Source organism: Ictidomys tridecemlineatus, chromosome 2, assembly GCF_052094955.1.
Source record: "Ictidomys tridecemlineatus isolate mIctTri1 chromosome 2, mIctTri1.hap1, whole genome shotgun sequence".
In the NCBI taxonomy this organism is placed as follows: domain Eukaryota; kingdom Metazoa; phylum Chordata; class Mammalia; order Rodentia; family Sciuridae; genus Ictidomys; species Ictidomys tridecemlineatus.
This window is the reverse complement of record NC_135478.1, coordinates 5,552,962-5,695,608: the sequence shown is the minus strand read 5'-3', so window position 1 is coordinate 5,695,608 and position 142,647 is coordinate 5,552,962. Positions and strand designations below refer to the sequence as shown.

General features: G+C 49.7%; 4 protein-coding genes and 2 pseudogenes across 8 annotated transcripts; 2 read left to right on the top strand and 4 right to left on the bottom strand.

Annotated features, from left to right (window-relative positions):
* Positions 1-78,611: 78,611 nt before the first annotated feature.
* Mbd3l1 (methyl-CpG binding domain protein 3 like 1) lies at positions 78,612-79,330 on the bottom strand. The gene has a single exon (XM_005332159.3). It carries the CDS (start codon positions 79,320-79,322, stop codon positions 78,747-78,749), a length of 576 nt encoding a protein of 191 aa, XP_005332216.1. The 5' UTR covers positions 79,323-79,330; the 3' UTR covers positions 78,612-78,746.
* A 4,055-nt stretch (positions 79,331-83,385) lies between these two features.
* On the bottom strand, positions 83,386-83,984 carry LOC101966344 (olfactory receptor 2Z1-like; annotated as a pseudogene).
* Positions 83,985-85,532: 1,548 nt separating this feature from the next.
* Positions 85,533-102,026, top strand: Znf558 (zinc finger protein 558). 5 transcript variants are annotated; one of them, XM_078035551.1, is made up of 10 exons: positions 85,533-85,905; positions 86,380-86,452; positions 86,615-86,697; positions 91,778-91,904; positions 92,405-92,493; positions 93,191-93,317; positions 97,126-97,176; positions 98,151-98,246; positions 98,853-98,935; positions 99,414-102,026. In XM_078035551.1, exons 4-10 carry the CDS (start codon positions 91,874-91,876, stop codon positions 100,194-100,196), a joined length of 1,260 nt encoding a protein of 419 aa, XP_077891677.1. In that variant the 5' UTR covers positions 85,533-85,905; positions 86,380-86,452; positions 86,615-86,697; positions 91,778-91,873; the 3' UTR covers positions 100,197-102,026. The 5 variants fall into 5 exon arrangements, with proteins under 5 accessions (XP_077891677.1, XP_077891672.1, XP_077891685.1 ...); XM_078035546.1 differs by having other exon boundaries at positions 86,376-86,452; XM_078035559.1 differs by lacking the exon at positions 86,380-86,452.
* Positions 102,027-106,452: 4,426 nt separating this feature from the next.
* On the bottom strand, positions 106,453-115,010 carry LOC101965170 (methyl-CpG-binding domain protein 3-like 2B). The gene is made up of 2 exons (XM_078031561.1): positions 114,966-115,010; positions 106,453-107,102 (listed from the first exon to the last, which is right to left on the bottom strand). Exons 1-2 carry the CDS (start codon positions 115,008-115,010, stop codon positions 106,485-106,487), a joined length of 663 nt encoding a protein of 220 aa, XP_077887687.1. The 3' UTR covers positions 106,453-106,484.
* Positions 114,414-116,935, top strand: LOC144372164 (RING finger protein 11 pseudogene; annotated as a pseudogene).
* A 10,315-nt stretch (positions 116,936-127,250) lies between these two features.
* Positions 127,251-141,179, bottom strand: LOC120891606 (vomeronasal type-2 receptor 116-like). Its single transcript, XM_078031550.1, has 6 exons — positions 140,782-141,179; positions 136,550-136,886; positions 134,624-135,430; positions 132,797-133,024; positions 131,423-131,546; positions 127,251-129,240 (listed from the first exon to the last, which is right to left on the bottom strand). The coding sequence occupies exons 1-6, from the start codon at positions 141,177-141,179 to the stop codon at positions 128,285-128,287; spliced, it is 2,850 nt and encodes a 949-aa protein (XP_077887676.1). The 3' UTR covers positions 127,251-128,284.
* Between the last annotated feature and the right edge of the window lie 1,468 nt (positions 141,180-142,647).

Sequence of the window (142,647 nt, the reverse complement as noted above, 5' to 3'; positions counted from 1 at the left end):
GGCCTCATGCATGGTAGGGCTGGCTATAGGAAAAAGATGCATTCTTCTTTGAAAAGAAGGGAAGCGTATGCTTTCTGGTCGTGTATGGGAACGTTCCTTTTCCTCCCTGGTTCAAATGTATCACCATCCTGTCAGATTCTACCCAGGACAACTGTGTGGCCCCTGTGCCGCTCCCCCTTCCATGGCAGACATCACTAGTTGATAAAAGCATCCACCAAACACCCTAGGCAATGGCTGCCAGGTCAGCTGGAGTTGTCACAAGAGTCTAAGACCCTGAGGGTGTCGGGGAGCCTCTTTGGTTTTCCTAGAAAGTGTCTGCAGGTGGAGAGGTTCCGCTCAGCCTCGCCCAGGTGTGACTGGATCCCAGCTGCTCCCCCACCCAGCCACCAGCCAGAAAGGGGCCTCAGCAAGCCTGGGCTGTGGCAGTCTAGATTGATCTCTACTCGTGGACTTTGTTTTCATTTTCCCCGAGCCACAGTTACTCCCTGGTCAAAATATCACCATGGGTGCCTCAGGGTCTAGAGAGAGGTTGGAATTCATAGTACAAGCTCCGGACGTAAGTGATGGGAGACAGCCTCAGCCTGGGCCTGGTACATGGTCAGCTCTCAAGTAGTGAAACTGTCAGCCCCGTTGACCCTCAATTTCTGAAGGGTATGGGTTTCAGTACCAAAATCCAAGAGTGCTCAAGTCCCTTATATAAATGGCAAGTCCCTCATAGCATCTACACACATCCTTCATAGACTTTAAATTTCATCTCTAGATGATTGATGGTACCTAATACAATGTAAGTGCTATGTGCCTCATTGCCATATTGGAGGACGGGGTGGACAGTGAGGGCCCCTGGTACAGAGAAATAGGGTGGCATTTCAAGAGAAGGAATTCATTTCTAAAGAAACTGAAGCATGTCCAGGCCCCTTCCTTTCCCTTAACTCCACTTTTTAACCACCACCATCCAGGGTCCAGGGCTAGCCCGGTCCTTCATTCTCTTTGCCACTCCAGCAGTCCTCCCAGCCACCTTGCCTGTCCCAGACACCAGCAGTGGTGTCCAGGGGGGCCTCCCTGCTTGCATTCTTGCCCCTGTTCTCCACCCAGTAGCCAGAGGCAGCTTGTTAAACTCTACGTCGGAGCGTGGCACTTTCCAAGGCAAAACCTTCCTCCCACCCCACGTTGTTATTATGATGAAGTAGCTCCCTCGCCGTGATGCACAGGCCCCTGAAGGACTTCATCGCTGATGCCCTTTTGACTTCTCCTCCTCCTGTACCCTTCTGCTGCCATGTGGATATTGCTCCAACACAGCAAGCTCTCTCCAAGTTCCTGGGCTTTGCACTTGCTCTGCCTTTGCAGGAAGCACTTCCCTCCATCAGCTTGTACAGCTGACTCCTCTTCTTCCTTCAGGTTTCACACAAATGCAAAGTTTTCATAGGAACCTTGTCTGCTTGTCCGACTCTTTGAACTAAATCGTACACTGTTGAGGTTTTTAAGTCCTTCTCGGTACTACCGCTTTTTGACCTAGGATGGTTGGGTTTACATCCCCAAAACCCATTATAAGATGAAAATATCACAAGTTGAATGCATTTACTATATCTAGCCTACAAGCATTCTGGCTGAGCCCAGACCACCTTAAATGTGTTCAGAGCACATAACACTAACCTACAGTTGGACAAAGTCATCTATGGCAAATCCTATTTTATAATGAAATTTTGAGTGTATTGAGAAAGTATCATACCTCACACCACTAGCCCAGGAAAAAAGAACTCAAAGTGCATTTTCTACCGAATGCATATGACTTTTGCACCATTATAAAGTCAAAACCCATCGTAAGTCAGGGGCCATCTGTACTTGTAACACTTTTGTTGTATTTGTTTGTTCACAGGTCCATTCCCCCTTCTAGGAATGTATTCATTCCCCACCCTTCCCATCCTCTGCTCCGTGGACTCTGATCCTTGAAAACTACCTTTCCCAGGTTCCTTGCTGAGTCCCTGCTAGTTTCAGCCAGTAGGAGGCGCTGGTGGGACCGCGGTGGGCAAGGCTGCAGATGAGCCAGGGCATTTCTTCCCCCACCCCCTCTGTTTCCTGTAGCATCTCCAGCAAGGCCTGTGTCTCCTCCATGCTCTCAGCAACATCTGGTGTGCCACCCTCTTGTGCTTTTGTCCCTTCAGTCCCATGGGATGAGAGGCTTCCTGGCTCTGCAAATCTCTTTGTGACCCTTTCCGTGTTTTATTGTTGTCGTTTTTTCTATTAAGCTCCCTCTTTTGAAATAGTGGACACGGATTCTATTTTCCTGGCCAGGACTCTATGTTCCAATGCCATGACCATGCCTCCTGGTGTAGAGTAGGTGTTCAAGAAATATTCATGGAGAGAAGGAAGGGAGGGGAGGGAAAGGAAATTGCAGGACATGAGCCTGGTCACATAATTGGGTCAACATGGGGTAAGTCTTAGGGTGACTTTGGGTACCTCCAAATCAGAACTCCTGAGAGAAGAACCAATTCCCAATGGAAAGAGTGATTGGATGTGATGTAGGTGGTGGTCCCTGCATGCACTGGAACCAAGCTGTGTGGAGCTCTGGTGGCGAGGGTCAGAGCCCTGTGTGCAGGCCGGGGCAGGCTGGAGGGGAGCCGACAGGGCGCTCATGCCAGCTCAAGACAGACTCTCTCGTTGCAGCCGTGAGCCCTGCCCTGATGCCCTTCACCCTCAACTTCATCATCACAAACCTGCAGTACGTGTCCGACATGAGGCATCCAGGATCCGACAAGTTCAACACAACCGAGGCCATCCTGCAGCGCATAGTAAGAGCCGAGGGCCAGCCGCCTGCCCCCACCTTGCAGGGCCCTTGCCCTCTTACTCACCTCCCTCTTCTTCCCCCGCAGCTTGGCCCTGTGTTCAAGAACACCAGTATTGGCCCCCTCTACACTGGCTGCAGACTGACTTCACTCAGGTGAGATGCCCAGCGGTGGCTGCTCACACCCCTGGCCTCCCGGATTCAGTCCCTGACTGCACCTTGTTCCCCACCTGCCCAGGGTGGCAGCTCTCGGCTGAGCCCTCTCCCCAGTCTTTGTTCATCAGTTTTCTATTCTGGCTTTTTTTTTCCTGGTTTTAACCAACATGTAGAACATCCCCCAGGAGTGAATGCCCAGCAACTTCCAAAATGATTCTATACTCAGAAAAAATTTAAATGCAAAAAATGAACAATCTTTGTGGCATGAACATTTCTTAACCTATATTGAAAGGGCTCCAAAGTAATGTGCCTGAGGGATTTGCCAGGCCTCGGGCTGCCGGCCTGTTGGTCCACTTTTTTCCTCCCTTGGCTTAATCTTGGGAGTGGGGTAATGGGAAACCAGGTCTGATAGTGCATCCCTAAAAATGAAAATCCCAAATGCTCAAAAATCTGAAACTGCTTGAGTGTCGTATTGTCGTTTAAAAACTTTTTAATTTCATGAGACTTCGGATTTCAGGATTGGGAATCCTCAACCTGCAAAGTCTATGCAAATATTCCAAAATCTGGAAAACTCTGAAACACTCTAGTACAGAGCATCTCGAGATAAGGGATCTTCTGTCTGTGTGTGGATTGCGAACAAGCTGGTGGCAGCTCTAGTCCCAACCCACCTTGTCTACTGAGCAATTGGAAATTTTAGAAATCTCAATCTCTCTCTCTCTCTCTCTCTCTCTCTCTCTCTCTCTCTCTCTCTCTCCCTCTCCCTCTCCATCTGAGGAAGGCTTGTGACTTTTCCAGGTATTATTCATGTAAGCCACATTCAGTATCCATCTTTCACATGTCCCTGTCACCATGCCTCCCTCCACCCAGGTCTGAGAGGAACGGGTCAGCCACCAGAGTGGACATCATCTGCACCCATCGCTCTGAGCCCACGGGCACCGGGCTGGACCGAGAGCTGCTCTACTGGGAGCTGAGCCGTGAGACTCGTGGCATCACGCGGCTGGGCTTCTTCACCCTGGACAAGGACAGCCTTTATGTCAACGGTGAGCGGGGCTGCCAATGCAGTGCGCCTTCCCCCTGGGTCTGACGGCAGGCTGTGTGCCCTGGGGTCAGAACACAGAGACCTGCATATGCAGAGCTGTTCTGGAGAGATCCGACTCCTAGAGCAGGGCAGTGGGGTGGGGTGGACAGACGGCAGAAACGTGAACTGCATGAACCTAATCCAGGAACTCTCCCCACGCTCCAGCTGTATTCTCTGGGATCTGGCTATGGTCTGTGCACGGAGAGCACTCTCTAAATATGACTTTTAAAGAAATCCATGGGGCCCCAGATTCTTGCCTGTTGTCCCCGGTCCCCGTCCTTCCCGTCTTCACGGTCTCTCTCTCTCTCTCCTTCTCTCTCTCTTTTCAGGTTACACACACTGGGCCCTGACTCCTGTCCCCACGAGTGAGTACCTTGGGTCCTAGCACTGGTCTGCCTCAGAGCCCATCCATTCGCTCACCTGTCCTCTACCCCACGTCCCCAGAGAAGGAAGGGGCCCAGAAAGCCCCAGTCCTTCCCCAGCCCAGAAAAGAAATGCCCACCACAAGCTTGAAGCAGAAGAGGAAATGGCCTTAGGGTTCCCTCACGGGCCCTCCTTGGCCGGGGAGACCTTTTCTCTCACCACCTGTGCCTCCCTGTGTTCTCTCCTCAGCTGATATGGCCTCTGTCATACCCCCGGTGACTTCTGCACTCCCAGCCCCAATCTCCACAGGTAGGAGCTTCCTGTGGGTGACTCCTCCCATGCAAAGCTCAGGGGTCTTGGGCCAGTGGGAGGCACCGTTCATTTATCCATGGGACAAGGACATATTAAGGCTCTAATAATGTAGCATCAATGGAATAGCAATGGCCCTGGTCTTTGATGGGCTCCCAACAGGGAAAACAGAAAAGAAAGAGGTGCATGTGCAACCAAGGGCTGGCTCACAGTGTGTTCCGAGGCTCTGGCGACAGCTTAGCAGGCATGTCGGAGCTTCTCTCTGTGGGCTTAGTTTTCAATTCCAGGAAAGAAGGACACGGAGTGAGCTACGCATACACCTGGAAGCCACCTTCTTGCAGGTCATGCTGACTTAGGGTTTGGGGCAGACTCTGCTCTCCACGGGCCCAAGGTGGATTTCCATACCACCCCTGGCCCTGCGGAGGCCCTGGACAAGCTGGCCTCATTGCTGTCCCGGGTCTGTAGTTAGACATCAGCTCAAGTCTCCAGAGAGTGTTCCGACCACTGACCCCTCAGGCAGACTGGGCTGTCATTGTTCCTGTCCATGGCCCATGACGCCTGGGTTCAAATCAGGTTCTGCCATTTAGACCTTGTGGGATTCGTGGCAAACTATTTAACTTCCTGTTGACTCAGTTTTTACCTCTGTAAAGTTGGCATGGTAACACTGTCGCGCTCCAAAACCATGAGTTCACTGTAAAGAAAGCATTTAAAACAGGGTCTTGGGTGTAAAAATGCAGTCAGATGGTTTCTTCAAATATTTTTTTCAATCAATGAATATGTGGATCTCGGAGAAACAATCTGGGCTAAACAGAAACCCAGGAGAGGAGACGGTCAGAATTTTAGTCACCTGGAGAGTCAGGCGCGTGTGCTCTCTGCTTGAGGAAGCACTTAGCTCCCTGGAGCGAGTCCCCCACTCAGGGCTCTCTGTTGATGCTGATGTCCGGGGTCTCCTCCATCCCTCCTCGAGTGCTTGAAGACACGTGTGAGATGCCCCACACGCAGCTTCACAGACCTGGAATACTCAGTGGGTGTCTTTTTCCAGCCACCCCTACAGCGGCTGGCTCCATGCTGGTGCCGCTCACCATCAACTTCACCATCGTTGATCTGATGTACGAGGAGGAGATGCGTCAACCCGGATCCTGGAAGTTCAACATCACCGAGAGAGTGCTGCAGAAGCTGGTAAGAACCGGGCCCTCTGCTTCTTGCCCCACCCACCTGAGCAATGCCACGCCCTTAGAAGAAGACCCACCCACCTCCCCCTCCAACTGCAGGGGCAAGCCCCGCCCACCTCACGTCTGCCCCGCCCCTGTTCCCTCAGCCCTTCTCCTGACCTCTCTCTCCTTCCTCCCCAGCTCAGGCCCTTGTTCAAGAACACCAGTATCGGCCCTCTGTATTCCGGTTGCAGGCTGACTTTGCTCAGGTGAGTCCTTAGATAGCAGACCAGGGCTTCCCAATTGCTCCCAGGCCGCAGGAATTTCTTTCCTGCCCTGCCTCTGGATGTCCTCAGCAGAGGTGGAATTCAGAAGGCACTGGCTGCAGCACCAAAATGTCTCCTTATCCCACTGCTTCCCCAGGACCACCCACCTGTGCTGGAATTCTGCAGAATCCAGCAGCAGGGCTGGACCCCTCCCTAGGTCATCTTTCTGAATTCTCCAACCCTTTTAAAAGAACCACTTATCCTTTAGATTTCAGTTCTGTCACTAGGATCTTTCTCAAAACAAACACATTTTCTTCATTTGCTTGAATGCCCAACTCCAGGTCTTCGCCTGTCTCAGGTGTGACCTTTCCTGTCCCCATGCCATGAGGATGTAGGTTTGAATCTTACATGGAATAAGAGTTCTCCAATCTGTGACTCTGCTCACAGTCCCAGGCTGGCTGGAAGTCAGCACCCTCAGAAAGATTTCTAAGTCTGGCTTCTCACCTCCCTGTCATTGCCACTGCCCCTGCCCTACACATTCCATTTACTGTCATTTCCCCCACTTGTCCTCACCAGATCTGAGAAGGGTGGAACGGCCACTGGAGTGGATGCCGTCTGCACCTACCACCCAGACCCCTCAGGCCTGGGGATGAACAGAGAGCGGCTGTACTGGGAGCTGAGCCAGCTGACTCACGGCATCACCCAGCTGGGCCCCTACACCCTGGACAGGAACAGTCTCTATGTCAATGGTGAGCAGCGGCCATCTTGCTCTGCTGTGTGGCAGGGTCCAGCCATGTCCTCCCCTCCCATTCCCTCGTCCCTACCCTCCTCACCCTTTCCTTCTTTATCTCCACAGGTTACACCCACCAGATCATGGCCACCACCACCAGGAGTGAGTATTCTGAGGCTTTGTAAGTCTCCACCATCCCTATAAGTCCCTGTCCTTTGGAATGAAAGAAGCCAGAACCCAGTCTCCACTTCACACCCTACGCCACCTCCAGTCTAGGGTGAACAGGGTCTTCCTCCCTAAAAAGCCCGGGGCCTGGCCATTTCCCTCCTGCTCTCTCCAAGGTAACAGAGTCCCTACTTCAAACATGAGGTTTTTTCACCCCAGCTTTTATGAAGGCCACCATTTCTGCAGGGTGCTGACCCCTTTCTGCAGTCCTACAGATAGGAATTCTCCTCTCCAAAGATGGTTCCAGTGGTGTCTCTAATCACAGCAGGCAGTAGGAGGGGTGGAGTAGGTAACCTGTCTCAGGAGTCCAAGGTTGACTCTTGATGTGGCTGACAGGGTCTTCCCAGGACCCTGAGAGTTCCTTTAACACAGGTCCCCAGCACTCAGCATCCTCAGCCATTCTCTGGGACCTGTTTCTGAAACCTATAGCTGACCTTCACTTCTAAATCCTTCCCCAACCCTTGGAGGAACACAAACCAGCCAACCTATTTGCCAAGAATAGATTTGTGCAGTGGCCTGAGCAACAGAGACCAAGTCAGTAAAAGATCATTTCCAGAGTTTAGACCATTAGCCAACTGCCCAACAGCTTGTTTTCATGAATACTACTCTTGAATAGATAAGACTATCCTTGTTACTTCTTTCTGAATGCATTGCTGTGGGTATATACAAATATCCCCTTCCTGGCTCTATGCATGGAATATGGTCCTTTCCTTTAAGTGGAATGTTAAGGAGAGTTACATTTCTCCAAAATCTAGGAACCATGAGATTGTTTCTGTATTCATGAATATTTTATGTATTTGTTCCCAACTCCTACAACTATTTTATTATGAAATTGCCAAAAATAACAAGAAATATTCAAAGAATAGCCCAAGAAGCATCCATACTGTCCACCCTGAGATTCAACAGTTGCTGACTTCCCGTTTGCTTCTTGTACATAGTAAGCTGTGCTATAGCATGACCTGGGAGTTCCTCAAAATTATCACATGGTGAAAAACACAGGGCAGATGGAGAAAATGGGATTGGGATACCACACTTGGAAATATGGTCAGCAACAAAGTAGATCAGAATCTAATGCAACATCACGGTCTCACATACATTAAAGAGTTAGGAAATATGCAGAGACCACACTTAAGTACAGCACTTTATCCATGGGGTCGAAACCTGTGGGTTATTTACAGGTGGTGGAAGGAAAGTTATCTGAAATAAGACAAAGTTCCATCTTCAGAGAGGAGAATTCCTGTCTGTAGGACTGCAGAAAGGGGGCAGCACCCTTGCAGAAATGGTGGCCATCGTATTCAAATTATTTCAAATGGCTTTCTTTTACAATCTCAGTATCCTCCTAACAAAGGGGCATGCAGGAAACCAGCAGGTCTTAGAGGTGTGTGCGTGTATGCGCATGTGCATATGTATATGTGTGCCAGCCATTTTGTGCAAGGTCATGATTTTCTGCACTTAGTATTTCACTTGTGTGTCCTGCAATTGCAACTGCACGTAAGCAGATGTGGAATTTACATTATGTTCAAATTAGGTCCTAAGATATCAGTGAGCCTGGGGAAAAAAAATCATGCTCTCAAAACAAGCAGCATTGTAGAACTGACCATGTAGATGTCAACAGAATTTTTTTTCTGGTCTGAGCCATTTGAAAATAGCACATAATACAATGCTTCACTGCTAAATAGGTCAGTAAGAATCAGAAAAATATCAGTTCATTGTCCTAGATAACCACATCACGCTTCAAAAATGACGATGAGGCTGGGGATGTGGCTCAAGCGGTAACACGCTTGCCTGGCATGCGTGGAGTGCTGGGTTCGATCCTCAGCACCACATAAAAATAAAGATGTTGTATCCACCGAAAAAGTAAAAAATAAATATTTAAAGAAATCTCTATCTTTAAAAAAAAATGACGACGATGCATCCATATCATCTAACATGCCATATTCAAATTCTTTCAAATGTCTTTCTTTCATCATTAGCCTTTTTCAAAATTGAAGTTCCAATCAAATTTCTCATATTGATTATGTTAGTGTTTCATGTATCTTTTCGTGTACACAAGTCCTACTCAGCAGCCCATTTTAAATCATAACAATGACTTTTGGGGTGAGGGGAGTACCAAGGACTGAACCCAGGGTGCATAACCACTGAGCTGTATCCTCAGCTCGCTCTCTCTCTCTCTATATATATATATATATACACACACACATACACACATATTCATATATTACATACATTACATATATACATTTTTTTTGAGATAGGGTCTCACTAAGTTGCTTAGGGTCTCACTACATTGCCCAGGCTGGCCTTGAACTTGCGATCTCCTGCCTCAGCCTTCTGAGTCGCGCAGGATTAACAGCAGACACCACCATGTCTGGCACAACATTGACTTTTAAAGACAGCAGACCAAAATCTCATCCCACGATCTGACTTTGTCTAATTACTTCCAACATCTTGTTACAGAAGAATATAATTGGAAGAAATTAGCCAAAATATAAGTCTTGTGAAATCAGCAACTTTGATAAATTAGGAAAAAAATTATTTGCTGAATTTCTGAGATTTTGGAGGGAAGGTCCTCTACTATACCCTGGTGTCAGAAAGAAATTAGTTCAACCAATACAAGCAAGTATCCCTTAAATCCCCACTGTCATCTGTTCTGACCTCTAAACCAGTCGAGGGGGAGGAATTGGGGGACTGATCAAAGAAAGCAAGATGTGACCACTAGATGGCAGTAGCACGCAGTGTGCATGCAAGGGAAGTCCCTTGTAACAGGGCCATCTGGAACTAGGGTCAGGGGTCACTTCTCAGGAAGGCAAGGGAACTCTTCAGGGAGAGGGGCAAGTGGAGTTTCTAGGTCAGAGCGCTCCAAAGGGGGACAGCAGTTTAGGGTGTTTATAGCCATAGAATTTACCTTTTTGATATCCGGGAGATGTTAGGGGTGGTTTCCTCGAGTATGCACAGAAAGCAGGTTCTGAATGGCTAAAGTTTGCTTATTTTGGCTTTGTTGAAACCACAGGATGTGTAAAAATTTGATAGAGATGCTGGCAAGCTTTTGGGTGAATGGATCCAAGCCTGCTGAAGAGAAATAGATATTTAAAAAAAAAAAAAATCTGGGGACTAAAATGCAGGCGTCATCTTTGACCTGTTTATGAAACACCCAGATGCTGCACTCTCTGGTTTCTGTGTGCATCCGGAGCTGGGGACCGTGTGGCGTAGAACCCAGAGCCTCCCCCGCTCCCCGCCCTCCCTCCCCCTCCCACAGGGATCCACACCCAGGACAGGTCCAGATGCAAGCTCCCCTCCCTGGCATCTCCAAGGCCGTGGGGCCGGCTGAGCAGGCAGGGCTGTGTCCCTGCAGCCCTCTGCCCCCTACCTGGTCCAGGCCTGACCCAGGGCATGACCCTTCCCCCTCTGGTTCCTCCACCCCAGCTGCCAGCCTTACCCTGCAGCACTTCACGGTCAACTTCACCATCCTCAACCTGCCCTACATGGAGGACATGCAGCCCGGCTCTGTGAGGTTCCAGTCCACAGAGACAACTCTGCAACACCTGGTGAGAGCCCCCAGCCACCACCCCTCTTTCCCAACTCCCCCCACCCACCCTCTTTGAATCTCCCTGCTCAATTTTAGAAGACTTAAAGGATTCAGAAATTGGAATTGCCCCACAAATTAAAAAAAAAAAAAGTTCTGTATAATCCAGCTATACAACTCCTGGGCATGTATCTGAAGGAAATGAACTTAGCATACCCAAGAGATAGCTGCAAACCATATTTATTGGGGCACTATTCACAGTAGCTAAGATATGAAATCAACCTCGGTGCCCATCAACAGAAGAAGGGGTAAAAAATATGTGATATTATGTACACCTATATGTATACACACACAATGGAATATTACTCATCCATAAGGAAGGATAAGAGCCTGTCATGTGCAACTACCTGGCAAACATGATGTAAAGAGAAACAGGCCAGACACAGAAAGACAAGCACATATGTTCTCATCCTGTATGTGGATGCTGAACAGTCAACCTGAATGTAGAACAGTGGTTACTCGAGGTGGGAAGGATGTGCCTTCTGGGTAGGGGGTGGACAAAGAGAGGCTGGATTTGGTCACTGCCTGCTGTGTGCATCAATGGAAATACCACCCTCGGGGGCTGGGGCTGTGGTTCAGTGGTGGAGTGCTTGCCAAGCCTGTGTCAGGCACTGGGTTCGGTTCTCAGCACCACATACAAATAAACAAAAATCAAGTTCTATCAGCAACTAAAAAAAAAAAAACAAAAAAAGAAAAGAAAAAGAAATACCACACTAAAACCCCTTAATGTGTACAGTTAGCAGATATAAATCAAAAATGAAAGATAATAAACAGTGGCTGAGGAGGAGCTCAGTGACAGAGTGCCTACTCGGCATGTGCCAGGCCCTGGCATGAAAATAAATAATTTTTAAATATTGTATTTTAAAATTACCATTCCTTTGACATTCATCTTCTCACTGACCCTCTCCTTCCTCGTCAGCTCAAGTCCTTGTTCACCAACTGCAGCATCGGTTCACTCTACGACGGGTGCACACTGTCCTTACTGAGGTGAGGTTCCCTTCCGTGTCGCCTTAGCAGAGGTGGTAAGGCATGGGCAGGTTGCACTGGCCAGGTTCTGGACCAGGTGAAACAAAGGAGGTCTCAGGGCACCAAATTTAGGAATGTGCTCACTTTCAGGTGCCACCTCTGCACCTGTACAACCCTGAGAGCACCCAAGACCTCCCAGGCTCCCGTCGCCCTCCTCCCAGTCCTGTGTGCTGGTCTCTGTAGAACCTCTCAAATCCACAGTCACACCTGCAAGACCTGAATAAGCCGTTTGGCTTCCATTTCACTTAGAAGTATAAGGACAGGGCCAACAGGGCAGTGTCTGGTGTTTCATTTTTGAGAGAGCCCTTTCGAGAGTCCAAGGGTTGTCATTCTTCTCAGCATCTCAGGTGCAAGGAATCAAGGCCTCAGTGGCCAATGGATTTGCCTTGACTTAGAAATATCCCATCCCAAAGGAAAACCAAGCGGTTCTACCTAGCTAACCAGGTCAACACACCCAAGGCAGCTCCAAGTCAGACCTTCCTGCAAGGGATGGAGGACCATTTATGGTCCTCCCAGAAAAAGGCCTAGTCATTTTCACCAGGTGCAATATTTCCAGACAACATGACTAATGTTGCACTTTTATCAAACTTCTAATAGACCAGCACTAGAATCTGCTTAGCTCAAGGTCAATTCCATCCATCTGAGATACAAAGGACACTCTGTCCTTGATCATGCTCTCTGGCAGGACAATACAGTGAACCTTACAGGTTCTCCCTTCAGGGCCCACTTTTCCTGCTGCCCCAATGAGACAGGAATGGAAAATCTGTGGTCACTGGAAAGTTGAGCTATACAGTGTCTCATGCTCAGATGGTCAGACCCAGAAACTGGGCTGGATCCACTCTCCAAGAGTTGACGCATTTCTGTTCAGAGCTGGCTGTTCATTCTCACCAGCGACTGTGGTGGGTCCTTTGTAAATATTTGTTTAATTAAGAAATTAATTCATTAATGTGCACCTGTATTATAGCCAGCACCAGGGATGGATATGTTTCATCACTTCTGAATCCCATGACACTCCAACCCCACGGTCAGGGCATTATCTGTTCAGTACAAGTGGGAGACTTGGGAGTCAAACAGATGAAACATCCACTCTGCTCAGGGATGCCCCTGCTCTTGAGGGCAGCTCATGCCTGGACCTGGAGGGCAGATTAGCAGGCCTCCACATCCAAGGGGGCTGACAGAAAGATGTCCAACCAAGGATGCCCTTCTGCCCCATCCTCACCCCATGTCCTTACCTCTCCAGGCCTGAGAAAGGTGGGACAGCCACTGGAGTGGACGTCATCTGCACCTATCATCCTGACCCTGGGGGCCTGGGGCTGGACAGGGAACAGCTCTACTGGGAGTTGAGCCGCTTGACCCACGGTGTCACCCGGCTGGGCTCCTACATCCTGGACAGAGACCACTTTTATGTCAATGGTGAGCATCTTGCAGCCATGAGGTCTCCTCCGGCACTCGGTGGGGCAGGGGGAGCCCAGTGGCTACTCATCTCTGGCTAGAGGGGACACCTCAAACCCACCTGCTTCTGGATTTCTCTCTCTCCTCCTTTCCTCGTGAGATTCTCCTTCCTCACCAAGGGCTAAGTCATGCACAGAGAGAGGTGGATGACAGCCGAGAAAGGCTGCAGAGAGTGCCACACGCCCTCTGGAAGGGAAGCCACCCCCTGACCAGGGTCATTCTGACCAGTGGTCCATCCCTCCAGGCCTTCCCCCTCATTCTTGTCCACTCTCTGCAGGTTTCACCAGGCCAGTCCTGACCTCCACGGCCCCTGGTAAGTGCTCAGACCCCCAATGGCCCCCCGTGAGGGGGCAGCTGGTCACATCCCACAAAGTCCCTCCTGGAGGAGGGAAGCCTCAGGACCTGGTCAGCCCCACCCCCAGCTCTCCCCTGAGACTCAGTGTGACAAAGCAACATGGCACTCATTTCCCCTGCTTCCTCCCCAGCTGCTGTGTCTTCCCCCGTCTCCTTGGGAACCTCGACTGCGTTGACCACAGGTAGGAGCCTTGTCTCCATGTCTGCTCTCCTCCTGATCACGTGTCTTGACGCTGAGCAGTGAGAAGGGGTGATAAATATGCGCAGTAGGTCAAGGCAAGGAGACAGTGCGGGAACGATGAATGCTTCAGGCTATACCCTGGTCACAGGGCAGTTCAGTTCCATCCCTAGGTTGGAGAGCTCTGTGACATCAGGTTTTCAGCCTTGGCCTGAGGCCCTGGAGTCTCTGAAATCCAAGCTTTGCTCTCTGTTGAAGGGTTATATCCGTTAGCTTTTACTGCGTAACAAACGCCCCTGATCCCTCGTGGAACAGACTCTCATGTACTAAAATAGTGTGGGGTGTTGGGAAAGTGATTTAAATTTTTTTGAACGTGATTTTCATCTTCTGGCAGTTAGGAGTCAGTGATAGGACTCACCTCCAGGGATTGTGTGAGAGAATACATGAGATACTGGATGGAGAATGCTTAAGACCAAGGGGTAGCAGGGAGTGAGCTCTACCCGACATTATATTATTATTATTATTATTGCTGCTACTCATTGTCATTGTTGTTGTTGTTGTTGGTGGTGGTGGTGGTGGTGGTGTCTTTCAAAATAAGGTGGAGAGACATTTCCTCCTATTGGAGGAGAGACATTCTGATCTCTTATCCCAGATGTGAATACACTGGGTACCAGGGATATGGACTTGGAGTCCTCCTCAACCCCCAAATCTACTTCGCAGTATAACCCGGGGCTTAACTTCTCCCCCAATCTCACAGCAGTCTCTGGCGCTGCTCTGGTGTCATTCAGCCTTAACTTCACCATCACCAACCTGCTTTACGTGGAGGATATGCAGCTCCCAGGCTCTGTGAGGTTCAACAAAACCGAGAAGGCTCTGCAGAAGCTGGTGAGAGACCCACCCACTTCCCTGCCCCGCCCACTCTCCTAGCCACGCCCACTCGCCATAGCTCCACCCATTCGTCGCGGGCCCCTCCCACTCAGGTGTTCTATTCACTTCTCTCCACAGCTCAGGTCCCTCTTCCAGAGCACCAGTGTCGGCCTGCAGTACTCTGGTTGCAGACTGATCTCTCTCAGGTAAAATCTCCAGAGAAGATGTCCACGAGGGAGACATGGTGGAGATTCTTGTGTGTAATTCATTAGGACTTGGCCCTTTCCTGGGAGATTCTCCTTGAATTCCTATCCCACCCCGGACCATTGTCCAGACCTTCCCATCCTCCTGAGCCTCAAGTCTCCTAGGTATTTCCTAGAAACAAACTGATGAAACGGGCAACTTGGAAATATGAACCAAACTTCTTTCCAAAGGACACACTTACAGCATAGAAATATAGCCCACAACATCTATCTTTCCCTGAAGGTCAATGCAAAACAAGCAGTTAGTATGTGCCAGACACTGGGGTGAAGGACCTGGGGTCTTCCCACATTGGCACCATGGAGATTCTGAACCATTCTTATTGTGGGTGGCTGTCCTCTGCATCATAGGGCATTGAGCAGCATCTTCGCCTCTAAATTACAAGCTAGATGCCTTTGGACCCCATCCTCTCCCCACCCCCGCAGTTGGGACAACCAAAAATGACTCCAGACCTTACCAGATGTCCCCCAAGGGTACAAGTTGCCCCTGGTTTAGAAGCACCAGATCTCAACATCCTGATAATTATCCCAATTTTACACATGAGAAGCCAAGGCACAGAAAAGGCACTGAAAACTCAGAACTAAGGACCTGCCAGGTACAGGACCAGGATTCATGTCTAGGGGAAGCATGTGCCTTTCCCCACAGTGCTGCCCTGCCTCTTCCTTGAGAAGAGCCACAGCGCCCCGTGTCTATACCAACAGCTTCAGTCCTCACAACGCAGGACCCCGTATTATTACATTAGTACCCCGTATTATTACATGATGCCCATCTTATAGCTGACCAACAGGCCCAGAGAGACTGCTGACTTATCGAGAGGAGGGAAGGGTGGCGAGTCAAGGAGGAAACGAGATGCTCTGACCTGGAGGGGGAAGGTGATGTCCCATGTCTGCTGCAGGGAAAGTAGGTGGGGGAAGCGTAGCCAGAGGCAGAGCAGAAATCCTAGCAGCACAGGAGCGGGCAGAGTGGGCAGCAGTGGGGCAGCCTATGGATGTGCCCAGATTCACAGCAGGACATCAGGAATTCACTCACCGAGGGGAGAGATCCATGGATGGATTTCAGCAAATGTCTAACAAGAAAAGATTTGCAGCTAGAGTGAGAATTAGCAGCCTTGGTGGGAATGGATCATGAATTACAGGGCACTGGAGGCGAGGCCTGGATTCAGGAGGTGAAGGGAGAGGCGTTCCACAGGGTGGGAACAAGCAGCATCCAGGGCGTTAGAGCCACACCGCCTTCTGACACGGCCTATGGCACTCTTGTGGTTCTACCAGAGAAACGCATCAGGTGGTTCCCTTGTCTGCATTCCCAGATTCCTCCTTCCATAGGCTGAGAAACACCAAGGAGCCACCAGATCCTCAAACTCTGGCTTCTTGCCTCTGTACCAGGCTTCTCATTTCCTCACGCTGCCTCCTGTCCCAGCCCCAGGCTCCAAGCACGCTTTCTCCCCAACCCATTCCTGGTTACCCACCCCACCATTTCCAGGCCAAAGAATGGCGGCGCCGCCACAAGCGTAGACGTGCTCTGCACCCACCACCAGAAATCGGGGGCTCCGGAGCTGGACAGAGAGCAGCTGTACTGGGAGCTGAGCCTGCTCACCAAAGGGGTCACTCAGCTGGGCAGCTACACCCTGGACCGGAACAGTCTCTTCGTCAACGGTGAGCAGGGCCATCTTGCTCTGCTGCATGGTGGAGCCCACAGCATCCCCTTCCAAGCCTCCTGAGTCCTCCACCCCTCCCAGCACCTCCTCACACTCACGCTCTCTGGCTCTCTGCAGGTTACACCCACCGGACTGCGATGACCACCACCAGTGGTGAGTAGTCAGTGGCCCTCCGAAGTCCCCCAGCCACAGCCAGAGCAGGAAGCACCAGGCCCTGACCTCATCCCCAGTGGCCCAGGAAGGAAGAAGTTGGGGTCACAGGCTGGGAAGTCCTTGCAAATCATATTATCACCCCGTGTCATTGGACACTTCTGGCCATATTTCCTTGGAAACAGAGAAATGTCACTGAATGATAATTGGGTGGAGAGATGAAAGAAATAACGGGACAACTCACTAGAATTGCTGCAAATAAGAACTGCCACATTGTGCCCTCTTTACCTGCAGTATGTGATGACCAAGCAGAGGCCACACTGGTGATTCAGGCATTAGGCCCCCAGGACCCTCGTCCACTGCTCTGGTCTCCAGTGTGTCGGTCACTGGTGTCAGGCCTGTGGCCACAGACCTGCCTGCCTGCTATGTCCACCCCAGACCTGACTCAGTGTGGGCTCTCCCCTCTCCTCTTCCCTGCTGTAGTGACAGAACTGGCCCTGGAGTCCATCACCATCAACTTCACCATCACCAACCTGCAGTACAAGGAGGACATGCAGCCCCCAGGGTCCTTGACCTTCAAGACCACAGAGAAGGCTCTGCAGCTCCAGGTGAGAGCATCCAGCCCCCGTCTCCACTCGTGCCTGCCCTACCCACATCCCTCAAGCCCTGCCCAGTCACTGCTGCCCCTCCCACTGGTCGCTCCCCTCTCCCCGTACCCTAAGCCTCTTTCACTGAGGATGACCCCTATCAAGGATGAGCACCGAGCCATGCATCTCCTAATCTCTTACTCTCTCCTCCATAGCTAGGGCCCTTGTTCAAAAACACCAGCGTGGGTCCCTTGTACTCTGACTGCAAAGTGATTTTGCTCAGGTGAGACCTTAGAGCCACAGCCAACAGATGTCCCACGTGTTCCCAAACCGGGCAATGGGGTCATCTTCCTCCTGCACTCCCTTTTGGACATCCTCGGGTGTTACGGCATCCTCTGGGTAACCAAGATGTGTTCCGAGTCTACCACCTTCTCCCCGATAAGTCCTGGAATTCTGCAAAGCCCAGGAGCTGGATGGGACCCCACCAAGTCACATTTTCTAAATTAAGACTTTCCACTCTGAACGTTCCACAGGATGGGCCTTCACTTAGGCTTCCAAATCTGCCCGAAATTTCTGTTAAGACTGCTTGATTGAGTCCACTTCCAGATTCCACCTGCCTTGGGTGGGAGCTCAGCTGGCCCATGCCATGAGGACGCAGGTTTCTGCCTCATGACATAACGTTTCTCCCCCAGACCAGCGCTTCTCGCAGTCGGAGCGGCCAAAATCACTGCACTTGGAGGCTCTGGGTCTCCTAATTCCCCTCCCTGCCAGGCTTCTCATATCAGTGCCCCTTCCTCCCCTGTCCCCAAGAACCAAAGAACCCCTCCAAGAAGAGCTGTTTATTGTCATTCCTCTCGCCCTTCCTCTCCAGACCCAGGAAAGATGGATTGGCCACCAGGGTGGACGCAGTCTGTAACTACCGTCCTGACCCCGTGGGCTCCAAGCTGGACATAAAGCAGCTGTACTGGGAGCTGAGCCAGCTGACCCACGGCATCACCCAGCTGGGCCCCTACACCCTGGAGAGGAACAGTCTCTATGTCAATGGTGAGCAGCGGCCATCTGTTCTGCTGTGTGGTAGAGCCCGGGGCGTCCTCCAGGTCTGCGCTGCCTGGGTCCTTACCAACTCACAATTCATATATTCATTCTCCCACTCCTCCTCTCCCCCTCTCCTGCTGCAGGTTACACCCACCAGGCCACAGCAACGACTCCCAGTGGTGAGTCCACAGTGACCCTAAGAGAAATCCCTTGACTTCCAGGGGGCAAGCAGCAGACCCCTGCCTACGTACGTTTCCAGCTGTCAGGGAGGACAGGAACAAAGACACAGGCTGGAAAGCCAGTGGGATAGGGCTCAGCTCTGATCACCTTGGGTTGTTGCCTGGACACACACCAAGGTCATTAAATGTACTTTGGGTGGACGAACGGAAAAAAGTAGGTGCAGAATTTGATGGACAAATATAAGTATTTCAAAAATTCTTTCATCAGAGCTTTCTGGCCTCCAGATTGGTCCTTCATGGCCTGCAGTGTGTGATAATCCAGGAAGGACCACAACTGATTTAGGGGTTGGGACCAAGAACTCCCAGGGCTGGCTGTATTCTAAAGTGGGAGGGTCCCTGATTTAAGGACCATGGCCACAGACCCTGTCTATCCACTATGTCCACCCAGACCTGACTCAAGGGGACCTCTCCTCTCCCTCCACGGATGCCACCTCAGGACTTCGCCTGCAGTCCTTTACCCTCAACTTCACCATCACCAACCTGCGCTACGAGGAGGAAATGCAGCCCCCAGGGTCTTGGATTTTCAACAGCACAGAGAAGACTCTGCAGCAGCTGGTGAGCACAGTGCCTGTCCCACTCCTGTCCTGCCCACTGGAGCCAGCCTGCCTGTGTCCCACCCTCTGATGCACCTGTATCCTCCAGGATCCCCACACCCACCAATGGTGCCATTGCCCACCTCTCAGCTGACCCACTCCCCCCTCTCTCTCCTCCACAGCTCGGACCCTTGTTCAAGAACACCAGTGTGGGTCCCCTGTACTCTGGCTGCAGACTGACTTTGCTCAGGTGAGACTTAGAGTCACTGGTGCTCCCAGGCCCCAGCAGTGTGGGTGCTTCCTTCCTGCCCCTCATCCTTCCTTCCTCCGCAGAGATGGTCAGGAGGCATCAGCTCCAGCACCAAGGCCTCCCTTAACCCTTCCCCTTCCCCTTCCCCCACCTGACCTGTCTCAAATTCTGTCCCCGCCCTCCCTTCTCCCTTTTACTACAAGGGCATTTCCTTTAGATGATGGATTCTGTTGCCAGGATGTATCTTGTGACAAATACACTTTCTGCGTTTGCTGTAATCCCCAACTCCAATTCTCCACCTGTCCCGCCTTGGGACCTGCCTGTCCCCAAGCCATGAGGTGGTATGTTTCATCTTTAAAATTCAGGATCCATTTTCACACCTGCCAACTCTGTCTCGGTGGCCAGCTGTTCAGAAGCCATTGCCCTTGGAGAACCTGTATCTGACCTCTCACCCTTCTGCGGGCCTTCAAATTGCCTCTGTCATTTTCCCTTCTTGGTGGCGGTATTCCTGGCCCCTTTACTGAAAAAAGGTTCTCATTCTTCTTTCTCGCCATTCTCCCCCAGGTCTGAAAAGAACGGCTCAGCCACAGGAGTGCACACCGTCTGCACCTACCATCCTAACCCCCTGGAACCCAAACTAGATAGAGAGCAGCTGTACTGGGAGCTGAGCCTGCTCACGCAAGGGGTCACTCAGCTGGGCAACTACACCCTGGACCAGAACAGTCTCTACGTCAACGGTGAGCAGGGCCATCTTGCTCTGCTGCATGGTGGAGCCCACAGCGTCCCCTTCCAAGCCTCCTGAGTCCTCCTCCCCTCCCAGCACCTCCTCACACTCACGCTCTCTGGCTCTCTGCAGGTTACACCCACCGGACTGTGATGACCACAACCAGTGGTGAGTAGTCAGTGGTCCTCAGAAGTCCCACAGCCAGGGAAGGAAGCAACAGGCCCTGACCACATCGCCAGCGGTCCAGGAAGGAAGAAGTTGGGGTCACAGGCTGGGAAGTCCTTGCAATCATACGATCACCACCGTGTCGTTGGACACTTCTGGCCATATTTCCTGGGAAATAGAGAAAATGCCACTGAATGAAAATTGGGTGGAGAGATGAAAGTAATAAATGAACAATTCAATAGAATTACCAGAAATAAAGTATTAGATGTTCAACTGTCTCCTTAAAGCTTTAGAGGTTCCACATCTTCCCCTACCTACCGGTAGGATTCAATGACTGAATGAGATCCACAATAGTGGCGAAGGGCGTGGGCCCCAAGGACACTAATCCATTGCTGTACTCTCCAGTGACATCCTCCCTGAACTCAGGCTGTGACCACAGATCATGCCTGCCCGGAAAATCCACCCAGACCTGACTCAAAGGTCCTCTCCTCTCCCTCCCCTGATGCAGCCTCAGGCCCTCCCCTGGAGTCCTTCACCCTCAACTTCACCATCACCAACCTGCGCTACGAGGACGACATGCAGCCCCCAGGGTCCTTGACCTTCAACACCACTCAGAAGGTCCTGCAGCACCTGGTGAGCACAGTGCCTGTCCCATGCTTGTCCTGCCCACTGGAGCCAGCCTGCCTGTGTCCCACCCTCTGATGCACCTGTATCCTCCAGGATCCCCACACCCACCAATGATGCCATTGCCCACCTCTCAGCTGACCCACTCCCCCTCTCTCTCCTCCACAGCTTGGACCCTTGTTCAAGAACACCAGTGTGGGTCCCCTGTACTCTGGCTGCAGACTGACTTTGCTCAGGTGAGACTTAGAGTCACTGGAGCTCCCAGGCCCCAGCAGTGTGGGTGCTTCCTCCTGCCCCCCTATCCTTCCTGTCCTCCTCAGAGAAGGTCTCAGGAGGCATCAGCTCCAGCACCAAGGTCTCCCTTAACCCTTCCACTTCCCCTCCTGACCTGTCTCAAATTCTGAACATCACCATCACTGACCCTCGTCCCCTCCCTCCCTTCTCCCTTTTACAACAAGGGCATTTCCTTTAGACAATGGATTCTCTTACCAGGATGTATCTTGTGACAAACACACTTTCTACATTTGCCTTACATCACAACCCCAGTTCTCCACCTGTCCCACCTGGAAACCACCTATCCCAAGCCATGAGGTTGCATTTTTATTCTCCACCTTCAGGAACATCTTCCTTTCAAGCAACTCCTCTCCCAGGAGGAGGCCGTCCAGAAGTCAGTGCACAGATGACCAGGCTGGCTTCCTGCCCTTCCAGGGCCTCCTCTTTTTCTCTGTCACTTTTCTGCCCTAATCAGAGGTGTCTCTGGACCTTTCTCTGAAAATGCACTCATCCCCCGTGCACTCCGCAGGTCTGAGAAGGATGGGTCAGCCACCAGGGTGGACGCTGTATGCACCTACCATCCTGACCCCGTGGACCCCAAGCTGGACAGAGAGAAGCTGTTCTGGGAGCTGAGAACACTGACCAACGGCATCACCCAGCTGGGCCCCTACGCCTTGGACCAGAACAGTCTCTATGTGAATGGTGAGCAGGGGCCACCCCTGCTGTGCTCTAGGGTAGAGCCCATGTCCTCCATGTCTGGGCGGGCTTCGTCCTTACCACTCACACCTTCATATTCATTCTCCCCCGCGCCTCTCTCCCCCTCTCCTGCTGCAGGTTACACCCACCAGGCCACAGCAACTACTCCCACTGGTGAGTCCATAGTGACCCTGTCATGGTCCCTTGACCTCCAGGGGACAAGCAGCAGACCCCTGCCCACATCTCCAGCTGTCAGGGAGGGTAGGATCCGTGTCTCAGGCTGGAAATCCACTGGGATAGGTCTCAGCTCTAATCACCTTGTGTTGTTGCCTGGACACACACCAAGGTTATTAAATCTCATTTGGGTGGAAAAGTAGGTTCGAAAATTCATAAAAAATAAGTGTTTAATAAATTCTTTCATCAGAGCTTTGTAGGTTGCAGACCCTTCCCTCCTTGCTGGCAGCATGGGACAATCAAGGCTTGGGTTAGACATTAGGCACCAAGGATCCTGAGCCATTGCAAACTTCTCAAGCAATGTGTTCCTTGGTGTAACGACTATGGCCAATTTGTTCACCCAAGACCTGACTCAGGGGACCTCTCCTCTCCCTCCCCTGATGCAGCCTCAGGCCCTCCCCTGGAGTCCTTCACCCTCAACTTCACCATCACCAACCTGCGCTTCGAGGACGACATGCAGCCCCCAGGGTCCTTGACCTTCAACACCACTCAGAAGGTCCTGCAGCACCTGGTGAGCACAGTGCCTGTCCCACTCTGGTCCTGCCCACTGGAGCCAGCCTGCCTGTGTCCCACCCTCTGATGCACCTGTATCCTCCAGGATCCCCACACCCACCAATGATGCCATTGCCCACCTCTCAGCTGACCCACTCCCCTCCTCTCTCCTCCACAGCTCGGACCCTTGTTCAAGAACACCAGTGTGGGTCCCCTGTACTCTGGCTGCAGACTGACTTTGCTCAGGTGAGACTTAGGGTCACTGGTGCTCCCAGGCCCCAGCAGTGTGGGTGCTTCCTTCCTGCCGCCTGTCCTTCCTGTCCTCCTCAGAGAAGGTCCCAGGAGGCATCAGCTCCAGCACCAAGGCCAATCTTAACCCTTCCACTTCCCCTCCTGACCTGTGTCAAACTCTGTCCATCAGCATCACTGACCCCCGTCCCCTCTCTTCCTACTCCCTTTTATAAGAAGGGCATTTCCTTTAGATGATGGATTCTCTTACCAGGATATATCTTGTGACAAACACACTTTCTACATTTGCCTTAATCTACAACCCCAGTTCTTCACTTGTCCCACCTGAGACTCAGACATCCCCAAGCCATGATGTTGCATTTTTATTTTCAAACATCAGAAACATTTTCCCATCATAGGTCTCCTCTCCCAGCGGGAGGCCGTCCAGAAGTCAGTGCACAGATGACCAGGCTGGCTTCCCACCCTTCCAGGGCCTCATTTTCTCTGTCACTTTTCTGCTCTAATCAGAGGTATCCCTGGACCTTTCTCTGAAAATGCACTCATCCCCCCTGCTCTCCCCAGGTCTGAGAAGGATGGGTCAGCCACCAGGGTGGACGCTGTCTGCACCTACCATCCTGACCCCGTGGGCCCCAAGCTGGACAGAGAGAAGCTGTACTGGGAGCTGAGCCCACTGACCCACGGCATCACCCAGCTGGGCCCCTACACCCTGGACCAGAACAGTCTCTATGTCAATGGTGAGCAGGGGCCACCCGTGCTGTGCTCTAGGGTAGAGCCATGTCCTCCATGTCTGGGCGGGCTTCGTCCTTACCACTCACACCTTCATACTCATTCTCCCCCGCGCCTCTCTCCCCCTCTCCTGCTGCAGGTTACACCCACCAGGCCACAGCAACTACTCCCAGTGGTGAGTCCACAAGACCCTGTCAAAGTCCCTTGAACTTCAAGGGCATGCACCAGATCCCTGCCAATATCTCCATCTGTCAGAGAGGGTAGGATCCCGGTCTCAGGCTGGAAATCCAGTGGGATAGGTCTCAGCTGTGATCACCTTGTGTTGTTGCCTGGACACAGACAAAGGTCATTAAATGTCGTTTGGGTGGAAGAACAGACAAAAGTAGGTTCAAAAATACCTGAAAAATAGAGGTGTGTGATAAAATATTTCATCAGATCTCTGTAGCTCCCAGAGCCTTCCCTCCTGGCTTGCAGCATGTGGCAATCAAGGCTTGGTTTAGGCATTAGGCACCAGGACCCTCAGCCATTCCTACATCCTCAAGCACTATCCTCCTTTGTGTGAGCACCATGGCCACAGACCCTGCCAGCCCACATCGTCCACCCAGACCTGACTCAGGGGACCTCTCCTCTCCCTCCCCTGATGCAGCCTCAGGCCCTCCCCTGGAGTCCTTCACCCTCAACTTCACCATCACCAACCTGCGCTACGAGGACGACATGCAGCCCCCAGGATCCTTGACCTTCAACACCACTCAGAAGGACCTGCAGCACCTGGTGAGCACGGTGCCTGTCCCACTCTTGTCCTGCCCACTGGAGCCAGCCTGCCTGTGTCCCACCCTCTGATGCACCTGTATCCTCCAGGATCCCCACACCCACCAATGATGCCATTGCCCACCTCTCAGCTGACCCACTCCCCTCCTCTCTCTCCTCCACAGCTCGGACCCTTGTTCATGAACACCAGTGTGGGTCCCCTGTACTCTGGCTGCAGACTGACTTTGCTCAGGTGAGACTTAGGGTCACTGGTGCTCCCAGGCCCAAACAGTGTGGGTGCTTCCTTCCTTTCTTCCTGTCCTTCCTGTCCTCCACAGAGATGGTCTCAGGACGCATCAGCTCCAGCACCAAGGCCAACCTTAAGCCTTCCACTTTCCTCCTGACCACTCTCCAATTGTGTCTAAATCCCCAACTCCAGTTGTCCACCTGTCCCACCTAAAACTCACCTGTCCCCAAGCCATGAGTTGCATTTTTATTCTCCACCATCAGGAACGTTTTTGTGTCGGCCAAACCCCCTCGCAGGGCGAGGCCGACTAGAAGTCAGTGCACAGGATGACCAGGCTGGCTTCCCACCCTTCCAGGGTCCCCTCATTTTCTCTGTCACTTTTCTGCCCTCCTCAGAGGTGTCTCTGGAACTTTCTCTGAACATGCACTCATCCCCCCTCTCTCCCCAGGTCTGAGAAGGATGGGGCAGCCACCAGGGTGGACGCTGTCTGCACCTACCATCCTGACCCCGTGGGCCCCAAGCTGGACAGAGAGAAGCTGTACTGGGAGCTGAGCCCACTGACCCACGGCATCACCCAGCTGGGCCCCTACGCCCTGGACCAGAGCAGTCTCTATGTCAATGGTGAGCAGGGGCCACCCGTGCTGTCTTCTAGGGTAGAGCCATGTCCTCCATGTCTGGGCGGGCTTCGTCCTTACCCACTCACACTTTCATAATCATTCTCCCCTGCGCCTCTCTCCCCCTCTCCTGCTGCAGGTTACACCCACCAGGCCACAGCAACTACTCCCACTGGTGAGTCCACAGTGACCCTGTCATGGTCCCTTGAACTCCAGGGGACAAGCAGCAGATCCCTGCCCACATCTCCAGCTGTCAGGGAGGGTAGGATCCAGGTCACAGGCTGGAAAGCCAGTGGCATAGGTCTGAGCTCTGATCACTTTGTGTTGTTGCCTGGACACACACCAAGGTCATTAAATGTCCTTTGTGGAAAGACTAAAGTAGGTTCAAAAATGCATGAAAAATAGAGGTGTGTAATAAACTATTTCATCAGAGCCTTGTAGCTTCCAGATCCTTCCCTTCTTACTTACAGAATGTGACAATCAAGGCTTGGTATAGGCATTAGGCAGCAAGGACCCTCAGCCATTCCTACATCCTCAACCGATGTGCTCTTTGGTGTGAGGCCCATGGCCACAGACACAGCCTGCCCACGTTGTCCACCCCAGACTGACTCAGGGGACCTCTCCTCTCCCTCCCCTGATGCAGCCTCAGGACCTCCCCTGGAGTCCTTCACCCTCAACTTCACCATCACCAACCTGCGCTACGAGGACGACATGCAGCCCCCAGGGTCCTTGACCTTCAACACCACTCAGAAGGTCCTGCAGCACCTGGTGAGCACGGTGCCTGTCCCCTCTTGTCCTGCCCACTGGAGCCAGCCTGCCTGTGTCCCACCCCTGATGGACCTGTATCCTCCAGGATCCCCACACCCACCATTGGTGCCATTGCCCACCTCTCAGCTGACCCACTCCCCCTCTCTCTCCTCCACAGCTTGGACCCATGTTCAAGAACACCAGTGTGGGTCCCCTGTACTCTGGCTGCAGGCTGACTTTGCTCAGGTGAGACTTAGAGTCACTGGTGCTCCCAAGCCTAAGCAGTGTGGGTGCTTCCTTCATGCCACCTGTCCTTCCTGTCCTCCTCAGAGATGGTCTCAGGAGGCATCAGCTCCAGCACCAAGGCCAACCTTAAGCCTTCCACTTCCCCTCCTGACCTGTCTCAAATTCTGTCCATCAGCGTCACTGTCCCTCGTCCCCTCCCTCCCTTCTCCCTTTGGCAAGAATGGCATTTCTTTAGATGATGGATTCTCTTGCCATGATGTATATACTTTCTATTTTTGCTTTAATCCCCAAATCCAGTTTTCCACTTGTCACCTGGGACTCACCTGTCTCCAAGCCATGAGTGTGCATTTTTATTCTCCATCTTCAGGGACATTTTCCCTTCAGCCGACTCCTCTCCCAGGGGGAGGCCGTCCAGAAGTCAGTGCACAGGATGACCAGGCTGGCTTCCCACCCTTCCAGGGCCTCCTCATTTTTATGTCATTTTTCTGCCCTACTCAGAGGTGTCTCTGGACCTTTCTCTGAAAATGCACTCATCCCCCCTCTCTCCCCAGGTCTGAGAAGGATGGGGCAGCCACCAGGGTGGACACTGTCTGCACCTACCATCCTGACCCCGTGGGCCCCAAGCTGGACAGAGAGAAGCTGTACTGGGAGCTGAGCCCATTGACCCACGGCATCACCCAGCTGGGCCCCTACGCCTTGGACCAGAACAGTCTCTATGTCAATGGTGAGCAGGGGCCACCCTTGCTATGCTCTAGGGTAGAGCCTGTGTCCTCCACGTCTGGGCGGGCTTTGTCCTTACCCACTCATGTTCATATTCATTCTCCCCCACGCCTCTCTCCCCCTCTCCTGCTGCAGGTTACACCCACCAGGCCACAGCAACTACTCCCACTGGTAAGTCCACAGTGACCCTGTCATGGTCCCTTGACCTCCAAGGGACAAGCAGCAGACCCCTGCCCACATCTCCAGCTGTCAAGGAGGGTAGGATCCAGGTCACAGGCTGGAAAGCCAGTGGGATAGGGCTCAGATGTGATCACCTTGTGTTGACGCCTAGACACACACCAAGGTCATTAAATGTCCTGTGTGTGGAAAAACACACTAAAAGTAGGTTCAAAAACACATGAAAAATAGAGGTGTATAATAAACTATTTAATCAGAACTTTGTAGCTTCCAGATCCTTCCCTCCTTACTTGCAGCATGTGACAATCAAGTCTTGGTATAGGCATTAGGCACGAAGGACCCTCAGCCATTCCTACATCCTCACACAGTGTGCTCCTTGGTGTGAGCACCATGGCCTCAGACCCTGCCAGCCCACATCGTCCACCCCAGACTGACTCAGGGGACCTCTCCTCTCCCTCCCCTGATGCAGCCTCAGGCCCTCCCCTGGAGTCCTTCACCCTCAACTTCACCATCACCAACCTGCGCTACGAGGACGACATGCAGCCCCCAGGGTCCTTGACCTTCAACACCACTCAGAAGGTCCTGCAGCACCTGGTGAGCACAGTGCCTGTCCCACTCTTGTCCTGCCCACTGGAGCCAGCCTGCCTGTGTCCCACCCTCTGAAGCACCTGTATCCTCCAGGATCCCCACACCCACCAATGATGCCATTGCCCACCTCTCAGCTGACCCACTCCCCCTGTCTCTCCTCCACAGCTCGGACCCTTGTTCAGGAACACCAGTGTGGGTCCCCTGTACTCTGGCTGCAGACTGACTTTGCTCAGGTGAGACTTAGACTCACTGGAGCTCCCAGGCCCAAGCAGTGTGGGTGCTTCCTCCTGCCCCCAGTCCTTCCTGTCCTCCTCAGAGATGGTCTCAGGAGGCATCAGCTCGTGTTGTGTTCCTTGCAACAAAAACTCAGTGTCACTCCAGGGAAATGGCTTTGTGAAAGAAACACACAAGAGACAGAGATACCTTTTTCTTTGGGGGCTTTGTGAGAGCTCCTCTGACCTTAAGGGTCCCCAGAATGAGAGAGAATACGCTCCTGCTTAACCCTTTTATTGGGGAAAAGCCATTCAAATGAGGCCGGGGTCAGGTTTCAGGGGGCTGAGTCTAGTTTCCTGAGGTCTGATGTCAGCAGGTTGAATGACATCTAGGAAGGCCACACCCAAAGGCAGAACTAGAGAAGGGACACACAAAGGGCATTTCCAAGGAACATTCTATTCCAAACAGGGCAAAGGGGTAACATCACAAAGGAACAGGTGAGCATAGCTCAATCCATGGACAACACACCTACATCTGAAGACAATTTTGCCATTTGGAGGATCGGGCAGTCAATATCCAGGTCACTACGAAAGTGACCCACAGAGCGTCTTCTGATCATGGGAAGGAAATGACAGTCACTCAGCGAGACCTCCTGTTAGTAGGCTCTAACAGGCTCTAGCCACAAGGCCTCCTTTAACCCGTCCACTTCCCCCTCCTGACCTGTCTCAAATTCTGTCCATCAGCATCACTGACCCTCGTCCCCTCCCTCCCTTCTCCCTTTTACATTTCCTCTAGATGATGGATGCTGTTGCCAGGATGTATCTGTGACAAACACACTTTCTCCATTTGCCTAAATCCCCAACTCCAGTTCTCCACCTGTCCCACCTGGAACCCTCCTGTCCCCAAACCATGAGGTTGCAATTTTATTCTCCATCTCAGGACCACTTTCCCGTCACCCGTCTAATCTCTCCCAGGGGGAGGCCGTCCAGAAGTCAGTGCACAGATGACCAGGCTGGCTTCCCACCCTTCCAGGCACTCCTCATTTTCTCTGTCACTTTTGTGCCCTAATCAGAGGTGTCTCTGGACCTTTCTCTGAAAATGCACTCATCCCCCCTCTCTCCCCAGGTCTGAGAAGGATGGGTCAGCCACCAGGGTGGACGCTGTCTGCACCTACCATGCTGACGCCGTGGGCCCCAAGCTGGACAGAGAGAAGTTGTACTGGGAGCTGAGCACACTGACCCATGGCATCACCCAGCTGGGCCCCTACGCCCTGGACCAGAGCAGTCTCTATGTCAATGGTGAGCAGGGGCCACCCGTGCTGTGCCCTAGGGTAGAGCCCACGTCCTCCACGTCTGGGCAGACTTCATCCTTACCCACTCACACCTTCATATTCATTCTCCCCAACGCCTCTCTCCCCCTGCCCTGCTGCAGGTTACACCCACCAGGCCACAGCAACTACTCCCACTGGTGAGTTCACAGGAACCCTGTCATGGGCCCTTGACCTCCATGGGGCAAGCAGCAGACCCCTGCCCACATCTCCAGCTGTCAGGGAGGGTAGGATCCAAGTCACAGGCTGGAAAGCCATGGGATAGGTCTCAGCTCTGATCACATTGTGTTGATGCCTGGACACACACCAAGGTCATTAAATGTTGTTTGGGTGGAAAAAGAGACTAAAGTAGGTTCAAAAATGCATGAAAATAGAGGTGTGTGATAAACTATTTCATCAGAACTTTGTAGCTTCCAGATCCTTCCCTCCTTGCTTGCAACAATCAAGGCTTGGTTTAGGCATTAGGCACCAAGGACCCTCAGCCATTCCTACATCCTCACGCACTATGCTCCTTGGTGTGAGGCCCATGGCCACAGACCCCGCCTGCCCACATTGTCCACCCCAGAGACTGACTCAGGGGACCTCTCCTCTCCCTCCCCTGATGCAGCCTCAGGACCTCCTCTGGAGTCCTTCACCCTCAACTTCACCATCACCAACCTGCGCTACGAGGACGACATGCAGCCCCCAGGGTCCTTGATCTTCAACACCACTCAGAAGGACCTGCAGCACCTGGTGAGCACGGTGCCTGTCCCACTCTTGTCCTGCCCACTGGAGCCAGCCTGCCTGTGTCCCACCCTCTGATGCACCTGTATCCTCCAGGATCCCCACACCCACCAATGATGCCATTGCCCACCTCTCAGCTGACCCACTCCCCCTCTCTCTCCTCCACAGCTCAGACCCTTGTTCAAGAACACCAGTGTGGGTCCCCTGTACTCTGGCTGCAGACTGACTTTGCTCAGGTGAGACGTAGGGTCACTGGTGCTCCCAGGCCCAAGCAGTGTGGGTGCTTCCTTCCTGCCCCCCGTCTTTCCTGTCCTCCTCAGAGATGGTCTCAGGAGGCATCAGCTCCAGCACCAAGGCCTCCCTTTACCCTTCCACTTCCCCTCCTGACCTGTGTCAAACCCTGTCCATCAGCATCACTGACCCTCGTCCCCTCCCTCCTTTCTTCGTGTTTCAAGAAGGGCATTTCCTTTAGATGATGGATTCCCTTACCAGGATGTATCTTGTGACAGACACACTTTCTAATTTTGCTGCAATCACAACTCCAGTTCTCCACCTGTCACACCTGGGACCCACCTGTCCCAGAACCATGAGGTTGCACTTTCATTCTCCAACTTCAAGAACATTTTCCCTTCAGCAAACTCCTCTCCCAGGGAGAGGCCATCCAGAAGTCAGTGCACAGGATGACCAGGCTGGCTTCCCCCACTTCCAGGGCCTCCTCATTTTCTCTGTCACATTTCTGTCCTAATCAGAGGTGTCTCTGGACCTTTCTCTGAACATGCACTCATCCCCCCTCTCTCCCCAGGTCTGAGAAGGATGGGTCAGCCACCAGGGTGGACGCTGTCTGCACCTACCATCCTGACCCCGTGGGCCCCAAGCTGGACAGAGAGAAGCTGTACTGGGAGCTGAGCCCACTGACCCACGGCATCACCCAGCTGGGCCCCTACGCCCTGGACCAGAGCAGTCTCTATGTCAATGGTGAGCAGGGGCCACCCGTGCTGTGCTCTAGGGTAGAGCCTGCGTCCTCCACGTCTGGGCGGGCTTTGTCCTTACCACTCACACCTTCATATTCATTCTCCCCCGCGCCTCTCTCCCCCTCTCCTGCTGCAGGTTACACCCACCAGGCCACAGCAACTACTGCCACTGGTGAGTCCACAGAGACCCTGTCATGGGCCCTTGACCTCCAGGGGACAAGCAGCAGACCCCTACCCACATCTCCAGCTGTCAGGGAGGGTAGGATCCGGGTCACAGGCTGGAAAGCCAGTGGGATAGGTCTCAGCTCTGATCACCTTGTGCTGATGCCTGGACACACACCAAGGTCATTAAATTTTGTTTGGGTGGAAAAACAGACAAAATTACGTACAAATGTTAATAAAAAAATAGAGGTGTGTGATAAACTATTTCATCAGATCTTTGTAGCTTGCAGACCCTTCCCTCCGTGCTTGTAGCATGTGACACTCAAGGCTTCATTTAGACATTAGGCACCAAGGTTCCTCAGCCATTGCAATCTTCTCAAGCAATGTGCTCCTTTGTGTAAGGTCTATGGCCACAGACCCTGCCTGCCCACATTGTCCACCTCAGACTGACTCAGGGGACCTCTCCTCTCCCTCCCCTGATGTAGCCTCAGGCCCTCCCCTGGAGTCCTTCACCCTCAACTTCACCATCACCAACCTGCGCTACGAGGACGACATGCAGCCCCCAGGGTCCTTGACCTTCAACACCACTCAGAAGGTCCTGCAGCACCTGGTGAGCACAGTGCCTGTCCCACTCCTGTCCTGCCCACTGGAGCCAGCCTGCCTGTGTCCCACCCTCTGATGCACCTGTATCCTCCAGGATCCCCACACCCACCAATGATGCCATTGCCCATTTCTCAGCTGACTCACTCCCCTCCTCTCTCTACCACAGCTCAGACCCATGTTCAAGAACACCAGTGTGGGTCCCCTGTACTCTGGCTGCAGACTGACTTTGCTCAGGTGAGACTTAGGGTCACTGGTGCTCCCAGGCCCAAGCAGTGTGGGTGCTTCCTTCCTGCCCCCCGTCTTTCCTGTCCTCCTCAGAGATGGTCTCAGGAGGCATCAGCTCCAGAACCAAGGCCTCCCTTTACCCTTCCACTTCCCCTCCTGACCTGTGTCAAACTCTGTCCATCAGCATCACTGACCCTCATCTCCTCCCTCCCTCTCTTCTCCCTTTTACAAAAGGGCATTTCCTCTAGATGATGGATTCCCTTACCAGGATGTATCTTGTGACAGACACACTTTCCACATTTGCCTTAATCCACAAATCCAGTTCTCCACATTTACCACCTGGGTCCCCCTGTCCCCAAGCAATAAGGTTGCATTTTTATTCTAAAAAATCAGGAACAATTTCTTTTCAGCCAACTCCTCTCCCAGGGCGAGGCCGTCCAGAAGTCAGTGCACAGATGATCAGTCTAGCTCTCATCCTTCCAGGGTCCCCTCATTTTCTCTCTCACTTTTCTGTCCTACTCAGAGGTGTCTCTGGACCTTTCTCTGAAAATGCACTCATCCCCCCTCTCTCCCCAGGTCTGAGAAGGATGGGTCAGCCACCAGGGTGGACGCTGTCTGCACCTACCATCCTGACCCCGTGGGCCCCAAGCTGGACAGAGAGAAGCTGTTCTGGGAGCTGAGCCCACTGACCCACGGCATCACCCAGCTGGGCCCCTACGCCCTGGACCAGAGCAGTCTCTATGTCAATGGTGAGCAGGGGCCACCCGTGCTGTGTTCTAGGGTAGAGCCCACGTCCTCCACGTCTGGGCGGGCTTCGTCCTTACCCACTCACACTTTCATAATCATTCTCCCCCGCGCCTCTCTCCCCCTCTCCTGCTGCAGGTTACACCCACCAGGCCACAGCAACTACTGCCACTGGTGAGTCCATAGTGACCCTGTCATGGTCCCTTGACCTCCAGGGGACAAGCAGCAGACCCCTGCCCCCATCTCCAGCTGTCAGGAAGGGTAGGATCCAGGTGACAGCCTGGAAAGCCAGTGGGATAGGTCTCAGCTCTGATCACCTTGTGTTGATGCCTGGACACACACCAAGGTCATTAAATGTCTTTTGGGTGAAAAAACAGACAAAAGTAGGTTCAAAAATACAATAAAATAGAGCTGTGTGATAAACTATTTCATCAAAGATTTATACCTTCCAGATCCTTCCCTTCTTACTTGCAGCATGTGACAATCAAGGCTTGGATTAGGCATTAGGCACCAAGAACCCTCAGCCATTCCTACATCCTCACACAGTGTGCTCCTTGGTGTGAGGCCCATGGCCACAGACCCCGCCTGCCCACATTGTCCACCCCAGACTGACTCAGGGGACCTCTCCTCTCCCTCCCCTGATGCAGCCTCAGGCCCTCCCCTGGAGTCCTTCACCCTCAACTTCACCATCACCAACCTGCGCTACGAGGACGACATGCAGCCCCCAGGGTCCTTGACCTTCAACACCACTCAGAAGGTCCTGCAGCACCTGGTGAGCACAGTGCCTGTCCCACTCTGGTCCTGCCCACTGGAGCTAGCCTGCCTGTGTCCCACCCTCTGATGCACCTGTATCCTCCAGGATCCCCACACCCACCAATGATGCCATTGCCCACCTCTCAGCTGACCCACTCCCCCCTCTCTCCTCCACAGCTCAGACCCTTGTTCAAGAACACCAGTGTGGGTCCCCTGTACTCTGGCTGCAGACTGACTTTGCTCAGGTGAGACTTAGGTTCACTGGTGCTCCCAGGCCCAAGCAGTGTGGGTGCTTCCTCCTGCCCCCAGTCCTTCCTGTCCTCCTCAGAGAGGGTCTCAGGAGGCATCAGCTCGTGTTGGGTTCCTTGCAACAAAAACTCAGGGTCACTCCAGGGAAATGGCTTTGTGAAAGAAACACACAAGAGACAGAGATACCTTTTTCTTAGGGGGTCCTATGACCCCACCTCTGAATTTAAGGGTCCCCAGAGAGATACAGTGACCTCCTGCTTAATATTTTATTGAGGGAAAGTCACTCAAATGAAGCTGGAGTCAGGATTCAGGGGGCTGAGTCTAGTTTCCTGATGTCTGCTGTCAGCAGGTTGACTAACATCTAGGTAGGCCACACCTAAAAACAGAACTAGAGAATGGACACAAAAAGGGCATTTTCAAGGAACATTCTATTCCAAACAGGGCAAAAGGGTAATATCACAAAGGACCAGGTGAGCGTAGCTCAATCCATGGGCAACACACCTACATCTGAAGACAATTTTGCTACTTCAAAGATCAGGCCAGTCAATAAACAGGTCACTACGAAAGTGACCCACAGAGCATCTTCTGATCATGGGAAGGAAATGACAGTCACTCGGCGAGACCTCCTGTTAGTAGGCTCTAACAGGCTCTAGCCAGAAGGCCTCCTTTAACCTGCCCACTTCCCCCTCCTGACCTGTCTCAAACTCTGTCCATCAGCATCACGGACCCTCGTCCCCTCCCTCCTTTCTTCGTGTTTCAAGAAGGGCATTTCCTTTAGATGATGGATTCCCTTACCAGGATTTATCTTGTGACAGACACACTTTCTAATTTTGCTGCAATCACAACTCCAGTTCTCCACCTGTCACACCTGGGACCCACCTGTCCCAGAGCCATGAGGTTGCACTTTTATTCTCCAACTTCAAGAACATTTTCCCTTCAGCCGACTCCTCTCCCAGGGGGAGGCCGTCCAGAAGTCAGTGCACAGATGACCAGCCTGGCTTCCCCCACTTCCAGGGCCTCCTCATTTTCTCTGTCAGTTTTCTGCCCTACTCAGAGGTGTCTCTGGACCTTTCTCTGAAAATGCACTCATGTCCACTGCTCTCCCCAGGTCTGAGAAGGATGGGTCAGCCACCAGGGTGGACGCTGTCTGCACCTACCATCCTGACCCCGTGGGCCCCAAGCTGGACAGAGAGAAGCTGTTCTGGGAGCTGAGCCCACTGACCCAGGGCATCACCCAGCTGGGCCCCTACGCCCTGGACCAGAACAATCTCTATGTCAATGGTGAGCAGGGGCCACCCGTGCTGTGCTGTAGGGTAGGGCCCACATCCTCCACGTCTGGGCGGGCTTCGTCCTTACCACTCACACTTTCATATTCATTCTCCCCGCACCTCTCTCCCCCTCTCCTGCTGCAGGTTACACCCACCAGGCCACAGCAACTACTCCCACTGGTGAGTCCACAGTGACCCTGTCATGGGCCCTTGACCTCCAGGGGACAACCAGCAGACCCCTGCCCACATCTCCAGCTGTCAGGGAGGGTAGGATCCAAGTCACAGGCTGGAAAGCCAGTGGGATAGGTCTCAGCTCTCATCACCTTGTGTTGATGCCTGGACACACACCAAGGTCATTAAATGTCATTTGTGTGGAAAAAGAGACTAAAGTAGGTTCAAAAATACATGAAAAATAGAGGTGTGTAATAAACTATTTCATCAGAGCTTTGTAGCTGAGAATCAAGGCTTCATTTAGACATTAGGCACCAAGGATCCTCAGCCATTGCAAACTTCTCAACTTGTGTGCTCCTTTGTGTAAGGACTATGGCCACACCCTGCCTGCCCACATTGTCCACCCCAGACTGACTCAGGGGACCTCTCCTCTCCCTCCCCTGATGCAGCCTCAGGCCCTCCCCTGGAGTCCTTCATCCTCAACTTCACCATCACCAACCTGCGCTACGAGGACGACATGCAGCCCCCAGGGTCCTTGACCTTCAACACCACTCAGAAGGACCTGCAGCACCTGGTGAGCACGGTGCCTGTCCCACTCTTGTCCTACCCACTGGAGCCAGCCTGCCTGTGTCCCACCCTCTGATGCACCTGTATCCTCCAGGATCCCCACACCCACCAATGATGCCATTGCCCACCTCTCAGCTGACTCACTCCCCTCCTCTCTCCTCCACAGCTCGGACCCTTGTTCATGAACACCAGTGTGGGTCCCCTGTACTCTGGCTGCAGACTGACTTTGCTCAGGTGAGACTTAGGGTCACTGGTGCTCCCAGGCCCAAGCAGTGTGGGTGCTTCCTTCCTTTCTTCCTGTCCTTCCTGTCCTCCACACAGATGGTCTCAGGACGCATCAGCTCCAGCACCAAGGCCAACCTTAAGCCTTCCACTTCCCCTCCTGACCTGTCTCAAATTCTGTCCATCAGCGTCACTGTCCCTCGTCCCCTCCCTCCTTTCTCCCTTTGGCAAGAATGGCATTTCTTTAGATGATGGATTCTCTTGCCATGATGTATATACTTTCTATGTTTGCTTTCATCCCCAAATCCAGTTTTCCACTTGTCACCTGGGACTCACCTGTCTCCAAGCCATGAGTGTGCATTTTTATTCTCCACCTTCAGGGACATTTTCCCTTCAGCCGACTCCTCTCCCAGGGGGAGGCCGTCCAGAAGTCAGTGCACAGGATGACCAGGCTGGCTTCCCACCCTTCCAGGGCCTCCTCATTTTTATGTCATTTTTCTGCCCTACTCAGAGGTATCTCTGGATCTTCCTCTGTAAATGCACTCATCCCCCCTCTCTCCCCAGGTCTGAGAAGGATGGGGCAGCCACCAGGGTGGACGCTGTCTGCACCTACCATCCTGACCCCGTGGGCCCCAAGCTGGACAGAGAGAAGCTGTACTGGGAGCTGAGCCCACTGACCCACGGCATCACCCAGCTGGGCCCCTATGCCCTGGACCAGAACAGTGTCTATGTCAATGGTGAGCAGGGGCCACCCGTGCTGTGTTCTAGGGTAGAGCCCAAGTCCTTTACATCTGGGCGGGCTTCGTCCTTACCACTCACACGTTCATATTCATTCTCCCACACGCCTCTCTCCCCCTCTCCTGCTGCAGGTTACACCCACCAGGCCACAGCAACTACTCCCACTGGTAAGTCCACAGTGACCCTGTCATGGTCCCTTGACCTCCATGGGACAAGCAGCAGACCCCTGCCCACATCTCCAGCTGTCAGGGAGGGTAGGATCCAGGTCACAGGCTGGAAAGCCAGTGGGATAGGGCTCAAATGTGATCACCTTGTATTGTTGCCTAGACACACACCAAGGTCATTAAATTTCCTGTGTGTGGAAAAACACACTAAAAGTAGGTTCAAAAAACACATGAAAAACAGAGGTGTGTAATAAACTATTTCATCAGAACTTTGTAGCTTCCAGATCCTTCCCTCCTTACTTGTAGCATGTGACAATCAAGTCTTGGTATAGGCATTAGGCACGAAGGACCCTCAGCCATTCCTACATCCTCACACAGTGTGCTCCTTGGTGTGAGCACCATGGCCTCAGACCCTGCCTGCCCACATCGTCCACCCCAGACTGACTCAGGGGACCTCTCCTCTCCCTCCCCTGATGCAGCCTCAGGACCTCCCCTGGAGTCCTTCACCCTCAACTTCACCATCACCAACCTGCGCTACGAGGACAACATGCAGCCCCCAGGGTCCTTGACCTTCAACACCACTCAGAAGGTCCTGCAGCACCTGGTGAGCACAGTGCCTGTCCCACTCTGGTCTTGTCCACTGGAGCCAGCCTGCCTGTGTCCCACCCTCTGATGCACCTGTATCCTCCAGGATCCCCACACCCACCAATGGTGCCATTGCCCACCTCTCAGCTGACCCACTCCCCCTCTCTCTCCTCCACAGCTCAGACCCTTGTTCAAGAACACCAGTGTGGGTCCCCTGTACTCTGGCTGCAGACTGACTTTGCTCAGGTGAGACTTGGGATCACTGGAGCTCCCAGGCCCAAGCAGTGTGGGTGCTTCCTCCTGCCCCCCTGTCCTTCCTGTCCTCCTCAGAGATGGTCTCAAGAGGCACCAACTCCAGCACCAAGGCCTCCCTTTACCCTTCTAATTCCCCCTCCTGACCAGTCTCCAATTCTGTCCATCTGTATCAATGACCCTCATCCCCTCCCTCCCTTCTCCCTTTTACAAGATGGGCATATCCTTTAGATGATGGGTTCAGTTATGGGTATGTATCTTCTGACAGATACACTTTATAAGTTTGTCTAAATCTCCAACTCCAGTTCTCCACCAGTCACACCTGGGACCCACCTGTCCTCAAGTGATAAGGTTGCATTTTTATTCTACAACATCAGGAATATTTTCCCGTCAGCCACCTCCTCTCCCAGGGGGAGGCCGGCCAGAAGTCAGTGCACAGGATGATCAGTCTAGCTCTCATCCTTCCAGGGCCTCCTCATTTTCTCTGTAACTTTTCTGCCCTAATCAGAGGTATCTCTGGTCCTTTCTCTGAACATGCACTCATCCCCCCTGCTCTCCGCAGGTCTGAAAATGATGGATCAGCCACCAGGGTGGACACTGTCTGCACCTACCATCCTGACCCCTTGGGCCCCAAGCTGGACAGAGAGAAGCTGTACTGGGAGCTGAGCCCACTGACCCACGGCATCACCCAGCTGGGCCCCTTCACCCTGGACCAGAACAATCTCTATGTCAATGGTGAGCAGGGGCCACCTGTGCTGTGTTCTAGGGTAGAGCACGCATCCTCCACGTCTGGGCGGGCTTCGTCCTTACCACTCACACATTCATACTCATTCTCCCCCGCGCCTCTCTCCCCCTCTCCTGCTGCAGGTTACACCCACCAGGCCACAGCAACTACTCCCACTGGTGAGTCCACAGTGACCCTGTCATGGTCCCTTGACCTCCATGGGGCAAGCAGCAGACCCCTGCCCACATCTCCAGCTGTCATGGAGGGTAGGATCCAGGTCACAGGATGGAAAGCCAGTGGGATAGGTCTCAGCTCTGATCACCTTGTGTTGATGCCTGGACACACACCAAGGTCATTAAATGTTGTTTGGGTGAAAAAACAGACAAAAGTAAGTTCAACAATTCATAAAATATAGGTGTTTAATAAATTCTTTCATCAGAGCTTAGTAGCTTGCAGACCCTTCCCTCCTTACTAGTAGAATGTGACAATCAAGGCTTATTTTAGACATTAGGCACCAAGGACCATGAGCCCTTGCAAACTTCTCAAACAGTGTGCTCCTTGGTGTAAGGACTATGGTCACTTTGTCCACCCCAGATCTGACTCAAAAGTCCTCTCCTCTTTCTCCTATGATAAAACCTCAGGACCTCCCCTGGAGTCTTTCACCCTCAACTTCACCATCACCAACCTGCGCTACGAGGACGACATGCAGCCCCCAGGGTCCTTGACCTTCAACACCACTCAGAAGGACCTGCAGCACCTGGTGAGCACAGTGCCTGTCCCACTCTGGTCCTGCCCACTGGAGCCAGCCTTCCTGTGTCCCACCCTCTGAGGGACCTGTATCCTCCAGGATCCCCACACCCACCAATGATGCCATTGCCCACCTCTCAGCTGACTCACTCCCCTCTCTCTCCTCCACAGCTCGGACCCTTGTTCAAGAACACCAGTGTGGGTCCCCTGTACTCTGGCTGCAGACTGACTTTGCTCAGGTGAGACTTAGGGTCACTGGTGCTCCCAGGCCCAAGCAGTGTGGGTGCTTCCTTCCTGCCCCCCGTCCTTCCTGTCCTCCACAGAGAGGGTTTCAGGAGGAATCAGCTCCAGCACCAAGGCCAACCTTAATCCTTCCACTTGCCCCTCCAGACCAGTCTCCAATTCTGTCTATCTGCGTCACTGACCCTCGTCCCCTCCCTCCCTTCTCCCTTTTACAAGAGGGGCATATCCTTTAGATGATGGATTTAGATACGGGTATGTATCTTCTGACAGATATACTTTATACGTTTGTCTAAATCTCCAACTCCAGTTCTCCACCTGTCACACCTGGATACCACCTGTCCCAAGCCATGAGGTTGCATTTTTATTCTCCAACTTCAGAAATATTTTCCCTTCAGCTGTCTCCTCTCTCAGGGGGAGGCCGTCCAGAAGTCAGTGTACAGGATGACCAGGCTGACTTCCCGCATTTCCAGGGCCTCCTCATTTTCTCTGTCACATTTCTGCCCTAATCAGAGGTGTCTCTGAAACTTTCTCTGAAAATGCACTATCTCCCCTCTCTCCCAGGTCTGAGAAGGATGGGGCAGCCACCAGGGTGGACGCTGCATGCACCTACCATGCTGACCCCGTGGGCCCCAAGCTGGACAGAGAGAAGCTGTTCTGGGAGCTGAGCCCACTGACCCACGGCATCACCCAGCTGGGCCCCTATGCCCTGGACCAGAACAGTCTCTATGTCAATGGTGAGCAGGGGCCACCCGTGCTGTGTTCTAGGGTAGAGCCCATGTCCTCCACGTCTGGGCGGGCTTCGTCCTTACCACTCACACATTCATATTCATTCTCCCCCACGCCTCTCTCCCCCTCTCCTCTTGCAGGTTACACCCACCAGGCCACAGCAACTACTCCCACTGGTGAGTCAACAGTGACCCTGTCATGGTCCCTTGACCTCCAAGGGACAAGCAGCAGACCCCTGCCCATATCTCCAGCTGTCATGGAGGGTAGGATCCGGGTCACAGGCTGGAAAGCCACTGGGATAGGTCTCAGCTCTGATCACCTTATGTTGATGCTTGGACACACACCAAGGTCATTAAATTTTGTTTGGGTGGAAAAACAGACAAAAGTACTACAAAAATTAATAAAAAATATAGAGGTGTGTGATAAACTATTTCATCAGAGCTTTGTAGCTTCCAGAACCTTCCTTCCTTGCTTGTAGCATGTGAGAATCAAGGCTTCATTTAGACATTAGGCACCAAGGATCCTCAGCCATTGCAAACTTCTCAACGTGTGCTCCTTTGTGTAAGGACTATGGCCACAGACCCTGCCTGCCCACATTGTCCACCCCAGACTGACTCAGGGGACCTCTCCTCTCCCTCCCCTGATGCAGCCTCAGGCCCTCCCCTGGAGTCCTTCACCCTCAACTTCACCATCACCAACCTGCGCTACGAGGACGACATGCAGCCCCCAGGGTCCTTGACCTTCAACACCACTCAGAAGGTCCTGCAGAACCTGGTGAGCACAGTGCCTGTCCCACTCTGGTCTTGCCCACTGGAGCCAGCCTGCCTGTGTCCCACCCTCTGATGCACCTGTATCCTCCAGGATCCCCACACCCACCAATGATGCCATTGCCCACCTCTCAGCTGACTCACTCCCCTCCTCTCTCCTCCACAGCTCGGACCCTTGTTCAAGAACACCAGTGTGGGTCCCCTGTACTCTGGCTGCAGACTGACTTTGCTCAGGTGAGACTTAGGGTCACTGGTGCTCCCAGGCCAAAGCAGTGTGGGTGCTTCCTTCCTGCCCCTCTTCTTTCCTGTCCTCCACAGAGATGGTCTCAGGAGGCATCAGCTCCAGAACCAAGGCCTCCCTTTACCCTTCCACTTCCCCTCCTGACCTGTGTCAAACTCTGTCCATCAGCATCACTGACCCTCATTTCCTCCCTCCCTCTCTTCCTCTAGATGATGGATTCTCTTACCAGGATGTATCTTGTGACAGACACACTTTCCACATTTGCCTTAATCCACAACCCCAGTTCTGCACATGTCCCACCTGGGTCCCCCCTGTCCCCAAGCGATAAGGTTGCATTTTTATTCTAAAAAATCAGAAACAATTTCCCTTCCGCCACCTCCTCTCCCAGGGGGAGGCCGTCCAGAAGTCAGTGCACAGATGACCAGTCTAGCTCTCATCCTTCCAGGGTCCCCTCATTTTCTCTCTCACTTTTCTGCCCTACTCAGAGGTGTCTCTGGACCTTTCTCTAAAAATGCACTCATCCCCCCTCTCTCCCCAGGTCTGAGAAGGATGGGTCAGCCACCAGGGTGGACGCTGTCTGCACCTACCATCCTGACCCCGTGGGCCCCAAGCTGGACAGAGAGAAGCTGTACTGGGAGCTGAGCCCACTGACCCACGGCATCACCCAGCTGGGCCCCTACACCCTGGACCAGAACAGTCTCTATGTCAATGGTGAGCAGGGGCCACCCGTGCTGTGTTCTAGGGTAGAGCCCATGTCCTCCATGTCTGGGCGGGCTTCGTCCTTACCCACTCACACTTTCATATTCATTCTCCCCCGCGCCTCTCTCCTTCTCTCCTGCTGCAGGTTACACCCACCAGGCCACAGCAAGTACTCCCACTGGTGAGTCCACAGTGACCCTCTCATGGTCCCTTGACCTCCATGGGCAAAGCAGCAGACCCCTGCCCACATCTCCAGCTGTCAGGGAGGATAGGATCCAAGTCACAGGCTGGAAAGCCACTGGGATAGGTCTCAGCTCTGATCACCTTGTGTTGATGCCTGGACACACACCAAGGTCTTTAAATGTTGTTTGGGTGAAAAACCATACAAAAGTAGGTTCAAAAATTTATAAAATAGAGGTGTGTAATAAATTATTTCATCAGAGCTTTGTAGCTTGCCGATCCTTCCCTCCTTGCTTGTAGCATGTGACACTCAAAGCTTGGTTAAGACATTAGGCACCAAGGACCCAGAGCCATTGCAAACTTCTCAAGCAATGTCTTCTTTGGTGTAAGGACTATGGTCACTTTGTCCACCCCAGACCTGACTCAAAGGTCCTCTCCTCTCCCTCCCCTGATGCAGCCTCAGGCCCTCCCCTGGAGTCTTTCACCCTCAACTTCACCATCACCAACCTGCGCTACGAGGACGACATGCAGCCCCCAGGGTCCTTGACCTTCAACACCACTCAGAAGGTCCTGCAGCACCTGGTGAGCACAGTGCCTGTCCCACTCTGGTCTTGCCCACTGGAGCTAGCCTGCCTGTGTCCCACCCCTGATGCACCTGTATCCTCCAGGATCCCCACACCCACCAATGATGCCATTGCCCACCTCTCAGCTGACCCACTCCCCCCTCTCTCCTCCACAGCTCGGATCCTTGTTCAAGAACACCAGTGTGGGTCCCCTGTACTCTGGCTGCAGACTGACTTTGCTCAGGTGAGACTTAGGGTCACTGGTGCTCCCAGGCCTCAGCAGTGTGGGTGCTTCCTTCCTGCCCTTCTGTCCTTCCTGTCCTCCACAGAGATGGTCTCAGGAGACATCAGCTCCAGCACCAAGGTCTCCATTAACCCTTCAACAACACTCAGAGGGTCTGAGCTGTCTCAAATTCTGTCCGTCAGCATCACTGACCCTTGTCTACTTTCTCCCTTCTCCCTTTTACAAGAAGGGCCTTTCCTTTAGATGATGGATTCTCTTACCAGGATGTATCGTGTGATAGACACACTTTCTACATTGGCCTTAATGCACAACCCCAGTTCTCCACCAGTCTCACCTGGGACTCACATGTCACGAAGCCATGAGGTTCCATTTTTATTTTCAAACATCAGCAACATTTTCCCTTCAGGAATCTCCTCTCCCAGGGGGAGGCCGCCCAGAAGTCAGTGCACAGGATGACCAGGCTGGCTTCCCACACTTCCAGGGTCCCCTCTTTTTCTCTGTCACTTTTCTGCCCTACTCAGAGGTATCTCTGGACCTTTTTCTGAACATGCACTCATCCCCCCTCTCTCCCCAGGTCTGAGAAGGATGGGTCAGCCACCAGGGTGGACGCTGTCTGCACCTACCATCCTGACCCCGTGGGCCCCAAGCTGGACAGAGAGAAGCTGTACTGGGAGCTGAGCCCACTGACCCACGGCATCACCCAGCTGGGCCCCTACGCCCTGGACCAGAACAGTCTCTATGTCAATGGTGAGCAGGGGCCACCCGTGCTGTGTTCTAGGGTAGAGCCATGTCCTCCACGACTGGGCGGGCTTCGTCCTTACCCACTCACACCTTCATATTCATTCTCCCCCGCGCCTCTCTCCCCCTCTCCTGCTACAGGTTACACCCACCAGGCCACAGCAACTACTCCCACTGGTGAGTTCACAGGGACCCTGTCATGGGCCCTTGACCTCCAGGGGACCCCTGCCCACATCTTCAGCTGTCAGGGAGGATAGGATCCAGGTCACAGGCTGGAAAGACAGTGGGATAGGTCTCAGCTGTGATCACCTTGTATTGTTTCCTGGACACACACCAAGGTCATTAAATGTCGTTTGAGTGGAAAAACAGACAAAAGTAGGTTCAAAAATTCATAAAAATAGAGGTATGTAATAACTTCTTTCATCAGAGATTTGTAGCTTCCAGATCCTTCTCTCCTGCTTGTAGCATGTGACAATCAAGGCTTGGTTTATACATTAGGCACCAAGGTTCCTCAGCCATTGAAAACTTCTCAAGCAATGTGCTCCGTGATGTAAGGACTGTGGCCACAGACCCTGCCAGCCCACTTTGTTCACTGCAGACTTTACTCAGAGTATCTCTCCTCTCCCTCTCCTGATGCAGCCTCAGGCCATCCCCTGGAGTCCTTCACCCTCAACTTCACCATCACCAACCTGCGCTACGAGGACGACATGCAGCCCCCAGAGTCCTTGACCTTCAACACCACTCAGAAGGACCTGCAGCCCCTGGTGAGCACAGTGCCTGTCCCACTCTTGTCCTGCCCACTGGAGCCAGCCTGCCTGTGTCCCACCCCTGATGCACCTGTATCCTCCAGGATCCCCACACCCACCAATGGTGCCATTGCCCACCTCTCAGCTGACCCACTCCCCCCTCTCTCTCCTCCACAGCTCGGACCCTTGTTCAAGAACACCAGTGTGGGTCCCCTGTACTCTGGCTGCAGACTGACTTTGCTCAGGTGAGACTTGGGATCACTGGAGCTCCCAGGCCCAAGCAGTGTGGGTGCTTCCTTCCTGGCCCCCGTCCTTCCTGTCCTCCTCAGAGATGATCTCAGGAGGCATCAGCTCGTGTTGTGTTCCTTGCAACAAAAACTCAGTGTCACTCCAGGGAAATGGCTTTGTGAAAGAAACACACAAGAGACAGAGATACCTTTTTCTTTGGGGGCTTTGTGAGAGCTCCTCTGATCTTAAGGGTCCCCAGAATGAGAGAGAATAAGCTCCTGCTTAATCCTTTTATTGAGGTAAAGCCATTCAAATGAGGAAAGGGCTCAGGATTCAGGGGGCTGAGTCTAGTTTCCTGAGGTCTGCTGTCAGCAGGTTGAATGACATCTAGGAAGGCCACACCCAAAGGCAGAACTAGAGAAGGGACACACAAAGGGCATTTCCAAGGAATATTCTATTCCAAACAGGGCAAAGGGGTAACATCACAAAGGAACAGGTGAGCGTAGCTCAATCCATGGACAACACACCTACATCTGAAGACAATTTTGCCATTTTGAGGATCAGGGCAGTTAATATCCAGGTCACTACGAAAGTGACCCACAGAGCGTCTTCTGATCATGGGAAGGAAATGACAGTCACTCGGCGAGACCTCCTGTTAGTAGGCTCTAACAGGCTCTAGCCACAAGGCCTCCTTTAACGGGTCCACTTCCCCCTCCTGACCTGTCTCAAACTCTGTCCATCAGCATCACTGACCCTCGTCCCCTCCCTCCCTTCTCCCTTTTACATTTCCTCTAGATGAAGGATGCTGTTGCCAGGATGTATCTGTGACAAACACACTTTCTCCATTGGCCTAAATCCCCAACTCCAGTTCTCCACCTGTCCCACCTAGAACCCTCCTGTCCCCAAACCATGAGGTTGCAATTTTATTCTCCACCTTCAGGACCACTTTCCCGTCACTCGTCTAAACTCTTTCAGGGGGAGGCCGTCCAGAAGTCAGTGCACAGATGACCAGGCTGGCTTCCCACCCTTCCAGGGCCTCCTCATTTTCTCTGTCACATTTCTGTCCTAATCAGAGGTGTCACTGGACCTTTCTCTGAAAATGCACTCATCCCCCCTCTCTCCCCAGGTCTGAGAAGGATGGGTCAGCCACCAGGGTGGACGCTGTCTGCACCTACCATCCTGACCCCATGGGCCCCAAGGTGGACAGAGAGAAGCTGTACTGGGAGCTGAGCCCACTGACCCATGGCATCACCCAGCTGGGCCCCTACACCCTGGACCAGAGCAGTCTCTATGTCAATGGTGAGCAGGGGCCACCCGTACTGTGTTCTAGGGTAGGGCCTGCGTTCTCCAAGTCTGGGCGGGCTTCGTCCTTACCACTCACACGTTCATATTCATTCTCCCCCGCACCTCTCTCCCCCTCTCCTGCTGCAGGTTACACCCACCAGGCCACAGCAACTACTCCCGCTGGTGAGTCCACACTGACCCTCTCATGGTCCCTTGACCTCCATGGGGCAAGCAGCAGACCCCTGCCCACATCTCCAGCTGTCAGGGAGGGTAGGATCCAAGTCACAGGCTGGAAAGCCAGTGGGATAGGTCTCAGCTCTGATCACCTTGTGTTGATGCCTGGACACACACCAAGGTCATTAAATGTCGTTTGGGTGGAAAAACAGACTAAAGTAGGTTCAAAAATGCATGAAAATAGAGGTGTGTGATAAACTATTTCATCAGAACTTTGTAGCTTCCAGATCCTTCCCTCCTTGCTCCCAGCATGTGACAATCAAGGCTTGGTTTAGGCATTAGGCACCAAGGACCCTCAGCCATTCCTACATCCTCACGCACTATGCTCCTTGGTGTTAGGCCCATGGCCACAGACCCCGCCTGCCCACATTGTCCACCCCAGACTGACTCAGGGGACCTCTCCTCTCCCTCCCCTGATGCAGCCTCAGGCCCTCCCCTGGAGTCCTTCACCCTCAACTTCACCATCACCAACCTGCGCTACGAGGACGACATGCAGCCCCCAGGGTCCTTGACCTTCAACACCACTCAGAAGGTCCTGCAGCACCTGGTGAGCACAGTGCCTGTCCCACTCTGGTCCTGGCCCACTGGAGCCAGCCTGCCTGTGTCCCACCCCTGATGCACCTGTATCCTCCAGGATCCCCACACCCACCAAAGGTGCCATGGCCCACCTCTCAGCTGACCCACTCCCCCCTCTCTCTCCTCCACAGCTCAGACCCTTGTTCAAGAACACCAGTGTGGGTCCCCTGTACTCTGGCTGCAGACTGACTTTGCTCAGGTGAGACGTAGGGTCACTGGTGCTCCCAGGCCCAAGCAGTGTGGGTGCTTCCTTCCTGCCCCCGTCCTTCCTGTCCTCCTCAGAGATGGTCTCAGGAGGCAACAGCTCCAGCCACCAAGGCCAACCTTTACCCTTCCACTTCCCCTCCTGACCTGTGTCAAACTCTGTCCATCAGCATCACTGACCCTCGTCCCCTCCCTCCTTTCTTCGTGTTTCAAGAAGGGCATTTCCTTTAGATGATGGATTCCCTTACCAGGATGTATCTTGTGACAGACACACTTCCTAAGTTTGTTGCAATCACAACTCCAGTTCTCCACCTGTCACACCTGGGACCCACCTCTCCCTAAGCCATGAGGTTGCACTTTCATTCTCCAACTTTAAGAACATTTTCCTGTCAGCCGTCTAATCTCTCCCACGGGGAGGCTGTCCAGAAGTCAGTGCACAGATGACCAGGCTGGCTTCTTCTCCTCATTTTCTCTGTCACTTTTCTGTCCTACTCAGAGGTATCTCTGGACCTTCCTCTGAAAATGCACTCATCTCCCCTCTCTCCCCAGGTCTGAGAAGGATGGGTCAGCCACCAGGGTGGACGCTGTATGCACCTACCATCCTGACCCCGTGGGCCCCAAGCTGGACAGAGAGAAGCTGTTCTGGGAGCTGAGCCCACTGACCCACGGCATCACCCAGCTGGGCCCCTATGCCCTGGACCAGAACAGTCTCTATGTCAATGGTGAGCAGGGGCCACCCGTGCTGTGTTCTAGGGTAGAGCCCACGTCCTCCACGTCTGGGCGGGCTTCGTCCTTACCACTCACACATTCATATTCATTCTCCCCGCACCTCTCTCCCCCTCTCCTGCTGCAGGTTACACCCACCAGGCCACAGCAACTACTCCCACTGGTGAGTTCACAGTGACCCTGTCATGGTCCCTTGACCTCCAGGGGACAAGCAGCAGACCCCTGCCCCCATCTCCAGCTGTCAGGGAGGGTAGGATCCATGTCACAGCCTGGAAAGCCAGTGGGATAGGTCTCAGCTCCGATCACCTTGTGTTGATGCCTAGACACACACCAAGGTCATTAAATGTCGTTTGGGTGAAAAAACAGACAAAAGTAGGTTCAAAAATACAATAAAATAGAGCTGTGTGATAAACTATTTCATCAAAGATTTATACCTTCCAGATCCTTCCCTTCTTACTTGTAGCATGTGACAATCAAGGCTTGGATTAGGCATTAGGCACCAAGGACCCTCAGCCATTCCTACATCCTCACACAGTGTGCTCCTTGGTGTGAGGCCCACGGCCACAGACCCTGCCTGCCCACATTGTCCTCCCCAGACTGAGTCAGGGGACCTCTCCTCTCCCTCCCCTGATGCAGCCTCAGGCCCTCCCCTGGAGTCCTTCACCCTCAACTTCACCATCACCAACCTGCGCTACGAGGACGACATGCAGCCCCCAGGGTCCTTGACCTTCAACACCACTCAGAAGGACCTGCAGCACCTGGTGAGCACAGTGCCTGTCCCACTCTTGTCCTGCCCACTGGAGCCAGCCTGCCTGTGTCCCACCCTCTGATGCACCTGTATCCTCCAGGATCCCCACACCCACCAATGATGCCATTGCCCACCTCTCAGCTGACCCACTCCCTTTCTCTCTCCTCCACAGCTCGGACCCTTGTTCAAGAACACCAGTGTGGGTCCCCTGTACTCTGGCTGCAGACTGACTTTGCTCAGGTGAGACTTGGGATCACTGGTACTCCCAGGCCCAAACACTGTGGGTGCTTCTTTCCTGCCCTTCTGTCTTTCTGTCCTCCGCAAAAATGGTCTCAGGAGGCATCAGCTCCTGTTGCATTCCTTGCAATAAAAAAACTCAGGGTCACTCCAGGAAATGGCTACAAGAAATAAACACACAAGAGACAGAGATACCTTTTTCTTTGGGGGCCCTGTGTGAGCTCCTCTGACCTTAAGGGTCCCCAGAATGAGAGAGAATAAGCTCCTGCTTAATCCTTTTATTGAGGTAAAGCCATTCAAATGAGGAAAGGGCTCAGGATTCAGGGGGCTGAGTCTAGTTTCCTGATGTCTGCTGTCAGCAGGTTGAATGACATCTAGGAAGGCCACACCCAAAGGCAGAACTAGAGAAGGGACACACAAAGGGCATTTCCAAGGAACATTCTATTCCAAACAGGGCAAAGGGGTAACATCAAAAAGGAACAGGTGAGCATAGCTCAATCCATGGGCAACACAACTATGTCTGAAAACAATTTTGCTATTTTGAGGATCGGGCAGTCAATATCCAGGTCACTACAAAAGTGACCTACAAAGCCTCTTCGGATAATGGGAAGGAAATGACAGTCACTCGGCGAGACCTCTAGCCACAAGCCCTCCTTTAACCGTTCTACTCTCTCCTCCTGACCTGTCTCAAATTCTGTCCATCAGCATCACTGACCCTCGTCCCCTCCCTCCCTTCTCCCTTTTACATTTCCTCTAGATGATGGATGCTGTTGCCAGGATGTATCTGTGACAAACACACTTTCTCCATTGGCCTAAATCCCCAACTCCAGTTCTCCACCTGTCCCAACTGGAACCCTCCTCTCCCGAAACCAGGAGGTTGCAATTTTATTCTCCATCTCAGGACCACTTTCCCGTCACCCGTCTAATCTCTTTCAGGGGGAGGCCGACTAGAAGTCAGTGCACAGGATGACCAGGCTGGCTTCCCACCCTTCCAGGGCCTCCTCATTTTCTTTGTCACATTTCTGCCCTACTCAGAGGTATCTCTGGACCTTTCTCTGAAAATGCACTCATCCCCCCTCTCTCCCCAGGTCTGAGAAGGATGGGTCAGCCACCAGGGTGGATGCTGTCTGCACCTACCATCCTGACCCCGTGGGCCCCAAGCTGGACAGAGAGAAGCTGTACTGGGAGCTGAGCCCACTGACCCATGGCATCACCCAGCTGGGCCCCTACGCCCTGGACCAGAGCAGTCTCTATGTCAATGGTGAGCAGGGGCCACCCTTGCTATGCTCTAGGGTAGAGCCTGCGTCCTCCACGTCTGGGCGGGCTTCGTCCTTACCCACTCACACTTTCATATTCTTTCTCCCCCGTGCCTCTCTCCCCCTCTCCTGCTGCAGGTTACACCCACCAGGCCACAGCAACTACTCCCACTGGTGAGTCCACAGAGACCCTGTCATGGTCCCTTGACCTCCAAGGGACAAGCAGCAGACCCCTGCCCACATCTCCAGCTGTCATGGAGGGTAGGGTCCGGGTCACAGGCTGGAAAGTCAGTGGTATAGGTCTCAGATGTGATCACCTCGTGTTGATGCCTGGACACACACCAAGGTCATTAAATGTTGTTTGGGTGGAAAAATAGATAAAAGTAGGTCTGAAAATTCATTAAAAATAGAGGTGTGTAATAAATTCTTTCAACAGAGCATTGTAGCTCGCAGCATGTGACAATCAAGCCTTGGTTTAGGCATTAGGAACCAAGGACCCTCAGCCATTCCTACATCCTCACACAGTGTGCGCTTTGGTGTGAGGCCTATGGCCACAGACCCCGCCTGCCCACATTGTCCACCCCAGACTGACTCAGGGGACCTCTCCTCTCCCTCCCCTGATGCAGCCTCAGGCCCTCCCCTGGAGTCCTTCACCCTCAACTTCACCATCACCAACCTGCGCTACGAGGACGACATGCAGCCCCCAGGGTCCTTGACCTTCAACACGACTCAGAAGGTCCTGCAGAACCTGGTGAGCACAGTGCCTGTCCCACTCTTGTCCTGCCCATTGGAGCCAGCCTGCCTGTGTCCCACCCTCTGATGCACCTGTATCCTCCAGGATCCCCACACCCACCAAAGGTGCCATTGCCCACCTCTCAGCTGACCCACTCCCTTTCTCTCTCCTCCACAGTTCGGACCCATGTTCAAGAACACCAGTGTGGGTCCCCTGTACTCTGGCTGCAGACTGACTTTGCTCAGGTGAGACTTAGAGTCACTGGTGCTCCCAGGCCCAAGTAGTGTGGGTGCTTCCTTCCTGCCCCCTTTCCTTCCTGTCCTCCACAGAGATGGTCTCAGGAGGCATCAGCTCCAGAACCAAGGCCAACCTTAACCCTTCCACTTCCCCTCCTGACCTGTCTCAAATTCTGTCCATCAGCATCACTGACCCTCGTCCCCTCCCTCCCTTCTCACTTTTCCAAGAATGGCATTTTTTTAGATGATGGATTCTCTTGCCAGGATGTATATACTTTCTACGTTTGCTTTAATCCCCAAATCCAGTTTTCCACTTCTCACCTGGGACACACCTGTCCCCATGGCATGAGGTTGCATTTTTATTCTCCACCTTCAGGAACATTTTCCCTTCAGCCGACTCCTCTCCCAGGGGGAGGCCATCCAGAAGTCAGTGCACAGGATGACCAGGCTGGCTTCCCACCCTTCCAGGGCCTCCTCATTTTCTCTGTCACTTTTCTGCCCTACTCAGAGGTATCTCTGGACCTTCCTCTGTAAATGCACTCATCCCCCCTCTCTCCCCAGGTCTGAGGAGGATGGGGCAGCCACCAGGGTGGATGCTGTCTGCACCTACCATCCTGACCCCGTGGGCCCCAAGCTGGACAGAGAGAAGCTGTACTGGGAGCTGAGCCCACTGACCCACGGCATCACCCAGCTGGGCCCCTACGTCCTGGACCAGAGCAGTCTCTATGTCAATGGTGAGCAGGGGCCACCCTTGCTATGCTCTAGGGTAGAGCCTGTGTCCTCCACGTCTGGGCGGGCTTTTTCCTTACCCACTCATGTTCATATTCATTCTCCCCCGCGCCTCTCTCCCCCTCTCCTGCTGCAGGTTACACCCACCAGGCCACAGCAACTACTGCCACTGGTGAGTCCACAGTGACCCTGTCGTGGTCCCTTGACCTCCAGGGGACAAGCAGCAGACCCCTGCCCACATCTCCAGCTGTCATGGAGGGTAGGATCCATGTCACAGGCTGGAAAGCCACTGGGATAGGTCTCAGCTCTGATCACCTTGTGCTGATGCCTGGACACACACCAAGGTCATTAAATGTCAGTTGTGTGGAAAAACAGACAAAAGTAGGTTCAAAAATGCATGAAAAATAAAGGACTGAGATAAACTATTTCATCAGAGCTTTGTACCTTCCAGATCCTTCCCTCCTTGCTTGCAACATGTGACAATCAAGGCTTGGATTAGGCATTAGGCACCAAGGACGCTCAGCCATTCCTACATCCTCACACACTATGCTCCTTGGTGTGAGGCCCATGGCCACAGACCCCGCCTGCCCACATTGTCCACCCCAGACTGACTCAGGGGACCTCTCCTCTCCCTCCCCTGATGCAGCCTCAGGCCCTCCCCTGGAGTCCTTCACCCTCAACTTCACCATCACCAACCTGCGCTACGAGGACGACATGCAGTCCCCAGGGTCCTTGACCTTCAACACCACTCAGAAGGACCTGCAGCACCTGGTGAGCACAGTGCCTGTCCCACTCTGGTCCTGCCCACTGGAGCCAGCCTGCCTGTGTCCCACCCTCTGATGCACCTGTATCCTCCAGGATCCCCACACCCACCAATGATGCCATTGCCCACCTCTCAGCTGACCCACTCCCCCTCTCTCTCCTCCACAGCTCGGACCCTTGTTCAAGAACACCAGTGTGGGTCCCCTGTACTCTGGCTGCAGACTGACTTTGCTCAGGTGAGACTTAGAGTCACTGATGCTCCCAGGCCCAAGCAGTGTGGGTGCTTCCTTCCTGGCACCTGTCCTTCCTGTCCTCCACAGAGATGGTCTCAGGAGACATCAGCTCCAGCACCAAGGCCAATCTTAACCCTTCCACTTCCCCTCCTGACCTGTGTCAAACTCTGTCCATCAGCATCACGGACCCTCGTCCCCTCCCTCCCTTCTCACTTTTATAAGAAGGGCATTTCCTTTAGATGATGGATTCTCTTACCAGGATATATCTTGTGACAAACACACTTTCTACATTTGCCTTAATCTACAACCCCAGTTCTTCACTTGTCCCACCTGAGACTCACATATGCCCAAGCCATGATGTTGCATTTTTATTTTCAAACATCAGAAACATTTTCCCATCACAAGTCTCCTCTCCCAGGGGGAGGCCGTCCAGAAGTCAGTGCACAGATGACCAGGCTGGCTTCCCACCCTTCCAGGGCCTCATTTTCTCTGTCACTTTTCTGCCCTACTCAGAGGTGTCTCTGGACCTTTCTCTAAACATGCACTGATCCCCCCTCTTTCCCCAGGTCTGAGAAGGATGGGTCAGCCACCAGGGTGGACGCTGTCTGCACCTACCATCCTGACCCCGTGGGCCCCAAGCTGGACAGAGAGAAGCTGTACTGGGAGCTGAGCCCACTGACCCACGGCATCACCCAGCTGGGCCCCTACGCCCTGGACCAGAACAGTCTCTATGTCAATGGTGAGCAGGGGCCACCCATGCTGTGTTCTAGGGTAGAGCCATGTCCTCCACGTCTGGGCGGGCTTCGTCCTTACCCACTCACACGTTCATATTCATTCTCCCCCGCGCCTCTCTCCACCTCTCCTGCTGCAGGTTACACCCACCAGGCCACAGCAACTACTGCCACTGGTGAGTCCACAGTGACCCTGTCATGGGCCCTTGACCTCCATGGGGCAAGCAGCAGACCCCTGCCCACATCTCCAGCTGTCATGGAGGGTAGGATCCAGGTCACATGCTGGAAAGCCAGTGGGATAGGTCTCAGGTCTGATCACCTTTTGTTGTTGCCTGGACACACACCAAGGTCATTAAATGTTGTTTGGGTGAAAAAACAGACAAAAGTAAGTTCAACAATTCATAAAATATAGGTGTTTAATAAATTCTTTCATCAGAGCTTAGTACTTGCAGACCCGTCCCTCCTTACTAGTAGAATGTGACAATCAAGGCTTATTTTAGACATTAGGCACCAAGGACCCTGAGCCTTTGCAAACTTCTCAAACAGTGTGCTCCTTGGTGTAAGGACTATGGTCACTTTGTCCACCCCAGATCTGACTCAAAAGTCCTCTCCTCTTTCTCCCATGATGAAACCTCAGGACCTCCCCTGGAGTCTTTCACCCTCAACTTCACCATCACCAACCTGCCCTACGAGGACGACATGCATCCCCCAGGGTCCTTGACCTTCAACACCACTCAGAAGGACCTGCAGCACCTGGTGAGCACAGTGCCTGTCCCACTCTGGTCTTGCCCACTGGAGCCAGCCTGCCTGTGTCCCACCCTCTGATGCACCTGTATCCTCCAGGATCCCCACACCCACCAGTGATACCATTGCCCACCTCTCAGCTGACCCACTCCCCCTCTCTCTCCTCCACAGCTCGGACCGTTGTTCAAGAACACCAGTGTGGGTCCCCTGTACTCTGGCTGCAGACTGACTTTGCTCAGGTGAGACTTAGAGTCACTGGTGGTCCCAGGCCCAAGCAGTGTGGGTGCTTCCTTCCTGCCCCCCTTTCCTTCCTGTCCTCCACAGAGAGGGTCTAAGGAGGTATCAGCTCCAGCACCAAAGCCAACCTTAAGCCTTCCACTTGCCCCTCCTGACCAGTCTCCAATTCTGTCCATCAGCATCACTGACCCTCGTCCCCTCCCTCCCTTCTCACTTTTACAAGAAGGGCTTTTCCTTTAGATGATGGATTCTGTTGCCAGGATGTATCTTGTGACAGACACACTTTCCACATTTGCCTTACACCACAACTCCAGTTCTTCACATGTCCCACCTGGAAACCACCTGTCCCAAGCCATGAGGTTGCATTTTTATTCTCCACCTTCAGGAACATTTTCCCTTCAGCCGACTCCTCTCCCAGGGGGAGACCGTCCAGAAGTCAGTGCACAGGATGACCAGGCTGGCTTCCCACCCTTCCAGGGCCTCCTCTTTTTCTCTGTCACTTTTCTGCCCTACTCAGAGGTATCTCTGCACCTTCCTCTGTAAATGCACTCATCCCCCCTCTCTCCCCAGGTCTGAGAAGGATGGGTCAGCCACCAGGGTGGACGCTGTCTGCACCTACCATCCTGACCCCGTGGGCCCCAAGCTGGACAGAGAGAAGCTGTACTGGGAGCTGAGCCCACTGACCCACGGCATCACCCAGCTGGGCCCCTATGCCCTGGACCAGAACAATCTCTATGTCAATGGTGAGCAGGGGCCACCCGTGCTGTGTTCTAGGGTAGAGCCATGTCCTCCACGACTGGGCGGACTTCGTCCTTACCACTCACACATTCATACTCATTCTCCCCGCACCTCTCTCCCCCTCTCCTGCTGCAGGTTACACCCACCAGGCCACAGCAAGTATTCCCATTGGTGAGTCCACAGAGACCCTGTCATGGTCCCTTGACCTCCATGGGACAAGCAGCAGACCCCTACCCACATCTCCAGCTGTCAGGGAGGGTAGGATCCGGGTCACAGGCTGGAAAGCCAGTGGGATAGGTCTCAGCTCTGATCACCTTGTGTTGATGCCTGGACACACACCAAGGTCATTAAATTTTGTTTGGGTGGAAAAACAGACAAAAGTACTACAAAAATTAATAAAATATATAGAGGTGTGTGATAAACTATTTCATCAGAGCTTTGTAGCTTCCAGAACCTTCCCTCCGTGCTTGTAGCATGTGACACTCAAGGCTTCATTTAGACATTAGGCACCAAGATTCCTCAGCCATTGCAAACTTCTCAAGCAATGTGCTCCGTGGTGTAAGGACCATGGCCACAGACCCTGCCTGCCCACATTGTCCACCCCAGACTGACTCAGGGGACCTCTCCTCTCCCTCCCCTGATGCAGCCTCAGGCCCTCCCCTGGAGTCCTTCACCCTCAACTTCACCATCACCAACCTGCGCTACGAGGACGACATGCAGCCCCCAGGGTCCTTGACCTTCAACACCACTCAGAAGGTCCTGCAGCACCTGGTGAGCACAGTGCCTGTCCCACTCTTGTCCTGGCCCACTGGAGCCAGCCTGCCTGTGTCCCACCCTCTGATGCACCTGTATCCTCCAGGATCCCCACACCCACCAATGGTGCCATTGCCCACCTCTCAGCTGACTCACTCCCCTCCTCTCTCCTCCACAGCTCGGACCCTTGTTCAAGAACACCAGTGTGGGTACTCTGTACTCTGGCTGCAGACTGACTTTGCTCAGGTGAGACTTAGACTCACTGGTGCTCCCAGGCCCAAGCAGTGTGGGTACTTCCTTCCTGCCCCCCGTCTTTCCTGTCCTCCTCAGAGATGGTCTCAGGAGGCATCAGCTCCAGAACCAAGGCCTCCCTTTACCCTTCCACTTCCCCTCCTGACCTGTGTCAAACTCTGTCCATCAGCATCACTGACCCTCATCTCCTCCCTCCCTCTCTTCTCCCTTTTACAAAAGGGCATTTCCTTTAGAGGATGGATTCTCTTATCAGGATGTATCTTGTGCCAGACACACTTTCCACATTTGCCTTAATCCACAAATCCATTTCTGCACATGTCCCACCTGGTCCCCCCTGTCCCCAAGCGATAAGGTTGCATTTTTATTCTAAAAAATAAGAAACAATTTCCCTTCAGCCAACTCCTCTCCCAGGGGGAGGCCGTCCAGAAGTCAGTGCACAGATGACCAGTCTAGCTCTCATCCTTCCAGGGTCCCCTCATTTTCTCTGTCACTTTTCTGCCCTACTCAGAGGTGTCTCTGGACCTTTCTCTGAAAATGCACTCATCCCCCCTCTCTCCCCAGGTCTGAGAAAGATGGGTCAGCTACCAGGGTGGACGCTGTCTGCACCTACCATCCTGACCCCGTGGGCCCCACGCTGGACAGAGAGAAGCTGTACTGGGAGCTGAGCTCACTCACCCAGAGCATCACATTGCTGGGCCCCTACGCCCTGGACCAGAACAGTCTCTATGTCAATGGTGAGCAGGGGCCACCCGTGCTGTGTTCTAGGGTAGAGCCCATGTCCTCCACGTCTGGGCGGACTTCGTCCTTACCCACTCACACTTTCATATTCATTCTCCCCCGCGCCTCTCTCCCCTTCTCCTCTTGCAGGTTACACCCACCAGGCCACAGCAACTACTCCCACTGGTGAGTCCACAGTGACCCTCTCATGGTCCCTTGACCTCCATGGGCCAAGCAGCAGACCCCTGCCCACATCTCCAGCTGTCAGGGAGGGTGGGATCCAAGTCACAGGCTGGAAAGCCAGTGGGATAGGTCTCAGCTCTGATCACCTTGTGTTGATGCCTGGACACACACCAAGGTCATTAAATGTTGTTTGGGTGAAAAACCATACAAAAGTAGGTTCAAAAATTTATAAAATAGAGGTGTGTAATAAATTATTTCATCAGAGCTTTGTAGCTTGCCGATCCTTCCCTCCTTGCTTGTAGCATGTGACACTCAAAGCTTGGTTAAGACATTAGGCACCAAGGACCCAGAGCCATTCCAAACTTCTCAAGCAATGTCTTCCTTGGTGTAAGGACTATGTCCACTTTGTCCACCCCAGACCTGACTCAAAGGTCCTCTCCTCTTCCTCCCCTGATGCAGCCTCAGGCCCTCCCCTGGAGTCCTTCACCCTCAACTTCACCATCACCAACCTGCGCTATGAGGACGACATGCAGCCCCCAGGGTCCTTGACCTTCAACACCACTCAGAAGGTCCTGCAGCACCTGGTGAGCACAGTGCCTGTCCCACTCTGGTCTTGCCCACTGGAGCCAGCCTGCCTGTGTCCCACCCTCTGATGCACCTGTATCCTCCAGGATCCCCACACCCACCAATGATGCCATTGCCCACCTCTCAGCTGACCCACTCCCCCCTCTCTCTCCTCCACAGCTCGGACCCTTGTTCAAGAACACCAGTGTGGGTCCCCTGTACTCTGGCTGCAGACTGACTTTGCTCAGGTGAGACTTAGGGTCCCTGGTGCTCCCAGGCCCAAGCAGTGTGGGTGCTTCCTTCCTGGCCCCCGTCCTTCCTGTCCTCCTCAGAGATGGTCTCAGGAGGCAACAGCTCCAGCACCAAGGCCAACCTTTACCCTTCAACAACACTCAGAAGGTCTGAGCTATCTCAAATACTGTCCATCAGCATCACTGACCCTCGACCCCTCCCTGACTTCTCCCTTTTACAAGAAGGGCTTTTCCTTTAGATGATGGATTTTGTTGCCAGGATGTGTCTTGTGACAGACACACTTTCCACATTTGCCTTACACCACAACCCCAGTTCTTCACATGTCCCACCTGGAAACCACCTGTCCCAAGCCATGAGGTTGCATTTTTATTCTCCACCTTCAGGAACATTTTCCCTTCAGCCGACTCCTCTCCCAGGGGGAGGCCGTCCAGAAGTCAGTGCACAGGATGACCAGGCTGGCTTCCCGCACTTCCAGGGCCTCCTCTTTTTCTCTGTCACTTTTCTGCCCTACTCAGAGGTGTCTCTGGACCTTTCTCTGTAAATGCACTCATCCCCCCTCTCTCCCCAGGTCTGAGAAGGATGGGTCAGCCACCAGGGTGGACGCTGTCTGCACCTACCATCCTGACCCCGTGGGCCCCAAGCTGGACAGAGAGAAGCTGTACTGGGAGCTGAGCCCACTGACCCACGGCATCACCCAACTGGGCCCCTACGCCCTGGACCAGAACAGTCTCTATGTCAATGGTGAGCAGGGGCCACCCGTGCTGTGCTGTAGGGTAGAGCCTGCGTCCTCCACGTCTGGCGGGCTTCCCTCTTACCCACTCACGTTCATATTCATTCTCCCCTGTGCCTCTCTCCCCTTCTCCTGCTGCAGGTTACACCCAACAGGCCACAGCATCTATTCCCAGTGGTGAGTCCACAGAGACCCTGTCATGCTCCCTTGACCTCCAGGGGACCCCTCCCACATCTCCAGCTGTCAGGGAGGGTAGGATCCAGGTCACAGGCTGGAAAGCCAGTGGGATAGGTCTCAGCCCTGATCACCTTGTGCTGATGCCTGGACACACACCAAGGTCATTAAACGTTGTTTGGCTGGAAAACAGACAAAAGTAGGTTCAACAATTCATAAAAATAGAGGTGTGTAATAACTTCTTTCATCAGAGCTTTGTGGCTTCCAGATCCTTCCCTCCTGCTTGTAGCATGTGACAATCAAGGCTTGGTTTACACATCAGGCACCAAGGACCCTGAGCCATTGCACACTTCTCAAGCAATGTGCTCCGTGGTGTAAGGACTATGGCCACAGACACTGCCTGCCCACTTTGTTCACTGCAGACTTTACTCAGAGTATCTCTCCTCTCCCTCCCCTGATGCAGCCTCAGGCCCTCCCCTGGAGTCCTTCACCCTCAACTTCACCATCACCAACCTGCGCTACGAGGACGACATGCAGCCCCCAGGGTCCTTGACCTTCAACACCACTCAGAAGGTCCTGCAGAACCTGGTGAGCACAGTGCCTGTCCCACTCTGGTCTTGTCCACTGGAGCCAGCCTGCCTGTGTCCCACCCTCTGATGCACCTGTATCCTCCAGGATCCCCCCACACCCACCAATGATGCCATTGCCCACCTCTCAGCTGACCCACTCCCCCCTCTCTCCTCCACAGCTCGGACCCTTGTTCAAGAACACCAGTGTGGGTCCCCTGTACTCTGGCTGCAGACTGACTTTGCTCAGGTGAGTGCTTGCAGTACCAGTCTATGACTTCCTCACGTGCTCCCCAGCTCCGGAGTTTGGTCATCTTCCTTCCCTCACTCCTCTGGCTGTCTTCAGTAGAGGTGGAATTCAGGAGGTGTTGGCTCTAGCACCAGGAGTGTCCTAAATCTACAACTTCACCCCTCAACTCCCCCCGCCCGCCCCTGGATTTTGTAGAGTCCATCAACCATACTGGATCTCCCACGTGATGGTCGTCCTTCCCAAATCTCACTCTGCTCCTTTTCCCAATGGGGCCATTTTCTCTGAGTGTTAAATGCTCTCCCAGGAGGAACTTGTATTTTCTGCCTGTTTTCATCAGCAGCTGCACCTCTTGTCTGTCCCCAGTGTCTGACTCTTGCCCACGTGCCGTGGGATGCAGGCTCAAGTCTCGCCATTTAATAAAGACTCCTGAGTCCCTGACTCTGCCCTCAGTGTCCCTCACAGGATCTTAGCCTGGCCTCTCACTTCCCTGCCACACTTGTCTTTGCCTCTGGCTGCCTCCTGACCTGCTCCTCCAAAACTCAGGACCCCTTCCTGGGCTCTCGACTTACAGCCGTCTCTCTTACTTGCTCTTCCCAGGCCGGAGAAGGATGGGGCTGCCACCAGAGTGGATGCTACTTGTACCCGCCGCCCCGGCCCCACAAGTGTTGGACTGGACAGAAAGCAGTTGTACGAGCAACTGAGCCAGCTCACCCAGGGCGTCTCCCAGCTGGGGCCCTACACCCTGGATAAGGACAGTCTCTATGTTGATGGTGAGGGGTTGCCATCTCTCACAGCAATTCCGTGAGTTCTGCATGCTCTTTCTCTCTTCTCTGAAGCCCTTCCCTCTAACTCTTTCTCCTTCTCCCTGTACAGGTTATACCCACCAGGCCTCGACCACCACCTCCAGCAGTGAGTATTCTGGGTCTCTCTCAGGTCTCACTCTTGTAACCTTCTGCCTGGTCCAAGCCCTTCGAGGCCAGGGCTCCTTGCCTCTACTCCCAATCCCAGCCCCGTCCAACCCACTAGGTACTGGGAGCTATACCTGCTAGTTCCCAGACCCCGGCATCTCCTCCCGAGCATCTCCTGGATGTGGGAGGCCCCAGCCCAGCACTTGGGGTATGTTCCCCCAACTTCTGCAGTTAGAGGATCCACTCTCTGGTAAAGGGCCGTGCTGGGATGCGACTGTCCTTCCCTGCTGGGGCAGATCCTAAGTTAGCTTCCATCCAGGACTTTACTTGAAGTAAAGCCTCTGCCGCTCTGGGGTTAGGAGTGGACTTTGACCCTTTCCAGGTGAGGGCTCTGTGTTCATTTTGTGAACCGTAGTAGTCCAGATCCCTGGGTTCCACCCTGCCCCCGAAACTGGGAGCTCCTCCACCAGCCGGCCCTCCCTGATCACCCACTCTTTGGATGGGGAAGAGTCCAGAGGAGATGCCTAGGAATGGGGACTGAATGGGGGTGGCAAAGTCGCCTGCACACATATCCCCAGGGAGGAGGCCCCGACTCCAGACTGAATGGGGTGCAGAGAGAGGCACACATTCATACACGGCAGTCTCCACTGCTGACCCCCTTCCCTTAAAGAGGTAGCACACCTTGGATCTGCTTCCTGGCCTTTTTCCTGGGCACCCATGACCACCGCATTCTTCTTAGCACCCGCTCTGGCTCCGCCTGCCCCAGGTGGGAAGGCAGCATCTCCAGGATGCAGGCTTCTCTTTGCTCCAGTACAGTTGGTACCGACCCGTTTGCACCTGATCATTCCTCTCGCTGCTCGCTCACCTACCCCAAGGAACTCACCCATTTCTGGGGATTCCAGGGACCGTCTAGGTGCTTAGGATCCAAATCCTGGGTCCAGCCCATGCCACCCAGAGGTTACTGACCTGTGGCCCTCTCGCCTCCCGGCCATCACACAGGCCCCCTGGTCTCTGACACCCTAAGGAGAAGGTCCCCCAAACCTCCTCCTCCGTTGCCAAAAGCAGAGACAGAAAGCCAGGCTTGACCGTTCCTGCTCACCTCCTGCTCACCTCCACCCCGCAGCCAATCTAACCCCTCCTCCCTCTGGGGTCTCCCAAGCCCTTCCTTTCTCTGCCTCACTCTGATGACACCCACAGCCTCCACTCTGGCCTCCCGTCACCCTCTGCACCACAGCTGCCACCTCCCTCCTAAGGTACCTTTGTCGGTGGGGTTCCCGTCAATCTTTGGATGACTCTATCTGGTGTGCAAGCCACATCCGGACCCGTGTTCTGCAGAAGTCATTCCTTCCCCTTTGGGTCCCTCCCTTCTCACGTCATCCCTTCCTACGGCCACCATGAGAGGCTTCCTGTTCCTGTGCGTCACCACACCTTGCTCTCTCCTCTTCCCAGCCTTTGCCCAGGTGGCTGCTCCGTCCTGGAGTCCGCGCTCCACGGTGGGCCCCTTACCCAGGCTTTTGGTCACACTTGAAATGGCGCTTTCTCTGGAAAGCCATCTTAAGTCATTGCTTGGTGGCCTTCCTGAATGTTCGTGGCCTCCGCCCACCACCCCCCAAAAGCATAGTGGTGTTGCCACTTCCATCAGAGAACCTTTGCACACATGAGGCACTCAGTAAATGCTCCCCGAATGACCCAAGGTTCCTGAAGTCTTAGGGATTCCACAAGGTCCCCCGCTGCAGTTCAGGCGTCTACAGCCAGAGGCCGGCAGGGTGGCTCCTGTGTCTGACACCTTCCTCTTCCTCCGCAGTCAATGGCTCCTCCGTGGTAGCAGTCACCCTCAACTTCACCATCACCAACATGCGACACACGGAAGAGATGGAGCACCCAGGGTCCTTGAAGTTCGTCTTCACCGAGAAGATCCTGCAGCGCCAAGTGAGAGCCTCCCGTGGCCACCCCCGGCCCCTCACCCCTGCCCGCGTCACCCTGCGGCCGGGCTCTCTAACCTCCTGTCCCTTCCCACCAGCTCAAGACCGTGCTCAACAAGACCAGCGTGGGCCCCCTCTACGGCGGCTGCAGGCTGGCCTCGCTCAGGTGGGCCCCAGGAAGTGCTCACCGGGTGGGGTGGACCTCAGGCACCGGCCAGGGAGCCTCCAGCACCCGCCGTGGGACCGCCACCCCTTCTTCCTGCCCAGGGGGGGCAAAGGCCTGAGCATTCGGTGGCTTTGAAATGAGGAACTGTGTTTAGTGTACAAAATCCAGGTGACACTCTGCCTTCAGGGAGGGCTCTCCTCTGAGAAGCAGGAGGACAACCCCACACCCTGTCTGCACAGTTTACTCCAGATGTGTCGGGTCCCCAGGGCCAAGAGGCCGTCTGATGACACACTCAGGACAGGCCCCCTGTGGCCTTGACAGCTGGCCCCACGGTGTCTCCCTCGGCCTTCTCCCCCCCACACCCAGATTGCTCAAGACCCTCCTCGGCATCCCACGCCCCATGTCCCCCCTTCTCCAGGCCTGAGGATGGCGGAACGTCCACGGGAGTGGATATGGTCTGCACCTTCCACTCTGACCCCGTGGGCGCCCGGCTGGACACGGAGCAGCTGTACCGGGAGCTGAGCCACGAGACCCAGGGTGTCACCCGGCTGGGCTCCTACACTCTGGACAGGAACAGTCTCTACGTCAACGGTGAGGGGCCATCTCAGAGCCATGTTCCCTCTGCCTGTTGGAGTGGGCTTTCCCAGGGCTCTAAGCAAAGCCTCCATCTCTCTAGGGGGGGACCTGGGCCCATCCTTCTCTCCTTCTGGGTCTGACTCTCATCTTCCTTAAGATGGACCAAAACCATCGTAGGGTCAGTGACCAGGGCCAGCCACCTGCAGTCCGGTCGCCCAATTACCTTCTCCCAGAACGTCCCTCCACTGCCTCTTTTCCTCTGCTTTGACCCCAAAACAGTTCCCCAAGCCTCTTCTATCCTTGATCTTCCGGGTCCCCCAGCTGACCCTCAGCTCTGCCTCACTTCTCTGTGCAGGTTACACCTTTGGAGCCGCAGCCCTGACCCCCACCAGTGAGTACCCCTGATGTCGGCGTCCCACACCCCCTGTCCTCGGAGAGGGAAGCACCACCCCCGCCTTGTCTCTCTCCTGGGCCATTGCAGTGTCCCAGCCCAGGGCGGGAGGGCTCTCCGGACACCTTCCCCCACATTCCCACCCTCCCTTGGCTTCCATCACAAACCCTCCCTTCCTGCCGTCAAAAGGTAAACTGAGGCATGATTTTAAAAGTGTAAACAGCTCCTTCGAGCAAGTAGCAACTCGTGAAGCAGGAAGCAGAGGCTGAAGTGGCCTGGGGCTCTCCACCAGGACCCAAGACAGGGGGGCCCTGGAGGCCCCACCCAAGGGCACACCCCACCCCCACCTGGCCCCCATGCCACCCCCTTCGGCCACGGTCATCCCTGCCAGCTTCCTCTCTTGCCCACCTGCTATAGCTGGGGAGGTCAGCAGGGAGCCCTTCACCCTGAACTTCACCCTCTGCAACCTGCGCTACTCGTCTGAAATGCGCCACCCCCAATCCCTCAAGTTCAACATCACGGACATCCTCATGCAGCACCTGGTGAGTGGCCTTCTCCCCTCCCCCATCCCTCCCCCCTTCAGAGGGCAGCACCTGCCTGGACCAACACAGCCTCCCCTCTTCCTCTCCAGCTCAGCCCTTTGTTCCAGAGGAGCAGCCTGGGGGCCCAGTACAGAGGCTGCCAGGTCACGGCCCTAAGGTGAGAAGAGCCCCTGCCCTCCTCCACCCACCACAGGCCTCGCCCCTCGGCTGGCGTGTGCTCGTTTGTCCTCTTATCGGACTTTTCAGTTCTCTGTTTTATGACAACTTCACTTTTGACATGTAAAAATTGTATATGTTGATATCCGCCTTGAAGCGATGGCCACCTTCCAGCTAATCCAGGTCTCTCTACCTTTTGACCAGTGTCACCCTACCCCATCCCCCAGCCCTGGCAGCCATCGTCCTACGGTCTGCGTGACCATTAGGAGTCCCTTCGAGGTTGCACGTAGGAGAGAAATCATGCTCTTTTTCTTCCTGAGTCTCTGATTTCACTTCGTGCAGTGTCCTCCACCTGCATTCAGGGCTTCTCAAGCGACCGGGTGTCCGTCTCTGTTAACACCACCACCCCACGGTGTGTGTGTCCTGGTTGGAGGTTGTCCAGGTTGTCTCTGGTCTTGGCTGTGGCGATAGTGCTGGGAGGAGCTCAGAAGTGGAGATCGCTCTTTGCGAAACTGATTTCATTGACTCTGGACGGACACACACACACACACCCCCACACCCCCCCCCACACACACACACACACGGCCACATGCAGAGCTGAGTGGAATCCCGTAGGTTAAGGCCACAGGGAGATGGACACTGTGGAGACGTGGTGAATTGAAGGCTGGGGTGCCGGCTGTGAGGGGCAGTGACCACTCTCCACTGCAGGTGGGCAGGTGCCAAGTCACCTGCACCCCGCCCCCAAAGTTCCCCTGTCCCTCCCCAGGTCTGTGAAGAACGGTGAGCAGACCCAGGTGAATCTCCTCTGCACCTACCAGCGGCCACCCAGGGGCCCAGGTCTGTCGGCCCAGCAGGTGTTCCACGAGCTGAGAAGGCAGACTCGGGGCATCACCAGGCTGGGTCCCTACTCTCTGGACAAGGACAGCCTCTACCTCAATGGTGAGCAGCCCTCTGCAGCCCACCAGGATGCCAGTGTCGGGTCTCTAGGGGAGACTTAGGCTTTGAACCCTGCCTCGGCATCCAGCCTCCCACAGCCTCCCTGCCAGGCGGGTCCTTGAGGAATCCTATTCTACAGGAGAAACCGAGGCTCAGATAGGGTGGCTTCCCCGAGTGGGTGCAGCCTGAGGGTGTCGGTCCAGGGAAGGAGCCCCGTCTTCCACATGCTTCGCCTGGCTCTGCTCTAGATATGCAGAGGAGTCTTCCTTGGAGACACCTGGGGGGGGGGCAGAACGCATCTGTTCCCCCGCCCTGCTCGCCCCCCGCCCTGCTTTCTTCTCTTGATGAGGGATGAACGTCTCTTTAGAGTGGGTCCCCTGTCCCCTATGCCAGGGAGGAAGTCAGGGACTCTGGCTCAAGAGGGGACCCAGACCTCTAGGGCACCAGCATCAGCCCAGAACCCAGAAAAGATAGAATTCAAGAGGGTGTCCCTGCATGGGGTTCTGAGTCACAAAGCCTGGCGGTGGCCTGGGGAGGTTTACCGACTGCTCCCTCCCTCCCCTCCATCCCCAGCCTGGGGACAGCTCAGAGCTCATCCCTGTCCTCACCAAGTGGGCAGGGCACATCCTGGGGTGAACGGAGGCGTGGGGGGGGGGGTTTGCCCACCTTAAGTGGTAAAGATGCAGACTTGTGGTGGGCGTGGGCAGCACGGTGTGACCCTCTCCTCACCTGTGACATCTTTTCCAGGTTACAATGAGCGTGGTCCGGATGAGCCTCCTCCAAGTACGTGTCCTGGCATCCAGAGCTCTTTTCAGCTTCTCTCCTTCCTCCCCAAACTCAGGCGGGTCTCCTGGGAGGGGCCAGGGTCTCAGTGGGGGGTGGGGGTGGGGATGCTAAATCCCTGGCCTCTTCTCGCACCTGTAACGTGGCGTTGGATTCCGAATTCTCCACATTCGTCTGAGTTAAGGGAGAAGTTTGAACAAGCATCCTCTGAACCTAGGGATGGAGGTCACACGGTGACCGTGTAATTTATGCCTGAAAGACCACGGGGTGCCCAGCAGGGGGCTTCGTGGTGTCAAGCTGCAAACTCTGCCGGCTCCCGGTGGCTTTAGCTAACATTGCGCGTGCTGCCATCTAGTGGTCAACGCGGCCGCCTGCCGAGCCGTCCATTCTCCACCAGGTCCTCCACGCGCTCCTCCTTGCCTTCTCTTCTGACCCTACATTCATCCCTCCTTCCTCTCCGTCCCTTCTCTCTGCCCGTGCATCCCAGGGTCCTCTTTGTCCGCCTCTCCCGTCACCCACGCTCCCTCTAGGGTTCCTTTCCTTCGCAGGCTTGCCCCCCACCCGCTGTGCGCATGCTCTTTCCGCTCACTCTGGTCCATGGTTCACCTGGGATCGGTGGTTCTAGCGTGGCCCCCAGTGCAGCCCAGGGGGCGTGGAGGGCTTCTCCCAGACCTGGGGGCTCGGTGCTTCCCTGATGGTGACTCTTTCTGCAGCTCCTGAGTTAGCTACCACATTCCTGCCTTCGCCCACGACATCGGCGCAGCCAGAAACCACCACAGGTATCTGAGGGTCCCTTTTCCTCCCCAAGACCAGATCCCAGTCCCCCACCTCCACAGTCCCATGAAAATTAAGAAGCCAGGGTGTCCGGGTGCTGGTTCCACCCATTGCGTTGGAGTAGTGCGCAAGACTCCCTGCTCCTCAGCACCCACTGACCACCCCACCATCCATCCCCAGCATCTGGTGACCACCAGACGACTTTTTTTTTTCTCCCAGTATCAGGGACTGAACTCAGGTTTCTTAACCACTGAGCCATACCCCCAGCCCTTTTTATTTATTTTTTTTTTTATTTTGAGACAGGGGCTCACTAAGTTGCTGAGGCTGGCTTTGAACCTGTGATCCTCCTGCCTCAGCCTCCCGAGTCAATGGTCCACTCTTGACTTCTATGAGATCAGCTTCTTTAGATTCCACGTAGGAGTGAAATCTTGCAGTCCTTGTCTTTCTGTGCCTGGCTTCTGTTGCTTATCCAATTCTCCAATTGAGATCTCCAGTTCTCTCCATGTTGTCACAAATAACAGGATTGTCACAAATGACTCAGTAGCATGCCAGTGTACATACCATGTCTTCTTTATCTGTTCATCAGTTGATGGACATCTCAGTTGAGACACTTCGTCCCTCCTCCTCCTCCTCCTCCCCTTCCTCCTCCTCCTCCTCCCTTTCCTCCTCCTCCTTTCCTCCCTTTCCTCTTCCTCCTTTCCTCCCTTTCCTCCTCCTCCTTTCCTTCCTCCTCCTCCTTTCCTTCCTCCTCCTCCTCCTCCCCTTCCTCCTCCTCCTCCCCTTCCTCCTCCTCCTCTTCCTCCTCCTCCTCCCCTTCTCCTCCTCCTTCTCTTCCTTTTTCTTCTCTCCTTTTCATCTTTCCATTGCGGTGCTGGGGATCAGACCCAGAGCCCTGCACAGGCTAAACCTTCTGCCTTTCCTGCCAGAGGCCCCTGGCAGCCTCAGTAACCACCGCCCTTCTCTTGGCTCCAATGATTTCAACTTTTTCAGATTCCACGTTTAAGTGAGGGCATACCGTATTTTTGTCTCTTTGTCGGATTGATTTCACTTAGCAAAATGTCCTTCCTGCTCCTCCTTGATGGCTTTCATGACAAACCCAAAGTCTGAGCCAGGGTGGAATCAAAGAGTTTTCTGGATGAGGCTCCTTTGGGTCCGTGATTCTCAGCTTGGCAGCACTTGTGCCTACCAGGAGACGTTTGGGGTCGTCACCGGTGGGGAAGACTACTACTGCCAACCACCCTCCAGGGCACAGGAGATCCCACCACGCAGCTCCAAATGCCAGTAGCTCCAGGGTGAAAACCCCTGTTGGCTCTGGTCCCAGGGTTCCCAGAAGGCACTACCCTCACGTGCCACGATGTACTGTGATTACGCAGCTGATGACTTAACTCCCCCCTTGTCTGCGAGCTCTGCCAACTGAGATCCACTGGATATGCCACTGTATCCTCCGTTTAATGTGTTGGTGCATCATAGCACAGAGCAAATGAGTGTACAATGAAAAACAAATGTCTCAGCGAGCACACGCGCGTACACACACACACACACACATACACACACGTCGCCAAATTTGGGAATCTACTGCAGTTCACATTTATTGATTCAACAAACAAGGGGTGCAGAATGGGTTGGGAGGAAGACCAGAGGCAGGAAGAGCCCCTGGGAATGCAGGGCCTCCATGGGAATCTCCAGGGAAGGTATGTGACAGATGGGCGGTCCCCACCTGCACCTGCCCACCACTCCCCACAGAGCCCTTCGCCCTCCCCCATCACAGGGAACTCCTACGTCGCCTGTTGAGACGTGAACAGGTAGAGGGCTGAATGGGTACAGGTGGACAGGTCAGTAAGGGGCCTCTGTGCCCACCTTTAAAAACCCAGCCCAGGTCTCGTGGCCAGGAAGAACGAGTCTAGCTGAAATGACCCCTTTCTTAAAACCCTTCCGACACAGGACTTTTTTTTCTTTGTCTGTTCTAGAAGCGAAGCCGTCCACTCCTCTACCAACAGAAGTGCCCACCAGAAGTTCCAGCTCCCAGAACTTCCAGCTCAACTTCACCGTCACCAACCTGTTCTATACCCAGGACATGGCTCAGCCGGGCACAGCCAGACACCAGCGGAACAAAAGAAGCCTGGAGAATGCGGTGAGAGAGCCTTACGTTGTGTCCACTCGGACTGTCCCCAGGCAGAGACCGGCCTGTAGTAGCCAAAGGGGGACTTTTTGTAACAGTTCTCATTCCCGTGGTTCAAACTAAGAAACAGGCACAGAGAGAGGTTCAGTAGCTATCCCAGAATCACACAGCTATGCCGTACCCCCAGAACAGGACATCTTTTTACATCTGGGTTAGTTTTCATCCAAGAAAAAAATAGATGGGAAAAGATGCTCGGAGGCTGTTAATTCTCTTTTACAACTGAGTCTGGGATTCTGACCTAAGAAACATCGCCCTCTCTTGCAGCTCAACCAGCTTTTCCGGAACAGCAGCATCAAGGGTTACTTTTCTGACTGTCAAGTTTTAGCATTCAGGTGAGCATGCGTGAGGCCCTGTGTTCAATCCCTGGGATCACAAAAAGAACACAAGAACAAGAAGAAGAGAAATCACCTTCTGGAGTAAATTTACTGATGGATCAAGAGTAACAATGTTCAAACTAGTTAGCTTCTATTTGACTTGGAGACTTTTTAATGAGTTGATTGGCAGCCTGTGTTCTCCAAGGATGAGGGAAACTTTTGCAAGAACCACATAGGTCCCAACGCTGCCTTCCTCCATCATATTAAAAGGAAGAGCTTTCCAGATCTCAAGAGTCTTGAGATAGTTCAGGACACTGAGGCAGGAGAATCGCGAGTTCAAAGCCAGCTTCAGCAGCAGTGAGGCACTAAGCAACTCAGTGAGACCCTGTCTCTAAATAAAACACAAAATAGGGCTGGGGATGTGGCTCAGGGGTCGAATACCTCTGAGTTCAATCCCCAGTACCCAAAAAAAATTATTATCAGAGAAGCAGGACCAAGTGGGTGCTGTAGACCCTGAGAGATTCCTTATCATGGGTCTTGGGCCTTTTCTTTCTTTTTTTTTTTTTTGGTACAAAGGACTGAACCCAGAGGGACTTAACCACTGAGCCACATTCCCAGCCCTTTTTATTTTTTACATGTGTTTTATTTTGAGACAGGGTCTCACTGAGTTGCTTAGGGCCTTACTAAGTTGCTGAGGCTGGCTTTGAACCCATGATCCTCCTGCCTCAGCCTCCTGAGCCTCTGGGATTATAGGCCCTGCACAGTGGTGGCTTCTAGATCCTCAGAACACATCCCAGATCCACCAAATCCTCCTGTAAAGTATTCCCCCAATTTTCCTCTTAGGTTTTCTGTTCAACCGTGGGCTGCTGCAGGTAGCTGTGGCATTGAATAATTAATGTCAATTGATGTTTAAATGAATATTAAATAATATTAATAGTGCATATTAATGGGTTTCACAGACATTCCCCCATGTGTCTATCTCAGATTTTAATCATATTCACTCCCAGCTACTCTCTCTTTCCCTCCTCTCTCTTCCCCCTCCCTCTTTCCCTTCCCCATCCATGACAATTCTTTTTCTTTCAGATCATCTTTTTTTTTAAGTTCCCTCATATGAGACACAACATGTGATCCTTGTCTTTCTGGGTCTGGTTTACTTCACCTAACATGATGACCTCCAGCTCCATCCATTTTCCTGCAAATGACATAATTTCATTCTTCTTTATGGCTGAATAGTACTCCATTGTGTATGTACACCACGTTTACTTCATCCATTGATGGACACCTTGGGCTGGTTCCAAAGCTTAGCTACTATGAACAGCCACAGTAAAGATAGGTATGCAGGTGTCTCTTCTGTGTGCTCACTTGATTTTCTTCCGGGATGCACCCAGGAGTGGGATAGCTGCTCCTGTGATCGTTCTGCTTTTAGTTTTCACCTCCATCGTGCTACAGTGATTTACGTTCCCACCAACAGTGTCTGCGATCCTTTCTCTCTGCATTCTCCCTGGTGCTTGTTACTGTTTTCTTTTGCTTCATGTGTTGTGAATAGCCATTCCGACAGGGGCGAGGCAGAGTCTTAAGGTAGTTTTGATTGGCATTTCCGAGCATTTTTTATATACGATTGGCCATTTATAACTCTGCTTTTAAGAGGTGTCTGTTCAGATCACTTCATTGGCCCCTTTTGGGTTGGATCACTTATTCTTTGGTGTTCTGTGCCTTGAGCTGACTGTGTATTCTAGATGTGAGTGCTCTGTCGGATGAAGAGCCAGCGAGGATTTCCCCATCCTGTAGGCTCTCTTTGTTGATTGTTTCCTTTGCTGGGCAGAAGCCTTTTCATTTGATGTCATCCAATTGGTCCGTTCTTGCTTTTGTTTCCTGTGCAATTAGAGTCCTGTTCAGGAAATCGCTCCCTGCGCCGAAGTCTTTATTTTCCTCTCATAATTCCACAGTGCCAGGCCTTGCAGTAAGGCCTGGGATTCATTTTGAGTTGATTTTTGCACAGAACGAGGGCTGAGGATGGAGTTTCCATCTTCCACCCGTGGAGACCCAGTCTTCCCAGCACTCTTGTTCAAGAGGTTGCTGTTTCTCCAAAGTCTGCTTCTGGTGCCTTGCTGCTGATTGTTTTTGACAGTGTCCTGGGTTGCCCTTCCTGGCACTGAGCAAGTTCTGAGTCAGATCAAATGAGGCGCTCCCTGAGAACAGGGCTTTTGCAAAGAGATGCCGGACAGGTCAGAGAGTGACAGTCCTGTGGGAGATGGGTGTTTGGGGATCACACTGGGGCGGCTAGTGGCTGCTTTTTATAGCTGCCGGGGGTTCTACCGTTGGTTTTCAAAATTACGGAAGATTCTGGGAGAACAGCGTGGGAATAAGGAAGTTGAAACGCCACAAAGCTTGCTCTCTTTACTGAACACTCCTTGGAATATTGCAAGCCTTGGGGGAATTCCTGAATTTCTGAAAAAAAAATTGATTTTGACAACTGTTTGTAGTGTGCTCACTGTTTGATGGAGTTTTTTTTTTCCCCAAGACCTTACTCCAACATTTCAGAAATGTTTTCCCTGAAGCTAGTTATTTTTGCATTAATTAGATTTAATTTAATTACACGTTCCGTTCCTCACTCACTTGGCCTAGCCACGTTTTAAGAGCTCTGTAAGAACATGGGGCTCAGAAGGACTGTCTCGGGTGCAGCCTTCGAAGAATGTTTACATGGAGGCACACAGCTCCCCGCAACGGGCTCACATCAGGAAATCTGATCCAGGGCAGAATCCCAGATACCCTTGTCCATCCTTTGTGCCCCTCCAGGTCTGTCCCCCATAGCAACCACACTGGGGTGGACTCCCTGTGTCACTACTCACCGTTGACCCGGAGAGTGGACAGAATGGCCATCTATGAGGAATTCCTGCGGCTGACCCAGAATGGCACCCGGCTGCTGAACTTCACCCTGGACAGGAACAGTGTCCTTGTGGATGGTAAGTCTCCCGGGTCCTTGGAGCTGGGACAGGGGCTCCAACCTCTACCCCTGGGGATTCTTTGGAATCTCAAGGCCTTGGGGTGGAACAGCACTGGAGCATCCCAGATGAGTAAGAGGTGGCGTAGTCCCTCCAGGCTTCACCCACCGTTGAGGGAGAGAGAAAAGACACCCAGAGGGAAAGAGGGAGGGTTTCGCCCTCTCCCAGAAAGCTCTGTGACCTCAGACTTCAGACAAGACACTTCTCTCTGGACTCCTCCCTATCTCTGCCCTGCAGGCCACTTAGTAAGGTAGTCAGCTCCACACTGTGTGTGATCCAGTCTCAGAAAACATGATCGGATGGATCCTTTTCAGACCCAGAAGTGCCTCCCACATGGCTAACTCTTGCGCGTACCAATGTACTCATCTGAACGATGGTTGTGTGTGTGGCAGTGAACACTGTCAACGTCAGGATTAGAGCGACTTCACTTGTTCACTCTAGCATTCCAAGAACCCTGTGTTCCTCCTAGCACACAACCAACACTCGACCCAGTTCTGGAAGGATTAGCTAGAGCTGGGGGTGGAGCTTGGGGGAAGAGGGCAAGGTCCTGGGTTCCCTCCCAGGGCGGAACAGGCCCATCAACGGGTCCATCAGCTGTCACAGTGGCACACACCTGTGATCCCAGCAGCTGGGGAGGCTGAGTCAGGAGGATCCTAAGTTCAAAGCCAGCCTCAGCAACAGAGAGGCACTAAGCAACTCAGTGAGACCCTGTCTCTTTAGAAAATACAAAACAGGGCTGGGGAGGTGGCTCAGTGGTGAAGTGCCACTGAGTTCAATCACCAGTACCCACCCCCCCCAAAAAAAGTGACGTATACTCACCTGCACTCTCCATTTCCTTCATTTCTAGGATATTCTCCCATCATAAATGATGTTATGACTAGAACTTCTGGTAAGCTTCAAAGTAGCCCCTGCCCAGGCAGGGAGGGGACATCCTCACGTCATCCCATGGCAAGGGCCCCTGAGGCACAGTGGAAGGCCTCAGGTGTCCTGGCCTCCTGGGGCGGGAGCTGCATGCGGGAGCTTGCAGGGAGCTTCAGAGCCATTAGGTGTTGAGCTGCTAAGCTCCACCCCTCCCCAAGTCCATGCCCATCCTCAGGCCACATGGGGTCAAAGGGAGCCCCAGGAGGTGGCAGGAGTGGCTCACCCCAACACCTGTCTCCCCAGCCCTTCCCTTCTGGGCCATCATCCTCATCTGCCTGGCGGGACTCCTGGGACTCATCACGTGCCTGATCTGCTGTTACCTGGTGAGCGAGGGAGAGTTGCTTGTCTTCCTATGATTGGGTTGTAAGAATTTGTAACGCGGTCACGCACCACATAATGACGTTTTGGTCCGTGACGGGCTGCATGCATGACCTCGGCCCCAAGAGATCATCTCACCCGGGGATGCCACAGCCACCTTGGCTGGTGCAGTGTACTCTGTGGTGCTTGCACAATGACAAAGGTGACTGAGGTGCATTCTTCAGAGGCAGCCCATCCTTAAGTGATGCATGGCTGCTGACTATAAACACAAGGCCTTTGCTGGAGATATGTTTTGCATGTATCTTTCCCTGGTGATTTTGTAGCTTGCCTTTTTTAAATTTAAATTTTAACTGGCAAATAACAAATGAATCCACTTACGGTATATGATGCGATACTTGGATATCCACAATGAAATGGTGAGACCAAGCTCATTAACAGACCCATTGTCATTATTTTTGTGATGGGAACATTTGAAATCTACTCTCGGCAATTTTGGAATACACACTGCATTATTATTACCTGTAGTCACCATGTTGCACAATAAGTCAAAACCTAACATTAACCACTGGAGAAATGTACATGGAAGTCACAGTGAGACACCACCAGGCGTGAGAAAGACTAAAATTAAAAAGACTGATGATAGCAACTCTTGGTGAAGACGTGAAGCCACTGGAATCCTTACGCAGAGCCAGTGGAACAGAACTTGGTCGTGTGTTTGAAAGTCACATGCTTGCCATGTGGTCAACCAGCCAACTCCTAGTAATTTCTCCAAGAGAAAATTTTAAATATCCATACACGACTTGTGCACCAAGGTTCCCAGAAGCTCCATTCATACTAACCTAAAACTGCAGACAACCCCAGTGTCCATCAACAGGCATATTCAGACAGTGGGAGAGTATTCGGCAATAAAAAGGAATCAAGTTTGAATACATGCAACATGTATAAATGACAAAGATGCGTTGAGTGAAAATAAGCCAAAGGAAATGAGTACAGATTGTATGATTCCATTTATAAACAAATTCTAGAAAATACAAACTGATCCACAGGGACAAAAATCATACCCGTGGCTGCCTGGGAGTGGAAATGTATTTTCGAGTAGCAGGGGAAGAGGAATTTTAAGGGCACAGGAGGATAATTTTGGAGGCGATGTGTGATGTCATATCCAGAACACAGCAAACCCTTCACCCTGAAGGCGTGCAGTTTACCATGTGTTGAATTTTGTCTCAGTGAAGCTGGAGGGGTGTGGGGGCAGGAAAGAGAGAGAGGGGAAGAGGGAGAGAGAAAGTTACCAAGACCAAAAGAGACTGAGAGATAAGTGGTTGATAGGTAGTTGATAGGCAGATAGATACAGGGGTGATTACAGATGGCTGATGATGATAGATGATTGACAGACGACACAATTAATAGATGCCGGGTACATAAATGGTTGATAGGTGACTGATGGATGATAAAGATAGATGATGGCTGATAGATTTAGAGATTATTATAAATGACAAATAGATGACTGATGAATGATGATTGCTAGAGAAGTCACAGAGGATTGATAGATAATATATAGACAGACGCATGTATGGTTGATAGATGATAGACAATTAATGGATGATTACAGATGGATGATAGGCAGATAGATAATAGATAATTAATAAAGAAGTCGAGGGGGAGGGAGAGGAAGAAATGGAGATAACAGAGACATATTTTAAAATTGAGAGTAAAAAGAGAGAGAGAAGGGAAAGAGGGAAAGGGAGGGAGAGGGGACGTGGGAGCCTCAGGTCTGTGTCCTGGGCCATATCCTCACCCTGGGGTCTCCCCGACGTGGGCAGCTGACCATCCATTGATGCCCTCCCCTCACCCTCCCAGGTAACCATGCGCCGGCGGAAGAAGGAGGGGAATTATGAGGTGCATCACCGACCCCTGGGCTACTACGTGCCACACCTGGACCAGAGGAAGCTGCAGTGATTCCACCTGTGAGGGGCTGCTTTTCCTGGGCCAGGGTCCTGAGAAGCCTGGCAGGGGCAGAAATGAACCACACCCGTCACACACCACCTCTGGTCCCCCGGGAAGGAAATGCAAAGTCTTGCTCCCTGGCCATATCCCAAAGGCAGCTACCGGCTGTGTCTTCTGGTTTCACACCACGTCACCCCTTGGGGCAAAGCCAGGGTAGAAACTGCCCCCTCATACATCAGTGTGCCCCTTCAGTGGGCACGTTCCCTTCCCAGTGACCCTCCGCAGGCCTGCCCTTGGCTAGGTGCTGGCCACCGTAGCTGAGTCTGCTTCTCCCTCTTGCCCCCCACCGGGGCTCTGGCCACCCCAGCTTCTCTTACACTTCTTGGTTCTCTAAGCTCCACTGCGGCAGGACTTCTGGGTGAGGCTTCCTGGCCCACCTCATGGGTCCTCCAAGATAGCAAAGAGACCGAAAAGGGATACGTGGGTCAGAGGTGGCCGCACAGCCAGCCTTGGGATCGAAGGGCTGAAATGACCAATTGTCCAGGAGGCCTGAGTCCCTGAGTGAGGGCGAGGCTCTCTAAGGACCGTGTCTGTGTTGGACATAGAGAACAGTAAAACGTGGGGGGTATATCTAAACAGATCTGTCCCTATCTTTTTCTGCAGACGAGTGGAACCAAGTGTCCCGGGTGTGAGGCCCGCTGTACCGTCCTGCCTGGATTTGCTGGAATACGTTGCGTGATCTCCACACCTTTTTCAGCCCAGCACAAGCGATAATATCCAGGGGCTGGGAATTAAACCGACCATCCTGCCAGCCCCCCCCCCCCACCTTCGAGCCGTTTTGGAGCGAGCCTCACATCTGGCGCAGGCTTGCCTCTAAGAATGCACCCTCTGAAGATCACAGTAATGACGCTGATGACCGCCACTCATCAACTACTGTCACACCTCCATCCACCACAGGGATACACGCCAAGAGACCCAAGGTCCTTTGATCTTCTGTGCGCTCTGCGAAAAGGGTCATCGCGACTTGGCAAGCTCTGCAGGCACCAGATCCATCAATGCTGTCCCTCTGCTATGTCCCTCTTTGAATGTAGCTCCCCCAAAATCTCAATATTGGAAACTTAATCCCCAAGGCGACAGCCTACAGTGAGGGGGACCTAGCAAGGTGTGCTCAGGTCCCAAGGGCTCTGGCCCCGTGAGTTGGCATAATGCCACTACAGATGAGGGCTATGGGAGTGGGCACTCTCTCTTCCCTGCTCTTCTGCACGGCGAGGACTTAGCATTGGTCTCTTTCGCCCTTGCACCGTCCATTATCAAGAACAAAGCTACAAGGCCCTCGGCAGATGCTAGCACCTTGATCTCGGAATTCCCCACCTCCAAAACTCTGAGAATAAATTTCTGTTCTGTATAAGTTGTGCCATCTGTGAAATTCTGTTATGGCAACACAAAATCAACCAAGCCACCTCCCTTGAGGGTTTTATTTCCATCTTAAGGTCAAAAGGATAGAGGCTCGGAAACATACTATGATTGGACAAAAAAGAATCCCTTGTACCTAAGCCCAACTACCTGGGGCAAGGAGATAGAGGACACTTCCAGGCATACAGACCAACCCAGCAGCCTCCCTCAGCTCCTGTAAGAGAACCAGGGAGAATACACTTTAGGAAGGACAAATGGGAACCCAGAAAACACATTGGAAGGAAGAGAACAGGAGTGATGAGGAAAAGAAGAAGAGCGTATCTGAATTAGTTTTAAAACAAGTCATTAAAATACAACCTAGCCAGGCCCAGTGGCACGTGCCTGTAATCCCAGTGACGCAGGAGGCTGAGGCAGGATCACAAGTTCAAAGCCAGCCTCAGCAATTTAGCACCAGTCTAAGCAGCTTAGCAAGATCCTGTCTCAAACAAAAATTTGTAAAGGGTTGGGATGTGGCTCAGTGGTTAAGTGCCCCTGAGTTCAACCCTTGTACCAAAAACCAAACAAAAACACAACCTAACTAAAATTCTAGATGAGAACCAAATGAAATCATAGAGGATTGAAGATAAAATTTCAAATATTTTAGGGATGTTATAAATATGGCATATGTGTTTTTTTTTTTAGTTGTCAATGGACCTTTATTTATATGTGGTGCTAAGAATCAAACCCCGTGCCTCACACATGCTGGGCAAGTGTGAGCCACCACCCCAGCCCATGTTATGAAGTTTTAGTATGTCACTCTCAGAAACTGACAAATCCATCAAACAAAAGTAATGATAAAGAGGATCTGAATAATACAGCAAGCTTGATGAGGAAAATAAACTCTTGAATTACATTAAGCAGAGGTTTATGAGATTAATAATGCTGAAAAGTGTCTCTTCATCATTATTCACCAAAACAGCATGTTGGTTTCCTTTTTTTTTTTTTTTTTTGGTGGTGGCACGGGGTACCAGGAATTGAACTTCAGCACTCCACCACTGAGCCACAGCCCTATTTTATATTTTATTTAGAGACAGAGTCTCACTGAGTTACTTGGCACCTCCTGCCTCAGCCTCCCAAGTCGCTGAGATTACAGGTGTACGCCACCTGGCCCGGCTGCATGTTGGTTTTCATGGAGTAAAATAAATCTCAAACACACAATGGATCAAGAAAATGAAGGAATGTCTGCTGTTTCATTCTTTGTGCAACACTGGGTTGACAGGCAATCAAAAACAGGAGAGTAACTATAGGCACATACTTTATTTGGGAAAATGGACAAGAAAGTCCTTTTAGGAAATACTATTTTTGAATCAACTAACTATTACCCAAAAATAGTAATTCATTGTGATGAAGTAGGTTTCATCCTGTGACCATGAGGATGATACAAATACTCGTGATTCCAGGACGTTGGTAACTCCCCACTGACTTTAAGTGAAATAAGCCCAATGCAGAGAAAAAAAAAACACTGTGTGACAGCACATATATGTGGAATCTTTAATCTCTGTGTCTAAAACGCCCAAACATAGAGTAGAATGGAGGTTACTAGCGGCGAGAGTGGATGGAGAGATGCAGCTTAAAGGGTACAAGTAAATCCAGTTACACAGGACGAATAAGTCCAGAAAATGAGGGTGCACACTGAAGACTATTGTCAATAACATATTCTACAGTGTGGGAGTTCGCTAAGAAGGTATATTTTATTTACTACCTACAAACAAAAAAAATCTATGAATTGATATATTAATTTGCTTGGCGAAAGTAGTCATTTCACCGTATCAAAACACCATGTCATATGCCTTAAATATATAAATACTTTAAAAAGTAAATTACAGCACACCTCTGTAATCCCAGTGGCTCTGGAGGCTGAGGCAAGAGGATCACAAGTTCAAAGCCAGCTTCAGCAATTTAGTGAGGTGAGGCCCTAAGCAACTTAGGGAGACTTGGACCCAAAAGAATTATTTAAGAACGAGGCTGGGGATGTGGTTCAGGGGTAAAAATGACTCTAGGTTCAATACCCAGTACCAAAAAAAAAAAAAAAGTACACACACACATACAAATAAAGCGTGTAAAGAGCTCATGAAAACAGGAGTCTACATGAAAAAAATTCCTTTCTCTCCTCACTTGAAACCCAATCTCTCACCTCAAAAAGAAATCACTGTTATGTTTTCTTGTGTTACACAAAGGAGTTTAATAAGGAAAGGCATTGGTGTGTTTTAAGGTGTCAGGAGCTCAATTCAAACTATATATATATATTTATGTATATACACACATGGTCCCTACAAATCGATGTGAATAAAGGGCCACGCCCCGTTTCATCCATCGGCAGTGTCTTCTCCTGTGTTCACAAGGACGCCCGTCTGGGCCCCCGAGCTTTCTCTGCCTCACTGGCTAGTCTGTCTGCGATCATGGCTATTGCCAGTCTCTCTCTAGCCGTCTTCACCTTCCTTTCCTGTTTCCTAATATCTTCCTCAGTCACCAGGAACTGTTTGCAGAGGAGCTGGGGGCTGCCCAGACTGGCTCCGGGAATTGACTCCACAAAGTGTGAAGAAGGGACAAGGGCAGGCCCCGAGCTGGGGTGCAGACCACCAGCCAGAGCCCCCGGTAGGGCTGCACCTATGCAAGCAGGTGCAAGTTTTTGCAAAGTTTTAGTGAGATCTAAAGTGCTGAAGAGCTCCCCGACACTGCTGTACGCCTGGAGTCCTTGCAGCCTCCTCTGCCAACAGACCTGCTGGGGCTTGTCCAAGTTCTCCTCCCATTGATGGTATCTAACCTCATTGCCTGGGTGCGATCTGATTCTCGTCACTGGTCTCTTGAACGTGTAACTGGACATCCTCAAGGGGATGGAGATGCTGAAGCCAGGCTTTGGTTTGGGCTGGTTCACACAGTCACGCTGCTTCCTCTGTGAAGTCTTGACCATTTTACTTCTTTTCCTCTTACCCTGTAAACATAAATTGTGAGACTGGATCAAAATGATCAGCCGAGTCTGCCTTCCTCTACTATCCCTATGACAGTTAACTCGGCTCTTTGGAACTCCCATCCCTCCTCTTCCTCTGGGGTGAGTCTGACCTGCATCCTGGGTCATCGTCAAGCAGATTGGAGCTAAACACAGAGAGTCCCAAGTCAAAACTCTCTGCCATCTTGCAAAACCCGCTCCTGCTTGAGAATCCTTGTCAGTCTCAATTCCATGAAACTCAATTCTCCCTCTCATGACACAGGGTGCCCAGTCTTTTCCTCAATCCCAAATTCTGCTGTTCTTCTGTGTTGGCCATTCATCTGGCTAGCCCAGTGACCACTGGCTGTCGTACCTCCTGTACCACCCAAGTCCACAGTGAAATTATCATCTATTCTACCCTTAGAGACTCACTCCTAAATAATTTATAAAAACTATTTGCTCACCCCAAGTTTCTGATTTCTAGCTTTTTCATTCAAATGTCCACACGATAGATAAGAATCACTCAAAAATAAAACTTACTCCAGATGACATCTTCACCTCTCTCCCTCTCTCCCTCCCTCACCCCCCAGCTTTTGGATTCGATATATGCAGATAGTACACATGTGTGCAGCAAAGGGGATTATTTGATACAAGAATTCATTATATAATGATCAAACAGGATAATTAGCATGTCCTCCTCCTTCAACTGTTATCCTTTCTTTGTATTAGGAAATCTCAAACTTGTCTCTTCTGGTTCTTTATAAAATATGTAATAAATTATTAAGAGCTATTGTCACCCTGGTGTGCTACGGAACATTAGAACTTATTGTTTCTGCATATTTTGGTACCTATTACCCCCTTCCCTTCCCCTTACTCCTTTCCATCTTGGTCTCCGTGGTCTGTGATCTCCACAATTCCCTCGGAATAATTCAGAATTCCTTACCGTCCATCTTACCTGCCTTGCAAAATTTCAGACCTAGAGGACTGTAATTATCTTCACGCCACAGCTACCACTGATCTTAGGATAACTGCTGAAGAAAAAGCACACAACATGATATTTTGGTAGCACTATGAGTACAAAATATTCAGCGTCGACTGGAAAGAATACATAATGCTGGGGTTTTTTATTTTCTTTCTATATGTTGGCATATTAACTCTTTTGAGTTTCCAAAAATCCTGTTATAAAATTTCCCCACTTTTTTTTTTAAACATACACTCAAGTGCCCTTAAAATTTCTCTGATATCTCACAGGAAAATTGTAAAATATCAGATGGACATTTTAGGGGTCTAGTAGCCAAATCTGCAAATATCTCTGATTAGGTTCTATTGTTTCTACATTTTCTCTGATTATAAAGGTATTTCCTTTATCCTCTGGTAGAGACCTGAGCCTCCTTCCTAGGAACTTCATGTCCTGCAATATTCCAACGTAGCCCTGGGTCCTCAACGTCTCTTTCTCTGGTGACTCCCACCTTCAGCATTTAAATATGTCTAAATTCCTCTGAACCACACAGAGACCCCATGGCCAGCCCTCCCGGCATCTCTTCAACCACTTTCTGCCCCTTGCCTTTGGCATGACCCACTGAGAAAAGATCAGCTCCTTATCCCCTTTCTCCAACCTCCTACCTCCCTCCTCGGCCGCTCCCAACTTCTACTCACCTTCATCATTCCATGGCTGCTCCCCTTGATAAGGTCACAATGACCCTTTGTCATTAGATCCAAAAGGAACTTTTCATTATTCACCTGACACAGTCTTTAGGTGGAAAACTTCTACCTTTGATTGGAACAACTTGACTATGTGGATCTTGTTTTTATAATTGTGAATCTTATAAAAATCTAAACACAGAACAGGTTTATCGGATCAAATTAAGCTGACAAATCAAAATTGCTATAAGCAGAAAGTATAAACTATAGATTTCTGTGGCAGTTCCCCAACTTCACCAGACCATGATAGGACACCCCCCCAAAAAAAAAAACCTTTCCTGGTATCAGTCCTCTGGCCTAACAACCTTCCCCATCCAACAGCTCCAAACTGTTGTCCCAAACTTTCGCCTGCCACTCATGTCTCTCCCAGAGAGGCGCACGCAGGGGTCCGACATCAGTGTGGACCTCCAGGATCTGAATCTGGCCCTTTATCTAGCTCTTTCCTTGGACCTCTGCCTGCCTCACTGAGTCCAGGGCTCTAGGCTTAGACTGGAAACCATCCCAAGCCTCCTGCCAGGACCTGAAGATGTCTCAGAGATGGTTGACCTCAGGCACCGTCACTCCGTATCTAGATTGACCGATTTCTTAGTGTGCGCACACTGTATGCATTAGTCCTTTTTCTGTTGCTAAACAGCTCAAGGCCACAGACTGGATATGTTTCAAAGAAGAGGGGGTTTGTTTGGGCTCAGGACTCTGGAGGAACCAAATCGAGGGCTGGATCTCGTGATGGCCTTCTTGTGTCAGGGTTCTGAGGCAGCACAGGCCATCAACTGGTGAGAGACAGGGAGTGTGCACCTGTCTGTGCCTCCTGCTCTCTCCCCCTTCCTATAAAGCCATCAGAATTCGGCCACGGGGGCTGTACCCTGAGGACCTTATCTAATCTCAATCCTCCCCTAATGGTCCCATCTCTGAACACCATAGTCAGCCGAAGTTTCCATCCTCTTTGTAGCTCACCATGGGGGACAAAACTCCAACAGGAGTTCCAGAGGGGACAAAGCACATTCAAGCCATGACACTCTATTACCAAGAAACATGCTCTGTTCATAAACTATGGGCCCCTGCTCCTTCTTGGGTGTGTCCCATAGTCATCCATCACTTTGGGAAATCTATGATGCTGCAAATGCTCCGAGAAAGGGAAGGACTGCCTGGAGCCGAAATAAAACGTTCTTATAACTCCATGGCTCACGCTCCTCAGACCGTCTCATCCCTACTCAACTGAACCTAGCCACACTTGGAAAACGCGCTGTCAGGTGCACGTAAGAGTTCTCTCCCAGCACTGGGTCACCTGGAAACTCATCAGAAACACCTGTAACATCTATTCCACCTTATTTCAGGGCTATCCCTCCCACCCCAATTTCTGTACATTCCCTGTGGCTTAACATACCAGGTATGTAACATAGATTTGATCTCACCGCCCCAAGATGGTTCTCGATTTCTACATAAGGACTCTTTTTTTCTCCAAACTATATAATCTCTTTATAATACTCAGGTGCCCTGCACTCTCAACACCAAGCCCTTTATTTAAAAAAAAAAAATAATGGAGTTCCCGAATGACATACAAGTGACTGGTATTTTGGGGTCTTCCCAGAGGTTCACATTAAGGTGCTGTTCCCCCTATTGGATTCTGAGACTTGACATATTCATCTAGTCTTTCTTTCATTAATGTGTTTTTATTGTTTTGTTTCTTCTTCAGATACCTGTTCACTTTCACATGCCTGACTATTTTCTAGGCAAACTTGGAGGCACACAGCAGAGTCCCCAGTTCCTGTGTAGGGAAGCAGCAGGAAATGGATATGGTGGTTTCATACGTAAGTAGTCTTTGGAGAAAATACAATGCTGGGGTGGAAAATGCAGATGAGTGGGGCCAGTGGGTGGGTGGGAGGCACTACCTTATTTTGAAGAACCAGAAAAATGTGCACAGGGTTCTTTGTGATAGGAGGCCTAAAATAAGGATACAATTAAATAGTTGTAGTAATATAAATGTTGTATATGCATCTAATAAAAATGATACTAGGCTACAAAGATAAGAGTGTGTATGGGGTGGATAAATCTGTTATAATGGTGGTTACATAGTAACTGTTGTGGACTGTTTATGCCCTTCTAGCTTTCATATGCTGAAATCCTGACCCCCTGCCATGTTTTGGCATTAGGAGGTGAGGCCTTTAGGGGGTGCAGAAATTGGCTCATGAGGAGGGAAGCTTCATGAAGGGGGCATAAATGTGAATCCGACTAGTCTTTTGTCTGAACATTTAGCCTGAACATAAGGCCTTGGCGGCTGCACCCAAAAACAGCTGTTTTGAGATGAGTATGATGTCAGGCATGGACTCACACGAGCAGCCACCTGTGGTCAGCTTTGGCCTGAGCCCAGCGTGAGGAGCACTTTGACCAAAGCCATCCGCACCTCCATGTTGCCCCTCTGAGGGCTGTGGTGGGCACCAGGCACCATGTACCTGAACACCTCAGATCCACAGAAGAGTCCCATGACCGTGATGTGAGAGGAGCAGGTGGCCAAGGCCTTGCTTCAGGGCCTCCTCTGAGTGCATGAGCAGAACAGCCGTAGGGGGCGGCAATGAGAGAAAGCGGCAGCACCAGGATCAGCACTCCCGAGGTGGACAGCGCCCGCTCATAGGCAGAGGTGTCCACACAGGGGAGCTTCAGCAGGGCTGCCACCTCACAGAAGAAGTGGTCCACGGTGCGGGAGCCACAGTAGGGGAAGTGCAGGGTGATGGAGGTCTGTGTGCAAGCATTGAGCACATCAGGAGCAGGCACACCTGGCATCTCATGAGCACAGGGTACTGCAGGGGGTGGCACACAGCAATGGACCGGTCGTATGACATGAGGGCCAGCAGGACGCCCTTGGCCACACACATCAGTGTCAGGAAGAATAATTTAAGCTGTACAATCTCCAAAGGAGATGGAACCTCCGTACAGAAGTGTGATGCCATCTCAGAGATGGTGGCCAGAAGGAAGTGAATGTCAAAGGGGGAAGTAAGTTGAGCACAAAGTACTATGCGTCTGATCAGGAAAAAATGGGATGATGTTTTCCAGATGGTGGTTGTCTTAAAGAGACAACCACCACCAGAATAGAAGGCACAGATACAGCCCAGAGAGACTGAAAAGGCCAAAAGTGTGATTTCTAAGGCCAGTGAATGATTTATAGCCCCCATGCTTTATTCAACATACTTTAATTGAAGGACAAAGAGAAACCTTCAGCAAGAAACCTTAGAGGCAATGGCAAAGATGTCTAATCTCATGCCAACCACCATTAATCAATAGTGGCTTCCTGTGAGTGCTCTCTTGAGAAGCATTATGATATGCAACTTAAATCAGAAGGAAAATATGCCATGACCATTTATCTTCTTGCTGAAGCATCATATGAACTTATGCTATAAGGTCCTTTGTTGATTCTGTTGGCTCACAACCAGGAGCTGTCCACTATGAAAGTTAGCAGCCTCTTGCGCTTGCAGCTACTAAGGCTTCCCAGCTCCACTCCCCAAAGCCACCACACTCCAATCACCCTGGGGTCCCCAGAATCAGGGTAAACATTGTACTAAAGAGGTGTTTAGAATACAGTCAGTAGTTTGTTCAGGGCAAGGGAGAGGCCTCACTGTGAGAAACTACAATTGGAGTCTTTGGGCTTAGAAAAGAGAACAAACAAAAGGAAGATCACTCAAGACTACACTCCTCATTTTTTCCTTTGCATTTATCAATATCTAACACATCATGTGTTTTATTTGTAATATTCATTGTTCACTCCCCCTGCCCACCATTAAAATCCAAGTTCTCTGAGATTAGGAAATCTTGTATGCTTTGTGCAATACATATTTCCAGTATCTAAAACAGTGACTTACTAGGTATAAGAATTTGTTCTATAAATTACTACAGCATACATACACATACATATACATACATACACATACATGTACACACTCTATCTGGAAGTCCTCTGGGCAAGAGGACTGAGAGACAATGGTGGGATTTAGGATATTTTACTGAATGTGTAGCACTGAAGATTTCCTATACATGTATCTACGACTTAATGCCCTCCAGTGCCTCCGAAGTTTTTAAACTAAGATAGTATTAAATCCTTATCTTCTGCCTTGGGAAAGCAAGTTATAGGGAACTGTGCATATAAAACCTGATTCTATTGGGCCGTGCGATCATGGAGATCAGACTGAAGAAAAGTTGTTTCTAAGCGTCCTTCTATCTCTACAGTCCAAGAAAAGTCTCACCTCTAACATCCGCAGAGCTGGTCTCTAAAATCCCTAGCCCCAGGGGACTTTTGGCAACCCCATCCTACAACCCAGCCCTTCGGTATTTCACTCCTGGAATTGGTCTCTGCCCACAGCCCCGCCCCCAAACCTAGGTTCCACCCACCACAGTCTGCCTCACTCTCCAAGTCCGGGCCACCCCGCCCCGCCCCCAGCACTGGGCCCCGCCCCTGCCCCGCCCCCGGAACCGGTCTCCACCCACAGGCAGGCCCCGCCTCCCGGACCCGACGCCTTCCACTGCCTGGCACCCGCCAGCCGACCCTGCTCGTCCCTACGACTCCCACCCAGGACTGATGTCGCCCCCGCGGTTGACCCACCCAAGGGCACAACCGTGCACACGCTCACTAAGAAAACTAAAACAGCTCAGCCCGAGAAGGGGGTGCGCGATCAGCATCCTCGCCCGCCCCACGCAGTCCCAAACTAGAGGAGCTGTCTGTGGCTGACAGCCCGAGACCGGAAGTGGACTGCGGGACGTCCCGCCCACGACCGGAAGCGCGGGGCGGTGCCGTGGGCGGAGCCGCGCGTCGCGCGCTGGGGAGCTAGGCCGGTCGTCTCCGCGAGTCGGCGCGTTGGGCGCTCGGGAGGGGCCGAAGGCGGTGAGCGGCGGGAGGGGCTCGGGTGCGAGTTCAGGGAGGGGCGTGGGCCGCGGGCACCCCCGACCGCCGGCTCGGCGTCCCTCCGCCCTTCCCGGGAGCCCCGCCTCTGCGTGAGGCCTCAGGCTGCTCCTTGGGGTCAGCGCCCAGCTGCCGTTTCCCCGGGTGGGACCCCGCGTCACCCCGCGGAGCCCCCACATCGTCCGCGCCGGGGGCGAGTCTACAGGCGTTTGGGTTGTAGATCGGGGCTGGGGGCAGTGTTCCTGTCCCTCGCGGTGAAGGCCCGGGGACGCCGCGTCCACAGCTCGGTGCAGCCCCCCACAACAAAGAGCTGTGTGCCGGGCGGGGAGCCCTGCGTGCGGCCTCGCATCTCAAGTCCCGAATGAACCAGATGAGCTGCTTAAAATTCAGCTGAGTCACGTACGTTTCCCATTTTATGGTGACGTCTGGAGTCACCATAAAAATCTTTCCAGCCAGATTGGTTGAGCAAGTCCAAGTGTACACACGAAGCCGCCTTCTCCCGTCTTGAGCACATGTGCATAGGAATAAGGTAAATCCCTGCAGGCCAGCAGGCTGGGTCCTCATCACACCTTAAGCCCATAAGTACAAAAAAGAAGAAGGGAAAACCGAGAATGGAGTGGTTTATCCCTATCTAACAACCGTATTATAAAAGCATCAAAATCAATTCTTGGGCCTTTTTTCTTTTTTTCAGAAAAGAAAAGCGTCGTTCAAATTCAGGTTTATGATGAAACCAGCCTCAGTGATCCACTGATCTGTGGAACTCAGTGTGACCAGGTGAGTACAATGTGGAACGGAACAGGCTCCTAGATAGGATGGCCAGTGCACCTTTTCCTGTACTTAGGCTGTACCCAGAAGGAGGGACTAAGAGTGAAAGTATCTTAAGAAAAATTATTTGATGGCTTATATTCAGGGGAAGGATTCTAAAATATGTATGTGTAAATAAGTAAATACAGTTAAATGCATATAAGCCTACAAGACAACCATGTAAGTAACTTTAAGCATATGTAATTAATTTCTGTATGCCCTAATATTTTAAAATGCAGGATTTTATGTAAATATGAATATAAAAAATATTTATGTGTATTTATTCCTATTTATTTAGTGTTATTAGGCTTCCCACTAAAGGCTACCAGGATACTTAGCAGTGTTTCTCAGACCCTTCCCATTCTAAACCTATAAATCCTCCACAAAGCTTCAAAACACAGGGGTATTTGCAGAAAAGATGATTTGAGCATCCTTGTTTAGTAACAGAAATTTTAAATTGGGTTGAACAGCAACCAGATGTATTTTGAACAGTTGTTTGCCCCCCCCACACACACACACACACATAGGCACACACACTGAGATTTAAAACATTTGGGAAGGGCCTGGGGCTATAGCTCAGTGGTAGAGTGCTTAACTTGCACCTGTGAGGTACTGGGTTCTATCTATAGCACCACTTTAAAAATTAAAAAAAAAAAAAAAGTAAAATAAAGGTATAGTGTCCATCTACAATTGAAAAAAGGAATTTAAATTTTAAAAATTTGGGAAATTGATTAAGCAGCAACTCATAGACTAAAGGCGAAGAAACTCATTTCAAAAAAAAAAAAAAAGATGGTCCTCAACACTTTGCCTCCTAATAAACTTATTTCTTAAAACTTCTGAAATAGCAATATGGCCCATTTTATAATGCTGAGAATCTCAAATTCTTTTAAGTGTGAGATTTTATTATGTATATGTGTTTCTCATTCTAGCTTTCTTATAACATTGTTGAGGAATGCTTATCACACCATATACATTATTTGGGTACACAATTTAGGGTGACAGATTGTTCCTATTTATTTGAGACTAAGGGGTTTTCCAGGACACAGGACACTCAGTGTTCAAACCAGGACAGTCCTAGGCAAACAGCAGTTGATTAGCTCCTTGAGCCATGCCCTGGTCCAGTTGCATGCGAACCCTGGAGAAAAAAGACCTCGTACTGCCTCCCTGGAGTGTCCATTCTAACTGGGAAGATGAATTTAAAAAATTGAGTATTATGGGACTCACTGTGAGGGGACAGAGAATCCTCTTGGAAAATGCTAGTATCTAGCTTGAGAGTTAAAGGGGGGTTTGAGTCTAGCTAGTTGCAGGGTTAGATGGGTGAGGGCCCTAGGGTATGTTCAAGAGACCACTGCATGTCAAGGGGACAGCATAAGGAAAACCTCTGAGCAGGAGAGGACCCAGCACACTCTGGGAACGGGGAAGACAGTGATGACTGAGGCCTAGGCAGCAGAGAAGAATAGGTGTGCATCAGACCCAACCCAAAGGCAGAAGCAGACCTGGTCTGGCTGTTCTCTGTTCTGAGGCCAGTGTGAAGACACCAAGGACATGAGAGCTGGAGGGTGGTATGGTGTGCATTTGCTCTCAGGCTGTGGGACTTCAGGACTCCAAATGAAGGCTTGACTCAGGCAAGATAGGAGTTCTTGGGGAGAAGTTTGGGAATCAGATGATTGTTCCTGAGTTTACGTGGTGGTTATGAAGTAAGAAAGAGGTAGAAAGATGGAATTGGGGAGTTTAGAACAGAGAAAGTGCCAGTGCTCGCTCTCATTGCTCTCACTGAAAGCACATTTGCATTCATCAGATGGCACCGAGGACTAGTGTGCTTCTGACTTCTACCTGTGCAGACCTGCAGCCAGCCCCTCACCCAAGGCCACACGCCCACCCTCGTTTTACCACTCCCAGGATCCTTCCTGCATCTTAGAGGAGTCAGGCCCAAGTATGTCTACGGCTGCCCTGTTGTACTGTGGTACCTGCTAAACACAATGAAAAGGTCATTTTCTCTGTCCCACAGATAACATTTTAAAACTCAGTAGCCACATCTGGTTAGTTAATGGCCACCATATTGGACAGAGCCGTATTATAGAACATTTCTGTCATCCCCAAAAGTTCTATTGGACATCACTGATGTAGAATGGCCCATCCTCTGTGACCCTTTTTCAACACCAACATATCCAGGGCAGGGCAAGAGTCACCAAATCCAACTGAACAGAAACTCCTGCTGCCCCAATGGGAGAGTTCAAGAAGAGGAGCTTGTGGCCTGAAAGGATCTCAGTGCCTCCTCTGCCTGCTTTCCTCTTGGGGTCCCAGTGAGCTGGCTGGATCCCAACCCTTTCTCCCTCCTCAGTTCAGTAACCAAACTATACCTGAGCACAACTTAGGTCCCTGCTGGGGAGATAGGACCTCCTGTACCTGTGGAGGCAGGACAGTTCTGTCACAGTTCCCGGGTCAGCTGGCCTTGCACAAAGACCTCAGGAAGGTTTGATGTGAGGGGCTGTGGTCTGCACTTCTGTCACTGTGGTGTGCATTGGTGACTGCCAGGGGCATCACCCTTAAGGTAGTAGTAGTGGTGGACACCAGGTGGTGGTATGTGAGGAAGCGAGTGGGATGGGAGTGAGTGACTCTGGCTGGGTTGAGGGAAAGAGACTGGCAGTAACGGAAAGAAAACCATGCTCGGAGCATAGGTGTGTTTCACTGTTGAGGATCCTAGACCCGACCTGAATGGAGAGAGGGAGAACTTGAAAGGAAAGGATGACCAGAGACTATCAAGAGTGGACAGCTCCTACAAAGCAGGAGATGGACCCCAGGATAGAGCTGCCGAGTGCAGCTTGCAGAGAGCAGGGGGGTTATGCCTTGTCTAACAGGGGGAGAGAGGTAGGGCAGATCTCTCAGGGGTGTTGTGGATCAGGAATGCAGGAGCAGTGTGGCTGAAAGGGTCTGGCTGGGGACTGTCCGAGGTTTCAGGGGACTTCCACCTGGGGCTGTGCCATCTGCAGGATCCATGCACTCCAGGATTCTCCAGGCCTCCCTGTGGCTGGCAGGTCAGTGCCGGCCTCAGCTCCTCTCCCCCTAAGCCTCAGGCAGGGCCTCTTGCTCGTCCCCAGCATGGCAGTCAATGACCCCTGGAGCACACAAGCATACAGGAGCCTGAGGCAGAAGCTGCAATGCCTTCTAGGACCTGTCCTCAGAAGTCCTCCCTGTCGCCCCCTCGGCAGAGCCAGCCCTCATTCAGGCATGTCAGGGGCCACACAAGAGTGTGGCCCAGGAGGCTAGGGTCATCAAGGCCGATTAGGAAGCTGGTTGCCTTGGAGAGAAATAGGGAGCTTTTGTAAGACTCGAGGGGAGACGACAGGTGTGGTGAGTGAGGCTACATGGTCCTGTGGGGTTGTCCTGCAGGGTTGGTGGCTCTGTTCATGTTGATGAGCTTGTTTGTCTAAAGGTGACCATATCACAGCCCTTGTGCAGGCTGATGTGCTCAACTGTGGCCACAAGCAGGTGGTGATGGAATCCTGGCTGGCTGCAGTTCTGCTGGGCCACCGTAAGCTCGAGGTGGGGATAAGGACATGTGTTGACAGGGGGATCATGAAGTCAACCTAGGTGTGTGTGAAATGAGAGAGGAGCTGGCCCATGATGAACAAGGAAATGGCAGAGGGTGGCTGGAGGCCGGGTATGCTCAGATGTGAGGAGAGGAAAAAAAGAGTGATCAGTAGAAAAGAAAGAAGGTTCAATTTGGAAAGATGGAAATTTCTGATTGTTCCAGGTGGTACACCAGGGCCAGTGGATGACCATGGCAAGGTGGGGTCTATAGGGAACAGGGCAGGGGCCCTGGAGTTGGGACACCCCTAATGTTGTGAGCATCACTGCCATCCACCAAATGAGGTGGGATTGGAGGCTCAAGGAATAATGAGAGTCAGGGGCAAAGTCTCAGAATTTGAGGGGCCGCAGCTGTGAGGTTTGTGATAACAACTGGGATGGGAAGAATATTCAGGAGACTCAATGAAGCCACAGTTTTGAAGAGGAGTGGAGCAGTGACATATTGGTCCTACCCTTGGGGGCAGGAAGACAGCTTGTGCCATCGCGTGGCTCTGCCATTATGATACGCAGTGTGTTGGTTTTCATGCACCTTTCCTAGCTCAGAGCTTCCTCTCTGTGTCAGGCCGTAAAGTGAAATTTCTCTTCTCCAAGGCAGGATCTAGTCTTCTCTTGCCTCTGGCTGGCCATAGGGGAATTCTCTGACCTACCTTGTCTGATAATGGGTCATAGACACTGCTCATTCCAGAGGGGTTCTGTCCCATGCTCTGGGTAAGGAAAGCCCTACAAAGAGGCCAGGGAGATCCGGACAGACAGGCCTGGTGGCTTTCCCTGCTCCATCTGTTGGTTGTCATGCCTGTGCAGTGAAGTCTGCATAAAAATCCAAAAGATCAGGGTTCTGAGAGATCCTAGGTAATTGTACTAGAGGTTCCCGGAGGGAGACACAGCCAGAGAAGGCACCCCTTCCCCATGCATCCCCTGTGTACTTCCATCTGTGCCTTTGTGATATCCTTTATAAGGAACCAGTAAGTGTCTGTAGGTGATTCCCTGAGTTCTCCAAGCCATTGAGTAAGTACATCAAACTGAGGAGGCACTTGTGGGAAACCCTATTTACAGCCATTGGTCAGAGCACACAGAACAACCTGGGACTTGTGACTCACATTTAAAGTGCCAGGGAAGGCCTTGGGGATGAGCCTCCGAACTGTGGGCTGTGACACCCTGTCAAGGGAGAAAATGTGCCTAGCTGGTGTCCACTGCAGAATCATTTGCCTACTTGTTTGTGGGGAAAAGTCCACATAGCTGGTGTCAAAATTCCATGCTGATGTGGTGTGAGAGTGAAAGGAAAACAGTTGCTTTTTTTTTTTTTTTCCCCTGACATACAATCTGCTAAGCAGAATAAAGACCAAGTGTGGAAGACAGAACTTGTATTTTGAGAAGGGCATGATAGACGAGCTAAGAAAGACTTGTCCTCAGCAGCCCCAAGAGGGAGAGGCTGTGCAGACTTCCTGTCTCCTGCTTGTTCCAGGTTCCAGAGCGCTCTCCCAGTGCCCCGTGGGAGCAAGAGGAGGGTCCTGTTTCCCACCACCCTGGTGTTCAGAAGCTTTGCTGTTGGAGTCACAGGATGGCAGCCGCTGTTCTGCCCCCCACTTGTGGTGAGTCAGGGATCTTGGCAGCCCATTTCAGGCTTGAAGGTCCATAGCCCCCAGAGCAGTACAGAGGAAAGGGCCACACAGGTGAGGTAGGTGTGGGCCCAGAGGCCCCGGGGTCAGGTGGGGTGGCTCCTGGGACTTAGGACTTGGGTGTTTGTATGTTAGTGCTCTGTCACCTACATGGTGAATATGTGGGAGTTTTTGAATTAATCCTTAATTCTTTTGATAAACTTGAGAAAAACTTGAGAACCTCAATGTCCTCATCTGTGAGATGGCAGCAATCTCTTCTTCATGTGCAGTCAGACCTTTGAGTCCTGTTTTCTGGCCAGGGGGAGACAGCTTTGTCCAGGTTTCCTGTGAAGGTGCAGGTGGGTATCTGTGTGGGTGGGCTTGTTTATGGGCTGTGTATCTTGGTGTATGGTCAAGCACAGGTGGATGGAGAAGCCTCCAGAGTGTCAGCACTGGGCATTCTGGATTCTTGTGACTTGTTCCTTCTTCCCCAGATCAGTCCTCCCTGTGCCCAGCCCCTCACAGGAAACCATGCAGAGGGAAGGAGGGGCTGGCTGGTGAGCTCCTGGCCAGCTGGCTACAGGTGAGTCGGCTTTTCCTTTTTCCCTATCGTCATTCCTTTGGAATTGCTTCCTTTACTGGCCTGGAGCCTCACAACTGATGGGTCCTTAGACATCACAGGACCTCCAGAACCCCTATGAGAGTTCAGGGGCTCCACAGAAGACGTCCAAGTATATCAATACCTACTACATTGTCAAAGCTCCCTCTTAGCTCCATAAATGCATCACGTGCTTCTGAGAGTTCAAGGGGAAGCTGAGAAGAGATGGCCATGTCTTCAACTCAGACAGCTTCTTTTTATAGTTGTAGATGGACAGCGTGCCTTTATTTTACTTTATTATTTTTTATGTGGTGCTAAAGATTGAACCCAGTACCTCACACATGCTAGGCAAGCACTCTGCACTGAGCCACAGCCCCAGCCCCTCAGACAACTTTTGATGGCTGTGAGGAATCATTCATTCCTTTACCAGGTATTTCTGCTCAACCCTGGAGTTGAGGGAAGGAAGACTCCAAGGGATCACAATCAGTAGGAAAAGAAGGCCTCTGTAGTGCTGGATCTGGGGGTGGGCCCAGTAGACAGGAGGCAAGCACAGAGGACAGAGCCCAGACCTGCCCACCCGTATCCTGCTCTGGGTTTCCTGTCCCTGGATCTGTCATCCTGGACCTCTTCCTGTTGGTTTTGGCAGCTCTGTAGCTAAGCCATAATGTTTGTGATGGTCTAGGACCTGGTGACCTTCAAGGACGTGGCTGTGGAGTTCTCCCAGGAGGAGTGGGCATTGCTGGACCCATCTCAAAGAACTCTGTACCGAGACGTGATGCTGGAGAACTGCAGGAACCTGGCCTCCCTCGGTAAGCCCAATAAAATTCAACAGTTGAATTATTGCAGAATGTACCATCAAGTGGCTTTTAATGTTCTCAGTGTTGTGTGCCATCATCAGCACTACAAAGTCAGAACTCTTTGTCACCCCTGCTCCGGTTTAACTATGGTGTCTCCCCCAAAGGTTCATGTACGGGAAACTTGGTCCCCAGTGAAGCAGTACCAAGGTAGTGGGGCCTGGTGGAGATGAGTGGATCAGGGAGCAGCACTCCTAGAAAGGGAATGAGTCAGGTCGGTGGCACCAGGTTAGCTCTCTGGAATATAGGTTGTTGTAAAGGAAGGCCACTCCATGTGCTTAGTCCCATCTCTCGGGAGCTGGTTCCCTTCCCACTTCTCTACCATGTTATAACAGAGCCACAGAGGCTTCTCTAGAGGCCTGCACCATGATGTTTCAACTTATCAAACTTCAGAATCATTAGCCAAAATAAAACCTCTTTAGCTTATAAATATAAGTATCCAGCTTCAGGTATTTCATTGTAGCAAAATATCCTATTCCTTTTAAGCAGTCAGTACCATTACCTTCTCCATCTGTTGCTGCTGGTAACCATTAATCTGCTTCCTATCTATGGATTTGCCAATTCTCAACATTTCATGTAAATGAAATTATAAAATATGTAACCTTTTTTTTTCATGTGACACAGTATTTATAGCTCTGTTGTACCATATATCAGTGTTTCGTTCCTTTTAATAGGAACTGAATGGTATTCCATTGTGTGGACATAATCAAATTTTGTTTATCCACTCATTGGATGATAAACATTTGGGTTGTTTCTACTTGGGGGCTATCATGACTAATACTGCTGTGAATATTTGTGTGTAAATTTTTGTTGACACACCTGCTTTCAGTTCTCTTGGCTGGGGATGCTGACAGGTCATGATACTTGTTTAGCTTTTAAGGAACTGCCAGCCCTTTCCACAGCAACTGCACCAATTTACATCCCTACAGTGAGAGAGAGTCCAGCGTTCTCCACCTCCCCACGTGTGTCCTTGGTGGTAGCTGTCTGAGAGATGTAGAGTGGAGTCTCACTTTGATCTGCATTTCCCCGTGACTGACCACACTGAGCCTCTTTCCATGCACTTCCTGGCTGTTTGTATCTCTTCTTTGAAGAAGTGTCTATTCAAATCCTTTGCTCATTTTTAAATTGGTTGTTGGTTCTTCTCTTAGTGGGTTGTAAAAGTTTGTTGTGTCTTCTGGGTAGTAAACCCTTATTCAAAGTATAATTTGCAAATAATTTCTCTCCATTCCATGGGTCTCTCTTCATTTTCAAGATAGTGTCCTTTGATGCATAAAAATTTTAATTTTGATAAAGTCCAGTTTACCTCGTTGCTTCTTGCACTTTTGGTCTCTTACCTAAGAAACCATTGCCGGAGACAGTCGTGAAGACCCAGCCCTGTTTGCTTCCAGCAGTTTTCTAGTGTCGGCATTTAGATCCAGGTGTTTGAGTCATTGGGTTAATCTTACATAAGGTGTGGAGAAGGCGTCAGCTTCATTCTTTAGCATGTGTGTCCCCAGTTGTGCACCTTTGTAAAAGAGGCTGGTCTTCCCCCCAACAAATGGTCTTGGGGCCTTGTCAAGTATTACTTGGCCTCAGGTCGTCAGAGCCTGTGTGCTCGCAGTTCTCCCATTGTCCTCAGGTGTGTCCTTGCTAGTTCCTTACTCTCTCGGTGACTGTTGCTTTCTGGTAGGTTTTATAAGGTAATGTGAGTCTTCCTGCTTTGTTCTTTTTTAAGACTGATTTTCCTATCCAGGTTTCTTTGCAATGAATTCTAAGATTTGCTTCCATTTCTGGGGGGAAAAAAGGGGGGGATCAGGATTTTGATATGGTCGCCTTATCTCTGTGGACCACTTTGGGTGGGATTGTGATCTTAAGCTTCCCAGTATGTATCCTTCTGATGCTCATTTGTTTTATTTCATTCTGTTAGAGAAGACACTTTTTATGATTTTATTATTTTATTTATGAGGTGGGCTCTTGCTGCATTGCTCAAGCTGGTCTCAAACTTGTGTGCTGAAACAGTTCTCCTGCCTCAGTCCCCCAAGTAGCTGGGGCTCCAGGAGCACACCCCTGTGCCAGTGAGTTCATTGTTTTTAAATTTAGTGAGCCCTGTTTTATAGCCTGACATATGACCTGCCAGAGTTCCATAAGCATCTGGGATCAGCGTGTCTTCTCTTGTGGGATGGCTGCTCTTTGTGCCTTTTAGGTCCCGTTAGCTTGAAGTGTTTCTTAAGTCCTCTGTTTCCTTATTAACCAATATGAGCTATTTTATTCGTTATTGAAAATGAGGTATTAAAGTCTCAAACCACTAGGAATAGAACTCTTTCTCCTTTCGATTCTGTCATTTTTTTATTTTGAAGTTCTATCAGGTATGTATTGTTTATATTTACTGAATTTTCTTTGTGAATTGGCGCTGTACGTTTATATCGATGATGCGTATGACATCTTTACTCGTATCTTGCAGCAGTCTTCTCTCCAGCGCAGCATTTGGCCTGACCTCAGCAGAGGCTGCCCTCTCTTCTCGGCTTTTGTCTGCAGTGCCTCTGTGCTTCCTTTTCTCTCCTCTCATCGTCAGCATGTTTGTGTCTTCACTGTAAAATGAGTTTCCTGTAATACATAGCATGTCACTGGATTATTTTTACATGCATTCTGCCAAAATCTGCCTTTTAATTGACCCTCATCCTTTTTTTCATTTTTGTTTCTCAATTTTTCCATTATGTTAACTATTTTCTCATGGGCTGTTTTGATTTCCATTCTTTTGTGTGTTCTTCAGTTATTTTCTTAGTGGTTGCCCTCAGGATTACCATTTATGTTTTCATTTGTTATAACAGTCTGGTTTAATACCAGCCTAATTTCAATAGTAAAAAAGACTTTACTCTTATGTAGCTGTGTTCCTTCACCCGTAGTTGTTTTGTCTCAAATTGTGTCATCATGAATTGTGTACCCATTGAGGTAGATTTATAATTAATCAATTTAGGCCTTTATCTTTAAGTGATATCAGAAAAATAGAAAAGTTGCAAACCAACCCTATATCTTCCTTGACTATTATTCACCTCTATGTTTACCTTTACCTGTGTTCTCTAATTCTGTTTGTCCCAGTGCAGAGGATGAAAGCCAGGCAAGTGCTCTTCCTCGGAGCCGCCCCAGCCCTGCCAGTGCTCTTCCCTTGTATGGATTGGAGTTACTTTCCATTGTCCTTTGATTTTAACTTGAAGGTGTCCCTTTAGCCTTGTTGTTATAGGGTAGCTGTACTCCAGAGTTCTGAACTCCTAGGAGCATGGGGGACTGTTCAAAGCCATTCACATCAAACATCTTTTTTCCCACTTTTTCTTCCAGGCTTTCTGGTCGTACTAGTTTTGTTTGCATCTACTCTCTGGCAGGACTGACTAGTACATTGGCCTTTAAATCTGTCACATGTGGAAGGTTCACAGCCCATTTGCACTAGGTTTACTGAGAGACCAAAGACGACACCTGGAGATGGGATATGAGCCAAAGGGTTAATTGAGAAATGCCTGCAGAGAGTGTCCAGGGGCAACAGGCTGGGCCAGTAGCACCTTCGTCCTTCACAGTGCTTCCTTGAATAATGCCTCCATCCCTCACAAAATGACTCCAGAAAACAGCATGTCCATCCCTCTCAATACTTTATCCAGTGATCACTGGCTAGACAAGTAGCACTTGTCCTCTCCACAGTGCCCCCAGTTCCACACCAGTTACCACAGGGAAAGGGGTTTATAAGCTAGACTACAGAAGTAGTGACATCACTAGCCAGCTTACTTTGTCCTTGTAGGACCAGCACCCAAGGAACTTGGCATGCGTGTAAGCAGGCAGCTTTCTACAGGTAACACTACTTACCCTAATTCCCAGGGTCCTTCAGAATATTATGTATCTGGACATTCCAGCTTAGACTCACCCTCATTGTTCCATTAATTTGGCTAGGTTTGGAGGAGAGGGGAGGGGCACCTCAGAGGCATGGTGTTTTACTGCCCTTCTCTGCAAAGTTGATACGGGTCCCAGATCACAAGCTCGGTTCTCAGAGTTGGGAGTTAGACAAATAAGGCAAGCCCTTTGACCCAGTCCTGCAGGAAGCCCACAGACAGGTCAGAAGAAATCGCTGAGTGAAGTCCACTGTGCTCCCTCCATGAGTAGTAATGCTGGCTCTGTCTTCCCGGCCAAAACAGAGAAGATTGGTCTGGTTCCGTCAAAATGTCATAATACTCTTACCCAGATCCAGCTATTTATTTTTCCCTTGATTAGACATTTAACTGACTGCTATAAACTTTTGATAAGTTTCCAGAGCTCCAATAAAGATGATCTTGAACATTTTTGCAGTTTATTTATACAGTCTTTTGTGGAGGGATGGGCGCTTAGAGTTCCCTACTCGACTGTTTTCATTGCTGTCACTGTGGACAGTCTTTGTTGAGCGCCTCTCTATCTTGGGTCTGGAGGGCTTGGGGATAGTGGTGAACAAGGTAGACAGATCTGCCTCCTCTCAGAGCTGTCTGTCTAATGCCCTCTCTGTGCACAGAACATCTCTTATCCTAACTCTCAATACTAAGTGAGGGCCTCTAAAAGATGTGTCTGACTTTAGGCATGGGCTTCTGGAACTATTTAAGCCCTATCATTCTGAATATTGAGTTAAGGATACTTTCATTTTTGTTCCTTGTAAGTTACAATGCTCAGAATTTAGATGAAATTATTCCACTGTTTCTGAAGTCACACTTTTCCATCTTCAGAAGTCTTGGCTTTAGTTTTCATGGAGTTGCTGTCCTGCAGACAGTCTCTGAACACCATGTGAATTTTCTCCATAAATAGGGTGTCATGTTGATAAACACAGTTTGATCTCCCAGTTGGAGCAAGAAGACAAGACGGTGACAGAGGAGAGAGGAATCCTTCCCAGCACCTGTCCAGGTGAGCACCAGGTAGATATGAGTCCTTGTGAGGAGCGGCTGTGGCCAGGGACTCAGGAGTTGGGAGTATTATCAGAGAATTTGTAAAATGACAAAGACGGACAAGGAAGTTTCTTGTGTACTCTTTTTCTTTTCTCGTCAGTTCTCCCATCTCATACTTTACTTTTGCTCTAGGGAGAACCTAAAATGCAGCTGTTTTCTAAATTTAAATCCCACTTTTCTTTTCTGATAATACCTTGTTAGTCTTTTATTAATCTTTCTAGAATCCTTTATTTTAATTAGAGCATGATAATTATACATAGTAGATTCATTATGATATGTTTGAACATGTACATAATATAATTTGATCAACTTAATGTCCTTCCCTTCTTCTCCTCCCCACCTCTGATCCCCTTTCTTTATTCTCCTGGTCTCCTTTCTGTGAGGTCCCTTTTTAAATTTTTTTTTCTCTCTAGCTTCCACATTAGAATTGTTTTTTAAAAAACTAATACCTAAAATTTCCATAACGAAGCCCCCTTCATTGCAAACCCCCTCCTGGACCAATTGCAGTCATGTGGTGGTCTTTTCTTTTCCTCATCCACATAAATTTCTTTTCAATTTGTTTCAGATTTGGATACTGTACTTAAAACCAAATGGCTGACTCCTAAGAAGCATGTTTTTAGAAAAGAACAGACTAAAAGTATAAAAATGGTAAGACAATGGATGATTTCTGGTTTTCCATAGTAGGAAGAAATCCCATCCTAGAAAAGAAATAACCCAGACATTCATTGTGGAAAATGTCATTTACACTTGAGAAAATGGTGTCCCTAGAGAGATACTGCAAAATTGCTGTGACTTTGGAGAAAAGTGTAAGTTAACTTCTAACTTGTTTCTTCACCGAGTGTTCTCACAAATAATTATTTCATTAAATGTGACTCAAGTTTTGTGCATTTGAAACATAAATTGGTCTTAAATTTATCAGAAAATATCTAGTGAATATAAATACCTGTGGCAAAGCATCTCTCTTTTTCAACTTCAAAGACTTAAGTCAGAAGCCATACATAAGCTGAAAGTACCCAAAACATCAATTATAATGTTGTAGCAAAATTCCTAGGAAAGAGAATTGATACACAAATATCAAATATTTAAAATATTATGTTATAGTTACCATTCACCTCTCAATCAACAGGAAAGAAGTCATCGTGGAGTGAAAATCAATGAATGTAATCAGTGCTTTAAAGTCTTCAGCACCAAATCTAACCTTACTCAGCACAAGAGAATTCACACTGGAGAAAAACCCTATGACTGTAATCAGTGCGGAAAATCCTTCAGCAGCAGGTCTTACCTTACTATTCATAGGAGAATTCATAATGGAGAGAAACCCTATGAATGCAATCACTGTGGGAAAGCCTTTAGTGATCCCTCATCCCTTAGGTTGCACGTGAGAATTCACACCGGAGAAAAACCTTATGAATGTAACCAGTGTTTTCACGTCTTCCGCACTAGTTGTAACCTCAAAAGCCACAAGAGAATCCATACAGGGGAGAATCACCATGAATGTAATCAGTGTGGAAAGGCCTTCAGCACCAGGTCCTCTCTTACTGGACACAACAGCATTCATACAGGGGAGAAACCGTATGAGTGCCATGATTGTGGGAAAGCCTTCAGGAAGAGCTCCTATCTGACACAGCACGTGAGAACTCACACAGGAGAGAAACCCTACGAATGTAACGAGTGTCGGAAATCCTTCAGCAGCAGTTTTTCTCTGACTGTGCACAAGAGAATACATACTGGAGAGAAACCCTACGAGTGCAGTGACTGTGGGAAGGCCTTTAATAACCTCTCTGCTGTTAAGAAGCACTTGAGAACTCACACTGGAGAAAAGCCCTATGAATGTAACCATTGTGGGAAATCTTTTACCAGCAACTCTTATCTCTCCGTGCACAAGAGAATACATAACAGGTGGATATGAGTTGTGATGAGAAATGACTGGAAATCTCTATGAGAAAGCACTTGTTGACCTCTCACCCTAAGACAACCTGAGAGAACTCAACCAGGTATACAAGTTATCTTGTTTCTGCCTAACAAATCATTCCCCAAAACTTTGACTTAAAACAAGAAGCATTTATTATTTCACAGTTTCCAAAAGGAATTCAGGAACAGTTTAGCTTTGTAGTTCTGGCTCAGGATCTCTTGAGGTTTCAGCCCAGATGTCAGGCAGGGCTGTGGTCAGCAGGTCTTTGCTAATGAAGGGTCCATTTCCAAGATGGCCCTCACATGCCTAGAATGTCGGTGCTGGTTGTTGACAGGAGACTTCCTGACCACATAGGCCTCTCCACAAGGCTATGTAGCTTTGCGATGTGGCAGCAGGTTCCTCCCAAAGTAAGTGATTCAAGGGAGGGCCACTGAAGAAGCCATAATGTCCTACCACCTAGGCGCAGAAGGATGTTTTCACCTTTCATATGGAATTGGTCACAGAATGATTGTGATACTGTGGGAGAAGACTACAGAAACATGAGTATCAGGAGACAGATCAGAGACCCTTCTTAGAAAGCTGCCATGAAATTAATGAAGAAAAGCTTTCAGCAGACCCTCATCCTTTTAATCATTGTGACATAGCCTCAGTAAGCTCTCTGGTCCATCCATTCTGGAGAGAAACCTGTGAGCGCCGTCTCTGTGGTAAAGCTTTCAGCCCACACTCATTCCGACATGCCCGAAAGATTATGTATTGGGAAAAACCTGAGGAGTGGAATGATAGGAAACCCTTCAGTAATAGCTCCCACTCAGGGGAAAGCCCTCTGAAGGTCAAAAGAGTGTGTGTCTGACACACGTGAGATCACACAACAGAGGAAGACTTCAGAAATGTGTAAAACCCTGTGGCCCAAATGTCCACATTACTGACCACCAGACAGTGAGGTATGCCCACAGTGACTATGGGAAAGACTTGAGAATGTTCTGGTTTTTTCGTTTTGTTAAGTACTGGAGCTTGAACACAGGGCCTTGCGCATGAGTGCTCTATCACTGAGCTACACCCCCAGCCCTTTTTGAGACAGAACTTTGCTAAGTTGCCCAGACTAGCCTCAAACTTGCAGTCCTCCTGCTCCAGCCTCCCACGTAGCTGGAGTTAAAAGACATGCACCCCCACATTTGACTTGTTCTCTCACTTTTTTAAAGATGAAAATTTATTAACACAAAGAACAGGGAAAGCCTTCAAGGATGCCTCTTGTGTTAAATGGTCCCTGAATGCAAAACCTCTCAGTGTGTTTGGAAGTTTTTCAGTGATTCAGGAACTCACTGGAGGACACCAGGGGACACCAAGAGTGTCTGTTAGGTGCCTCTGTCTCAGCACTTCATGAATGACTGCAGAATAATCTGTACTGGAAACAAACGTACAGTGAGTGTAGAGTCCCCTGCCAACATCTCACCTGCAGGCTGGGCCACTAGCTCATTAATTTTTCAGTCTGTTTTTTTGTTTTGTTTTGTTTTTAATATTTTCTAAGTTGTCAGTGGATCTTTATTTATTTATATGTGATGCCGAGAATCGAACCCATGCCTCACACATGCGAGGCAAGCACTGTACCACTGAGCTATAGCCCCAGCACTTCAGTATGTTTTCATATAAACGTTTGTGTCTTTATCATTTTCCTAAAATGAACCCTAAGTTGTGTTCCAAAATTTTACTGCAATGTATTTATTATAATTTACTCTTTGAAAACATTGGTACATTGCATATTCAAAAAGTTATTTCTGAATAGCTCCCAAATGCTCTCATCTTAATGGACATTAAACAACATTTCTGGTACATTTTCTTCAAAGTGGTATTTTTGTCAGAATTTGTCGGCTTTATGAAGCTATTTTCTCCTCCTATACTTGTGTGACAGATGCTGTTAGCTTCTTTCCCAATGTCCGTTCTCCCCTACTTACTTAACAGTTTGTTCAGGTTGTCTGTAAGCAGAATTGAAAATTATCTGCCACCTTTCCCAAAGCCCAGGCAGTCTTTGTTCCACTCTGCTGGACATGAGGACTGGGCAGGACTCACTGGGGGCAGGGGACTGAGGGAAGCTCTCTTTTCTATTCATGTTACCGTTACTTTCTCTTGGAAAGGTCTGCAGATTGAAGGGTTTATTTGTTTGGGGGGTTTGTTGCCTTTTTTTTTTTTTTTTTTTAACTGTGTTGACAACTAGAGTGCAGCAAAACTTAAAAAAAAGAAGAAGAAGAAAGAAAACGCTTTGGGTTCCTCAAGAGCCTCTGGCTGTATCAGCCAGAGACTGCTTATTCTTGAGATTTTTCTTCCTTTGATTAAAAGTAACCCCTCACTGGCTGAAGCCAAAGTGATTTGTTTTCAAGATGGTGTTAACTTGCAGCTGAATGTAGTATCTAACCATAAACCTATTAGTTTGTCACATTTTATCCATGTTTCATGTTTCTTTGAAAACTGTATATTCTTTAATATGTAGACATAGGGCATATGCATATTAATACAATCTTATTGTGTTATAATATGTACTGATTTTTTTTCTTTTAATCCTACTTAGTGATAGAGGCATAGTAAAGTCTTCCATTATGACTATGGATTAACATTCTTCCTGTAATTCTGTCATTTTTATTTATTTGATATGCTGTTACTAAGTGCATACCAGATTAGGAATTTTCTTGTAAATCATTCCTTTTATGTAGGGGTCATGTTTTCGTATAACAGAGCATTGATGATAAATGATCAAACACTGACATGGCACTTTAAGAATGCCTTACAAATAACAACTATTGAGTGTTCCTTAAGTATGTTGGTTATTATCCTACCTCTCCGCGAGCAAACTGGTGTGGTGCACTTATGATATTTGCCTCAGTTCACAGACTAATAGAGAGCTCACATTTGAACCCAGACAGCCCATCCTCTTGACCACTAACCTACTGTTGAGTACATTCTATTGAACTACTTCATCCTAATGGGAAAGGGATAGATTATAGGCAGAAAACTAAAATATTCTAAGATTTGAGGAGACTTGAAAACTTAACACATTTATGTAAAATAGGAAAGTAGACCCCTCATTTAAGGGACATTGGAGCAGAGACCTTGATTAGGTGGGACAGTAAGATGTAAATTTGTGTGGCAAGAGCAGTCTTGGCACACACAGGCCCATAATGAGGCCAGTATGGTGACAGGAACGTGTCGGGCTGGTGTTGAGGGAGAATTGGAGAGGATGTGGTCAGAGCCATGATGGCGCTGATCTGGTTTTCTGGGTCATTGTTAGGACTTTTCCTTACACTCTCAAGTCAGTTGTGGAAGCAAGAGTTGTGGACACAATTCAGGGAAAGCAAAAAAGTACAAGGACCAGTATCGAGAAGGCAGAACTCGTAAATCATGGCAAAAAACCAAATAGATAAAAATGTTGGCAGCTTATCACTTAAGGCTAACTTATTACAAACTCCTCCCAAGCTAGAGGACGGGAGGAGAAAAGGGCAGGGGAGACACTGGGGAGCAAAATTGATCAAGTTCTGCTTTTCTGATGCACAAATATACCACAGTGATACCTGCCATTCTGTGCAATTAACATGCACCAGTTAAAGAACTCTTCCCAAAGGAAAATACCAAGAATCTTAAGAGGAATGGGTTAATTCCGAGTACGTCCATTCACAGAAAATACAAAGGTTCCTGGTGTAACAGAGGTTGCCGACCTCAGCCTAAAAAGGAAACTTAAGAAGTAAAATACTGGGGCTGGGGCTGGGGCTCAGTGGTAGAGCCTCAGCACCATAGATAGATAGATAGATAGATAGATAGATAGATAGATAGATAGATAGATAGATAGATAGAGGTATTGTGTCCATCTACCAAAAAAAAAAAAAGTAAAATGCCAACATTCCCTTTTTTGGTTGATTCGATTGGAATTTTTAGTTTAGCAAGACTGTATTGGCCAATAATGTGGGGAAAGTGGCGTTCCCACAGCATAACACTAGGAGCTGAATTAGTACAAATATCTGTAGATGTGCAATGACCTTAACCTTACTACACTGAATCTACTTTGGAAGAAAACACCCCTCCAATACTGTTAGCACTCAGACATGACAGGAAGCCTGTGTGTAAGTGTTGTACAGCTCAGGCTGATAGATTCCCTTCAGGTCTAGACAAAAGCTATTGCTTCCATGATGGATTTTCCTCAACCTCAAGTTGAGTGGGAGGGCATGGTGGGTTGACAGGTGTCTGCCAAAAATTTGTGTCTACTCGGAACTTCAAGATGTGATCTTATTGAATATGAAGATCTGAAGTTGAAAACATCCCAAATTAAAGGTGTCCCCTACCTTCAGTGATCTGGTGTCCTTACAGGAAGGAAGGAGAAAGACCCAGAGGAGGGAGCTGGGTGAAGAGGAGGCCAAGTTTGGAGTAACTGCTAGGAGCCAAGGCTGCTGAGAACTGAAAGGAACAGAGGATTCTCTGCTGTAGAAAAAATAAATGAATCCATTATAGAAGTCTTCCTTGATTTCACTCAAAACAAAAACTTTGAACATTGTCTTTAAAAGTCTGATGATCACCTGATTTATCATATGGATACCTTGAAGATCCTTAGCCACACCTAATCCCTTTGTTTAAATTTCCCAGGCCCCCAATTATAAGCCCTGCCGCCTCCATTTTTCAATGTAACTCACCAAAATCATTGCCTGAGAATCAGCTGGGATGATTGAAATGGGAGAGAAAACTCAGTTGAATATTTTAATACAATAAAAGGAAGAAAACCTTCATGGAGGGAGGTATCAGCTCACCTACTTGGATTGAGTTGATACCTCAGGACAGATACTAGCTTTATGCAAATGGAGGGCCGAGGCGAGCCTTGTTCGACCATCCTGACGCCCACCTGTACAGTGGCCACACAACCTGTGCAGACACTCCCACACTGACCCACACAACACCACTCCAGGCAGGAAGGAAATCCTGAGGAAGCCCTGGCCCAGGTTATGGGATGGAGGAGGTGCAGAATATGCAGATTCCCTCACACTAGAGATAAAAGCCACCCTAGCCCTGGGGGGACTGACCCTCACACATCAATTAAACCCAGAACCTGTTTTTAGGAGACAAAGGCATAGCTCTCACCTCGGACTATGCCACCTAGTTTTCTTTGAACCTCTGCAATCAGGTGCCCTTCCCCACCCCTGCTACAACTGCTCTGTCCAGAGGTCTTTGAGGAAGTCCAGAAAATGCTGGAACCTTCCAAACCTACAGGAGGCCTTTTCCTTCCTAGTGTCGTGAAACCCGCCTTCTGGCTTTTGAAATATGTTTTTATGTCAGACACCAGTTCATCACATGCTTATTGAATCATTGTACATGGGGCAGGTGGACAAGGTCCTCAACTCAGAAGTTAATGTAGGGATGAATAAAATGGTCCTGCTGCCAAAGTTGTCTCGGGAAAATTCCCCTGAGAGCATTTAAAAATCTCAGGCCAGGCGTGGTGGCACATGCCTGTAATCCCAGCAGTTTGTGAGGCTGAGGCAGGAGGATAGATTTCAAAGCCAGCCTCACTAAATATAAAAAAATATAAATATAAAAAGGGCTCTAAAATATAAACATAAAAAAAGACCCCAGATTTGCTGGGGTCTCTGTAGCCTCTGCTCTCTATGACTGCACCTGACCACATTGCTAGGGTGGCTAGATATTCGAGTCACCAGGCTCTGAGCTGCTCAATCTCATTGGAATTTATATTTTATATAATAAAGGGCTGGGGATGTGGCTTAGTGGTTAAGCACCCCTGGGTTCAATCCCCAGTATAATAAATAAATAAGGTCAAATCAATAAAAAATTCAATGAGGTAATTTTCAGGTTATATATATATATAAAATCTTAGGAATCACAGGTTACATAATTTTTATATGAAGATGTCCTAGAACTAAATTAGCACGTTTCAAAAAAGTAAAATTGATAAAATTTATGTTAAAATTAGATACAGTCTCAACCTTAATGTCTTCATGGAGTTGAATGATGATCCCATTAAAGGAATCTGGAATAGGGTGTGAGCTCTTCCTTGAATGTAAAACACTAAGGGATCGATCCCTCATGCTAGTTTACCCCTGCAGATTTTAATATGAAGTGGATGAAAGTTATTATAAACTGAAATTGAACAATTATAAGTCAACATCTCCTTTCTCATGAAAGCTAGTGTCACAAAACCATCTACTCCACACTCATCTCAAAACGAATTTAATTAACACAGAAGTAGCATTAAAAGACAAGTCACCCTGCAGTTCTTTCCCCTCGGCAGTGCCCTCGTGGCTTCTAGGGGTCAGACCGGCCCTCTGGGCTCCTGGTTTCCTTGGCCTCCTCCTCGGCCTCCTCCTCGGCCTCCCTGGCCAGCCTATCTGCCATTAGGGCCTCAGCCAGCTTCTTCCTCAGTTTCTTCACTTTCCACATCTGTCTGCGGATGTCTGCACTAGTTACCGGTTGACTGTGGAAAGATGGTGAGTGACGAAGACCCCCTCCTGGAATCATTCCTCTCCCACATGGAGGCTGGCCAGCAGGTTCCAGGAAAGGGTGTGGGCCCCCAGCACCAGCTGGGCCCTCAGATTCCCCGGGATTTCCCATTTCGATTATTTTTAATGCATGCATAAAATCAAATGAACTTAAAAGTTCTCCTCCGCTGCCACTGGCCTGGAGCCCCTGCAACCTCCTGAATTCACAGAGTTGCCGGGGTTTCTGTAGCCCCTGCTCTCTCTGACTGCACTTGACCACGTTGCCAGGGTGGGAAGATATTCGAGTCACCGGGCTCTGGAAGATGCAGCTGGTCAGTCTCATCGGAAGAGCAGAACCTACACCAGCTCTCCGCTTGGCCTTGGTTTCGTGGACTTCCAGGTCCCTCTGTACAGTCGGGGGCATCAAATTTCGTTTGAATTTTCCCTTTAAAAACAAAATGTGAAATTTGAGCAAAATGCAGGATAAAGACCTACCATAAGCTGTGACAGTCAAGCCAAAGTGACTCCATTTTGCTTAGCAACTCCATTTTGTAAAATAGAAAGGTCATGCCTGGGGCAAGTTGTTCTTTTCCTTTGGCTATAGAAACCCTTAAGAACACGGAGCTATCTAACAGGGCTCCGTTTCTGTAACTAGGGTAACGGGGCTGTGATTCTGTAACTGGGGTGACTGGGCTGTTACTGGTTAGGCTTCCCGCCACTTGACTGCACTCTCCCGCTTCTGTGACCTGGCTTGCTTGCATTGGCTGGCCCCCCAAGCATCCCTTTTGTGGTTTTCAGGCTTAAAAGGAGCGCCTTGCAATTGTTCGGGGCTGATCAAGGAACAGACTTTATGCTCCCCATCAGTTGCCACCGGTGTCTTCAATAAAGGCTTGATTCAATTATGTGAGTGGTCTGGAAGTCAATTTACGAAACCCCGGATATTGGATCTTCCAACGGCTCTCCCCAACCACCACCACCACCAGAGATGCATCGTGATCTTCTGAAAAGTTTGTTAATACTCAGGTTTCAAGTAGGTCTGGGGTGGGCAGGGGTGGGGGGTCCCAGAAATTGCATCTTTATGAGCTGCTGCTGGTACAGACTGAGAACCAGATCCTGGAACATGGTCCAGCTGATGTGGGTCAAAGACAGCAAGCTCAAGATCACTACCCATGCCAATTACCCACTATTGCCCTCATTGTCAAAGGATGTCACTCTTCTCTTCCCTGACACTCAGAGGCCAGTTCCCCTGACCCACCCTTATTGATACAGAGGTATCACAAGTTTCTTTGTATGCCAAGACCTCGGATTTTCCAGTATCTTTTTGTTTTAGGCCACACCATCACCACCTAATCCCATCATCACGCATTTCTGATTTTACGCAAAGACCTCCACAAACAAACATCTTGATCCCATAAGAATTTTTTACTTCTCCCCTGGCTCTCCTCCTCCTCCTCCCTACTCATCTCCTTTCTCACCTACCAAGACACTTCGTGCTTCTCAGAAGTTAATCCCATCTCATCTGCTCTCCTTCCACGTGCTCCTGAAGGACTACAGGGCCCCAAACCCAACGTTAGGAATTCTAACCCCTGTGCCCTACAGGATGTTCCCATGTTAAAACCCCACAAGCTGCACGTAGCTCTTCCCAGCTGCACGTAACACTCCAAGCTCTATACAATGCCACCACCAGATGTTCCATATAGATAATCCTGGGAAGGCCAAGCTTGAGCAAATAGAGTAAAAACAGGAACTAAAAGGACAGGATGCAATTTATGGGTTTCTTTTCTGAGAACATAAAGTGGAAAAAAACAAGTTTACCCCCCAGGTGACCTAAGGGGCTGGACCTAGAGGAACTTAGATAAACCAATAGAATAACTGCTACTGTGCTAGGCTGAAACCTTGCCCCCTGCTTCCTATAAAAACTCTGTACCCCCGAGCCCGGGTGTGCCAGTCACCGGAGCTCCGGCTGAGGTTTTGCTGTGCACCCACGGGCGCCTGTGTGAGAATAAATCCTCCTGCTGTTTGCATCCAGTGTCTCGCGTGGTCCATTCCGGGTTGGGGGATCTGGGGGTCTCTCATTTGGGGGCTCGTCTGGGATCACCGGTTCAGCCCAGACCCAAATCCGGAGGACACTCGACATCACTGGGAGGTAAGCCGGCCAGCTCGAGCTCTTTGTCTTGTCTTGTGTTTAATGTCTTGTGCGGCGTCTGTAAGGTCTTTGAGACTACGCGTAGTCACCTAGTATTCTGGGCAGCTTGAGAAGGAGTGGACGAACACTGACTTCTCCCCTGCCACCCCGGAGACGTCCCAGGGATTTTTGTAGGCGGCGGTGGAGCTTCCGCTCCACCTAAGCCATCTGATCTGAAGTTGGGCAGCGCTCTTTCTATTCGGTCTGATTGTAGTGTTATTGTGATTATTGTGTTATTGTTTCCGTCTCTGTATTCTATCTCCCAATCTGGGGTTGTCAGACCCAATCTGAGGGGGATGCTCTCCCAATCCGTTTGTCTGAAGGGAAGACCCCAGTCGGCTTCGGGCCAGCACCCATTTTCATTTTTTTGACAATCTGAAAAGGGAATCTATGTCTTTGTCTGTGTCTCTGTTAAGTGTGATGGCATTGTTTTACTTTGAACCGATGCAGAGTCTCAAATTCTAATCTGCCTTAGAGGTGTGGAGATAACTTTAGCTAGATTTTAACCTAAATTGTAAACGAGATTAGGGAAGCAGTGTTTTCTTTTCTTCCCATAGTTGGCCTGAGTACACCCGCTGCTGCTGTTAAGAAATGCCTGCTGGGGATCTAAGAACTTTGATATCTCCCTTTAACTTTTCTCAAAACCGGGTCCTCATTATTAAATTGGTGTTAATTGGCTTTGGGGGATGGGAACCAAATTTTCAGTCACAAATTTTGACACTCCCGAGGGGGTTTTTAAGAAATCCCCACTCTGCTTTCTTGGGGAAGCCTAGCACTCAAAACAACTACAAGTAGAGGATGAACTTTTTGGGAGCTGTCTACTGAAAAGTTAGAAAAAAAAAATATGCCTAGTGCCTAAGGTCAAACCAAACTGGAGGAGAGCTAATCTTGCAAGTGAAAGGGAAAACTGAGGAATTCCCAGCAGCTGCCAGAGCCTTTTTCGCTTTGGGGAAATTTCCTCATTTTTTTCTGCACTGTAAGGATTACTCCACCTAAATTCAGTAAGTCAGTCACACTGAGAATTGCCCCTATGTGAAAATATCTGGTCCACTCATGGGAAATCTAAGGTGCCACTGATGGGAGTCATAATTAAATGAAAGTTCAAAACCTGGAGAGATATATTCTTATCTGGTTGTCTGATTGTTTTTTTTTTAAAGATAATCTAGGTTAAATGTGTGTCTAACAAAATTAATTTTTTTATTGTAACAATCTGGTATCTGAATGGGTTTCTAAAATATTGCACTATCTTGCAGTTAAAAGTTGGGGTTAGGTAATTGTTAAGTTTGTGATTTCAGGTCATTCATGCCAGAGAACTTAAATACTTAGGATAGAAAATTAAAAGAACTCTACTTCCAAGTTGGTAAGTAATTCCCAATCATTCAGTTTTATTTTTTCATCAATTCTTGAACTGGGTAGCCTAAGGAAATTTCACTAGGTATACAGTGCATTGATTTGGACAAGGATAATAAATTATGATTTGGTATCTGTTTCTCTCAATATATAAATTTTTAAAATAAAAAAAAACTTTAAAACAAGGAAAGTAACTTAATGATCCTGAAGAAACTTCCTCTGATGGTAACTTTTATATTATCAAGAAAGATCCTATTTTCAGTTTTGTGTGAGCAAATTTTTCTAATGTAAAAAGATAAAATTGTGACTTGTGGTTAAAATGCCTTAGACATAAAGTTCCTGCTCAGAATTCCGGTTTTCCCAGTTCCTTCCAGACCTCAGCCAGGGCTTAAACTGATATGCAAACAGAAACAGCTTGGAGCTCATGGAAACAGAAAGAAGTTAACAGCCAAAAAAAAAAAAAACTAAAAGGTTCTAAATTTCTAAGTAAAAGTCTATATGGTTAAATAATTTAAAAAGTCTATGTAAGTTTTTAAACAAGTAATCTTAAAGAAATTAAACAGCTGGTTAAACAAGTGCTATTGTTTTAGAAAATTGTGCTATGTTATTTCTTTAAAAGCTAAACTTGGTTAATATAAAAACATCAATGTAATTGGTGCCATTAATTTGTTCATATCTTCCAGATATATAAATCTGTAAGGTAGAAGCTTTAAAAAGAACATTATATCAACCTGGTGTTCTAAAACTATATGATAATTTTAAGCTTAAAAGGAAAACATATTGAAAATTTATTTATATCATTTGTGTTCTATAACTGTACTTATTATCAATAAGTTATATGAAGTTCCATGTTACTTTTTACACTGAGATATAATTTAAATGTATTTTTAAGTTAATGAGAGCCTAATCTATGTAAAGGTTTTATTGCAAGACAAAAGTACTTTGCTACTTCTCTACAAAAAGTTAAAAGCTTCCAGCTTTTCTTTAATTCATGTTTTAGGTATGATATTATATTATGTTAGCTAATATTCATGTAAATTTGAGCAACAATTTGTGTAGGCTTTATAAAATGATGCCTAAAAAGCAAAGATCAGCTTCAGAATTTAAGACTTATGATGAGCCCCGCCTTACTTGAGATAAGGCTCTATGTCCCATGCATGTGAAAGTGACTATAAAAAAAGTAGGCCAGATTTCAGTGCATTCAAGGTTGTGTCCAAAAGTTGGTTTTTGTCACGATTGCCAGGACCTCAAACAGGGGATTATAATGTATAACTCTGCCAGAATTCAAGGTAGCTATTATATGAACTAAATGTTTTTAATCTTGATAATTTTATCTTGTACTTTTCTTATAAATGGCTTAAAGATTACCTATTAATGTTTTGCAGAGGTACTGATTTAAGAACACACAACCTGGGTTAATTTAAGATAATAAATTATCACCTACAGGAGAGAGATAAACATTAGTCCAGTACTCTTAGTATAAGGCTGTTGAAACTTATTTGCTAGATGTTTAAGATTAAGTTCTAAAATTAAAGTTAAATTAAAGGGGCAAGAGAACCAATATTTGGCTCTTGCCCTCTGAGTCAGTCTGAATTAGGGATAGGGGACTTCTCCAAAGGACTTTGCAACTCTAGGCCACATAACCTCCTGATCAGGGAAATTAATGAGACTAATGGAGGACAGAAAGCCAATCAGTGCATTTGCTGTGAAGAGGAGGGTCATCAAAAAAAGGGAGACATCCCTGATGCTTCCAAGGGAAGCCACGCGGTCAAGCAAGGCCTGGACCCATCCTAGCGCAAATGGCACTAGCAGAACTGAGAAGCTGCTGTGAAGTTCCCGAGGACTCCCAGGAGGCTGACTGTTAACAATAGATGGAAACAAAGTCAGTTTGACTTGCTTCATCTTAAACACTTAGCAAAGACAGTCAAAGCCAAAACACAGCTGTTCCTGGACATTTTAAATGGTAATAATAATTAAATGTAACCTCCAACAATAAGTAAACTGGAGATTGCAAAAGAGACTCTTAGGTAAAAATGCCTGATAACTGTCAAAGGGACTGCTAGAATAATTTTAATCTAAGGCCTTTATTTCTAACCAACACAGGTAGGTTTAACGTTTGCTAGTATGGTTATCCAGCCCTAAGTAACAAAATTAAAGATTTCAAGATTTCTCTATTAGACACAGGTCATACTAATAAAAGGATTTTGCAAGATCAGATGATATTCAGATGATGTTAAATTATTAAACTATATCTTAAGGGAAGGACAACTGTAACCCTAAAAATTAAATGTTGTGTTTACATCCTGATAATTCTGGCAATGTGACAAATATCCTTAAAGATTTACATGCTCAGATAGAAGCCATGTCCTCAGCAACTTTATCATGGAAACGATATCTTAGCTTCTGGTTCTTGGCACTTTCTGATGAAAAACATTGTCTTTGACTTTGCCATCATACTCATTGGCATATTCCTGTACTATGGCATTTATTGCTACGTCAATATGGTTCCAGTACTAATGAATTCTTGTTTCTTTTATAGACTACCCATCACTCAAATGGCCCTCCAGCCTCTCATGGACCACTCGATAGACCCGATTTTTTTTTAAAAAAAAAAAAAGGGGGACTCCAAACTGCTTGCCCCAACATCGCCCCTTTTTGTCAGCCTGAAGAAGCCAGAAAGATCTTCGCCCCCTTTCCTTACAGCAGTAAGGAGTTCCCAAATTAGAGGGGGAAATGAAGCCAGATTTAAAGTTAGGTAGTTAGTATAGTTAGGTAAATCGGGTCTAATATTGAGTGAAATCTAAAATGGAGGGACACCCCAGGCCCACAGGGACTAACCCCATTTGAAATTCTGTACGGTGCACCACCACCCGCTATTAACTTTTATGAAACTGAAACCTATACCTCCCTCACCCCATCTATGCAGACTTATTTATGTGCCTTGCAATTGGTCCATAACCAGGTCTGAAAGCCTCTAGCTGCAGCATACAAAGAGGAACTCAAAACCCCATCGCTGCCACATCCCTTCAAAGTCGGAGACACCGTCTGGATACGCAGGCACCAGAGCAAGAACCTCGAACCGCGGTGAAAAGGACCCTACTCTGTTCTGCTGACCACTCCTACTACAATCAAGGTGGACGGCATCACCACTTGCATCCACGCTTCCCACGTGAAGGCTGCACATCCACAGGAGTCCGCAGACACCCCTCCGGATCCAGAATGGAAGTTGCAACGCACCCAGAATCCGCTAAAGATAAGACTCACTCGCTGTTGATTTTTCTTACCTTGTATTCTTTATTCCCCCTATTGAATGCAAGCCCCCATGTGACCACTACTGAGAGGTTAGCCAAGGGACAAAAAGAATTTGAAGCCCAGCAAGGGTGATTTGAAAGCTGGTTTAATAAGTCTCTTGGTTAACTACTATACTATCCTCGATAGCCGGCCCCTTGATTGTGTTGCTGTTGATTTTAACATTTGGACCCTGCATATTTAACAGATTAATGCAGTTTATAAAGGAAAGGCTATCCGTAATCCAAACTGTGGTCCTCACGCAGCAATATCATTTACTCCAACAACATGCTGAGCCGTCAGCCGAGCTAGTACTGGAATCTGGGCAAGAAGATCAATGGATATAAGATTATATCCATGATATAGAAAAAGGGGGGAATGAAGGACTACAGGGCCCCAAACCCAACGTCAGGAATTCTAACCCCTGTGCCCTACAGGATGTTCCCATGTTAAAACCCCACAAGCTGCACGTAGCTCTTCCCAGCTGCACGTAACACTCCAAGCTCTATACAATGCCACCACCAGATGTTCCATATAGATAATCCTGGGAAGGCCAAGCTTGAGCAAATAGAGTAAAAACAGGAACTAAAAGGACAGGATGCAATTTATGGGTTTCTTTTCTGAGAACATAAAGTGGAAAAAAACAAGTTTACCCCCCAGGTGACCTAAGGGGCTGGACCTAGAGGAACTTAGATAAACCAATAGAATAACCGTTACTGTGCTAGGCTGAAACCTTGCCCCCTGCTTCCTATAAAAACTCTGTACCCCCGAGCCCGGGTGTGCCAGTCACCGAAGCTCCGGCTGAGGTTTTTCTGTGCACCCATGGGCGCCTGTGTGAGAATAAATCCTCCTGCGGTTTGCATCCAGTGTCTTGCGTGGTCCATTCCGGGTTGGGGGAATCTGGGGGGTCTTTCACTCCCACTGGGCACTCCCCAGGACTCTGCTACGAAACTGCCACCAGCATCAGCTCAGATCTGACTTGATGCCGAGGCCCAGTGCTCTGACCACTGAGGAACCCCGAGTGACGAAAGCAAAGACTCCAGGCCCCCAGGTGAGCTGAGCACCTCCACAAACAACCCCCTCCTCTTCGCATGGAGGCTGGCCAGCAGGTTCCAGGAAAGGGTGTGGACCCCCAGCACCAGCTGGGCCCTCAGATTCACCCCAGCTGTTGGGATGACCGGCCTGCGCCACCGCGCGCTATCCCAAGACTCTTGATTGCATGGAGAGGCCACGTGGAGTGGTGTCCATGGGACCCGCACAAGGATCAAATCGCCTAAAAGGGCTCTCCTAAGCCCAAAGCCCCAGGGGTAAGCCATGCACGCCTGCATCTTGAATTTTACTCTGCAAAATTCAAGCTGAGCACCTCCCAAATAACTTCCATAAGGTCTCATCTTGTGTTCAGAACAGCTGCCCGCGAACTTGAGGGGGTTCAGACGGAAGGAAGCAGAGGCAGGCTCTTGCGCTCGCTGCGGATTCTGTACTCACCACAGAAGTCTGGCCCGGAAACCAGTTTGCCGCAGGCTCCCCCATGGCCGCAGAGTGGATCCTGTGGGCTCCGCTCCCGCTCCCGAGACGCACGGGCCTGGCTCGCTGGGAAGTGGAGCGACTTCCTCATGAAGGTCCCCTTTCACAGAGGAAGAGTGGGTAAGTCAATCAGTGGTAACCAATCCGCGGGTAAGAGGATCAGTGGTGACCCAGCCATTGGGCCATCCACAGATGACATCCTTTCTGGTTCTGTAGGATTGGCAGTCTTCTTAAAATCTTATCAGAAACAAAAAAAGCGCAGTTACTGACACTATCAGACAATGGTGGTAGATGAAAAACTTTAATATATTCACGTAGGGAGAGAATAATGTGACGTTAATGTCAGAATTTTATTTTATTGGAATTGTAACAGTTTTAATTGGAAAACATTTTATTGGGAGGTACTGTGTGATGTTTTTATTTACATATACATTGAGATTCATTTACATACACATTGAGATTCCCTTGAGGAGAAGACCATCAGAGATCACACGCCCCAGCCCTGAAAGATGGGGAACCGCCTCAAATCCCCCACCTGGAATGACATCTCCCTGCTTCACGAGTCTCGGTCCCACAGGGCTAGCTTTGGCGAGGGGCCCCAGCCGGACCAGGAACAAGTTCCACTTCCAGTTTATCATGCAACACCTGGCCAGACTGGCTAGCAACTCAGCTGACTGAAGAGGAACAAATTAGGATAGCTCAGAGAACAGGCCTTGTACAGCATCTGCCTAAAGGAGTTTATGTCCCTGGAAGAGATGGATGGGGGGGGGGGGGAAGATCCGGGAGCGTGTGATCTGTATGATGGACTTTGTTTATGGGGACCCAATTGCATTTCTGCCGCGCATGCACATCTATCACCTGGACTGTACGGATGACTGGTTGATGAGACCCTTCACGTGCCCCTCCTGCATGGAGCCAGTTGATGGAGCACTGCTCTCATCCTATGAGACTAACTGAGCCAGGGTCTCGTCTGACTTCAAGTGAACCCTCATTTTTGGTGGTTTTGATCTTTCGTCACGGAGCCCAAAGAGCCAGGGATTAGGAATTAAGATCATGCACAAAAAGTTTCCTAAAAATTCCTGGATGGCTGCAGATGTTGAGGAAAGTATGTGATATTTTAGAATCTTAGGGGGGGAAAGTAGGATGGTATTTTTATGTAAAGCCTTGACCCAGTGTTTAAGAATACAATTGTATTTAGACCTTGTTATTGCTCCAGTACATAGGAATTGTGTAAAGTGTTAAAGCAACTGTATATGTTTAAATTGTGTGTGTTGAAGATTAGGGGAAAAAGATAGTGGTTATTTTTCCTAAATGAAATAACTTTCTTCTCTCCACCAAATTTTTTTCTGAAGTTAATGGCATTTGGATCAAGGTTTTATTAAAAGCTACATTTTATAACACTGGCACAAAAAAAAAAGTAGTTTCAAGCTTGTTTGCACAGTTCTTTTTTTCCATTGAAAATGGAATTCATTGCCTTATTAAATAATGTATTATCTTTGGGGCTGGCCCTATGCTTGAAAACCAGTTATTTATAACCTGTTGTAAGTGCTATATTCTGTTTGCAGTTAGGAAATGCAGACTTTTAAGTGATCTCCTAGCTTGTAAGCAAACTGAGATGCACTATCCCTTTTCTATATAAAAATGAGTTAATGTGTCAATAAATCAACTCAGCAAGGTGGGTTTAATATTACCCTTTCCTATGTGTTTTATCTAATTCTTTTGGTTGTTAATATGGTGATAAATGAAAGTCAAGGTAAATTTTAAATATTAAGATTTCCGATTTATTGAGCTTGAATTTTGCCACCATGCTTATGTAAAAATGAAAGTGGCACCATGGTAAAACTTAATGAGAAGTAGTTTCTCAGTTGTAATAATTTTGATTTCTCTTTCTTGTGATCTCTCCTTCCCTGTTGTCTTGAACCATAGCAAAAGGATACTGCATTTCTCATTACTATAGTGATGAGGTTATTGAAGTTATATAAACACATCTCAGTCTATGTTTCTTTGAAAGGTATCTGTTAAGTCCTGCTAGGTGATTGACAAGACTAAGTAGGGAGAATAAAGGTAAATGTGATTCATGTTTTGCACCCAAATGCAGAATTTTATAACCACATGACTTCATAGTTGTGATCTCAAAAAAGGAATTTCTCCTTTAATTTTTCTTGCAGTTAATGTAAGAATACTCTAAATCTCTAAGCTTCTGAAATCTTAGAGGTAGAGATGGTCTAGTAAAGATGTAGAAGTAACGTTTATCCATTTAGCATGTGTTTATTTTTCCTTATGTACTCAAGGTGATTTATTTGTTCAGCTCAGTGATATTACAGCTAAAAAACATTCATTAGCAAAAGGAGAAGCAGTCTACACCTAAGAGAGGAATCAGAAATGTTTCTTATTTTTGTTGAGTTGAATGTTTGACTCTAACACTTTTCTACATACAAAACATAAGTTCCTTAAAGATTCTTCATAATTGTATTATAGAAGAATTTAGTATGTCATAAATAGTTAATTTGACATTCAACTGTAGTAGCCATATGTTGTTTGATTTCCTTATGAGCACCATGATGGAAACACTCAAATGAATTTGAGAAAAATTGGAAGAAATTAGATTATCGGGTTCTGTTAAATTGTTAATGTATCTTGCTTAAATTTTTGTTCATTTATTTATATCCATCTGATTATATAAAGTAAATTTGGAGGAAACAGCTGAAGTTGTGCAATATTTTCAGTGATAATTACTTTTTGTTCTTATGTTTTCTACTTAAAACATGATGTCTATGTTATCCAGTATTATAGTCAGACCTTCTTTTCTAGATTGTCAGAATTGCTAAATGAACTTTTTTATCAGTTTTCATGTTGATTTTAGTCTTTCTTTATTATAAGACTTCTTTCACAGAAGTTTGGTAATATTGAAGGCACTGGTATTGAACAGAATAATTTTGGGGGCACTTTGTATTCTTTGACTTTGTTTTCCACATACCATGTTAAAAATCCATCAATTTTGGCTTTTACTGAGTTGTTAAATAAAGTTATAATACAGCTGTAAAAAAAAAGATTCACTTGAGCTAATTAACATATCACCTCATCAACTTATCATTAATATCAGCATTTTAAATTTGCTTTCATTTTCTCCCACTATTTAAACATTTTTATAAACATTTTTATAAACATTTAAACATTTATATAAAAATTTTGGCCAGGCCCAATGATGTATGCCCATAATCCCAGCAGCTCAGGAGGCTGAGGCAGGAGGATCATGAGTTCAAAGCCAGCCTCAGCAATGGGAGGCACTTAGCAACTCAGTGAGACCCTGTCTCTAAATAAAATACTGCGATAGTAAAAGCAGATGTGACTCCGTTTTGTTTTATGACTCCATCCTGTAAAACAACCATGCCAAGTAGAAGGGTCAAGACTGGGGCAAGATGTTCTTTTCCTTTTGCTATAGAAACCTTTAAGAACACAGAACTACCTGTGGGGCACTGTTCCTGTAACCAGGGTAACAGGGCTCTGTTTCTGTAACTGAGGTGACTGGGTTAAGCTTCCTGAAAGGAAAGTGACCACAACACTCAGAGCAACCAAGAGATGGTTATTGTAGCAGTGAAGAGAGGAGAGGGGAGGGAGCACAAGAGAGAGGGGGTCCCTGCAGGAGGGAGTTTTTATAGTCCAAATCTAATGGGATCTCTGGGTCTGCAAGCTGCCTTGTTGGCACACAAGGGGGGTTGAGTGTTCAGCCTTGAGCCGGGGCTTGGGCATTTGGGCTTGAAGCAAACAGGAGATAAAGAACCAGACAGAGGGTTTGAGTGGCCAGGTCATCCTGCAGCTAACTTTGTTTGGCAAGCCCTGCAGACAGCTTACTCAGCCTTTCCTGCACCTAACAATTCCCACTGCTTGACTGTGCTCTCCCACTTCTGCAACCTGGCTGCCTTGCATTGGCTACACCCCCAAACATCCCTTTTGTGGTTTTCAGGCTTACAGAGAGTGCCTTTGCCATTGTCCAGGGCTGAGCAGGGGAAGAGCTTTATGTTCTGGTCAGTCCACCGCCATCAGTGTGCTTCAATAAAGGTTTGATTCGATTATACATGAGTGGTGTGAGTGGTCTGGAAGTCAGTTTATGAGACCCCGGGACAAAGCTTTAACAATACAAAATAGGACTGGGGATGCGGCTCAGTGGTCGAGTGCCCCTGAGCTCAATCCCCAGTGCCAAAAAAAAATGTCTATGTACATAAATTTCCACACAACACTGGTTCATAAGAAAAATGCTACTTAAATATTTATCCATAAAATATCCAAAATAGTGATTAACAGATCTATAGAATATATTTACAGTTGTCGAAATTGCCGTTTCTTGCACATTTCATGTAATTGATGGTAAATTGGAGACTATTCCAAACAGACTCTTTCTCCACCCTTTGGTTTAACTAATTAAACTAATTAATATTCCCTTAGGCTCTTTACTTGACTTTGAATTGAGTATTTTGATTCCCTTGTTCTCTCCGTAAACTTGTTGCAATCACACACAACCTGTGTCTGTGTGCTAAGGGTTAGGTCATTAACGCCTCACATGCTCTCTTTTTCAAGGGGTGGCTAAACCGGAATTAAACCCTGGGGCACTTGACCACTGAGCCACCCCCCAGCCATTTTTATTTTTCATTTTGAGTCAAGGTCTCACCTACTTGCTGAGGCTTAAACTGCTGAGGGTTTAAGTTTCTGCCTCAGCCTCCCGAGCTGCTGGGATTAAAGGCGTAGTCACCACACCCAGCTTTACATACATAATACAAACACGTTCACCACCTACCCCCGAATGCCCTTCCCTAGACTCTTCCCACTCTGTCTCACCCTTGGCTTTTGTGTACTGTTGTCAGGCGTTTTAACTCTACAGACCTCTCGATTTCTGTGAGGCATTTCTGATATTGTCCCATAAAACAGTGTTCATTTGTAATTATCTGTATATCATCCTTTCCGATCCTCTTCATTCCTTCCTGTCTTTATCTGGAATTATTTTCCTTTGAACTGAAGAACTCACTCCAGATTGTTTTTATTGGTACGTTACATTTTACATAATAATGAATCCTTGTGCTTCATTCCTACACACACAACCTATCAGGTTAATCTCATTCCCCTGTTCTTCCCCTTTCCTCCTCCCACACCCTCTCCCTAATCCCCTCTAGATTTGGGTGGGTTTTGTTCTTTGTTTGAGTTGAACCCAGAGCCTCATGCATTCTGGGAAATCACTCTACCACTGAGCTACTTACTCCCCAGTCTCCCACTTTTTTCTAATTCAAGGCCGCTAACAACAAAATTATTCGGGTTAACGTTTCTTCAGGTAACTGTATTTGGGGGCAACATTCCTGCTCGGTGGAGACTTCCGTTCTGATGAGATTGCTTTCAGCATTTTAAAAATGGCCCGCCAGCCAGTCTTGGTGCAGGCCTATAATCCCAGCACCTTGGGAGGCTGAGGCAGAAGGATCTCAAGTTTGAGGACAACCTCCACAATTTAGCAAGACCCTGGCTGGGAGGTAGCTCAGTGGTACAGCATCCCTGGGTTCAATACCCAGAGCCACACTCACCGTGGATTGTTATCCATTTTATTTTAAATGTTTATCAATAATGCTTATCAAAAGTCTTTCTAATTCTCAGTCTGGGGATACAGCTGAGTAGGTAGAATGCTTGCCTCACATGCACAAGGCAATGGGTTCAATCCCCAGCACCACAAAAAGAAAAAAGAAAAATCTTTCTCGTTCTCCTTGGTTTTTAGACCTTGATAGAGTCCGTAACTGCTTCCTCTGTTTCCCTTGCGTCTGGGACGTGGCGGTGACTGTGTTGATGTCTTGTTTCCAGCTGCAGCCTGCTTGTACATTTTCATTTCTGATATCCATTCTTCCCCCAAGTTCCCTCTACTCCCTTTCCGTCACATCCCACCGGGTTACCAGCTGTAGTCCTCAGAACCTGCCCTGGTCCTGGAAGCTGCCCAATCTCTAATCTGTCTTGTTTTGCTTTGCTTCAATAGACCAATGAGATCTAGTAGAGTTTAAGAAATTTTCATGGGGGCGACTGGGGATTGAGTCTATAGGCAAACGCTCTATCACTGAGCTACATCCCCAGGCCTTTTTTATTTATTTTATTTATTTATTTTTTTTTTTGAGGCAGGATGTCACTGTGACCCAGACTGGTCTCCAACTTGGGATCCTCCTGCCTCAGCCTCCTGAGCAGCTGAGATTACAGGCAAGTGCCACCACACCCAACCATGAATTTTCCTTTTAAGAATGCCTATGTTTAGAGGCTGGGGCTGTAGCTCAGTGGTGGAGCGCTCACCTTGCATGCGTGAGGCACCAGGTTCGATCCTCAGCACCACATTAAAAAAAAAAAAAGATATGTGTCTTTTTTTAAAAAGAAAATTGAAATTTTTCATTTCCACAGGTGGCTTTATACTTCCTGAGTGATATTTTAAATTAGTACCCATTTTAGTAGTTTGATGTAAATGAAGTGAGATTTAAAATAAACAAAGAAACTTATAAAAGGTATAGCGATATCAGATTTCAAACTATACTACAGAGCAATAATAACAAAAACAGCATGGTACTGGTACCAAACAGGCGGGTGGACCAATGGTATAGAATAGAGGACACAGAGACTAATCCACAAAGTTACAACTATCTTATATTTGATAAAGGGGCTAAAAGCATGCAATGGAGGAAGGATAGCATCTTCAACAAATGGTGCTGGGAAAACTGGAAATCCATATGCAACAAAATGAAGCTGAACCCCTTTCTCTCGCCATGCACAAAAGTTAACTCAAAATGGATCAAGGATCTTGATATCAAATCAGAGACTCTGCACCTGATAGAAGAAAAAGTTGGCTCCGATCTACATACTGTGGGGTCGGGCTCCAAATTCCTTAATAGGACACCCATAGCACAAGAGTTAATAACAAGAATCAACAAATGGGACTTACTTAAACAAAAAAGTTTTTTCTCAGCAAGAGAAACAATAAGAGAGGTAAATAGGGAGCCTACATCCTGGGAACAAATTTTTACTCCTCACACTTCAGATAGAGCCCTAATATCCAGAGTATACAAAGAACTCAAAAAATTAGACAATAAGATAACAAATAACCCAATCAACAAATGGGCCAAGGACCTGAACAGACACTTCTCAGAGGAGGACATACAATCAATCAATAAGTATATGAAAAAATGCTCACCATCTCTAGCAGTCAGAGAAATGCAAATCAAAACTACCCTAAGATACCATCTCACTCCAGTAAGATTGGCAGCCACTATGAAGTCAAGCAACAAGTGCTGGCGAGGATGTGGGGGAAATGGTAGACTTGTACATTGCTGGTGGGATTGCAAATTGGTGCAGCCAATTTGGAAAGCAGTATGGAGATTCCTTGGAAATCTGGGAATGGAACCACCATTTGACCCAGCTATTCCCCTTCTTGGACTATTCCCTAAAGACCTTAAAAGAGTGTATTATAGAGATACTGCTACAATGATGTTCATAGCAGCACAATTCACAATAGCTAGACTGTGGAACCAACCCAGATGCCCTTCAATAGATGAATGGATAAAAAAAATGTGGCATTTATACACCATGGAGTATTACTCTGCAATAAAAAATGACAAAATCATGGAATTTGCAGGGAAATGGATGGCACTAGAGCAGATTATGCTAAGTGAAGCTAGCCAATCCCTAAAAAACAAATGCCAAATGTCATCTTTGATATAAGGAGAGCAACTAAGAACAGAGCAGGGAGGAAGAGCATGAGAAGAAGATCACCATTAAACAGGGACAAGAGGGGGGAGGGAAAAAGAGAGAGAAGGGAAATTGCATGGTAAAGGAAGGAGACCCTCATTGTTATACAAAAATTACGTGTAAGAGGAAGTGAGGGGAAAGGGGGAAAAAAACAAGAGAGAAATGAATTACAGTAAATGGGTTAGAGAGAGAAGATGGGAGTGGAGGGGAGGGGAGGGGAATAGTAGAGGATAGGAAAGGCAGCAGAACACAACAGACACTAGTGTGGCAGTATGTAAAAAAGTGGATGTGTAACCGATGTGAATCTGCAATATGTATACCGGGTAAAAATGGGAGTTCATAATTCGTTTGAATCAAATGTATGAAATATGATATGTCAAGAGCTTTGTAATGTTTTGAACAACTAATAAAAACAAAACAAAAATAAATAAATAAATAAATGGAAAATCCGTTGAAAAAAAAAGAAACTTATACAATGCACCGAGCCCTTCCCGTCTGTGCATATTGCTCCAAGTCAATCAACTGTGGATGGAAAATCTTCAGGGAAAAAGTTGCATCTGTATTGAACACACTATATAGAATTTTTTTTGATATACTGTATCATTTAGGAAATAAGGACAAGAGTTGTACACAGCATTTACATTGTATGAAGTTTTATAAGTCATCTCTAAAGACTTTAAAGTATGTGGGAAATGTGTGGAGTTATGTGAAAATACCTCAGCATCTTCAGTAAGGGGCTTGAGCAGGGCGGATTGGGGTATTCATGGGGTCTTGGGGCCAATTTCTGGTGGATAGCAACACACGACTGTACTTCCCAGACGCTGACCCTTTACCTGTGCAGGTAACTGTGAGCTTAATGGCCTGAGACTGCTGCATGGACAGTGCCCCACCTGAGCTGACGGAGCATCCCCCGGGGTGATCCACCCACCCTGCTCGCCCTCCCTTCTCCAATACGTGCCTAACAACCTCTCCATCTCCAGCCCATCTCCCATCCTCCACGAGGCAAATATTTTCGGTTGAAGATAATCAATAAAAACTCTAAAGCTAAGGCCGGCCACAGTGGTGCACACCTGTGACCCCAGCGGCCCAGGAGCCTGAGGCAGGAGGGTCACAAGTTCAAAGCCAGCCTCAGCAATTTAGAGAGGCTGCTAAACAACTCAGTGAGACCCCGTCTCTAAATTAAATGCAAAGCAGGGCTGGGGATGTGGCTCAGTGGTCGAGTGTCCCCAAGTTCAATTCCCTGGTACAACAACAACAAAACCACTTAAACTGGGATCATTCCCTTCTCAACTTCACATCTTCCAACTAAGGCTTCATGTTCCAGGGGAAAAATGAAACTTTTTCTCCTTACCTGCATGAGCCTGGTTAGTCTTTACACAGTGCTCAGCAGAGCGTCACAAGTGTCATGAGGTAAGCCCGGGTGGAGGGCGGGAGGCGGTGCCTGCGCCAGGGAGAAGAGGGCGAGAGAGGGCTTCTCCCCTGCGACTGGTGGGCCCTCGGGAGCCCTCCCGCAGGGACTCCCCACAGGATGCTGGCCCAGGAAGGGTGGAGACACGCCTGGCCTGCTCCTGATGACCTGGGGACTTGCAGTGTGCCGGCAAGGGACTGGAGGCAACATCACCAGAAGCCCACTTACCCAGGAGGGTTACTGGGTACGGCCTTTGCCGATCACAGGGAAGAACGTCTCCCGGGCCACCACCGCGGTCCAGGTGCCTGAGCTCCAAGCCTGGTCTCAGCTCCTCTTCCCTCCGGGAACCCCCAGTGCCCGAGCGTGGATCCTTTCATACTAGAAGCGGATTCAGGTGGAACCCAGGAATCCAGAGTTCTCACCTGACATCGTTTAACTTTAATTGGGATCAAGGCCCAGAAATCTAATTGTTCTCTACGAGGTGACTTTAACGGCTCTCCGCCTGATTAGAACCACCAGGAGTTTTAGAACTACCACCCCCACAAATCCCGATCCCACTGGCGCCAGGTACAGCTTGTGTTACCAAACCCCAGGCTAGAAGTTCATCCCATGGAAAATCCAACATCCAAGAGACAAACGTTGGGGAGAAGGAAAAGTTTCCTCCAGTGGCCAAAGAATGGAGAAGTGGAGCCAGGAAGAGGGCACGTGCCTGTAATCCCAGCGGCTCGGGAGGCTGAGGCAGGAGGATCGCTTTAAAGCCAGCCTCAGCAACAGAGAGGCACTAAGCAACTCAGTGAGACCCTGTCTCCAAATAAAACACAGAACAGGGCTGGGGATGGGGCTCAGCGGTGGAGTGCCCCATATACCAAAAAAGAAGGAGAAGTGGAAACCCATCTTCTCAATCCACTTTATTTGCTGATCGCCCCTCAATGAGTGGCCAAGTGCCACGGGGGATGGAGGTGCTGTCAATGAGGGGCGATCGGCCAATAAAGGGGAAGAGCATTCATGTCTCTTCTGGGAGTAGGCAGAGAACTTCCAGAAACTCTGCACCACCCAAACTCCTTCCCTGGCCTGCGTTTTCAGTCAGGACAGAGGGTATTTGTCCTTAGCAAGGACCAGGGAGGAGAGCAAGACGAGGCAAGGCCAGGGAAGTCATGCCGTGTCATAAGTTTGGACAAAACGCTTCTCAGATGATTGACACGTCTTCACCAGAGCTGACTACAGATCCCTCCTCTAGCTGGTGGCTGGAGGCTTGGACCTTGACTGACACGGAAGACACCTGGGCAGATGGCAAACCTGGACGTACCCCAAAGTGCTTCAGAATGACTGAGGGAGGGGCTAAGAGAGCAGGATGCTGTCTTTTGGGGGGATGGAACCCAGGGGCATTCCACCACTGAGCCCCATCCCCAGGCCTTTTTCACTGTTTTTATCTTGCGATGAGCACTCCCTAAGTTGCTGAGGCTGGCCTTGAACTTGTCATCTCCTGCCTCAGCCTCTTGAGTCACTGGTATTCCAGAACTCCAGGGTTTTCCAACGTAAATCAGGAAGGAGGAATTTTCTATCATTCTCGGGTTCCTCAAGCTTTGACGCACATAAGAATAAAATGGTAGAATTTTATGATGTTTTTATTAGTGCATTGCAACTATACTTAACAGTGGGGTTGGCTGTGACATATCCATATGTCAACTCCCCTTGTAAATCTCACTGGTCACCCAGGAAGCACCTTTATGAATTTCAAATATTCTCATCTCGGGATGGTTTGGGGTGGTCCCTTAGGAGTACATCCCTGCTCCGCCATTTAGGGTAACTCCAGCTGTAGCCTCAGGATGTGGGAAAGGAGACATCCTCATACACACTGCTGGTGTGGTAATCTACTCATGCAGCCAGTGGGGGAAACACTGGGTGTTTCTTCAAAAGCTAGAATTGACATATGACCCAGCCATCCCACCCCTTGGCGCAAACCCAAAAGAACTGAAAACACACGTCCAAACCAATCCTTGTGCACAAATGTTCAGAGCTTCTAATCATAAAAGCCAAAAGGTGGAAAGAACCCAAACTTCCATCTGTAGATGAGTGGGGAAAACAGCACGGGATATACCCACAGAATGGAATGTTATACGGTCATAAAAAAGGAAAGGTACCGTGTCATCTTTAAAGAAAGGGGAACAGTAAAGCACCATGCCCCTTTTGGTTCCCCAGAACCTAGCTGAGCCAAGGGAACAGATAAGCAAGGCTGGGCAGGAACCGCAGTAGGTGTCTTCCTGAAGGGCCCTGGCATCTCTCAAGCACACTGGGACCAGGACAAGGGAATGTCATCTGCAGAAAGGTGCTTAGGGCCGCTGCTCCCTGGGACGCGGCTCATCCAAGCAGACTGAGTGCATGATGCTCACCACGCCCCTGCGTCCACGCCTAACGGAGAAGCGACTGGGTCAGAGCGAGAGCCCTGGGGAACCGACACACACACTCACGCAGTCGCTGCTGGGAAAATCTCCTTGAGGGTCAGGTGACTCGGCAAAGCACCACGGGGGATGGAGGTGCTCTTCTGCCCATTGCAGTCTCTGATCTCCTGCAAGCCTCCCGTGTTTCCTGTGCTGTCTGCAGCTCTCTCTTCAGCCTTTCAGCAACCTACCACCGGCCGGGCACAGCTGGGCTTGGCCACGAGATGACACGCGCTATGTTGTGCGTGAGCCTAAGACCTAATGTGACGTGAAAGATGGCAGGCACAGAGAGCGGCCCACTGACCGGAACCGTCCGGAGCAGGTAAATCCACACCTGACCCTGCAAGGGGATTGTGGTTACAGACCCAGATCAGGGGATTGGCAAGCAATGACTTAATGGGTGAGGAGTGTGATGATAAGGCAGTGGGAACATTTTGAAGCTACCCAGAGCCAACCCTAGCACACCCTTGTGAAGGCACGTGTTCAGTGAATGTAGGTGTCATCGGTGCCGGTCATTGGTCACATTCAAACGGGTTCACACTCACTACGAGAATTTCACCTCAAAAAATCATTGTCTTCGAGGGAGAATCTGGAAAGAGAAAACCTTGGCAAAGGCAAAACCAAAATGCAGTAAATTGCTACAACACATGATTTTAGAATCAGTTTTATGTATAGATTAACATGACACGTGCATGTGATAAAGGCAGCGTTTCAAAACACTTGGACAATGATTATTTAACAAGGGCTCCAGGGAAACAGAGTCTCTCAGGTAACAACATTGAACTTGACTGTTAGCTCTGTATTCAGGAAAAATTTCCAAGTGCGTAGTGATGCTAACAGTAACAAACTCTAAGTGAGTCACAGGCAAACAGACCACAAAGTGGGTGTAATTCAGATGCCTTACCAAAATACAAATATCTAGTGACCATCGATTAATAAATAAAATATAAGTTAACATAATATGCACATTTTCAGAGACCATCATTGAAAAGAAAGTGACCACAACACTCGGAGCGACCAAGAGATCTTTATTGCAGCAGTGCAAAAGAGGAGAGAGAGAGAGAGAGAGAGAGAGAGAGAGAGAGAGCAAGAGAGGGGCCTGGCAGGAGGGATCTTTATAGCCCAAATCTAATGGGGCCCCTAGGTCTGCAAGCTGCCTTGTTGGCACAAGGCGGGTTGAGTGTTCAGCCTTGGGGTGGGGGGGTTCAGTGCTCAGACTTAACGCAAACAGGTGATAAAGGACCAGACAGAGGGGTGTTTGAGTGCGTGGGTTATCCTGCAGCTAACATTTGTTCAGCCTGCCCTGCAGACAACATAGTTCAGCCTGTCCTGCACCTCACAATCACAATTTGATAGAGTATTCACGTTTGTAAAGTGGCTAAGGTTAATTTTATTTTTTTTTATTTTTTTTTTAAAGAAAGAGTGAGAGAGAATGAGAGAGAGGGAGAGATAGAGAGAATTTTAACATTTATTTTTTAGTATTTGGCGGACACAACATCTTTGTCTGTATGTGGTGCTGAGGATCGAACCCGGGCCGCACGCATGCCAGGCGAGCGCGCTACCGCTTGAGCCACATCCCCAGCCCGGCTAAGGTTAATTTTACACAATGACTTTTTTAGCAGTCAGTTTCACTTATCTATGACACTAGGATGTAAACTCAGGGCAGTTTGTGGTTCAAAATCCTAAAAATGTGCTAGAGACTCATGAGATAAAACCTTAGAATGCCGATTTCCCTTAGCACCTCTTTTATCTTTCAAACCTTTCAGAGAGTTCTCGTCAGGTCTCTTGAGAATTATGTAGCACTTGGGGGCAAAGATGCAGCCCAGGAGCCCTGCGCTGGAGGCCAGGATGGAGAAGACCTCCACGGCCACCATGACCTGGCCCTTGGTGCTGTGGTGCACAGGGAGGAAGGTGAGCCAGACACTGCAGAACACCAGCATGCTGAAGGTCAGGAACTTGGCTTCATTGAAGGTGTCAGGCAGGTTCCTGGCCAGGAAGGCCACCGTGAAGGTCCCCAGGGCCAGGGAGCCCAGGTATCCCAGGGCACAGTAGAAGGCAGTGACGGAGCCCTTGTTGCACATGATGATGATGTGGCCATGTTCAGAGTGTGTGTCTGTGTCCACAAAGGGAGGAGAGGTCCCCAGCCAGACCCCACAGAGAGTCAGCTGGATGAGGGAGCAGCTGGGAATGATGAAGTTAGGTGCCCCTGACACCAGCCACCGCCTCATCCTTCTCCCTGGGACAGTGACCTTGAAGGCCAGAATCACAGTGACAGTTTTGGCCAGGACAGTGGAAACGGCCACAGTGAACACCAGTCCAAATGTGGTCTCCTGCAGGATGCAGGTGGCTGTGCTGGGACGGCCAATGAAGAGCAGAGAGCAGAGAAAACAGAGGGTGAGGGAGATGAGCAGGATGTAGCTGAGAGCCCTGTTGTTGGCCTTGACTATGGGGGTGTCTCTGTGCTTCACAAAGACCCCAAGGACAGCAGCTGTGAGTGCAGAGAAGCAGAGAGCCGTGCAGGCCAGAGCCATGCCCAGGGGGGCTTCATAGGCCAGGAAGGTGACCACCTTGGGGAGGCAGCGGTTCCTCTCACTGTTAGGGTGCTCGTGTGCGGGGCACTGGACACACCGCTCTGCATCTGGGGAAAAAGCAAAGAAAGGTTCAGTGTTTCTTTTCCACAATGTCTTCATTGTTGCCATGTTGAAGAAAATGTCACCTGGTCACTGTAAGTACAGACTGCCTGCGCTGTCACGCAGAGGCACACCAGAGTGGCCACTACATTCCTGAGCAGGGAGAACACTTCCAGCTGCAGCGGAGACCAAACCCACTCCCACAGGACCTTCAGCAGGTGGCCGGTGTCTCTGGGCTTCTCATGCGGCACAGTGAGGTCCGCCAGGCTGTGACGTCCCCCGCACCCGCTATCTGGCAGAACATCCTCATCCCACATTTTCATTTTTCGGTGACTATTCTTGTTAGTATTTCCATATAAATATGGAAAACAGATTCAAATTGAAAACATTTGAATGGGATTTAAATAATTAACCTCTAAGTAATAGGTCTTTCAATCAATTTTTAAGAATAGATTGTATTTTGGGGAGTCTCCATTTATCTACATCTGGAAGTCTGGTTAGTTAGCCTTTCTTGTAAAGTGGCAGGTCACAGATACTGAGAGCTGCACATACCCTCGTGTCCCCAATGCAACCGCTCAGCTCTGCTTCTGCAGCAGAGGCAGCTGTGGACCAGGGAACCTTCGTGGGCACGTCAATTAAATTTTGTTTGTGCGGGCAATGGTTTGCCTCGTCTGTACTCATGCAACAGAGCAAGGTTCTGGAGTCATTTAGAGTGGTGCTGGGGATCGAGCCCGGGGCCTGGTGCATGCAAGGAAAGAGCTCTACCAACTGAGCTAGATCCCCAGCCCTGCACTTATTTCTCTTAAGATCCTTATTCCTAGCTGGGTGCCGTGGTGCATGCCTATATTCCCAGCAGCTCAGAAGGCTGAGGCAAGAGGATGGTGAGTTCAAAACCAGCTTCAGCAACTTAGTGAGGCCCTAAGCAACTCAGTGAGACCCTGTCTCAAAATAAAATACAGAAAGGGCTGAGGATATGGCTCAATGGTGAAGCACCCCCGGGTTCAACCCCTGGTACCAAAAGACAAGATCTCATTCCTCTTCACAGAGTGAACAGGAGCTCCTGGTTTCTGTCTCAGAGACGTGCCTGGCACACAGAAGTGTGCGTATATTGTATTATGGACCCTGTGTTTTGTGCTCTCTTTTTTTCTGTTATTTAGTTCATTTATTTTTATGTGGTGCTGAGGATCGAACCCCATGCCTCACATGTGCTAGGTGAACGCTCTACCGCTGAGCTACAGCCCCAGCCCTACATTCTCTTATTTTTCTTTTTGTTCTACACACCGTTTGGTGTTTCAAATCTTTCTCAAACAGGGAGATTGTTATTTTGTTAACTTAAACACACCTGAAGATAACTGCCCAATGACTCAAGCCAAATGACTGCTGCTGCTGAGATGATGGGAATCACCAGGGGCTGTCAGAAATCTCAATCCTTACGTTTAGTCTTTATATTTTGAAAAATGGAGGCCGTTTTAACTATCCCTTTAACTTGTGCTTGACAACAACACATTTTGTTTTGACATATAAATCCTTAAATTTATATCTTGGGTAAAGACGACTTTGAGGGACACTGGATTATGCCTTTTATTAAAATATTCTGTCCTCATAACAAGTTAACATGTTCCTTTACCTTATCATATTATAATATTCCAAAGGTTAGGGTCTTGTATTAAGTACGTGTACTTAATACCTCGCATGGTGTTGAGGACCTCGGTCCAAAATGTAATCAGGTGTTTCCATGACAACTCACGCTGACCTGCTGTGTATTCGTCATCTGGATATGGAACACGCCAGAGTCTTCCCCTCTACATGTGGTTTCACCCCTTCAATCACCCACACCCTGAGGATTTGACATCTTACATGTCACAGGTAGATGTTAGCGGGCACACCTGGAGGTCTCAGATTGAGACTGCAGCGCTGGACAGTCAACAAAGGTGACCACTGGAGTCAGTTTCACAGTTGAGCCCAACAGGTGAGCACTACCTGTCAAGAGCCTACGCATCAAATAGACATACTGATTGTGTGCATGTGCAGATAGGGATAATGAATCCCACTGATGATCGAGGATAAATAAATGGATATATTGAAAGCTTGAGTGGCGCACTATGACCCCAAGAGGACGCCAGTCCTTTGGTTTCTTTTTACTGAGAAATGGAGACGTGAGCTATCCTAGGGCAGCCCCACATCACCTACCTGTCTGATTGGAAATGTGTCCCTCGGGGCAAAACACACAAGCAAAGCAGCAGACGGGCCTTCCTTCCTGGGGGATCTTCCTGAATCCCGGGGGACAGCTCTGGCTGCACACAGATCGAGGAGTCTGAGGGAAGAGACAGCACCCGTCACGACTCTGCACGTCATCAGCAGCTTTAAGAGAACGTCACGATCTCTCCTCCTAAGGAAGGACTTTGACCTTCGATAGAGGACCATCACTGCACCTCTGAGCACCACCGTCCTGACGCCCAGACGTCTAGTCCTGGGTCATCACGGCTGGCTGACACCCTCGCTTCTCACCTCAGGACCAGCTTTGGCGTGCACATCACCAGCCACACTTCCTGGGTTTCCTCTCTTCCTGCTGAACCTCAGCATCCAAGATCTTTCAGTGCAGTTTTCTGTGTGGTCCTCTGGACTTGTGTGCCTGGAAATATTCTCCTACGCCCTCACACTCTCAGTTGGTGCTTTGATTTGAAATTGAACAGCATCCCCAAAAGGTCCCTAAGTTAAGGGACTTGTCCCCAGGTGGCGCTGTTGGGAGGTACTGGAACCATTAAGAGGCAGAGCCTAGCGGGAGGTTTCCTGTATCCCAGCTACTCCAGCAACTCCATGAGGCTGGGGGGGGCGGGGGGGGGGGCGGGGGGGGGGGCGGGGGCGGATCACAAGTTCAAGGCCAGCCTGAGCAACTTAGTGAGACCCTGTTTCAAAATGAAAAAATAAAAATAAAAAAAGGGCTGGGGATGTAGCTCAATGGTGGAACACCCCTGAGTTCAATTCCTAATACCACAACCAAAAAAAAAAAAAAAGTGCAAAACACGATTATTATATAAATCATTTACAAAATTGCCTAAGTGTGTCCAGTTGTGAAAAGCTGACATGAAGTCTTATCAGTGCTTGAACAGAGGCTGAGTATAAAGACTGAACAGCACCCAAAATTCTAAAGAAAATGGAAATGATCCCTCCCAAGAGGCGAATGGTATAGTCACCCACAATCGTGTTTCCAGTGCATCAAAACATAAGAAGGTTTCTGACCACCCATGACTAGGAGTTTCGGGATAGGTGGAGGAATATTTTTGGTATTTGTGTATCTGTATTTTTATCTTTATCTCTGCTCACCAACTTGGTTCAGTTTTATCACCGCTGCATGGATAGATATACCCAAACTTTAACTGCTTCTACAAACTTTTCTTCCCGTAGTTGCTAGTTCAGAATCTGCCAAAGCAAGATCACGGATCATGGAGTACAAGGTGAGTGGGGAAGGGTGAGTTTAGGGCCAGGTTAAAGGTCACGGTCAGGCTCATCTCAGGGCCCCGTCCAGATCCCTCCCACGTACCCAACACTGAACTGGGATCGTACCTCTGTGAATCCAATAGGCCATTCTATCATCTCCTCACTGATGACCAAGCCTTGACCCAGTGGACTCCTGGGGACAAACTCTCCTACTTTAACCAGCAGCCTGAGACCAGCAGGGAAATTCACAGCGTTGAGGATGTCATACTGGGCCATCTGGCTGCTCTTCTCATCCAGGGAGATGTGCTCCCCAGCGCTGTTGGTAAACCGGTTGTTCTTCAGGAACGGATGCAGCTGCAGGAGGCAGAGTTGGACATGAGGAGTGTTCGGGTTAGAGGTGGACGGTGCCCATGGGCCACACCGTCCTGCTTTTCCACCCCCTGCTCTCGGGGTTTCCCCCTCCGGAGGCTCAGGGCTGCTTGGGTGGCCACCATCCCCAGGGTGAAGTGAAAAGTCTCTGCTCCCTGGAAAGGGGTTGAAGTGACGGAATCCCATCAGAACTGTCCCAGGATGCTGCCCTCAGTGGCCTGGGTGGGCTCTCTAGAACCCTGACCCCGGGAGTCTGTCTGGGACCTCTTCAAAGCCAATCCTTGTACTTTGAAAAGGGCACAGCAGGGACCCAATCACTTAGCATGTACCTGTCACCACTCCTCAAATTGCAAAGATCAAACAGGTGCGACTTTGCATATCAGTTACACCTCAGGCTTTAAAGGGCACAACACGAGTTGTTTTCTGTCCACGCTTTCTGACTTTTTTAGGTGAGAATGAAATTGTCTTGTGACATTGCAGGAAGCCCTATATGCTCCAAAATTAAAAAATCAAAACCCCGGGATTCTAATGAGGTTGTTGATAGAGAGCTAACCCTGGAATCTCTAGGCCCCATGACACTGTGCTTCGGGAAGTAATTAATCTCTCATTGCTTAAAAAACTATTGTTGAATTCTCCAGTTACTTAAAGTTGAAGCATTGTAAAGAATTCATAATCACATCTTTGGAGCCCATCTTGACAAACTTACCTACTCTTCTAAACATCAACTCAAAATAAGCCCAAAATGGCAGGTCAAATATTATCATTGTTAGTAAAAAGATAGAAATTCGATGGTGAACTGAATTTTCTGATGTTGATTTTTATATACACATATCTGCCTTTGCCTACATACTAAATTTATTGGACATTTTTCTACAAATATGATTAATGAGTTTGCCTATCGTGCATGAGAATAGAAGTTTATAAATGTATTCCATCCATGGGTCATGGGTTCAGATGAGCCCCAGCTAAAATCCAGACAAATTCACATCAAACCCTGGGGAGGAGGCCTGAGCTTATGTCCATCATCAGTGATCTCATATTTTAACATGGGTCCCTGTTCCCATGATTATTGCAGGTTTCAGCAGAACATCTGAAAACAATTTATTTCCGAGAGTCATCTTAGATATTACATTTGAAATGGGTAGAACTTATCTTTTATTTTCAAAAACAGTATTTCATGGAGGGTTTGAGCAATACATGTACAAGATGATGGAAGGGATACCTAGAATCAGATATGGCCATATGGTGGGTCCAGATTTTCCGACATTTGATCTACACGGAAAAGTGTAGATCTCAATGTTTTTTTACCTACGTTTTGTCATCAGCTGCATTTGGATATTTGACAGCACTTCATCCTAAAATAGGAAAATGTTTTTCTGGTTCCATTTTCTAATAGCTTGAAATAGAAACTCCTAGTAGCAGAATTCTCCCCATATAGATAACACAGATGTACCTACAACCAGTGTGAAAGAGCACACACTCCATTTGGCCTGATCCTGCTGAACTTGTGATACACCTTAGTAAAGCACCTGCAGGTGGCACCAGGGCTCAGGGCTCGCCTGGCTTCTGAAGGGGGGATTTTACCTGCCAGGGATGCAGCTGAGGCTGATCTGCATCTTCTGAAGATCCCATTTCAATTTTCTCCAAAAGAATTTTATGGAGGACGTGGGCCAGCGCATACACAGCGTTATAAACAAAGTAGCTGGAGTCAGACAAGGTCATGATGTCCATATTTCCCGGCATGAACTCTAAGGAAGTGTTTGGTCTGCACTCTCCAAACTTTTCACAGATGGACCCAGCAGGTGAGCAATCAAAAGAATAAGCCCACAGTTTGCTGAAGTAAAAGTCCTCCAGGTAGTGGGAAGGAGTCACCGTCTGGAGGAAGTGTCTGAAGCCAGGGATTTCCCCCTTGTGAGGTGAGAAGGAGAAGCCCCCGTGGAAAGAGTGCAGCATGTGGTTCATCTCGTGCAGGACGATCTCCTGCTTCGCTGCCATGATCCACACCTTCCCTGTGGTCAAAAAGAAGTCTGCGGCCATGTCCACGGTGACGAGGCTCCCTGCTTCACCATGGAGTATGTGCACGTTTGCAGAGGAGACTCTGATCCTACTCAGGAAGGCGATGTCCCCTGTCCCATACATTGTCTTAGTGTCAGGGAGCTTTTCTGTTAAGGCCACACAGATACCATTCTTTACCATCTCTGCTCTCAGATCCCTCAGGAACTGCTCTCCCTTCAAATCATCAGATATGAAGAGCGCCACCCACGTCCAGCCAAAGTACAGCAATAAGGAGACCATCGCATGGGCCAGAGAGCTGTCCTTGGGGGCCATCTGATAGAGCGATGGAAACTGGTCTTTATCACTCAGCACGGGATCAAAAGGTCCGTATGTGACCTGAATGAGCAAAGAAAGATACGATTCTGAGTTTATGGGGACTTGGGGGTGTCTGTCCAGAGGAGGGGGCAAGAAAGGTCTGTATACGAGAGGGCAGAGGGAGAGACTGCTGTAGAGGTCACCCACTTCTCTCATTCTGGGGGCACAGAGCACCGTGTTTCCAGTGCTGTCACCTTGAGGGAAGGACATGTGACATCCACCTGTGCTTTCCTCTCCTGCAGCAGGAAATAAAGACCTCTGGATGGAGCATGACCCAGGTGGCGTGTGTGCCTCACCCTTGACCCCCACAGACAATACTGCGTGTAAACTCAGGGAAAGAAAGAAACCTTGACTACGTGGATCTCCCAGTACTTTGGATTTAATTTATGAACACGACAACTTACATCATCTTAAAGAACACAATGGCTTCCCTATCCTCTTTGATTTTATAAAATTTAATTCTCCCAGAACAGGATTCTCCAACGCTAGTGCCTGTGATTGGCGGTCATGCCTCCTCGTGGCTGCGTGTGTCGGATGGGTCCCGGGCCAGGCCTGAGGTGTGGAGACTGGTAAGTGTGCGTTCCCTGGGAGTGCTCACAGGAGACCTGCATGGGTGGAGGTGAGCAAGGCAGGCTGGCCAGAGGGAGCGGGCGACCACGTGGGTATAACAGCCGCAGCCAGCCCTTGGGATCCCTGGAACTGTAGTGGCCCTCGGTGCCGCTCCAAATGCAACCCAGATGCCCAGACGTCACCATCCCCCATGACAGTCATCAGCCTCTGGCTGCTCCTGAGACGGCTGTGTCCCGGGATGGGCAGGTTCCGGACTGAGGATATTTCCTAGCAGTCACATGACTGTGAGCTGCCAGCAGCCAGTGTCCCCAGTGGCTGGGGGATGGAAACAGTAGCCCTAGAAGGTAACCTTGGTTGAGACTAAGGTGTGCCCAGGTATCTAGGTATCCCCAGCTCCTTCTCCTTCCACTGTGACAATCTCAGAACACGGGGACTCCCCTGGGACTTTCCCACCTGAATCCCCTCGGGGCATAACACGTGCTCGACCTCCACATTTTCCTCTGATCAGAGGTGAGCGGGTGACGCCCGGGAGACCGGAACGACTCTTTCCAGGATTTACAGCGCGCTCACCTGGGGCGTCTTGTAGCGCTCCAGAAGCGTTCCAATCTGGGCTGAGAAGGCCGCCGCTGTCCCTGCGATGACGGCAATGGCCTTGCTCTGAGTCTGGCATTTGTAGTTCGGGAGAAACTCGGTGCCTCCAGAGAGCCAGAGCAGAGCCGTCTCCAGGGTCCTGTGGTCACTGTGAAAGGCATTGAAGACGTGGAACCCCAAGGTCAGGTTGGGGAGCAGGTGCAAGTCCCTGTTGACCTCCTCGATGGCAAAGTAGAAAGCCAGCACATACTGGTAGTTCTTCCAGAGCCACCTAAGAGGGAGCGAGCAGCATTGGAGAGAAAGGTCAAGGCGTGTCCTTCAGGCCACTCCCCTGCCTGGTCCAGCAGAAGGAGGTCTCACCCAGGCTTCCTGCGAGAGGTCCTGCCCCGGCACACGGAGCTAGTGTGAGCAAGGTTCCCAGGACTCCGGGAATTTTGCAGGGAACTGAGTGGGGTGAGGTGACCTCAGCCGATGACCCTACTGTCAATTGGAATGGAGTCGTGGTTCTGGTGGACCCACTCTCCAGGTGGAAAGTGAGCCACCGAGCAAAGGAGGGGACTGGGCTTGGGTAGGTTACGGGTGATTTCGTCAGTGCGTCAGTTTGGGCGCTCAGGAATTTGGGTTTGGGGTCGGGGGTCGGCGGCCAGCACCTGGAGAGGATTTGTCTTGGAGGACATTGGTGCTTCCCAGAGACCATCCCTCTAGGCTTGGAGAAGCCCCTTCTCCCCACCAGAGGCCAGCGTCTGTCTATCTTGAAGGAGATGAAAGCCATCGGTGAAGGCCTTCCTTTTCACCCCCTCTCCCAGGCCACGCTATCTTGGGGTGTTTCATTCTCCCTTTCCAATGCAGTCCTGTACGTGGGAGGTTCCTGCGAGAGCAAGTTTCACACGGTCAACAAGGAGGAGGCTTTTCCAACGAAGAGTCAAGTGTCGGGGCCGTGTTTCCCCGAGTGTGCGGTCGTCCTGCACCAGCGGCTTTGCCTGTGGAACTTGACATTTCCTTCTGTTGTCCCAACAAAATGGTCTGATTTTGTTTCTTTGCCATGAATCCTTGAAAGAAGTTTAGGGCTCATGGAGAGAACCGTGTGGTTGCATGTCCAATAGACCTAACCCTCCTGCCACTGACACCTGCCTGAGGCTTCATATTATTTTTTGGATTATTATAAGTTAAGAACAGTGAATAAAAAAAACTTCTTTACTTTTAAATACTTTGTCTGACGTCCTGTGATTTTCCTTGGTGAAGGGAAGAGTTCGGTCACGTTTGGTACTATTAACACTGGACATGGGTTTAAAGTTGGCTATTTAAATTCTCTTTTTCCCAACTTCAGACCTGCGAGAGGCTGGGTTCCCAATGCGGCACCAACCCACAGAAGCCTGAAGAGATCCTAAGTGTCCAAGTCAGATTTGTACGCTCACTGTCCACATGCCACTCAAAGCCCTAAATATGGATTGCTTTATCAGCATCCTTTGCTACTCTTCAGTAATAAAATCTGAAGCACAGAACACAATGGAGAACTCTCTAGCAGGTTTTAATGAGCCTCAAATAATCTCAACAAAAAATAAAAAGAAAAGATTTTTTTTTTCCTCATTCTACACACAAATCTAGCTGCCACCATTCTACCCAACACAGCATCAAAAAGGAGGAAATGTTAGGATGAGGGAAGACTTATTCCAGAATCCAGAGTCTCCACAACAATCTATGCTGGTACACAAGTTAGAGATAATGACAATCCTACAGATTATGTCGAGCAAATTCAAGAACATACGGCCCTTCCTTCTTATTCTCTGCAGCCAGAAGCGCCTTGAACCCCAAAGAGACCAAGATATTCAGGTTTTAAAAGAAAGCACATTACAAACTGATCCATGCTATGCCGTGAATAAATCTTCAAAACCTGGCACAAGGCCAGGCGCGGTGGAACATGCCTGTAACCCTGGAGCTCAGGAGGCTGAGACAGGAGGATCGCCGGTTTGAAGCCAGCCTCAGCAATGGAGCAAGGCTGTGAGGAACCTAGTGAAACCCTGTCTCAAAAATAAAACACAAAAAGAGCTGGGGAGCGAGGCACAGTGGTACATGCCTAAAACCCCAGCAGCTCAGGAAGCTGAGACAGGAGGATCGAGAGTTCAAAGCCAGCCTCAGCAATGGCCAGACACTAAGCAACTCAGTGAGACCCTGTCTCTAAATAAAATACAAAATAGGGCTGGGGATGGGGCTCAGTGGTTGAATGCCCCTGAATTCAATCCTTGGAACCTTAAAAAAAAAAAAAAAAGGGAGAGGAAGGTGCTGGAGATGTAGCTCCGTGTCTAGGTGCCCCAGCTTCAGTCCCTGGTACCAAACAACAACAATAACCAAAAAAAAAAAATGTGGCACAATTTGAACGAAGCCACTCACAAAATATCACAAATTGTATGAATCCATTTATACAAAATGTCCAGAATCAGCAAATCGATATAGACACAAATTAGACTCATGCGGGTGAGGGTTGAAGAGAAGGAGAGAAAACGGAAGCAACTGCAAATGAACACAGAGTTTCCACCTGGGGGGGGGGGGCCGAAAAGACAAGCAGCCAAGACTCATGACGAAGCACATCTCTTTGTGCAACAACCAACTGCCCCAGTTATCTTCTCCCAGGATTTGGAAGAGCTTGTTTTAAAAGGTGGGTAAACAGGTGTTACTCAAGGTCGTACAAATTGAGCCTCATCCCAAATGCCCGGTATTTTTACATAAACAAGCGTAGGCACCTCTATGTGGAGGGACACTTGGTAGGCAGGGAAACAATAAGGGGAAGGTCAGTTAGCCACAGGGAAACGCGGTCACGCTCTGTGGTTGGGTGTGAGTGAGGCCCAGAGTCTGTGCCCACATGGGAACAAGTCCAGGAAGAGGAGATTTCAGGCCTTAATGACCATGTGCGTGAGGCCAGGCCTCTGGTGGGCAGAACTAGGGGACCAGAAACTTCTCTGGCCAGAGGATGGAAGGCAGGGGGCTAGGTTAGGCCCCCAGTGCTGTGACTGGACTGGGGACGCCCACCCTCTCCCCACACTGGCCTTAGGGACAAGGCAGGTTCTCCTGAGCCCCTGAGATTAGGACCCGTCCTCTTCCTCTCTCTCCCGCCTCTCCGACCTGATGGAATGGAAGCAACCAGTAGCTGCCACCTAACCAGAGAGTCCATCCGCATGAAGCAATGGCCGGAAAATACCCCATTTCAAATTTTGTTTAGTAATGGAGAAGGAGACAAAGAAGGAAGGAAATTCAAAACAGCGAGAAGGGACAGACAAAGGGCTTCATCCAGATGAGGAACCGCAAGGCTGGGACCCCACCCCAGAGATCAGCAGCTGCACTCTCCCCTCCCTCCAGCGCAAGGCCACCTGCTGAGATGACAGGGGAGCTGCTAAGGACAGAGACACCCCAACTAAAGAAATTGCGTTTTGCCTGACCACCATCTGAGGACCAGGACGCGGCAGGTTGAGAGGCTGACGGTTTTAGAAGCAGACTCGACCACTCCGCCCAGAGCCCAGGCTGTCTGCTGGGAGCCTCGTTAAGCATCTGTTCAGCTGCCCAGGTGCTAGAGACGCAGGCCACACTGTCACAAAAAGCCCAGAAGTTAAATGGTTTCTGTATTTTTCCTGAAGAAATGACCAAGATGCCATGGATGGGCATGAACCCCTTGGGAAGATGAATTCCTTTCCTCCCTTGGCCTTCGGCCTCAGGGACCAAATGCCTCCCCTCTGAGTGGATTCCGTTAGTTGTGCATCTTTTGTAGGACGTTCGGGTGTTTAGGGGGATGGCCTGTCTATGAGGCACACTTCAACAGTGCCCTTTGCAGCAGTGGGCACCCAGAGTGAGCCCCCGTGCGTAAGAGTGACCGCAGGCCAGGGCTCGGTGTCTAGGACACCTGGGGTCCCACTCCAGGGTCTTGGCGTGAGGAGGAATTGAAGTCCCAACAGGATCACTCACTCCAAGAACCCCATCATGGGGATTGGGGCAGTGGAATTCCCCCAACAGGTGCAGGTTTCTGTCCTCTGTCTCCCTGGGCGTGGAGAGCAAAAGAGAAAGGAAATGGAAGGGTGCAGGTGCATAGGAGAGAACCGCAGAATCCACCAGCTGCGTTACTGTCATTTGCACACACACTTTTTACGGTTGTCCGAGGGGATCTGAACACACCCGAACACACACACTCAGAACCCCGCAACACATGCCTACAATGTGGAACTGACCTGTGAGGCACTTCTTGACCATGTGGCCTGAGCAAAAAATAGAGCCGGGCCAGGGGCGCCTTCCGATTCACGTAGTAAAGGGGGACGAAGGCACCCAGCAGCAGGTCTCCCTCTCTGTGGACACTGGGCTCCAGGTGTCGGAAGCACCTCCACAAATCCAGGGCCCCCGGAGCGTGGGAAGGCGGCAGGAGGAGGAGGAGGACCAGCAGGGACAACGGCATGTCAGGGTCTGCCTCACACAGAGGCCGAGCGGAGGGGGAGACGGGCAGGGTGGGGTCCACAGGCTCAGGCCTTGCAAGGAGGGTGGGTGCCTGGGCAGGGCCCCGTGGAGTCCCACGACTGCTCGATGTCCTCCGCCTGCGAAAGGAGTGTGTGGACGGGCTTGGGGGTCGGGGCATCCGTAGGGTGTCACGGGCCTGAGGCTGCAGCCTTGGCGTCTCTGTGATCTGCAGTCCTGACTCCCAGTCTTCACTGCTCCCCGACCGTGGCTCTGGGGACCCACAGCCCCGGGGCTCTGCACCTGTCCCCCTCCATCCATCCTGCGGAAAAACACTTTGGAAAAACATGTTTTGGACTCTCCTCCTCCTCCGGCCCCTCTGGTCTCAAGACCGCCCAGCGAGGCTTCGGGGACCTCAGAGCATCCTGAGACCGCCTTCTCTGTCCTCCTGTGAACGCGGGGCCAGGGGATTAGCAGAGTGAGGAAGCGCTGGCTGGAGCCAAGAAGATGCCTTAGCAAGAAGGGAAGGGCTGACATCCAGGACCCGTGCAACCCTCGGAGGACACCTTCATCCTGCGCTCAACACCGCTCCCAGGCCCACGGTGTGCGCCAGGAAGAAAACGGGTTTCGTGGTTTGCAAAGGAGCAGGCCACATCCCAGGGAAGCTCCGTGGGTCCCCCGACCCGCCACTGCAGGGTCAAACCTCTCCGCCAGGCGGCTGGGGTGCTGGGCTCTGCCCACGGAGAACCTGGCCCCGGGGTCTTGTCATCACGTGGTTTACCCATCCCGTACCTACTGTTGACACTGTTGAAACATTCCCTACAGAGTTTTCTTATTTTTTTTAACTTCAGTAATATTTTTTATTTGTTCTCGTTGTACACGACAGTAGAATGCATTTTGACACATCCTACACAAATGAGGTATAACTTCTCATTCTTGGGGTTGTGCATGATGTAGAATCACACCCGTCATGTACTCATGGATACACATGGGGTCATAATGACCTGTTCACTTTGAAAAGCTACGAAACATAATGTTCATGGTCTGCAGCGAGATGTTTCAGGGTGTGTAAATGTGGTGGAAGGACAAAATCACAGGTTTTTATTTTTCATTAGTTCATTTTAGACATAGGTAATATTAGGACTCATTTTGCATAACTACACAAGCGTGGGATGCCATTTGATCTAATTCAGTCCCCAGTTGGTTCCCTTTCCCTCCCTCCCCCTCCCTCTTCCCTTCCTCTGCTCGACTGATCTTTCTTTTATTTACTTCTAATTTCTTTATTTGGTGCATATGGACACCCCTAGCTGAGAGTCACTCTAGTACATTCACATAAGTACACAGGAAGGTTTGGCCAGATTCCTTCCTCCGTCCCTCCCCTCTCCAGCCCCTCCTGCTGCCCCTCAATCCCCTTCCTCTGCTTCACTGATCTCCCTCCCATGTCCATGGGTCCCCACACACATGCCCTTCTCCCTTACTTTGATCTAGCTTCCAAATATGACAGAAAACACTCCATCCTTGACTTCCTGGGTCTGAACGAAAATCACATACCATGGTAAACTTCACCCTTACGTTTATCTATAAAGCACTAATTTTTAAAAACTGCAAATAAATAGGAGGCAGACCAGTAGAGTAGTAAAATTATTTTG

Bases quoted from the DNA above. Each gene is read 5' to 3' on its own strand.
- Mbd3l1 (XM_005332159.3), bottom strand. From the start codon at position 79,322: ATGGTCAAGACTTCACAGAGGAAGCAGCGTGACTGTGTGAACCAGCCC.
- Znf558 (XM_078035559.1), top strand. From the start codon at position 91,874: ATGGCAGCCGCTGTTCTGCCCCCCACTTGTG. The intron at 91,905-92,404 runs GTGAGTCAGGGA...CTTCTTCCCCAG, and splicing joins TGTTCTGCCCCCCACTTGTG to ATCAGTCCTCCCTGTGCCCA. The intron at 98,936-99,413 runs GTAAGACAATGG...CTCAATCAACAG, and splicing joins AGACTAAAAGTATAAAAATG to GAAAGAAGTCATCGTGGAGT.
- LOC101965170 (XM_078031561.1), bottom strand. From the start codon at position 115,010: ATGGGGGAGCCTGCGGCAAACTGGTTTCCGGGCCAGACTTCTGTG. The intron at 107,103-114,965 runs GTGAGTACAGAA...TTGTTTTTAAAG, and splicing joins TTCCGGGCCAGACTTCTGTG to GGAAAATTCAAACGAAATTT.
- LOC120891606 (XM_078031550.1), bottom strand. From the start codon at position 141,179: ATGCCCCGACCCCCAAGCCCGTCCACACACTCCTTTCGCAGGCGGAGG. The intron at 136,887-140,781 runs GTCAGTTCCACA...AGTGGCCTGAAG, and splicing joins GGTCAAGAAGTGCCTCACAG to GACACGCCTTGACCTTTCTC. The intron at 131,547-132,796 runs GTACGATCCCAG...CTCTTCCCTCAG, and splicing joins GGCCTATTGGATTCACAGAG to ACTCCTCGATCTGTGTGCAG.